General features: G+C 41.5%; 2 protein-coding genes across 2 annotated transcripts; both read left to right on the forward strand.

Moving 5' to 3' along the window:
• Positions 1 to 12,187: 12,187 nt before the first annotated feature.
• On the forward strand, positions 12,188 to 24,352 carry FUNDC1 (FUN14 domain containing 1). Its single transcript, XM_085048421.1, has 5 exons — positions 12,188 to 12,298; positions 13,969 to 14,125; positions 16,006 to 16,081; positions 22,062 to 22,190; positions 23,710 to 24,352. Exons 1-5 carry the CDS (start codon positions 12,268 to 12,270, stop codon positions 23,785 to 23,787), a joined length of 471 nt encoding a protein of 156 aa, XP_084904547.1. The 5' UTR covers positions 12,188 to 12,267; the 3' UTR covers positions 23,788 to 24,352.
• A 22,102-nt stretch (positions 24,353 to 46,454) lies between these two features.
• Positions 46,455 to 103,289, forward strand: EFHC2 (EF-hand domain containing 2). Its single transcript, XM_085048527.1, has 15 exons — positions 46,455 to 46,532; positions 54,007 to 54,192; positions 58,912 to 59,062; positions 66,278 to 66,501; positions 69,498 to 69,752; positions 71,207 to 71,317; positions 71,643 to 71,781; positions 80,291 to 80,456; positions 81,512 to 81,654; positions 85,269 to 85,465; positions 89,761 to 89,894; positions 94,049 to 94,246; positions 94,827 to 94,919; positions 101,273 to 101,378; positions 102,966 to 103,289. The coding sequence occupies exons 1-15, from the start codon at positions 46,491 to 46,493 to the stop codon at positions 103,059 to 103,061; spliced, it is 2,241 nt and encodes a 746-aa protein (XP_084904653.1). The 5' UTR covers positions 46,455 to 46,490; the 3' UTR covers positions 103,062 to 103,289.
• Positions 103,290 to 144,179: the final 40,890 nt, after the last annotated feature.

The following is a 144,179-nucleotide window of genomic DNA, read 5'->3' on the forward strand; positions in this document are numbered from 1 at the left end:
TCACCTGAAGAGCAGAAGCATTTCGGCTTCTGAAAGAATACTTCCTGAAAGAATTCCTCCTTTTTCTCTTTATGGTTGAGTTGTCCTAAATGTCCACTTGAACCCAGGCCAGAAGATGGTTTGGCATGGTCAGAGGAGCTGGACATAGGGTCAAGTCCAATGGAGCATTCCCATTCCTTCTTCCAGTATTGTTATTTCTTGAGCAATTTTAACACAGATGCTGTCCAGGAATTCCAGTTTGAGTTAAGAATCTAAGGAAGTTTTATGAAATGTTATTCTGATTCTTCTGATGTCAGCATAAATTACTATGCAGAAGTGAAAATGGTGATATTATGTGTTAAACAGAGTTTGTACAAGGTGGCCCTTTAGTGAGCAAAGTTACTCAGAGCAGACTGTGGCTGCTTTATGTGTAAGCAAAGGTACCAGAGGACTTTTTTGTGGACTTAGTTGGAAAGAAAAATCCATACATAATTGTTTCTTTATTCACTGAAAGATGAAATTTATTTTGTAAACAGAAAGCAGCTGTTTGCAGCACTAGACATTGAACTCGGAACCCTGTTTGTTAACTAAGAGTGTTTAATAAATTCACAATGTAAGTGCTAATGAATGAGTTGATTTTAATACATATCATATTTCACTGTAGAAACCTCCTTATGTTTTATCTACCCACAGTTTAATTTTATCCTCACTTGACATTCCCAGTCGGCAAGACCAAAAGTAAACTGGGCTATCCAGTAGTACTGATACAGATGCATGAAAAAAAGGAAAGAGAACTCTGGGATAAATCTGAACCAGCTGAAAGGACAGAGAGGTGCCTGAACCCAAAGCAGGACTCCCCAGCAGGTGAGGATGAAGCACAGGATCCCTGACCCTACACCAAAAGCACGACAGAGCAGCCAAGGCAGGGCCTCGCTGGAAACAAGCAGAGTGAATTTCAGGCTGGAAAAGGGAGTTGTGGGAGTGAAAAACAAGAAGGGAGAATAAGGATCAGTTTTTCATCAGATTGTCTAGGCTCGTGCATTTGCCAGTCCTGGTCCTTGCCAAGACGGGAAGTCCCCTGTTCCCTGCTCCTTTATGCTTGTTCCCAGCCTGGCTTTGTGTGGCAAGGCAGTGACGTTCACTGAGGGACAAATTTGAATTCTTTGATCTTACTGTGCTAACTTCATATTTTCCGGGTAATTAAAAACAGACCAACATGCATGCACACGTTAAAATACAGCAATGTATTTGTAAGTATAATTGAGCTGTGATTAATTCCTCCCATTTCATTACAGACCAATAAAATCCCATTAAAGGGCAATGAATGAACCCTGCCAGAAGCAGGCCTGTGTCCCCTCCACTCTGCCTAATCTGTAGCCACACACAATTTTGCAAAGCATGGCCAAACACTAACAGGACAATGTGGCAATATTTCAGATCTGTGTTGCACATGTGAAAGCGGCAGTGCAAGCTGTGAGAACACTCAGCATCACAACACCAGCAGACCTTTCAAATCGTGTGTACTCTCCTGCCTCCATGGAGGATAATGGCATTTCTTGTGTTCCCAAGACAAAGAGGAACTTGATTTTCTCTCCTTTCTTTCATAACAGACACTACAGGGACAGAGGGATATTATCTCCCTGCCAGTGGCACCAAGGAAGCATCTCAGATATGGATTAGCTCCGAATTATCCCTCTTGACAAATAGGTTGTGAAACCATCACTCGGTCTCTTGGCAGTCCCAGCCCTGCCTTCTCTCTGCCACTGGCCACAGGGACACATTTCCCTTTGTCACCCTGTGCATTTCAGGGGCTTTAATCCACCTGCACAGGGCAGGCACAGTCAGAGTCAGAGGGCTCTCTCTGCCGCGTGTTCAGTGAGCTCAGTTATCTCAGGAGCACCTGTCAGCTCTTCCACCCCAGCCACAACCCATCTGCAAGGAGCTCTAGCTAACAAGTTCTTCAGAAATACCCCTCCTGTGCTAAATATACTGATTCCCTGATGCCATCTTGCACCATTTGCTCCTGCCTCCAAATTCATGCAATAGTAGCATCCAGTTTTGTTCCTCTAACATTTGGGGAGGCAGGGAAAGGCACAAGGAGGGAAAACAAATGTAATTTCAGTTCCTTTTATTGCCTTTCAGCATGATCGTTTTCTGGTTTCAAAGGAAATGTAACTGAAGCCCAATGTGGTTTTGGAGTAAGGAAAATGTTAGATAAAAATTAGCATTTTAAATCAGGGAAATTATTTGTGAATTAAAATACTTGCTTATTGTGGCTTTGCAGAATCACCTTCCCTTTGCCTTCAGGGTAGCCAGAACAATTTTCAGGCCAAAACAATATTTGAAGTCCTGTTCTTCCCAAAGAAAACTGGTGGGTGGGTTTCTGTCTAGGAGCTAAACCAGAAGTTTTCCCTAGGGTTTGGCTGCAATTCAGCTTTGGGGAAGCCACCATTCCATCCATCCTGTCAGCTTCCACCCATAATGGGGATGTGGAGCCAGGCAGCAGACTCAGTGGTAGGTTGTACCAAAGTTGCTACAATACTGCTTTCCCACTAGTCATGGTACAAACACAGTCTACAGCAAATAGATGATAGTATTTTCCTTTATGAAAACAATCCATTTTCATAAGGAGTGATCCACTGCTTTAGATCAACCACACCCAGCAGTGTACCCAGTTGGCTGCTCTGGCTACTGCAGTCCCAAAGGAAACACAAGGACTAGTGAACAAGGAAAGATCCTGCAATGAGCTCAACATTATGGGGTTTTAGCCTTTTGAAGTTGCCTGTCTTTGTGCTATGACACAGCAAACTAAGAGAGAGGTTTCAGCTCTCTGGTTTGTTTAACAAATATGAGTAACACCGTTAGAGTTGGCAGCTGGACCTAGAAATTCCAGTGTACCATACCAAGCTGAGCAATGAAGGGCTTTCAGATATGCCTGGTGAAAAAAAACCAGATAAAAACCTGCTTCCCAGTCCTCCCCTCAAGCTCCCCGCTCTGCCTGTCCCTCTGTTTGTAACCTACAGCCTCCATAAGGTAGAGAACAATGGCATTTGTTCCCATAAATTCAGGATAAGTTTGAGCAAATCCATTATTCATTGAACTCTAAAAAAGGGAATTATTTTTAGCATAATTTCCAAAGCAAAAGGATAATTTGGGATGGTTTTGAATTGTGAACCAGGGAAAAGATGTTGGAATAGTCCATGCTGTGTGTTGGTTGACTGTAGCCCGTGTGCAGAGGCAGTGTTGGGCTGTCTTTGCTCACATCACCAGCTGAGGAGCCTGAAAAATCTCAGAGACTGCAAGTCTAAGGCACAAGGATGGTGCTGTGTCTTTTCCTGATGTGTTCCCCTGCACTACACCTGGTTTGGGGGCAGAATGGCTTTTGGCTGGCAGTGTGGCAATGCAAGAGGCAGCTCTGGCATGAGGAAAGGCCAGGCAGTTCCAGAGAAGTGTTGGAACTGCTCTGGCTGCTCCAGAGGCTCAGGCACCACATAGCACCTGTGCGAGGTTGAGTCTTATCCCCTGAAGCACAGAGAGCTGTGGCTCTGGTCCTCTGGAGACTGAGGTTTCCCATCAGGTGTCTGCAGTGCCCTGAGGTGATGTGGGAATACCCTGACCTGGCCTGACTCATTTTTTCAAGGCTACTGCACTTGACCATGATGAACCTAGATCAAAACCAAAGAAAAGCTGGGAATGCAACTTGCTATTCCTCAGTCAAGAAGTGTGACAGAGTTTTAATTCACATCGTGTTCCAGACCCCATGAGGTCCTCATCATGATAACTTAAAAGTCAATGATCTGCACAAGATATTTCTGGAGGCCAGGAAACATGGAACAGGAATTTCCATAAAGGAATCCTACAGAAAAGAATTACCTATTATTATTTTCATAAAATTATAGAATGATCTGGGTCAAAAGGGACCTTTAAAACCATCAAGTTCCTACCCCCTGTCATTTTGTCCATCTAAGGTACCCAGCCTAGCCCTGATCACTATGGATTTGAGTTTATAAATTATTTATCCTCTAAAACCTTTGGTCTCTAAGCATGTAAGGCATAGAGAGCCCACCTGACACAATGTAGGAGGTCTGAGACACAATAACACCTGAACAGCTTTGACCACTGGGCCAACTTCCTCCATAATTTTGCTGGATTATGGAGAAAAAGAAGCAGTTCATTTCACCAATAATCTAATAATACAGATTTTGCATTATATATATATATGTATATGTATACATATATACACACAGACAGACATACAAAAAATAGAAGTGCATGCACATTTATCTCAGGTAATATTTATAATCTAATGGGATTTATATAACACATGCATGGTTTATGTAGCATTTAAAGTTTATATACACACGTTTTCAAAGTGCATTAGTATGACACTTAGCACTTTATGTTGTCCCTCACAGCAGAATTAGTATTTTCTACTTTTCTCCCCTTGTTTATTTTTCATTGCAACCCACAAGAAGTCAGCTTTATCAGTAACTGACTTGGGCTGCCATGCACCTATAAATGTGTATAAAGTGTTTCTTTGCCACATTGCTGCTCTCAGAGTGTGGCCATGCAATTGCACTCCTTTGTTTAGTTCTCTTCTAAAAGGCTCTCTGCAAGGGCTGTGTAGGAGGCTTTGCAGCAGGGAGGTTTGAAATTGTTTTTCTGAAGACTGTTTTGAAAAGTCTGTCCTTTTCAAGGTCTTGGCCAGCTGCACAGCTATTTTCCTCTTTTCATTTTCTTTACTCCTGCAGCACTGAATAATAGTCGTTATTTAACATCTTGGATATAACATATAGAGGTGAATCTCTACAATATACTTCCCTCCTTAGCAACCTTTACTGGGCACTGAGGCACTTCCAGAGATTCTCCTTTTGCCAGGATGGTATTGAGTCCCATACAGACCAGCCAATTTAGGGATCATTTTTACTGCAATTACACTTGTGGTGCATTCCTTGTACTTCATGTAGCCCCTAGATGTCAACAGGACTCTCATATTTATGGAGAAGATTGACACCACCTATGACAAAACCTTGTCTCCTGCTCATCAGTGATGCCAAACAGACTCAAAAGGTGTTTCCAGGAGCACTGACCAGCTGGCAGCAGCACAGGCACCAGTCTCCCAGCAAAGAATTCCCTCCAGTTTTGATCACAGCCATGAGAAGGACAACAAACCCCCAACTGATTATGCTGTGGCACAATAAATTTCACATCAAAACAGGGGCAGCCTTAAAGTTTTTGTGTGCATTGAGATGTACATGAAAAACTGGATACTTTCCCTTGCTCCCAAGGGACTATGAACCATAGAGAACTTCCAGAAATATAACTTTCTTAGCATGTTAAAAAGTTCAGACTGTGGAAAGAAGACATTTCTGGGAAGCAGATTTTAGTCTTTGAAATAATTAGACTGAGCTGAACAGATTTTTGGCATTATTTGTAAGCCAGTCATTGTTCAGCCTTTGTACTTAGAAGAGCAATTATGACTCCTTTGGAAACATCCTTAGTTGAACTCTTAAAATAATAAAAACACTCCTCCATAAGACCACATCAACATATGGTTTTCATAAGGACAGCACAAACAAATCACCCACTCATCAAACATTTAGGAAGAAGACAGGAACAAATAGAACAAACAAATTTTCTAAAGATTACTTACTGGTCTTGATCAATCAGAAGGAAAAAAAAAGCTGAACTGAAAGAAGAAATTACCTATGGGATATAGAATGCACATAAAATATGCAAAACATAAATAAGCAAAAACATAAAACAAACGCTGCAAAGCAAAGTTTATAGACAATGTGCTGTGAAGTTGTACTTCACAAATATTGAGCTGCAGATGCCCAGCTTTATGATCCCCTCACTAGTTTACTTTTTAACTTCAGTGATATGTCATGAGTAAGCAAGAAAGAGATAAAGCACATCTACACTAGTGATCATTATCAGAACATCCTTCCTGGCTTCACCACCTTCCTGGTAACTCTGGGGTGAGGCCCCTGTGGATCACAGAATCAATGAGATTGGAAAAGACCTCTGAGATCATTGAGTGCAACCTTTAATTGATCAGCACCTCGTCAAGCAGACCAGAGCCCTGGGTGCCACATCCAGTTGTTTCTTGAACACCTCCAGGAAAGGGGACTCCACCATCTCCCTTGACAGCCCATTCCAACCCTTTCAGGAAAGAAATTCCTCCTGGTCTCCTGATGTGCATCCCTGCTGCAGTTCCCTTGGGAGGATGCTGCTGAGAGGTGACTACCTGGGTGTGAACAATTTTGAGATTCACAGTCCACTGTTCCCTTTCTTGGTGCAGCTCTGCTGTCATGCTGATGAGTTAGTACCACCTCAGAGAGGCAGAGTCCCAAAGCACACCTGTCTAGGCAACAAAAGCCAGGGTTTGTCCCTGACAGCTTCAGTAGATGGCACTGCCTCTGTCCTGCCGTGTGCTGAAAGCTCTGCAGAGTAGTGCTTGGTCTTCTTCAGGGGGGTGCAGCTCTCACTCTGCAAAAATTATTATCAAGTCCTTGTAGAGATGGTAAGTGCTGAAGGGGGTCAGTGGTGATGAGTTATGGTGAGTACAATTCTTCCACAGAAACAAATATTGAAGAAAACCAAGGGGAAAAGGTAAACGTTATCTGTCTTTGAACAGTTTTATCAGACGCAATGTCTGCTTTCAACTTTTGTCAAACCACATTAGTATTTTATGAGAAATCAAGATTTGAGTATTTAAAAGCTGGGAAGATTAACAGTGCTGCTGAAAACAATGCTGTGATATAGTTATTTCATTATTATTGAACCTTGAAAGGTAACTCAATGAGAGTCTGATCCTTTGGGCAATCTCTCAAGAAAATCTTTGTTATAAAGAAATTATTTAAATTTTATTTGGCATTGCCTTTGTAAAGTTAGGGAAAGTCTTTGTGATGAAGTACAGTTACTGTGCACAAATACAATAAGGAAAGCCTCTCTAGCTTGTCAGGCTGCCTCCCCAGTTGCCAGAGGCCTCAATCTTTGCAGGAAAATCACCCTTGGAAAACAAATCCAGTTCTCCTGATCTCAGGGTCGCTAAAGCAAGCTAGTCCTTTGGCCAGAGAAATGTTATTTTTAGATCTACATCTAGGAAGGGGATACAGCCGTGGGGAATGGGGCAGTTGGAGGCAGCCCTGTACTCCGGGAGTCTCATGTTTGACTGTGTTGGCACATTTTCAGTTATCTGGGGGAAACGTATTTAGTTTTATTCCAGCCAAAACCAGGCAGCATGGAAGAAGAAGCTGTAGGAGGGCTCTTCATAAGCTTGAGGTGACCTGAGAGCAGCCAGGTGTTTCAGAGAACGTTACCTGTGACTGGCACAGCAGTATGTGATCAAAGGTTTTCCTTGCCATCAGTGATGACTCACATGAATTATCTTTTCTCTTTGTGTACTGTCTAGTGTTTACTCATTACGGTTCTGTACTGGTTTTTGTTTCTTGCTAGAAAATGAAAAACATCATTACCACGTTTCCCTTCAGTTTGGGGTTTTCAACCTTTTCTTGGTGTGGGGTTTCACAAATAGAAGAATCTGAAATTCTCTGGGCTCTTCACTTCTTAGGTGGTATTTCTGGAGAGTCCTTGATATTTTCACTGTGGATTTTTTTGAAATCTACCCTGCCCAGTTATTACCCTGTTACCTTTAACTTTGTAAAAAGCCATGCAAAAGACTTTTATTTTTCTTTTCATTGTTTACATGCACTTATGCTACATAAAATAGGAACATCTGTTAGCTGTGGAAGTGGTGTGTATGACTGATTCATCATTGCAGCTCCTCTAGAAAGTAATTCCTTACATTTGCTTGGCAAGACAGACTGCCAGACTGTCAGTCTGTTCTCACTCTTTCTGTTGGTTTGTCCGAGTGCTTGAGTGACAGTAGCAGGGAACTCCAGAATACCTACAAGATCTAACACAGGAATTGGATATTTATCTATGAAGGACAACTTAAAAACAAAATATATCATTATATTCATGACCACGAGTTAGAGCTGCTTAAAGAACTTCTCTAAAGTAATACAGTACTACAGTCAGCACCCTTTTCTGAAGTTTTATAATATGAACATACAGTAAACAAAAGGTTATCTCCAGATGAAAATATTTTATTTTTTACTTACAAGAAAATGGCAGATTAAGAACACAAGCTTTGCAGAACCCTTTCAATTTAAAAAAGTCACTTTGCATATGAGTAAAGTTTTAAACAATAATACAACAACAGAGAGACACCTATATCACATTGAAGACATCCATCCAATGCCTTGCAAGGTTTTCTGCTTTTCTAAGACTCAGTTCCCCTCACTGCCCTCTATTTGCCTGAGCAATCACAAGAAGCCTCAAATTTAGCTGAACACTCCAGTTTTTATTGAGCATTTTGACTGTGCAAGATGAACCTTCGGGAGTCACTGCAGTCATCTCCTCCTGTGTTCTGCTCCCACTGCTCAAGCACTGGCTGCCTCCAGGGGAGATCCTAAAGGAATGATGAGCTCAGCTCTGCCAGACCAGTGCTCTGCCCCAAGCTTGGCTCCCCTGGCTCCCCTCTGGCCGTGATCCCAGCGTTTTCCACAGGCATGGCATACAGACCATCCCAATGCATAGATGGGATTTATACAATAGCAGGAGGTCATGGTCACAGCTCTGTGCTGCAGTCCAAGCCTGGTAACTCATCAGAGGTGAGATCAAAAGATTAATGGGTAATCAGCTTGCATTATTAACAATACAGTAAACAAAAGGAACAGGAAAAATCAATTTCCCCCATAACTTTTTATTTTTATTTCCTTACTTTTCCAGGCTAGGGTCATGGGAATGTGTTCTGCTGCAGCCTGACCTGACACCAACCATCAGTTTTGTTTAATAAGTAAAATGCAGGTGCCGTGGGTCCAGAGCATCATACTTGGGTGATGTCTTTAGTTCTTACCTGTTTAAACACCTTTCACGGTTTTGTATCAGTTTAGTTCTTCAGCGAGAGACAATTTAAACTCCCGTTAGTTAGCAAGAAAGAGCTGGAATAAGTCCTGGTAAAAGTTTTCACTCCTGCTCCAAAAACAATGTGGTGGCTGTTGCAGAAGGGTTGTAACCTCCAAGAGTCAGAGTCTGGTGCCTTCCCACAACAGCCCTTGCACAGGATCTTGATTGACTTAGAACCTAAACCCCTTCCTGTATCTGAGAAGACATTTCTCTGCCATTTGCCAGCCAACTTTGAATAACAGCATGAATAACAGCATGTCCTGTCCAGTTTTTAAAAAGGAATCACCCACTTGTTCAAATATCTTTATTGCCAGGTTATTCTGACTGAGTTTACTAGGTTAAACCTGCTGAGAATGTAAGTTTCACTCACAAGTAAGGCCTAGTGAAGATGGCCAGCAGCATGTGCTGCCTTTAGTTTTTATAATTAATCATGCAAGATGGTTAAAAATTCAAGGATGTGTGTCCCAGTTTGGAAATCTGGTCAGCAGCACAAAGAAGCCACTAGGATTAGAGTCACACAGGCATCTGAATGTTGGGGGGCTCTCTTCTGCTTTTGGGTGGCTTATTGTGGAGTTTTTGGAGAATTTGTAAGGTACATGTGTGCCATGTATGTTCCCTTGCAAGCTGTGATAGTGAACCTGCTTGTCACAGGTACAAGGAAAGAGGGTAGATGCACAGCCTGAACTTCTAGTCAGGGCTTATAGAGCAAAGAGAGCAATTTTTCTCTACAGTCCTTCTGATGTTTCAGGAAAACATTTTGTTCCTGAAGAGCCTGTCGGGGTAAAGCCAAAATGTGGCCTGAGTTTAAATTGCCTACCTTTCCTTGGAAAATCTGTCAGAATCTGCCAGGAATAGCTTGAAGAAGGCACCAGTGTGCACGAGATTTGAATCGGCTTGGGGAATTTCATCCATCACAACGGGGCTGGTGAAAGCTCTCCAAGTTATTCTTGGTCTCTGGAGCCACGAAGTTTGCTGTCTCCACACAGGTTATGGACCTTGCTGGAAGCAAGAACAATCCTGATGGCATTTTCTGTGCAGGCGTTGTGTCAACATCCCAGGCAGTGCCTGCAGATCCCGGGCAGACACTTGGCTCATTCACAGCACCCAGGAGCAGGCTGGGCTGAGCACCACGGCTGTGAGCACCACGGCTGTGAGCACCACTGCATCCTACACAGCTGGAATTCACTGGGAAATGTGTTGGGAAATGGGTGCATCCTGATCCCAGAAGAGAGATACCACAGACCCACAAACTATCTTTCCCTGGCTCTTTCCTAAACTCCTTCCTTGCCACATGTCACATCACCCTGACTTGGCAAGAAGGGTGCAAAAAGAGGCAAACAGAAGCTGCATGTAGAACACAATGCAGCTTCTACCGTTAATCTTTTAAAAGCGTTAATTATATAAATCTCCCCCTTCTGAAAGGAAATTATTTTAATTGTTTGCACAGACATGGGGAAAGTCATCTGAGGAGTGCTGCTATTTTTAACTGATCGCAGTTAAAAATAGGGAAGCCAAATATAAAGAATTCGAGCAAGAGAAGGTACAAAAATAGCCAGGCTCCCACAACCCAAGCAAAACTTTCTGGTCACCTCTCTTACCCTCCTGGCATCTGACTGGGAAAAGTCAACAAGCATTTTGTTAACTGATTGGGAAGTGAATACCAAACTCAGCAATTTTATGCTTAAACAAGTAAACTTCGAAGATGCTGTTTGTCAAAACAAATCATAAGAGAAAAATCTGTGTTCCATACAGAAACATATCTGTTGAAAATCTTAAAGAAAGCAATATATTACTAGTTCTGTCGGGCATGCTGTCACCTGCTTATCATGATGGCAAATGTTTGTAATAAAAATCATTTAATAAGCAAACAAAACCACTTTATACACTAACTTCAAGTTTTATCTGCTAGCTTGAGTTTCAGAACTAACTAAAGAAGTACCTTCTTGTAGAAGACGTTTTCTCTTTTTTCGTGTCTGTTAAGGCTGATGCAATTAAAGGGCTTAATTAAAATTTTACATGCTTACTCCATAAAAATAGCTTTTTGACATGGGGAAAAGTGGATTTTTTCCATTATAATTGTCTGCCTTGTGTATTGGCAAAATAAGAGTCCAAATAAGAGGCTGTAAACACTTTTAAATAGTGTGTTTTCAACTTTATTATTTATAAATGATGTTCATTGATGCTTTCTTGATTCATGTTGCGACAACACTCCTGAAGCTGCACTTACTGTGTCAGCCACCTCCATGTTATGGCTGCACACAATTAAAAAAAAAAAAAAGTAATAGAATACAATTATGTGGCTTTTAGCCCACTGAAACCCCACCAACGCACTGAAGGAGGGAGCACATTAGGGTCACACGAGCCCAAATTTAATTTTTCCACATTTTACAGCTCACATTGGCTTTAACCTTTGTTCTTTGAGGGGCCTTGTGTTTTGTTTTCTTTTCTGGTTATTGATTTTTATGGGGCTCACTGCACGTAGCTGCCATCCAGCCATGCCTGCAGCCCCTACTCTGCTCCTCATGCACAACTGGAGATATTTGGAAGGTTTTAGGGTTCTTAGCCCCATCACTGGGGTCAATGAGCCCTTCACGGCACAGGCGTGAATATTGTGTGCAGTTTTGAGCACCACAATAAAAAAAGACATTGAACTATTGGAGAGTATCTAAAGGAGGGCAATAAAGGCAGTGAAGGCCTTGAGGAGAAGCTGTGTGAGGAGCGGCGGAGGGCACTTGGTCTATTCAGCCTGGAGGAGAGGAAAGACTGAGGGGAGATCTCATTGCAGTCACAACTTCCTCGTGAGGGGAAGAGGAGGGGCAGACACTGATATCTGCTCTGTGGTGACAGTGACAGGACCAAGGGAATGTCCTGGAACTGAGTCAGGGGAGGTTTAGGTTGGGTGTCAGGGAAAGGTTCTTCCCTCAGAGGGTGTTTGGGCACTGAGCAGCTCCCAGGGCAGTGGGCACAGCACCAGCCTGACAGAGCTCAGGGAGTGTTTGGGCAAAGCTCTCAGGGACATGGTGTGATCCTTGCGGTGTCCAGGGCAGGGAGGTGGACTCGATGACCCGCAGCTCCCTTCCCGCGGAGCACATTCCCGATTTCCCAAAGGCGGAACCCCGACCCTTCCCGTCAGCTCTCCCCGCAGCTCTCCCCTCAGCGCTCCCCTCAGGGACACCCCGGGCAGGGGGCGGGCGGCGCATGCGCGGCGCTGCCGCGAGGGGGCGGCCCGGCGGCGGGGCGGGGCGGGGCGGGGCGCGAGCTGCCGCTGGGGGCGCAGCGGGGAGGCCGCGCGCCGCCTCAGCACCGGCCAACATGGCGGCGCGGCGGCCCCGCTCCGCCTCAGGTCAGTGCTGGCCCTTCCCGACGGGAGCGGGGAGGAGGCGGCGCGGCGGGCGCCCTTCCTTCCTCTCGGGGGCGGCGGGCAGCCCCCTCCCGCTGCCCGCGCTGCGGCCCGGGGGCGGGGAGGGATGGCCCGGGCTCTGCGCCTCCCCAATCCGTGCGTGTCCCCCCTCCACCGCGCGGCCGCGGCACATCGGCCCGGCATCACCCGGGCTAAACCTCCTTGCCCGCATTTAAAAAACCCTTTTTAGCCGGGCCCGCAGGCAGAGTGAGTGCTGGCCGAGCCCTCCCGGAGCGCGGGGCCGCGGTGGGATGCGGGACGGGAGCGAGGAGCCTGCAGCCCCACGGCCGCCGCATCCTGCACCGTGCGGGGCTCCAGGGCATCGCTGTGGCCTCGGCGTGCGGCGCCGCTCGGCTCTGGCACACTTCCATGTGCTCGGAGAACGTCCGGAGCATCCTATGCCGCATGCAGGGAGTATTTTTCATCAGTAGAAAATGGTCTGGCAGTGTTGTTTATCACAGAACACGTTATACTTTTGTACACGAGTTTTGGTTTATATAGTAATAATTTAAGGGCAGAATTGACATAACTAACAGTTTATGACAGTATTTTAATGTTCGTCTCCATCTAAAGTTAAGCATTGTCCTCGATACCTCAAAGAAAAAGAACAGTGCCAACTTTGTAGCAGTATGGATCTTGCTATTTGTTTTTTAGTACTCAAGAACGCTGAGGTCATTAAAAAGGGAAAGAATGCACACCTGCATGTGTACTTCTTGCAGCCTTTGAAGTTTTTACCCATGCTGTTAGTACAAGTTTAAAAGCTGTCAAAGTTCTTAATAAAATGTTTATATCTCCAGTCTTATTTTATAATTTTAGATAATAATTTAACTGCTTTTCTTTTCTGCAATGTCCCCGCATCCTTGCTGAACTCAGATTTAACCTTAAATATATTTAACCAAAGTGGAGTTTATTTCATGTGTATATGTCCACAGAATGTGATACACACATGTATATTAAAATACTTTAAAAATATTTTTCTTTAAAAATCTGGACCCATCTCTTCCCCATGATGTTTGAGTATACATGGTGTTGAGGATCTCTAATCTGAAGTTGTAGGATGCCCATTTTGAAAACATTGACAGAATTGTCCTGCAAACATGGAACTTAATTGAAGTCCCAGCATCATCTGTTTCACTTATTGTGGAAAAGGAACAGAAGTGGCTTCTTGGCTTGGTGGCAAATGCTGATGACTTGTCCTCTGAGGAGAGCACTGGGCCAGGAGTTCATAATCTTTCAAAGTGTTGGTCTGTCCCTTTGGTTTTTGTTTTTATTGGGTTTTTTGTTTATGTTTAACGAGCTAACTGGTAGTTTCATGTGATGCCTCTTGGTTCCTTGAACAGGTAGGGGATTCTTGTTCACCTCTGTAGTGCCAGCTGTGGATTTTATAGATTATACCATCCCTATGGCCTTCTACTCCTTACCTTGATTATGGCATATAATCCCAAAATCCTTTGTTCTGTGAGCTGCTGGGTCATAGGTAACTTGTACACTACAATTTAAACCATTGGATTACCCAGTTAATGCCCAAACGGAGTCTGGGGTTTTTACATAAATTGTTAATTTACTGTATAACTGAGAAAATAATTCTTTTTACATTCCTTTTTCTTTTTAAGAGCACGACAGTGACGATGATTCCTACGAAGTGCTGGATTTAACAGAGTATGCCCGGCGTCACCACTGGTGGAATCGCATCTTTGGCCGGAATTCAGGACCAATTGTAGAAAAATACTCTGTAGCCACGCAGATTGTGATGGGAGGTGTGACTGGCTGGTGAGGGAGCTTCCCTTTTCTTAAATGACCTAGACCTTTTCCTTTGTTAGAAGATTTCCAAGGGTATTTGAAGCAGATAAATATATCTCCAATGGGATTTCCTTTAGCATTGATCAAGATTATTCATGTGTGAACAATTTCTTAGCTTGTTCCTCTGACTCATCATTACAAAATATTTTTTAATATTGGTAAAACACCAGTTATCCAAGGGAACCCTTACTAGATATTGTGGAAAAGATTTGGGAAAATGTTAGAGCTCTAAAATTACAAGAAATAAATGGAAAATTACTGCATATAGCTTTTATTTGCATGGAAAAGCTTATTCCCTTACTAGTCTAGATTTAGAAACTTAGTTGTATTATGGCTAAGGCATATTTTACAGGTAAAAGGAATGAAGGGGAAAAAAATACGCACCTATGAAGGGGTAAAATATACTTTTAATTAAGTGCCCATTTCATAGAGATCGTTTTTACTTCTCAGTTCAGCCAGAACCATTTTGAACAAATTCACAGTCTGCTCAGATGTTAAGTGAAGAGAGATACCACATCCTAGTTACACTAGAATAATTCATGGTGAAAGTCAGACTGTAAAGATGAGAACTTAAACTGGAAAATGTGGCCACAGCCTGAGCAGCTGTGTCAAGGTATTTGTTACTTGTCAGAGGTATTTGAATGAGATTTGTCTATTCAGTAATCAGAAAAACTGTAAATTCAGAGGGAAAAAAATGCCATTATGGTAGCACAGTGACTTTTAAAGAGAGATTGTGCAAGAATTGGAAGATGAAATAGACTAAAAATGAAATTGTTATACCCAGGCTCAGTACAGCTTTGAGAAGTGGAGGTTTAGCTTTCAGTCTGAGCTCTTTATTTGCTTCTGTAGCCTTAAAATTATTCTTATAAGTTAGATGTGTACATGTAAACTTAGAAGTTTCTAAGGAATAGTTCATCTGGCATCCATAAAAACTGGCTTATTGAATGATCTGGAAAGTGTATATTTCAGTATCTGTAGAAGCACATATCTCTGTGTGCCTACTGGTTTATATAAATACAAATTCACTGCTCATATGCAGGGGGAAAAATTCCTCTCTGTGTGTGGGCCAGTGTTCAGACCCATTGGAATTGCCCAGGGAAGTTGTGGAACCTTGGAAACTCTTGTCTGAGTCAGGGCTCTTGGCAGCCTGATTGAGCTTGGAGGTTGGATCAGACTCTGTAGCTGGCCCAGGTTGGGGAAGGTGCTGGCCCAGGTTGGGGAAGGTGCTGGCCCAGGTGACCTTCAGAGGTCCCTTCCTGCCCTGTCACTGGTCTGTAATATCAATACTTATGCTGTTCTCCATTTCATGTGGGAGGGTTTGGAGACTGAGAACCAGGTAATTTTCTGGTTGCCTTGATCTATTAAAAATAGACCAATACCATGTCCCAGTAGAGTGGCCTGGCTGAGTTTAACTCTTGTGGTGGGAATGTGCTTCTTTTTACTGAGATCTTTCAGTTATGAGTTGTGTAGTTAATATAAATCATGGTATAATGTATTTACCTTCCATTGGGGAACAGTTATAGTGGCACTATTATATAATTATGCTGTGCTTTATTAATGTACTACATTTAATAGCAAGATCTGGAGATCTCAAGCTTACTTTAAAGGGGCCATCAGCCAGCCACGAACAAGCAACCATTACTCACATTGTCTTGTTTTAGACATTGTTAATTTAATATTGCTTGCATTAAATAGCCTTAACTTTTAAATTTGTAAATATTAAGTGATACATTTGCTTTTTTAAATGAAAGAGTGGTGATAGTTGCAGTCAGGAATTGTAGAGCATGGCATTGTTCAGCAGAAAACTTCATTGGACTGGGTTTTTTTGTTGTTTGTTTTGTTCCCCTAAGGTGTGCGGGATTTTTGTTCCAGAAAGTCGGAAAGCTTGCAGCAACTGCAGTAGGTGGTGGCTTTCTTCTGCTTCAAGTATGTAGCATTTCATGCTTTCTAAGTTGGCAAATGTTATTTACTAAACAATAGGAAAAACACAGCTGTTGGGTAACATTTAATTAGGAAGGCTTCTTATCTACTTCATCTTTTTAGTCTTATCAGTCAAAACCTTACATTTCAGCTGGAATATGGTGTACAAATGTACAAAAAAGACTTTTCTAAAAATCAGTGGTAAAACAGAATCTACCCTGTCCTGTAAAATAGTTTGTAGGAAGACCAGAGAACCTTCTGTGCGGATGTTGAGGTACTGTATGTGATTTGATGTTGCCAGATGAGAGGAACTGCCTGTAAAACTATGGTTAAGGAGAATTTAAAATGTGTTTATTTTCCACTTGTTTGAGAATTTTTCAGAGCTTTACAAGTAGGCTGCTTTGGCAGTTGCCTGGAAGGCTTGTTCTGGTCCCAGTATGAGCCATGTTTTTCTCTTTTCTCCCCTTGCCATGTTATATCTGTTGAACCTCTAAAGCCTGACTTAATCTTGACAGCTTCATTGCATTCCTTTCTGTGCCAGCTTTCGGGTTCAAAAGTTTTTAATTATGTTATCTGGCATGATCATTTGCATTTTTCATCAGATATCGTGATTAGGGGAGGATATATTTCCAAAAAGCAGTTAAATTAGATGACAAAGTTTTAAGTAAAAAATAATACCATGTGCCCTTTTGTAAGATTGCCAGGGTTTTTACTGGCATTTTTCATGTCTTAATACCTGTGAGCTTCTCATTTTTCCTCAGATTGTTCTAAGGGATATAGATTGGTGCCTACTTAGGCTCAATAATACACAATTTCTTGAGATGGGAGGCTAAAGATATATTTATTCTTTCCACCATCACCCTGGAGGATTTCTGAAAGTCATATTCCACTTTTATTTCTTCTTTTGATTGTAATGGCTGATGCAGTCAAGGATTGATCAGGAAGGGTGGGGTAGTAACTGCTGCTGTGCAGTACATGGAAATGTCACTGTTGTGTGAAGTACACACACTTAATTCATCATCACAGTCCCTACTGGTTTGGGGGCTACTGTTTTTTTTTTTCTTCCCATGTTTCATATGCCATTGGTCTTAATTCTTTTAATGATAATTCTTTTTATCAATGTGGCTGCCAGAACAGAGGCACCTGGGTTGGAGGCAGCATATTGCTGCAGGTGCCTTCTAAATCTAAGACCTGGAGACAAAGGAGAATGGAAATCAAACAAAACACATCACTTGTGCAGGATTTTTGCTTCTTGAGCAGTGAAGTTTGGGGAGCTTTCCTGTACATGCAATAGGTTTGCCATGTGGCTGAGTGTCTGATTTCTTGGTTGATCTCATTTACGCTGAATCCGAAAAGGAATATTATCCAAGAGGAAATATGAGTTAAGTATTTTGATTGAATTGTCTATATCTTAAGTAAGATCAGATTCTCTTGGAAGGAAATGAAGTAAATGCCTTGGTCTCTCTTTTAATTCAAAACATTTTGCATTTTAAGGCTGAGTCATAAATTCTATGGTGTAATTACATTTCTGTAGTCTTTAATTTTTTCATTTAAAGATCACACATCCTGATTCTATGAATACATGTTCAGTGCTTCCCCTGAGTGGGCAGAGGAGTGTTTCAGCACATTACTAGAAAGTTCCTTTTTATCTGTAAATTTCTCTGAAGTTGCAGATTTCATTTCAACTGCTGATTGCAATATTGACATTATAATTACTTGCTAGAGCAAGAATAATAAGTACAGAAGGCAAGATTCTTGGCTAAAGCCCATTCAGTGAAACATTTCAGTCTTAAAATTAAAAAAATACATTTTTTTCTTCAGTGGGTGATGACTTCATCTCAAGAAATGTAGTAAGAAACTGAAAGCAATACATTCTTTGCGTGTCAGTTTGTACAAGAAGCAAAAAAACAATTTTCAGATTTTTGTAAGTGATTTAGAACTTCGGTTAATACAGTTTATATGAAAAGTAGTTGGAGGAAAACAATGAAAATGACAGGAAATTTGCACACCTTTTCGATATTAAGATCTGTTATCACATCTTTGTGGTGAATATTTCCACACCTTAATTTGATCAATAAACTACCCTTTTTTTTAAATGAAATAGATGTAGTTCTTCAAATATGCTGGTATAAGAGCAATATCCATGTACTATATTAAGGCAAATATAATGCATTTCTCATAACAAATAAGGGTTTTCCTTGTGTAACTCCTTGTTTATACAGCACAATTTAATGAAATCCTGAAGAGTTGGGAAATACAAACTTGTGTACCCTTGGTTCTCCTATAATGAATTAGTTAAAAACAACTGTTCTTAATGAGCCCCTAATATCTCTTCATTTTTAAAATCCTGTATTCTCAACAGCAGTTTTTTGCTCTGCAGCAAGAATACAAATTACAGGTTTTTCTGTTCTATATTGTCTATTATTTAATAATGAGATTGGATTTTTATTCAGTTACTTGTGCTTTCACTAATATATTTTCCCTCAGCCTGTTAATATGCCATTGATGAATTAAATTCAATTCTTCATTAAATTATGTTCTAATTTAGGAAAAGTAAATTGTAAAAATTTAAAATTTAAAAATTTAAAAATTAGGAAAAGTAAATTTAGGAAAAGTAAAGTGAAAACAACACAAGAAAGAAAATAAACTCCAAGATACCCTTGACTTTATTTTGTACAGGAGTTTGTTGATACTGTACCATGATAATGAACATGGAATCATGGCTTGGGTTGGAAGGGACCTAAAGACCATGTAGTTCCAGCCTAGTGTGGCATCTCAGTGAGGTCCTTCTGGGGCAGGAGACTTAGAGAGGAAGAGTTGGATTCAGTTTTATATTGAATATCACACTTGACAGCTGGTATGTGCAAACTTCGAGGGAATATTCAGTTGCACAGGCAAAGCAAATGGGAATTAGAAGTTGGTCTGATAAAGAAAAGCCAAGTTTCCTGCAGGTTCTGACCTGAAGTGGAGGGACAGGATGTCTGTGCCTCTGTCACCTGCACTGCTGGCAGTGAGGACAGCAGAGATGGTGGCTGAGGGTACAACCTCTGCAGTTCAACTCTTGCAGAAGGTGTTGTGTCACTTGTCAGTCCCTCCTTGGCTCTGTGTGGTGAGCTTAGAGATTTGTTGGATCTGTTCTGGAAGCTGGGGGTTGTTACCTTCCTAAATAGCAGAAAATATCTCAAAGTGCCCATGGCTTCTTTGCACTGGACAGGGAGCTGAGCACAGGGAACTCACCTGTGCCTTCTGGCCTTGCTTAGCTCTTTTAATATGAGAGATTTTGCCTTGAGAAAATTAAAACTTTTATCCCATCTTGCCATATAAATTTTTTGCTCATTACTCTTATTAATGTTTCACAATAACAAAGTACCTTTATGCCTCTCCAGTATCACCCCCAAAATGAGGTCTGCTGTTGGAGATTCTCAGTTTTCCTTGATTAGTGTGGAGAAAGATACACATATTTATAGTGTTCCTGCACAGATGTATTTCTTTAATTGCCTTTTTGAAAAATTCTTTTATTTTTTCAACAGTTTTGGAAGGTCTTAAACAAAAGTAAATCATACTAATGAGCTATGAGATATACAGATAAGTATATAATGTATCTATTATTCCAATATCATATATAGATTACTGTTTAACCAGATCATATTTAAGATCATAGATTACTGTTTAACCAGAAATCCACCCCCCATTGGTCTCTTTAATGATATATTCAATGAATATGTATAGACTTATATGACTCCTTAATATAGCCAAGTATGGATATGATAATGGAATACTGTTATTTTACTTTGCTATTGTAGGGCTGGGTTTAAAAATACTAGTAAACTTTGAGAATTCACATTTATGTAAATTTACTGTTATAAGCAAATAGTTTTTTAATGATGTATTAGAATCTAAAAATTGAAGTCTGTTTCTCCAGCATTTGAGTTCAGTGGTATTATTTCTGCACTTATGTACAAAATTATATAATTGATGGGGTTGCAGCCAAAGTAGATATGAAACAGTCTCTGAGTATCTGCCAATACTGGATTTTTTTTTCTTCTCAGTTAAAAATGTTATATTCAAAACAGTGTCCTCTGTTGCTTATTTTATAGATGTGTAAAAACACTCAAAAGTAAAATTTGGGATCTCTGCTGCTCAGATCAGGTAGAAAAGCTGTCTAGTTTTGATTTAAATGTAAGTTAGCTCTGCAGTAGTTACAAACAGCACTTAATTAAAAACTTCTGCCTCATCTTTGTGCTGTCTGGATAACTGAGCTAATTAAAGTTGTCTTAATGAAATGTTTCTTCTAATATCCATTTGCATTTTACAAGCAAGCAAATACATTAGCATTTCTTACATTGTGTTGGATTGGGTAGATCAGTCACATTTAATTTTCAGTTGCATGTGTGAGAAGGCACCAATTCAATGCTTGGGCCTTTTTGAAATTCTTGTGGTTATGTTAAATTTGTAAAATAACAATTGCCCCAATGTGCAACTATTTTTTCTTTTCCTGGTATGTCATTCAGTGAGTGGATGTGCAACTAGTACAGCTTTCAAACTGGTTTCCTGCTTTCATATTGTACCGACAGCCCTTGATGAGCTGTCCCTGCCTGGCACTGGAGCCCATGTGAATAAATGGTTTTGCAATTGACAGGCAAAGTCAGTTACTTTGTTACATTCTGAGTTCATTTTGCATTTGTCTGGTGAATTGGTTTTTTGACTTTTGCAAAGATGGAAGCTGAAGTTTACTTTCTTGCAGAGGTGGTCTTTTAGAAGCTTTGTTTTGAATTCAAACAAAATCTGATACTTGTTTCATTTTTTTTCCCTGCATCATCAAATCAGTTTTTGGTGAAATAGGTTGCTTAGTTACTGTGGCAGTTGTAATACAAGCTAGATGGTCTAATTTCAGTTATTTGGTGGACAGAACCATGTGAAAGTCAAACTGCAGAGCCTGTAAGTGATGTGAAACATTTCTTTTTAGGCTAAACCTAACGAATTGTGTATTTAAATACCTGTTCCACAGAAGTTCATTGTCTGTGACTTACCTTTACCAATGGAACAGTTTGCATAGAAGGCTGTTAGGCAAATTGGGTGAATTTTCCACCCACATGACCTTAAGAAGAAAACCTGAGCAATCTCACTCTTTACAAAGTGTTTTTGTATAACACCTGGTTGCCCGTAAATTTAGTGGTTTATATCTATTTGTCCTAACAGTTAAAATAAGCGGTAATCCTTGGTTTTGATTTTTTTCTTTTTTCCCCCAAATAATGACTTGTTTAACTGTTCTCTAGAACATGCAGCAATCAAATTTTAGTAACAGAAATAAGGCAGAGGTTTGGGATGAAGGTTAGGCATGCTAAAAAATTCAGTAGTTTGTGTGTAAATTGGTATGAACCAGTCTCCCCAAACGTATCCATTTTGCTGATTTTACAGAACTTGTGCTGTCCTCAAGCCATGTTATTTCTCTACTTACTGGTTTTGTTTTGTAAAAAGTGTGAGAATCATCTTGTAATGAGTGGTTTTTTTTTTTTTTTTTGTTGGACAGTTTAAATTGTGTAGGATAAAATAAGAGTTTTCAGTATTTTTAATGATGATTTTGATGAGCCCCAGATACTCTTGTCACAAATCAGAATTCCGTAATTCTGAAAGAAACTGAAGTGAAACAGTTTTTTCATTGTTGTCCTATGAACATGTTTTTCTTACAAGTAATGTTACAGTAGATGCTGAAGGAGAAACATTGCAAAGCTTTTATAACTGAAAAACAGAGAACTGGTAAAATTAACAAGAGTCTACTGAACTTTGCCATTGCTTGTTCTAATTTGAACTGCTGTCACTGAGGAATGTATGTTTGAAGCAGAGAACCTGCTGAAATTGGAACAGTGTCTTTTCCTGTATCTGTAATAACAAAAAACAAGAAAATCAACTTTGTAGGCACCAAGACAATGTATTTTGATTCATGAAATGTGAACTGCAGCTGTACTAATTGCCTTTATTTTCCTAGATTGCTAGCCATAGTGGATATGTACAGGTTGACTGGAAGAGAGTTGAAAAAGATGTAAACAAAGCAAAAAAACAGTTAAAAAAGCGTGCAAATAAGGCAGCTCCCGAAATCAACACTCTAATTGAAGAGGTAAGTCTAAGGTGATAAACTGTTTCCTACCAGCCAGATTTTCTTACCTTCCACTGCAGGTGATGATGAGTTGAAAATACAGGTGCAAAACTGGAAGGCATCAAAAATACTCCAGCTTTATAATTTATTGAAAGTTAACAGACTGTGTTGTCTTTTATTCATTCAGCTTTCTGGTTTGGTCACTCTTAAAGATGACACACAAAATTGTTCTTGGCGAGTGACAAAGCCAGTAAGGTCATGACATGGTAAAAAGTTCAGGATGGTGTGGTTAAAACTTGGTAACTACAAAGACAAAACCCAAATCTTCTTAGACTGCTGATAATAAAATTACTTGTCTAGACAAGAGTGACTGTTCTGCAGAAAAGCTATAGCTACTTTGTTACTGAAGTTGTGATTTTTATCTCATTTTTGTACATTTTGGAGCATATCTGTCTGCAGAATCAGTCAGTTGCCTACTATGTTGAGGAGAGGTAGCTGTGATACTGATCGGTGTCACTGAGGCTGTTTCACCCTGTCATTTGAAGACTTCCATTTAATCAATTTTGTGGTTGTTTGGGTTTTTTTAAAGCCTGATTTTACATATTTTCACGTTCCACACATGCAATCTGAGTTTCTTTCTGAATAACTGAGAATCCTGACTGTGGATGTTCTGCAGACAGTGAAACAGCAGCCACACTAGTGCTGTGTAATTAATGAGTTTTGACATCTCTGCTTTAACCTGAATGGAATTGCACATAGGTTGATAAAAATTACCTTTAATTTTAATGTGAATATGAACTGAAAGTTCAAGTGTGAGGATTTTCTTGCTTCTTCTGTACCTCAAGTAGCATAACCTTTCCTTCTCCATTGCCCTGTAGAAATGGGTGGGACAGGATGGGGTTCTTTGGTTTTCCTCTGGTTTTTTTTTCCTCTCAGATTACATGCCTTTTTTTCTAACTGTGTGTTAGCTGCCAGTCTGAAGTGTTTGAAGCAGAAGATTTATGAAATGGCATGTTGATAAAATATGTTATACTCTGTGCTGTTACTTCATGAAATACTGTACACCCATGCTGTCATACATAAGTTTTTTTCTAGGATTAAGTTGTTAGGAAACTGGCTCATAATGGAGTGAAATTTATTTATTTTCCAGTGGTCTGGTCTTCTGAAAAGCAGTATTTTTTTTAAACTTCTATTATGTGATTGCAGTTGAAGTCAGGGTGGTATTTGTGGTTTTTTTTTTTGTCAAGGGAGTTTGTAAAATACACCTTGTCTTAGTCAAAACAAGAGCGGTATTTGCTGTAACAATTCTACGGTATTTTGACTTTTTAAGGCTCACTGTATTTTAAATATCTTGTCAAAGACAGCTGAGAGTCAGTTTGCACTCCACTGGTGTCACCTACTTTTATATGTCTTTAGGCACATTGCTTCCCCCTGCACCCTTCTCCATAATTTCAGTGGTTTTGTTTCCAGGAAGTTGTGATAAGTATTAAATAACAAAGTCAGACACGATTAACTTTATGAATATCATTTTTCTTCTCAGTCAACAGAATTTATCAAACAGAACATCGTGGTGTCCAGTGGGTTTGTTGGAGGCTTTCTGTTGGGCCTGGCATCGTAAGGAGCTGAACGTCTCTTCCCGATGGGATTCGCGTCGGCAAAGAGCAGTTGTGGTGACACACTGTCTGCAAGCAGTGTGGGTCACTGGGCCTGCCAGAGCAAGACAAGTGGACTAGCTAGACAACTTGGGAGCTTTTACATTTCAGGCTTTTGCCTCTTGAAGCTTGGCAAAACTAGGATTTGCTGAAAAACTGTGCAGTGTGCTCATTATAGCATTTCTGGGCAAAACTGGTTCATCCTCATCATGACTTTTTATCTATGGCCTTTCAAGATCTAGCATTTTTTAAAATGTTATTCTTGGAATATAGATGTGTAGCCATACTATAAGAATGAAAGCTCCATTTCTATGTTTTCAGTTAAATATTGTTTATTTAAAAAGTATTTTTCTTCATGCTGTAGTAGGTAGTATCAATGACTACATACTGTATATGATATTGTAGTTTCAGCCTCGTGGCTGTCCATCTTCTTTAGAAGTCATTGCAATAATTATCAATCTGTAATACCTTTTTACAGAGTATTAAATAACTAAGAATCATGAGCTTATTAAAGGTGAAAATTAACTTTGACTCTGGCCCTTGTGTACATAGAAAATAAGAAAGTGTCTCAGTTATAGCCTGCAGGGACCTGGTGCTAGTGTTTGCAGAGACAGATTTTTAAGGTGGTTTTAGTGATTTGTTACTAAGTTATTCTAAAGAAGCTGAGAATCCAATCAAACATTTAATGCATTTTACTGCATTTCAAACCTGTTAACCTTTTAGAAATTTCTACCCAAGGAGGAGTTTGCTCTGCCCTGATTTCTCTGGTTTTTACTGTAGCAGCAGATGAATGTGAACTGGAATCTCTCAGCTGGGCTCTGTTGGGTTCCTGTTCACTTGTCTGAACAGCAATAGTAATTCATTAGCATCAGATGGATGGATGGATGAGTGTAAGCTTGGAATGCACAGGATATTGGATGTTGGATGTATTAACCTACTAAATATTTAGATTGGTGCATCCCTGGGCTCCAGAGGTTTGTTTGCATGTTGACCTCATGTTTGTGGTGTGCTTGTAAGGTGAGTAAGGTATGAAAGATGTCCTGCATGTCTCTGAGCTGTAAGGGTTTCATTAAGCCTGGTTAAGACCTTGGGAAATAAATCTTCACACACACACCCCACAAACCAAACTCCCAAACCCAAGGTGCATGAATGGCCATGAATCCTAAATACTTTGTTTTAAAGTGAATATCTGAAATTACATGAGCACAGTTGCTGTTTATTGGAAATGGGAAGCCCATGGAGGAATGTGCCTGCTGGGTTATCTGGGATTTAGAGAAAAACAAAGAAAGATGAAAATGTTAAAATGTGAAAGCCTTTGCTGTAATGTTCAGCCCAAAGAATAATGGGAATATAACCAACCAGTCAGCTTTTTTCTGCTGATGAAGCTCAGGGATTTTTGGCATGTTCAAAGAGTGCTGAAGCCAATTGCCATGAGTCACCCTCCCTGACTGGAAGGAATTTGGGTATCCTGGAGGGCTTTGGGGATGAAGTGACCACCCCAGTATCATGAACCTGTAAAGGTGCATATTTGGTCTACTTTGTGAAAGGGTTTTAAAGGTGCATCTCTTAGTGAGCTTGCTAAAAAGGCTGCTCATGTGACCAAGGAATGCACTTCATTGTTAGAATTAACAAAAGTATACAGTAGTATGTGAGACTGATTTCTGCAGAGGAAAGTTGCTCTGCTATTTTGTTGCCATCATCTGAGATTTTCAGGCAATGAATCAAGAATTTAAATACATTTATGGGTTCTACAGTTTTACTTTTTGAGTTAGATTTATTTGGTGATTTTTTTAAGCCTTTGGAATAAGAAACATAACATTGTAGATATAAAACTGAGGGACCAAAAAGGCAAGGAGAAACAGTGTTATTGAAAAGGTGAATGCTGGTGGTTTGTGCTGGGATTGGCTTCAAGTCCTGGACCCATGACTGGAAAAGAATGGCTGCTGGCACAGCAGTACTTGCTGATGCAGTTCCTTGGGCTGGTGAGGCAGAAGGGATGCTGCCAGCAGCTCCAGGTACAACTGGCAGGGTGAGGAGGTGATGGAGTGGCAGCTTTGGTGAAGGACCAAGACAAATAAGTGCAGCATTTCTTGCAAATACCTGAGATTTTTTATATGTCAGCTCAGATCAGTCTCACGTATGATGTGAGGAAATGCTCTGTAAAGTGAAAAAATGGACTGTAACAGGAATACTGGGTTTCTGCAGGTAAAGTCTTCTCTGGGATGGTTTCAGAGTTACTGTTACCCTCTCTGACGAGAAGTAATCCAGGCTAAGAAGATTTCAGAGGGCAAAGGCTGGGGAGGCTCTGGCACAGGTTGCCCAGAGAAGCTGTGGTTGCCCCTGGATCCCTGCAAGTGTTCAAGGCCTGGTTGGACAGGGCTTGGAGCACTGTATTTGGAAGGTGTCCCTGCCCATGGCAGGGGAGTTGAAACTGGATGATCTTTAAGGTCTCTTTCAACCTAAACAATTCTATGATTCCATGATACAAAAAAATGGAATAAAAGGATTCAAAGAGTATTTGGCAGGGGGGGTATCAGTTTTAGAAAGCTGTTAAGAAGGAAGATGTTAGAAATACTTAAATTAATGAAAGGTTGACCCAGCATTTCTATGGTTTTTATTGTATAGCTGAAGAACTTAACTGAAAAGTGGAAAACATGGACCTAGCAGTGAGAAATAGCTTTCCATAATGCCCAGTGGGTCTGTGGAATTCATTTTCTCTGTGTGCTACTGAAACCAAAGAAGAGCCTCCATTCAGGGGAAGATGGGCAACATTCCAGGAGTCTCAGTCACACCTAAAGGTGGAAGAAAAGCCACTTTAGGTTTCTCTGGCCATAGTTAATACTGCTTGGTGCAGCTCATAATAAAATTATTCCAGTGAGCAGCTGATCACTTGGGTATAAACTGTCCTTGCCCTCTACAGGCTTATGTAAATTTTTCCCCTCAAATAGTTGTTAGCAGCCACTTTTCAAAGTTGAATGCTAATATAATGGTTGAGGAAGGCATGACATATATCCCTCTAATGAGCAGCTCTGGAAAGCTTATTAAATAGTGCATTTTGGGAGAGATTGCTAATAAATCATCTATTTGTTTTCTATTATCTTAGTGGGATAATCCATTTCCTGAAATTATTTCTCTTTAGTTAAAGCAGCACTGGGCAGTAAGTTTTAATTTCAAGTAAGATGCCTGTGTGATCTTATTACTGAATTTTCAGAGGCCAGAATTTGGCTAAAACTTTGAAGGCTGTTTCTGCTTCAGCAACCAGACTGAAAATTAAAATGTAGCTAAAAGATTGAGCTGCCTCCCAAATTCAAGTGCATTTGTCATGAGGGCTTAGGAAAGGGGGATACAGGAGTCAGGACTGTAACTCAGTAATTTTGCCTGTGCCGATTCCATAAATTACAGTGCATTCAGTAATGTGAAAAAGCATCACTAATACCTCCCCTTAACATTTTGAAAATTGTTGGAAATCTCAGAATTACTTTAAAAGTCAAACTTGCATAGCATGCAGCTACCTATTGTGGGGTCTGTAGGTGACAGTGGAAAAAGATAACGTTCACCCAACTCAGCACAACTAGAACAACATGACATTTTGGAAAGGCACCAAAAAAAAAGAGTTTTGGTTACCCTGGGACTGTGCATGGGGTGGGTGAGTGGTGAGGGAGAACAAGAGTCAAGTCTAGCAGGGGAAGGAGGTGCCATCCTCACTTGTTGGGTTGGGAAGCAGGTCTGATGCAGTGTGGTGATGTCCCATTACTGGGACATATGGAAGAGCTGGCGTTAATTTGGGGCAGTTTGGGAAGTGAGTCAGCTGACATCCATCAGGGCCTGTAAGACCAGAAGCCAATTATAATTAAGGTAATTGTGGGGTAAGTGTGCACAAAACATCTGGTGCTGATACAGCACAGCCTTAGCCTTTGATAGTGTTTGGTTCCACACTCAAGCTTAGAGGCATCCAAATCTTGGGGTGCTGAGGGATGTGGCACAGAAGTGTAATATGGGATTTTGTGCTCACAGCCTGGGCTGGCCCAGCACAGCTAATCCCAGCACAACTGGTGCCAGGCTTGGACTAGGAAATCTTGCTGGACCCAGGCTGGCTCAAATTTATAGCTTGGGTAAACCAGTGCAGTGATACAAATTTACCCAGTTCATGGATTCCGCTCTCAGAGGTTTTCTGCCTCCATCACCCTCTCCCCTTTTCCCAGTTCCTCAGAGCACTCCATGTTCCTGCCTCCCTGCTTTAGTTTTTCCTGCATTCTGCTTTTTTCATAGCTCCCTGGAGCAGAGTACCACAGCATACAATGAGCTGTGGAAAAGAGGAAACGCAGTGCTTCAAAATGAGGTAAAGTTGGGAATAAATCCCACAAGTCAGCTCAGCTGTGTGACTTCCTGACAGCTAATGCCTCTGACTTAGAGAGTTCAGGGAAGCTGGAGACCACATTCTGTTACCTTTTTCAGAGAAACCTCTCCTGCTTCCTAGATCAGTACCTTACCTACCAAACCATAAGGTATTTTGGCATGAGATGTCCTTGGTCTCTGCTGCTCACACATTCCATGGTGTGGATGTGTCTCAGCATTCATGGAGCATGGTCAGGAACTTGGATCTGGTCCCCTCAAGGTTTACCTGAAGTCATTGGTAAACAGTAGAATGTGCTGCTTGAGGTGGAAATGCTCTGACAGGAAGGAAAGAAGACAGGCTACAGCCAGGATATTTTGCTACCCATTCAGTAGGATGCTGTCCTGAGAACTGGAATATATTGTTGTACATTCAGTCCTTGATAAGGGTTTTTCCATTTCACCGTCAAACCCCACAAATTCAATTCCTCATAGTCCTAAGTGGTAAAAACCCCATTTCTGCATATGTGGAGTGTATGTTTAAAAAAAAACCAAAACAAACTTAATAGAAAATGTTAATCCACAAAGAGAATTTAGTATTGGACTATATGATTCCTATTTAATATAGATAATTTGAACCTTGATCACAACAAGAGGCTATCTACATACCATTGCCATATACCCTCATGGGACCTGGAGAATTAAGGACCAATATACCTAGCATGAATTGTAATTGAACATCTTATATTTTTGAAGTGTTAATGGTGAAGTAAAGGTTATTCTATTTTCTTGTGTGTTTAACAGACACCAAACTCATACTGCAGCCAAATTACAGATTTTTATTTACAGATTTAAAATCCTCTCCAGTGAGACAATCAAAATGCCTTGATAGCCTACATGTTGCTGAGACAGAAATCTAAGCCAAAATACATCTAAATGAGTCTTTAAATATAAGAAAACCTTACAGATGTCTGAAAGGAATGTTTGAAAATCAAGTGTTGCCAAATATTATTTCAAAATCCACTTGGGGCAATAAAGAGGCGGAAGGAAAATTAACAACAATCAGGGAGTCTATATTCTTAATGCTCTTATAACACTGTATGATTGTAAAGGTTAAAAAACCTGGAGAAAATTCCTTTTCACAACATTAATAATATTTTTTCTATTTATATGGAACATTAATATATCATATGACCTACAATATTTAGTTTCCAAACTTAAAAGCTGAATTGCATGCTGGCTTCTTTAGGACATTAGTTTTGAGGCTGCCTGTGCAAGTACAGCCAAGCACGTGCTTCAGTGACTCACTGGTTTGCATGTGAAAGCAAAGGTAGAACAAACCAGGGAAGGGTTTTTTTGTTAATTCAGGAATCTCTGGTTAGGCTTTGAGACCCTCAGATAATCTGCACAGATCAGGAAACCAAGGACTGCTCACAGTGGGGCAGTTAAGGGTAAATGTCCTGGAGTGATGGTAATTCCACCTAGAGAAATTTGTCTCTAATCCGAGACAATAAGGCAGAAAAAGTGGAATTTATCTGTCTGGACATGGATATCCAGCTGAGTGCCCTGTATCCTGCTTATATCAGTGTTCTGTGGCAATTTTACTTTTCTGTAAATCACAGACTCACAGGATGGTTTGGGATGGAGAGGTCCTTGAAGATCATCTCATTCCAACCCCCTGCCATGAGGAGGGACACCTTCCACTATCCCAGATTGCCATCCAAACACTTCCAGGGATCCAGAGGCAGCCACAGCCTCTCTGGGCATCCTGTGCCTCACCACTCTTGCAGAGAAGAACCCTCCAAATATCTGATCTAAACCTGTTTTCTGTTGGTTTGAAGCCATTCCCCCTTGTCCTGTCACTCCATGCCCTTGTAAAGAGTCTCTCTCAAACCATTCCACAGGCCTCCTTCAGGTCCTGGAAGGCCACAATTAGGTCACCCCAAAGCCTTCTCTTTCCAAACTGAACAATCCCAATTTTTTTACCTTTTGAACCCCATAGGCAGAGGTTGCAGGAGTAGCAGCTCTGCCAGAGAAGGCCTGGAGGTTATGGTGGACATCAAACTGCATTTGAAGGAACCCTTCAGTCTCTGCACACAATGGAAACCGCAAGCTGAGATGCCTTAGGAGGAGCATGGTCAGCAATTAAGGAAATTTGTTACCTGCCTGTCTGTACTCAGCCCTGGTGGGACCTCACCTGGAATACCATGACTGCTTTTGTGCCCTGCAGTTCAAGAGGGGTGTTGAGAAAGAAGGAAGGGTTCAGAGGAAAAACCAAAGCTGATGAGGAATCTAAAGCATTGGGGCTACAATTAATTCCGGTTTTTCACTTAGAAAAAAGAAAAAAAAAAGCAGATTTATTTATTATATCAACATTGGAAAGGTTAGAGACCTACCAATTTTTTTTTGGGTGACACTAGATTTGATTTTAAAAAATTAAGATCCACTGGTAGCTGACACACAGGAATTTGTGTATGTGTGGGGTTTGCTTGGAGCTGTTGCAGCAAATTCTTAAATATGGAACAGCCAGGAAAAATGCATTTCTTTCTTTTTTTTTCAATAGGCACTCCTACACTAATTTAAAAATAGTAAACTGGGGCAAGGTAAGTATCACAGAGCCTGATGTGAAAAAAATACGTCGACAGAAAATAAGGAATAGAATATGTGATGAAGATTGACACTGCAAGTAAAAAGGGAAGAGGAAAAAAAATAACAGAATAAGGGAAGATGCAAAGTGATTAGGAAGCACCAAGAGAGATGGGAATGGAAAGTTGGTGACAGATGAGGCTGATAAGGCAAAGGGCCTAAAGGAATTCCTCGCCCCAGTAATCACAAAGGCAGCAGAAGGCAATATCCCAGGAACTGGGATTTGTTTTCCTCAGGGAAGGAAGGAAAATGTCAAAAGGTTTTACTCTCGCACTGGAGTGGATAATAAGGCAATTAGTACTATTAAAATGTTCTCAGAGCACCCAGACTGGAGTAATAAATCACATTCTGGGATTGAAAAGGGAGTGGGAGATGCTGGAAAGCTTTTGTGGGACAGTTGTGATAACTTACTGGAATGGGAATTACTGAGGACTGGTGAGTGTTTAATGAAGTTTGGGCATTTACAGATCTCTAAGCTTGACTGCACTTGACCTCAGGAGAAACTAGATGCTGGTGAGTCATGGCTGTGTAGATTTGTAAGTGGTTAACATGAACACATTATTAGAAATACATCATTTTAACATACATGCCACGGGAGAAGTATATAATACAAATGATTTGAAGCCTGCTGCACAAAAGATTTATGCAAATAATCTCTATTAATAGGATTTCTCAGTGCAAATCCTTTCTTGTCAATAGGAGAAAAGCAATGTTATGTTCATGATTTACTTTTCCAAAAGGTTTCTGACGTTTCTACAATTTCAAATGATGTTTTTCCCCACATTAATATATATTAGAGAGGAAGTGACTGCTAACCTTTTGCAAAGCTCTGTAAATATGTCAACTATGCACTTTCTCATCCACAGGCTGAATGAGAAGGGAGATGAATACAAATTGTTCATATGCTGTACACACACATACCTTCTCTTGGTCTCCACATCTTTGTATTTCTTGATGTATTGTAGAAAGAAACATGATTCCTTTATAAAATAAGTTAACCGCTGCTGATAAAAATGAAATAAAAATAACAGGCAAGCTTCTCTGCTTGGTATTGTGGGCTGGTTGCAAAGTCTGTTACCCCCATACATCCCAGAGACTGGAGCTGTAGGGGCTGCCCATGGTGGGGGTGACAGGGCATGAACTCACAGCCCAAGCTCATCCTAATCCCAGCCTGGGGTGAGAAAGGTCTGAAGGGATGAGAACAGGCAAGAGGAAGGTCTCAAGTTGCAGAGGGTGTTTCATTCACCTTCTCCTACAGCTGCATTTAGTTCCTTCCTTGGGGAGCACCACGGAGACCTGTGCTCAAGGGGAAAAAAAGGAAATGAGGAAATAGGATGGAAGAATCTGAAGCTCTCAAGCAGAGAGCCAGTGAGTGTCTGTGTGCCCCTGTGTGTGTCCAAGCAGCCACCATCCCCTGGGGTTTGACCCCCCTGAGTCCTTGCTTCACTTCGAGGTGTCAAAGTTAATTCCTGCTTTTTCACACCGTGGAACATGGGCAGGACACAGCCAGACCCTGGTGTTCTGCAGCAGCTTCTCTCCACGTGTGGAGCAGAAATCCTGAGGCTGACAGGGACATCAGGAGCTCAAAGCAGCTCATGCACCTTTATCTCAAGGGACAACAGGCATCCCAAAAAAGCTGGTTGTATCTGTGCAGTGGGAAGTAACACCAAAAATATGACCTGATCATCCCTAATTTCTGACCAGACCCCAAACAGCCTCACCTTTTCTTATTTGTTGTTGTTGTTTTACAGGATTCAATATGTTTCCCTGCAGGTGTTTTCCCTCTTGAATTCTTGAGCTCTCCCACAAGCCTATCTTAGCTTTCCCACCTCTAATTGTACCTCTCTAATCTGTGTGGTGACTTTCTCAGGGCTTTCTCAGTCTGACTCGAGGTCACACAGCTGTGCTGTGCCAGAGCTGAGCCTTGGCTCCTTGGCACACAGACAGCTGAACTCCCTGGGGAGAAAGGCTACAGAGTCAGGGGAAAGAGACCTGCACTGCCTGTGTTACAGTGTGGGTGCTTTGGGAAAGAAAACCAAGCCTATAAATAATAAATATAATAATATAAATAAAATGTAATCAATATAAACCATGCTTTGCTCCTTAGGTTACATGGGTGAGCATTGCTCCAATTCCTATTGACTTGGGGGTGACATGGCAGTGCCAGAGCTGTCACCCACCATTTTTGCTGCTCCTGAGGAGCTATATGACATGCAAAACTTGTGTTTGCTGAGTGAAATTTGAGCACAAATATTTCCTCAAATTGCTAGTAGTGATTCCATTCCTGTGCAACACGTATTACTCTTAGTTTTGGGGTTGGGTTTCTTCCAGCTTGCTCAGTGTCAGGAGACACACAGTTTTGTTTTCTCCTTGCTTCTTCAAGACAGTGAGCAGTGATGGACTTGATATCCCCAGACCCAATATCTAACCTGGAAGGGTGGTGTGAGGCATCCACAGGTGTTGCATGGCTTTTCTCATGAGTGAACAGAAGAGCTGACTGATTCTGGATTTCAGAGAGGATTCCTGTTCCTTGAAAAACAGGCTCCATTTTTCAGAGAAGGCAAACTGTGTTTTGTGCAAGAAGTTTCTTTCTGAAGAGAGGAGACACACCCAGAGCCAAACACACAACTGAAGTGGCAGCATCAGTCCCACCTAATGAGAAAATGCTCCTGAGTGGCTTCCAAAATCAGTGTATTTTGTTTTTGTTGATTATCTGCACCTCTTTTCCTAATCTCCAGCATTGTAAGAAGTAGGAAGTCTATTGTTTTATTACCCAGGTTACCTAACATAGCTTTCCTTGGCTCAGCAATGAGTGGCTTAGGCCACTACAAATTCAATAGGGGATTGGAGGCACCAGTCAGTTAGTCTCCAAACATTTTTCTTTGAACAAAATTGCAAGCCTTTATCTCACTAAAGAATTTACAGATTGCACACGACACTGATAAATAAGAGTATCAATTTAATTTCTGACAGGTCACCTCCCAGAGGGCTAAAACATGTGTTTGCAGAGGGATACAGGTGGTTTTCAAATGGTCATTCCTGTCTCTTTCTTTTATGGAAACTGTCAATTTTGTGGCCAAGTGGTATGAAAGCAAACTAATTCGGAAGAGTTATTTTAAAGCCAAAATCAGGTTCTCAGAAAATCTGTCTCCCAGTCTTCCAGTAGGTACAAGGTTGTTATAAAGAGGATTATCATCAACTGCTCATCATGTCCATCGAAAGAAGGACAAGAACAAATCAGCTTTGAAGCAAAGAAGATTTAGGATAGGGAATGCAGAAAACTTCCTCATGATGGGAATCATGCAGCACTGGAAGACATAACCCAGGAATGTCCCTATATACCCATGACTAAAACCTATATTGCTGCACAGAGGGATTTAAATAAGAACTACATAAGAGCTTTTAATCTTGGCATCTCCTATACTTGTAACTGGAATGGTTTTTTTCAGTCTTTTTTTTTAGATCCTGTATTAATTCTAATATGCCACTGAATTGCATAAAAGGAGTGGCATTTGCAGTATCTCTCTGTGATCTAGAAGAGAGATTGGGGAGCAACATTTGAAGGTGACACAAAGTTATCTGGGTTAGACTGAATCAATGGAGATAAAAGATTTCCCAGGAGTTTTGTGCAGTCTGAGTATGAAGGCAGTGGGACAATAAAGCTGTGCTGGTGCTCGCTTATGCAAAATCATGTCCAGCAGATGGAGTGACCTGAATCTCTCTGCACAGTGCTTGGTCCTAAACCACAGGCAGCAAAGTCAGGGAAAGGCTAGGATATTTCTCTGGAAGCTCAGTGTAAGCCAGTGGTCAAATCACAAACAGGATGTTGGGTGACATTTGGAGTGGGATAGAGAATAAGTTCAATGTTATGACATTTCAGTGCCATTAAGGTTCAGTGGTTCCCCTGGAATTTTGGATCTGGTTCTGGTCAGCCTAATGCTCTGCAGAGACTTGCTCAGAAGAGCTGATTTATCTTAAGGAGCTTACTCAGATCTCTCTGCAGACAGGAATGAGCTCTGGCTCTCTCCTAGAGGATATTTCAAGGATCTCATGGTAGGTGACTGTTCTCCAGCATCCTCTGGAATAATCAGGTTTTCTCCCTTAAAACAGGGCAGCCCTTTTGTCTATCAAGACACAGAAATGTAAAGCATGATTTACAAAAATTGTGAGAGAAGTTGGGGAAAAAACAACCCAAATGAAGACTGAAGAAGCTGATTTACACAGGCAGCAATCAGAACTGTATAAGCTAAGGAAGCCAAGAGCAGGTAGGCCTGGCACATCTGACTTTTTAATAGTCAAACAGCAAAATCCTGCAGTGACATTGAGAGGCAGGGGATGAGAAAGGAGGAAGGTTGTTCCATGCAGTGAGGGGATGAAGCTTCACTGCCTTGACAGCCTTGCAGGATTAAAGAAAATGTCATCCTCTCCTCAGCTGATGGGACAAGCAGCAGTTGTACTGGAAGGCCAAAAACACGAGCAGCCTCAGGGCTGCACTTCAGATTATGACTTCACTTCTTAATGGAGCAGCTGGATTCTCTTGTTTACCCTTCTCACCCCAACAAGCAGGTCAATCACTGGTTACCCCCTCACACAGTTCTGTGTTTCTGCCTGAGTGCTCTAGCCCAGCTACCTCCAGAGACAAAATATCACACCTTCTGGATTGGTCCTTGTGACCTCCTCAGCCATTTCTGAGCTGCCAGCTGTGCAGAAGGAAAAGGGACCACAGGGACAAGCCTGAATGTGCACCTTGGAGCAAATGATGAGCCAGATTGTCCTGAGTGAAAGGCCACTTCTCCCCTCACCTTTCCAGGTTCCTGCTAGGCAATTACTGCAGAGACACACCGAAATATCCTGGGTGAGAAATGGTGCACACACTCTTCCACGACATGCCACTGACCCTGGGGTGGATCAGCTGCACCTGGCCAAAATCTCTCCAACCTGTTGTTACAAGCCCTGGAAGATGAGGATGCTCAGGGTGTGATGCTCTTCTTCACTGCCCTCACCAGCAGAGCATTTCTCTGGATTATTTTTGTCATGTCTTATCCACCAAGGCCATTAAGATCAGATAAAGAATCACAGTTCTATAGAGGTAATTTTAACCTTTCTTACATGCAGCTTTCTCACATGCAGCATATTTCCCCAGACTTGCTGCTCTCTTTAAAGCACTGGGCCAACCATCCAGGAGGCAGAACCACAGCAAAATGCTGCCAGTGCTGAGAAGGAGGCTCAAAGCTACTCTGTGAACAGCCCTACCAACCCATGCCCACCTCCCCTCCTGTCTCCTCCCTGCACATCCTCTTTTAAAAGGGCCACAAACCTATTTATGATAAATCTGTCCAGTCCCTGCTTGGCCCCCAGAACACACATACACACCCTCCACCTTGTGTGAGGCCCATATTGTTTCTCTTATACCTACAACACCTATTTTCCCTTGTCATGAAAGCAAATTTGGTGGATTTTCAAAAAGGCAAATCACGTCAAGCCTCATCTCGTTTTTAAACTGTGGGATTATAAATCACTTGATTGGTTTAGTTTTTTTTTTTTGCAGGAATCACAGGGGTGATGATTGTTTCTAATTCCCTGGCTCCAAGGTTCCCTGCCTCAGCTTTTCACAGAAGCACTATATTTGTCCCCTCCTAGTCTTCTTTTAAAAAGGCACTAAGATTTCTGAGCTTCTCAGCATCATCTGCCATTTTTCCTACCCATGGAGTAATTCTTCCCTTGTTTTCCCTTTTTGTTACAATCAAAAATACCCTTAAAATGCCTTATTAGTCTAAGCAAAGAATAGGAAAAGTATTTTATTTTGTGCTTTAGACTTTCTGATTTTGTCTCTGTATCCTCATGCTGAGGGGGTTTTTTTACATTCATTTTTAGATATTTGACCTAGTTTCTACGTTCTGTACTCTCCCTTCTTGCACTTGAGATCATAGAAGAGCTTGTGATTTCGCAGATATCTCCTACTGCATTTTCTATCCTTTTGACACACCGGGATATTTTGTGATTCTGCTGCTACTGTCTTTTGTTTATTTATTTATTTATTTTTTATTTTTAATGAACTATCAACTCATTCTGGAGCTCTTTTCTTCCATGGATTTGATTCCCAAAGGAACTTATCCTCTGTATTAAGTCTGCTGTCTTCAAGTCCTTTGCCTTCAGGTTGATGTTATCCTCCCCACGTTCCCTGAGGCTTACAAATCTTGTAACTCTCTCACCAACATTTACACTCCCCAGTTGTTCCTCTCCTGTGATAGGAACTCCAGGACTCCAGGATGCCCACCTGGGAAGCTGCTTTCTGTCCTGCTGCCTGGCAAAAAGCTGGTGACACTCACCAAGGGCTGTGCCTCACTTTATCATATTCCTCAGAACTATGAGGGTGGTTAAAAACCCCTCAGACTGATAAGTTCAGCGTCTTTGTTGAGTTGTTTGTTTTGTTTTGTTTTTTCTTAAATGACTCTACTATCTGCTCAAGAGTGAGTCTCCTCTTTCTGAATTCCTTAGTTAGGGATAAGAGGCAGAATGTGATGAATGTGATTTTTTTACCACATTATTTCCTGCTGCTATTTAGAGATCAGGTTTATCGCGCTCCATACTCTTTGTCTGAGAATGAGTGTGCGTATCTGCTTTCCCCTCACCAGTTCCTATTTCTCCAGTTCACTGCTTTCCATTTCTCCCTGCTGCCCACAGCCTGGTGCAGACCCTGCAGACAGTCCTGCTGGGAGGGGAGGGCAGAGCTTTCCCTGGCAGTGGCTGAGCTTTCCCTGCTTGTGCCACCCGAGAGCTGCACAGAGCACTAAGTGCCTCTTCGCAGGCAAGATCTCTAAGGGAGATTACTTCACCCTTCCAAAAAGTCATATAAATTAGGCAGTGGAATTTTGCCCAAACCAGCAGCTATGACTTGACTATCAGGACCATTTTATTTCCCATTTCTTTAATAGGCAGCTTTTCTTCTTGAACATAGACCATTCAAAATTTGATGCTGAGATCACACTGGATCGTTCCGTTCAGTCTGATTCGATCTTGTCATCTTCACTGTGAACTGTCTGTTCAATTTGAAACTGAAACATCATGGCTACATTAAATACCAATAAAATTATGTGCAAATACAAAGATTAACTCATTCTAACTTGATTTTTCACAGCATGATCCTGTCCTCCTCATCCACATAAAAATTATTCAGCCGCAAAAGGCCCTTGAGCATAACATGACATTTACAGCATCTCTGAGTGTTTCTTGTTTGTTTCTCATAAATTTCCTTTGGTAATAACTTAGTCACTCAGCAACACTCTACAGCACACACATACATTACATGATTATCTCATATTTTATACAACACACGTTAAAGTAATTAATTTTCCCTGGCAAATGTCATACCAGTTAGTTCATCGTTAGGAGCCAAATATTTGTGCAACCGTTTGTTACAAATATATGCACAACCACACAACACTTCAGCTCCCTGGTATTTATTAAGTGTAATTCAAAGGGACACTGTTGAGGTTGTTACAACCTCAACTTTCACTGCAGTTTTTGTTCCAGTTGAAATTCCCTTAAATATTGAACCTCAACTCATTTATTTATTTGCGAACTAACCTTTCTGCAGCATTTAGCACACAAAAATAAAGATGGTCTTGCTGTGGTGTGGAATGTGCTAGTGACCAGCAAATGTCTGGCATGGCAGAAGGGTTTCTTCTCTCATTTAAACCTTCTTTGTCCTTTCATTGACAAGATCTGGAGTTTGCCCCATCTTTAGGGTAGACAGATAGCAAAATAGGTACCTCCTTCATAAAAAGAGCTGATTTTAATCACAGGCTCAAAATGAACTCCAGGTGAAGATATTCCTTTCTGTGCTATCACAGGTTGCCTCCAAACAAAGAGACAAAACCCCACCAGGACAGCAGCTCTGATTTCAATGGATGGAAGGCAAGTTAGCCATGAAGCATCAGGATCAGTTGCCTGGAAAAATACATTTTAAGGGCATGAAACCACCTCTGATAGATAGTGAAGTCCGCTTCTCCCATCCCTGAAATTAGGTCTTACCCATACTCCTCACACACTGATACAAAAGCAAAGCCCTTCAAAGTGCATTTAGAGAGAGGAAGAGTGGCAGTGGAGCCGTGCAGAGAGAAATTGTGCTCAGAGACTCGACAGGCTGAGCCAGACGTCTCCATTCAAGCTAACAGCCCAATAAATCCTATTCCCTGCAGATCACTTATTCTTCAGCACGTTCAATCAACAGGTTTGGAAAGGAGAACCTGACATTTTTCTCACTTATTTTGGCCTTCTATGAGAAATGTAGCAGTGAAGAAAAGAAGCAGAGCAAGGGGGAATGAGAAGGGGCAGGAGGAAGAACAAACCTAAGAAAGCAGAAAGGCAGGGGAAAGAAATATTGAGAAGAAATATTGAGAAGGCATAGCAAAGGAAAGCAGAGATGAGAATGACTGGAACCATGAAGCACCTTGGCGAGAGCTCTTTTAGGTTATTGTTATATTTTAGGTATTGCTACCTTTTATTCAAGGAAGACACACTTGGACTGAGACAGGCAGAGAGAAAAGCAGAGCTGGGAGTTCAGGAGAAACATGAACTATCACTCAGGCACTGTGCCAAAAAGTCTGGTTCACCAAACTTGGCCAAAAGCTGAAAGGAGATGTGATTGCTATCTGCCATTACGTAAGGAGAAGGCATCAGATGGCAGAAAAAAGATACATTATTCAAAGGACAATGCCAAAACAAGGATCAAAAGGATCTGTTTCCCAAGAATGCCCTTAGGCTGGAAGTTAGAATAAAGTCCTAATCACCAAAGGAATAAGGTTCGAGGTAAACCTCAATTCCTAACCTGTTCATAATTGACTGATTTCAGCCAGTTTTGAGAAGCTGCTATTGACCAAGACTTTTGATCAATACAGATGACCCATCTATCATTAAGACAGGACTTGATTAAGAAACAATCTCTGCTGTGGTGCCTGCAGTTGCCAATGTCTTGGTCTCTGTGAGAGAGGATTACTGTTGCTCCTGTTCTGCTATTATCCTGGCAGGCTTCACCAGTTTTGAGACAACTGCTTGGAAACCCAAAATGTACTTGCTGCTCTGATAACTTATAATACCTTAATTTTTTTTCTGTGGACAATGAGCTATCATATTTGAAGCAGAATGGATGAATTCTAAAAAGCAGCTTTGATCTGTCCAAGATCCTCAAAGCAGCCTGGAAGAATAGCTTGAAAGCTTTTTATTTAAAATAAGTGGCATTTCCTCCCCTCTCATTTTGATTGAAATAGATTCTGAATGCAGGGCAAATTGTACTGTAAGCTTGATCATGAAAGCAAGTATAATTCTAAACCAGCCTTGATCAATAGCAGTTTCTGGTAATTGACTGTAATCTATCTATCAATTTATTGCCATGGGAATTTAAAATATTGTTGGTGGGTTTTTTTGTTGTTTTATCCGTCAGCTGAAAAGATGAAGCATGAAAATGGAGGATGGGAGAAGAGGGAGGAATTGATCAGTCATGCAGGCTCAGCCTGTGGCATATCCTCAGGGCAACTTGCAAGACTTGGGGAAATGCTGACTGAATTTTCCTAGGCAGGAGGGAGCAGACTGGTGGGTCTGGCTGAACAGAGCCAGGGCTGGGGTTTCTTAGGGGCTTGTAGTGTCTCTATGGCTGGAGAAAGCTTTGCTGATGGGCATGGAGAGTCAGGCTACTGGCAAGTCACACCCCTGGTGGAAAGGGAGAAAGGTGTATTGAGACTTCAGCAGAGCCAAACCCCTCGTTTTTGTCAGAGAGGCAGTGTGAGAGGAAAGTCAGGAAATGTTAGTGACCTTCGGGGTTTCAGTCCCATTGACATCCCAAAGAGGTCAGGAGTGAAGGAAGGAAAATAAGTATACAGGACGGTAATAGCTGCCCTCTCCTTTACTGTGCCCATGAGTGCAGCTCCCCATCCATTCTGCAGTGTCTGACAGGGGCTGGGTGCTGCACTTGAGGTGACAGCAGCATTGCCCTGGCTTTCCTGGGACTGTCTGGGGCTGGTTGCCCTGTCAGGCTGTGAGTGTCCCTGTGCCTCCCTGCCTCGGGGGCTCTGTGCTCCCAAGTGATTTGTCTTCACCCTCAAAGTGATGTTATCTGGAGGGAGGAAGGCATGCTTGGCTCTTGCAGAGGTGACACTGTTTGGCTCTGGCAGAGGTGACACACAACTGGGAGGCCTCAGCTGCACTTTGACATGTGGTTACATCACTGCCAAGCTCCATGTTCCTGCTTCATTCCCATCACTGTTAGTTAGGGGTGTTACTTACAAGTTTTTCCAACTCTTCCCAGCAACCCCTGCATGCTGTATTAAATGCATATCTATAGCTTAATTGAGAAAAAAAATCTGCATTCTGCTCTGAATTAAATTAGAGGCTTTTCTGTCAGGTTCGTTTCACCAGTGTGGCTGCACCTCAAATCAGCCCACATAAGGAGGGTGAAGAGGAACCAAACAGATACTCCCTACTGCAGATCTCACTGAATATATGCAGCGGGGACAACTCAAAGGTATCTACCAAGCCCGGAATATTTCTTTTTTCATGTACTTTGAGAAGTGTGGGGGACTTAGGAAAGCACCCCTCATAGCCTCCCTGACTTCCATGACACGGAAGTCAGGCTGATTGCAAATATCCCCTGAGAAGCTCACACCTTATGTAAAAGAGCTGGGTATCAGATGAGCAGGAACTTCAAAACACTTCAAACAGGAGCAGCAAAGTGAAACATGCCCACCGAGCTTGTTCTGTGAGACAGAGCACTTCTTCCATCAAGTTTCCAGAGGCTGAGGAGTTTGTGGGATGAGGTGGTGGGGTGGGGACACCAGGGGAGGAAAACCAGCCTGTTTCAGGCCCCCCACACCCAGGCTGTGCCAGGGAGGGAGCACCTTTGGGGATATTGTGCCTCCATCCCTCACCCCTGCCCAACACCTCTGTCCCCAAAGGGCATGGCACATCTCACTGAGGGAGCTCATGGGCCTTGGCAGAGCAGGCTGAATTGGAGCAACTGGATGTGAAAAGGTCATTCCAGCTAAGCAAACCTCCTAGTGAGACCCAAATGGGTCTGTTTTTCTGTTCTCTCTCTCCCATGGCATTGCCAGGATGAAAATGCCATGAGATGTGGAAATTCACACTTTCCACTTTGCCTTCCTGGGGCAGGAGGCAGCTGCAGGAATAATGCACCAAGGATCCTTGAGGTACAGGGCCAGCACAGATCCGTGGCCACCAAGGTGCCAGGTTTTCCCTGTGTGGGTTGTCTGGAGCACTCCACAGCTGTGGCCAAACATTGTGGTCTCAGCTTTGCTTTCTGGCCACTGAAGAATGATCTTCGTAGGCTACATGCTCATTGATTGGTGAAAACAAAATGAACGACGTAGTAAAAGACAGGGGGAAACATGAGGAATCAGTATTTCTAGGGCTGTTCAGTGATGGTAGCAGCTGACCCACAGTGCACAATGAAGAGCCATGTCAGGGTTTGCCATCCTTCCTCACCATGAGCTGGCCACAGGCAGGGCTGTGTTTGATTCCCCTCATCCAACCCCCTCTGTGACTTCTGCAATGCCTCTTACAGCATTCTATGTTGTTCCAAGACAGGCCTAAGGAAGAAGGTATTAATAGATAGTAATTTTACATTCTTAATTTCTGGTAACTAATTAAGTGTATGCCACAGTTTGGCTTTGGTTGAAGTATTAGTATGCTGTGTGATGATCCACGTAGGGTCATAATTCAGTTTAAAATGGGAAGCCTGGGAACAATCTGATTTTGGCCAGCCCAGCCTGAACATGGCCTGTAAAACCAGTCCCAGGAAGAGGATGAAGTCACACATATGGCAGAAGCAGGGACATGGCTTCACAGGGAAGCAACACCAAATTATGCTGATTTTAGTCAAACCTTCCTGGTCTCCTCTTCTTTCTAAATTTTCTTATTCAAAACTGACACAGCTTGGTCAGACCTGGTCTTCCACTCAGACAAATGGACTAAGCCTGGAGCCAGCAGCATTTGGTCACAGTGGAAGCCAGTATTTTTTTTTAAATTAAGCCTCTTCGGAAAGTTTTTGCTGGTTCAATTTATAATTTGTACTCCCCTACTCATTTCAAGCTTGCCAGTAAAACTCAATCCCAACACAAAGAGACCAGAATAGCTGTCTTTTTATCACAAAAACAGTGTTTTCTATGTTTTCCCCAGCTTTAGCTTCCCTCCTGCTTTCTCCCTCCTTTGAACTGTACAACTAATGCAGTCCTCTGTTCATCCACCACTATCATCTGCAGAGTAGTCAGAATGCACAGTTAATTTACTACTGCCGACTGCTTACCGTTGTTGTCATTAACAATCTTCATTTAATAAAAAGCTTTTATCAAAATTGGTTTTCCTGGAGTACTTTCATTTTTCCCAGAAAAGGCATTAAAATTAATTTGTTTTCACTCGGTCTGCACTACTGAGTGAATACAGCAAGGAACAAAAAAGATAAACATGTGAGAGAAACCCCAAAGAGAAGGTAATGTAGAAAGAAGCAATTGTGTTCTAAAGTAGATTATACTTTTTTTTTTTTTTTTTTTAAATTTGAATGAAAACAAAATGACTGAAGACTGGTAGAAAACATCAAATTGCAGTGGTGGTTTGGTGCACAAGGAAGATGTTCCCCTTCTCCACAGCTCCCTGTGGCTTCTTTACTGGGGGAGGCAGAAGTGCAGAAAGATTTGACCTGAGGACTAGGGACAATTCACAGGATTTTCTGCTGGAAATGCACTGGACTCTACTGATACTCTTCATTTCACTGACCTTCCTCCAGCAGAGCTGCTGTTTCCTTTGCATGTTTTATACAGCAGCCTCTGCCCATACTGCCTGAAACCTTGGAGCAATAGTTTATTATTGATATCAGAGGGGATATTAAAACATTTCAACCATCCTTCCTTCCTTCCTTCCTTCCTTCCTTCCTTCCTTCCTTCCTTCCTTCCTTCCTTCCTTCCTTCCTTCCTTCCTTCCTTCCTTCCTTCCTTCTTTCACTATTTCAAACTTCTATCCAAAAAAACCCCAAAAAGCCAACAAAAAAAAAACCATAAAAAACCCTCAAATAATTTTCCCTGAAATGACATTTTTGGAAACTGGAAGATTTTTGGCTAAATTCCAATTCAGAGAGCGAATTCTGCACAAGTGCTCCCTGGGGACAGGACAGGGAGTCCCTCCCAGGCTCACTCAGACTGAACACATTGCCCATGCTGTTCCATGAGCCTCTGGTTGAGGGAGGAGGGATGACATGTTCTGGGAATTTCATGGTCTGATGCATCACAGAGTATGAAATATGGCAGGGGAGATCCACTCCATCCATGAGAATAAGGACATTCAGCAGCTGAAGTACAGCTCCTCTGAGACAGTGTGATGACAGCTCAGAAATGGAATATTTCAGTTTAAGCTATTTTATCCATAAACTCATTTTTCTGTGAAAAGCAGTTCTAATTAAAAAAACCCATATTAATGAACTGCTTCATGTAAAATGGAAGGACATAGCATAGCACGGTTGCTGTTCTCTGGAATTGGCTTTGGAAGTGATCTGGAATGCATTCTCCCTTATTAACAAGGAAAATGTTACTTCCATTAAAGAAAGAAACAACCCTTCCCCCCGCCAGCCATCCGTGAGAAAATCTCACTGTATTTTCTGTTTGAAATTTAAATTTTTGCATAATACCACCCACTGTACGAAATGAATGTGATTAAAATGATGGTTCCTCTAATTTTCAATTAAAATATATTTTAAAAGTTTACCTTTCCACACTAAATGCAAATGCAGATCATAGCACAGCGCTGGGAAACCAGAAGGTGGAAACCCACTGACCCAGTTTCGCCATCCCGGTGGACTAAAATGCAAAAAATCCAAACAAAAAGCTGTGAAAGCATCCCACCTCCCCTCCCCCAAGACTGACAGGGCCCCAGAGTAAAATGTGCTCTGTAAAAGTCACAAAACAAAAACCATTAAAAATTAATTGGTGCAGAAAATGGCAATTGCGGTGGGATTTGTCCCATCTGTGACCCCAGCTCCAGAGGCATGAGGGGACACCATGTCCAGTGAGGTCACTGCTCCTCACCGGGTGGGAGAGAGCAAGGGGAAAGCTTTGGGCCTGAGGTACATTTCACAGAATCCTTTAGGCTGGAAAAGACCTCTGAGATCATCGAGGCCAAGCTGTGACTGATCCCCACCGTGTCACCTGGACCATGGGCTGAGTGCCACTCCAGCCTTTCCTCAAACACCTCCAGGGATGGTGACTCCACCACCTCCTGGGAAGCCCCTTGTGATGCCTAATCACGCTTTCCATGAAGAATTCCTCCTAATGTCCAACCTAAACCTCCCCTGGCACTGCTTTAGACTATTTTCTTTCATCCTGCTGCTCCCTGGGAGAAGAGCCTGATCCCCACCTGGCCACAACCTCCTTTCAGGGAGCTGTAGGGAGCAATAAGGTCACCCCTGAGCCTCCTTTTCTCCAAATTTTGAGAGATTCGTGATGAAAATGGCCATTAATCCTGAACAACTGAAGAAATGGATTTAGTATGTGTTGGTGTTGGATTTAAGATGTATTTAGAATTCAGTAAATAAATATGATAAATACTATATAATATATATGTTATATATATGTTTATATATTATAGTATAAATAACATATATAACGTTTAGATATTGTAAGATATATTAGATATAGCATTTAGACGTACTATTTAGATATCATATTTAGACATATTATTTATGTATTTATAAAATTAATTAATGTATAGTTCATATACATTAAGAGTGGCATATATAAAACATCTATTTGACATCTATAAAAACAATAATGGATTTATTTCTACTTCACTACGGCTGACTCCAGGCCCGCCCCGCCGCACTCTCCGCACCCCGCGGGGCCGGGGCTGCTGCGGGGGAAAACCGGGACCTGCCTGTATCCCCTCGGGATGGAGCAGTTTGGGATGGAATGGGATGGAGCGGTCTGGGATGGCATGGGATGGATCAGTTCGGGATGGGATGGATCACCCCGGATCACTCCGGGATGGGGTGGATCGGTCCGGGATGGGATGGATCGGTCCGGGATGGGATGGATCGGTTCGGGATGGGATGGATCGGTTCGGGATGGGATGGATCACCCCGGGATGGGATGGATCACCCCGGGATGGGATGGATCGGTTCCCAATGGGGTGGATCGCTCCGGGATGGGATGGATCGGTCCGGGATGGGATGGGATGGGATGGATCGGTCCGGGATGGGGTGTATCACTCCGGGATCGGGTGGATCACTCCGGGATGGGATGGATCGGTTCGGGATGGGATGGATCACTCCGGGATGGGATGGATCGGTCCGGGATGGGATGAATCGGTCCGGGAAGGGATGGATCGGTTCCCAATGGGGTGGATCGGTCCGGGATGGGATGGATCGGTTCGGGATGGGATGGATCGGTCCGGGATGGGATGGATCGGTTCCCAATGGGGTGGATCACCCCGGGATGGGATGGATCACTCCGGGATGGGATGGATCGGTTCGGGATGGGATGGATCGGTTCCCAATGGGGTGGATCGGTCCGGGATGGGATGGATCGTTTCGCGCTCATCCCCCGCACCCCCCCGCTGCTCTCCCCGCCCGGTGACGTCACGGCAGCATGACGTCACGCCGCGCGCTGTCCGGTTGAGCGGCAGCCGTTGAGCTGCCATGGCGCTGCCGGTGCTGCCCGGCTTCTCCCTCCGCCGCAAAGTGAGTGACCGCCGGGGCAGCCTGCCTCCTGCCCTGCTCCTGCCCTGCTCCTGCCCTGCTCCTGCCCTGCCCCGGCCCGCGGGGGCCGTTCCGGTGCCGTTCCGGGGCCGTACCGGGGCCGTTCGTGCCGCTCCCGGCCCGGCAGGCGGAGGCGAGCAGCGCCTGGCTGGGCTGAGCTCCACCCGTGAGGGTGCTGTGTGGCAGGACGGGAGCAGCTGAGGCTAAAGCTGCACCAGGGGAGCTTCAGGCTGGGCGTCAGGAGGAATTCCTTCCCTAAAAGGGTTGTTGAACATCGGAATGGGCTGCCCGGAGAGGCAGGGGAGTCACCGTCCCTGGAGGTCGTTAAGGGAAGGCTGATGAGCCACTTGGTGCATGGTCTGGGTGACACTACAGGGGTCAGTCACAGGTCGGACTCGATGATCTCAGAGTTCTTTTCCAGCCTCACTGACTCTGTGATTCTGTGGTTTGGCAACTGCTGTGGGACAGTCTGAACTCTTGCTACAGCTCTAACACAACACAGCATGGAGAGACACGGGAGGCTGCCCTCACTACTTCAAATTTCTTCATCAAGGACGGCTAGAAATTTGCTGAACACACTCTGTATTGCAAAGCAGTGCAGGGGGTAAGGCAGGATTCCTGCACAGCAGCCTTCAGGAGGCAAATGAAACAGTGCATTTTAACATTCTTAATCATGTTAAAATATCTGGAAGGGAATCTGTCATTTTCACACTATAGACATGTTATGGCCAAGGTTGCCCAGAGAAGCTGTCAATACCCCATTGCTGGAACTGTTCAAGGTCAGGTTGGGTGCAGCTCTGAGCAGCCTGGTCTAGGTTCCCCTACCCATAAAAGGGGGTTGGAACTGAATGATCTTTAAGGTCCCTTCCAAGCCAGGCCATTCTCTGATTGTGGGATAGACTCAAAGCAGGTAGACACAATCAAAGCTGCCCAGGTGCTGGTACAGGTAGCGTGAAATTGTGTAGAAATATGTGGACTCCCAGCCTCTCTTGGTGTCTCAGCACTGCACAGCTGTGTGCAAACACAGGACCTCTTGCAAGAGCAGCCCAGCCAAGAAGCAGTGATGATCTTTCAGGCAGCTCCTTCCCTGGAAACAGCAGGCTGGGTGATGTTGTTTGAGAAAGGAAAAAACAAAAAGTTCTGGTGGTGAATACTCAGTCTCTTGTTGAATTGAAATTGGTTGGGTGTGTAACACTTGAGGTGGCTGCTGAGTGGGTGTATCAGCAGCACTGAAACTGGTGTGTGCCATTGATACTTGCTGGCTGGAAGCAGAATAGCTCAGCTCAGTGATATCTGTAGCTTTATTGTTCTCCAAAGTTCAATTTAACTTAATTGATTTAAATTAACTTCACATGCTTGGGAAGAGTTACTAATAGAGAGCGTTGAACACCCCTTGCTGAAGTACATAAAATGAGTTTGTTATGAGAACTAAAGGTGTGAAAGCTGTCACAAATTGACGGAGACAACATTGTAAAAGCATAGTTAGATCCTTTCTAGGGCTCCAGATTTCTCTTCTTGTCAGTCCTGGAGACAATGGAGTTGATAATGCTAACTCACCTCCACAAATGAGAGGCTGAGAACAACATATTTAAAGGGGGAAAAAAAGTGTCACTGCTATAGATAAATTTAAAAGAAAAAAAAAAAGTGTTTTCACCTGTTAAGACACTGAGCATCACCATCAACACCTCTTATTGCACAGAAACAACAGTGGCAAAGTGTTCCCTGAAGAAGGATGCACAGGGGATAAGGAATTGCTCTTCCTGTTGACCCATGGTTTATAATTATAGGTATTAATTCCACTCATCACTGTTCAAGCTCCTAGTGAAATGCTCTTGTCCCTGCCCCTAATGCTTCCACTTGCCTCATGTATAGGCCCACAAAAGGCAGTGGAAGAGGAGCACATCTGTGTTTTGTCTGCCTTGGATCTGTTTGATAAGGTGGCTTTGGCTGCCTCCTGAAAATCAGAGCTTTAAAGTAGTGTTCAAGTGTCTTTAAAATCAAAATTACAGTAGTTTGTGTACACATAAGTCCATCCATCAAATAAACCCCCTTCACCTCTTTTAAAACAGAAGTCCAAGGGTGCACTGATCATCAGCAGTGCTTGTGTTTTTTGTTTGTGGCTGATGAGGATGTCTAACAATAACAGGTATTTTGAGCACATGGTGGAAACACAGCATATAATAGAATTGCTCTGTTACTGCAAGAAAAAGTTGGTGCATTTGGAGCTGGACTGTGTTAGGGATGGCACTGATGACAATATAAGTACTCACTTTATTAGTGTTCCTGCTCTGCCTCCCATTCTCAAAAGCAGCTGCTCCTTCTGGTTCTGGATTGATGTCCTTGCCTATGTCAGCAGCTAATGAGGAGGATGAGAAACACAGACTCACATGTGTCAGATTTGCCAAGTGCTGGCTGACCAGTGTATTTTCTTGCCTGAGGTTTGGTATCCCCCTCAGAGAAAAAATTCCATGCAACAATTCTTCATGGCATTTCTTAGAGAATTGGACAATAAGTTTATAGATCTCAGGGGGAAAATACATCCTTGAAAAACTGCGCAAAATTCTGTTTCAAACGTTAATGGTGCAGCAGAAATTCCACATCTTCCTTGTTTATTGCAGTAGCTTGGAATAGCCCAACTGTGCTACTGTTGCTCTCTCTGTTTCCTGCCTGAAATATTTTCTGCTGCTCTGTAACCCACAAAACAGGACATTAGTTTTTCTTGACAGAATATTTGCCAATCTCTTTCTAAGTAAGTGTCCCTGCTGTCCTTTCACATTTCCCTATCTTTCCTGAACCTCTTCCACTACCTCCTGCCGCTCAGCCGTGCTCTGCTAGATCTCTGCCTGTTCACAACCCCCAAACCTGAATCTTCCTGTAGCTGTCCTTCATGGTTGCATTTTGGGCCCTTTCCTTTATCCATCTGTCTTCTCCCAGGCAGTAAGAGCAGGCTGAAATCACAGAATGGTTTGGGTTAGAAGAGACATTTAAAGGTCATGCAGTCCAATCCCCCTGCCATGAGCAGAACATCTTCCCCTGGATCAGATTACTCAGGGCAACCTGACCTTCAATATTTCCAGGAATGGGGTATCCACCACCTCTCTGGGCAACCTGCCCCAGTGTTTCACCACCCTCACTGCAGAAAATTTCTTCCTTATATCTAGCCTACATCAGCTCTCTTTTAATTAAAAACTATAACCCCTTGTCCTACTCCAACAGGCTGTGTTAAAAAGTCTGTCCCCATTATTCTTACAGTCTCCCTTAAAGAAAGGCTACCTTACGGTCCCTCTGGAGTCTTCTCTGGGTTGAACAACCCTAACTCTCAGACTGTCCTTGTAGAAGGAGTGCTGCAGCACTCTGATAGCTTTGTGGCCCTCCTGCTGCTCCAACAGATCCATGCCTTTCCTGATCCAGGCTATTGGCATTGATGCACCTTGTTTTATGATGTGTTAGAGGAGCACCAGAGTTGCTGGAAACAATATCTTAGGGTGTTTCTCCTTTGCCAGTACCACTTAACCCCTGAACATCCTGAGACCTCTGCAACAAGCTAGGAATGATAGAAGAGTTGAAAACCACTCACATGAATTTGACTGGCACAGTGTGTAGCATTTGCATTTATTTCCATCGCTTAGCTGAAGCAGCCAGGAGACTGTCAGCAGCCTAGAATAGTTCAGAAATGCCACAGTTCATCCTGATCCAGGGTTTGAGCAGGACATACATGGTGCAGCTGCTGTTCTCAAGGTGGGAATTACAGATGCAGACTGGGCTGCCACAGCTCCCTGTGGGACTGAGTTAAAAATGTGGCTTCTGAGAGCCCACTGAGGGCTCTCCCATCACTCCAGCTGCTGTGTTGGGAGATTTCCAGCTGTGTTTGGTTCAGCTGGAAGGTGCAGCTCCCTAGGGAGTTTACTGTGACTCTGTATTAAAGAGCAAGATGGAGTGAGCACAAGGCAGTGTTCCCCAAGGGCTGCAGGGGCTGAGTTTGCAAAGCCAAGAGCTGCAGTCAAAGAACCCTGACCTCTGTATTAGTGACTATTGTGTGGATCTTCAATATTTTTCAGGCTTGCCACATAGAAAATGTCCAGCTTTGTTCAGCAGATCCACAGCCTGTTCAGATGAGCTGCATTAGCACAGCAGACACATTCAACCTCTTTCCCTGCTCTCTAAAAGATTTCTTTTAGAAGTAATTTAATATTACTGTGGAGGTAACATGATGTTCTGTCACTGTTTTAGGCTGGATGTGGTCTGAGTTCATTAGCTGAAGTTTCCCAAATGTAATTTTTCTCTTTTGTGATCCTCAATTATAACTAATATTTTTGTTAAACTTTTTGTTTTTGTTTTGGGTTTTTTAAAGAAATACTTGTACAGACTTTTAGAAGACGTTGTTTTGTCTATGGATCTAGGTGATTTTTGGAAGAAGGGGATAAGTAATTCTGTGATTAGGAATCTAAAAGAACCTCTTTGTCAAGCCCTAAAAAGTTACAGGAATGACCCAAAAGATTCTTAACAGAATTGAAGCTTTTTGGTCTTGTATTTTTCATATCAAATTTAAAGGATGTTGTGATTTTAGCGCTAAATTCTGGAAATTCCAGTGAGGTCAAACCTGGATTACTTTGAACATGTTGCCATATTGCATCTGCTAAACCCCAGAAACATATGAACAGCAAATGCTTCTAGAAGAAGCTTTGAAGACATGAAAAGATTTCCTTTGCTCAAGAAAACTGCCACCCTAACTGTGGTTTGCTAACTGTGCCTTTCTTCCTAACTCATGCTTTGGTAATAGAGGGAAAATAATTAAAAACTTGCTGTGCAGGAGAGTGGATCTGTTCTGTAGAACCTTCAGTATAAATCAGGCGTTTCTGCCTTGAAAATTCCCTTTCAAAATTCAGCTTGACTGTAGTTATTGTACATTTGACCCCACAAATGCAGAAAGCTGCCTTCCTTTCTGAATTCTCCCCAGCTTTTTCTCTGCTTACCGAGGAACAAAATTATTAAAAAAAGAAATAGAAAAAGAAAGGGCAGTTCAGTAGCACCCAAAGGAGAGAGAAGAAACCATCCCAAGTGCAGATGTGTTACAAAGCAGGTGTCACCCCCTGTCAGTTCCTGTTGTTCCAGATTCCTGGAGAGCTCCTGTGCTCGCTTCTGGTGGGAGAGGTGGGATGACCACATGAAGATCTGCTCCTGCTGCCTAAATGTCAGTGCTCACACTGCACACTGCAGCATTACATTTTATATCACAGCTCACAAAACTGTGCTGATATGAAATATTTCATTTTGGGCATTATTCCTCCAAATGTGTCTGGTTTGAGCAATACTCTGTGGTAGGGGGACCCATGAGCTACCAGTCTGCACACACGCATTTCCTTTTATTGATTTTCTCTTTTATTTAGTAACTCTTTGTTCTGAGTTAAATCTTTTGGAGTAGTTTTCTATTTCCTTTGTATTATTCTTTAAATTATGAGACTTTCTGCATGCTCTTTTATCCACCTATGTTCAAAACACTGCTTACCCTTTAAGTATCTTCTTTTGGGGATGTGCTTCCATAGGCCTGATTGTTTCTGTCCCAGGTATGTGATTCTTATCTCATTTGCAATGGCTGTTTCAAAGGGTGCTCAGCCTTTTTCAGCCTAAGCAAGGGTATAGCCATTATCATGGTATTAAAAATAATGATTTGCAAAAATAGCAAGTATTTTTTTTCATACTGCTGTCTTTGCAAAAGTGGTGTGCAAAAGGATTTTAAGCAGAAGTTCAGCTAAAGCAGTGATTGAGCTGTTTTTGTCTGCAGCTCTCTGTCCTGTGCCAGTGGATTTGGAGCACCTGGCAGCAGGTGAACAGTTCAGACTGTGACCCTCATTGTGCAGGAGTTCCTATAGACCAATGGTGATTGTTCTGTGCCATGAGGCTGGTTCTCTGCCTTTTAGATTCCTGACTCTCTCATCCTGGCAGAATGAAATAACTGCTTGAGTACTTTCAGGTTTTGCAGTTTCACTGTTTGCACTTGTTCCTAGAACTGCTCTGCTGTGTCAGGTCATCTTGGAGCACTTGAATGCTGCCATCACGAAAAAAAGGATTAATTGTACCATTTTTTAATTTATGATATTAATTTAGAACTGTTGACACCTTTTTGGAGAGTAGTGGTTTACACATATGCAAGTGATAATCAGTGATGCCCAGTCTTCCAAATGGAGTGGGGAGGCAATTTTGTCCCCCTGCTACTTTACTGACATCCTCCTCTGCTTCTGCCGTGAAAAATTTTGCTGTCCAGCCTTTTCCTCTACCCAGGACCTTTACTGGGCTTACCCACAACATCAGTTCCTCCCACTTCAGCCTCATCTTCCCTCATGTTCCCCCAGTGCCAGGCCAAGGAAGGGCACAGCTCTGATGGCCTCTCTCCCCTTACTGGGTGTGACAGGTTGCAGTTGCCCAGTGGCCCTTCTCTGCCAGCCCAGATAAAGTATTGTGGGGATTTGAGAGGACAAGAAAGGGAAGAGCAGAGTGAGAGCAGCTAACAAATCAGGATTGCTGCTCATGTAAGGAAGCTGAGTTTTCTGTTGGCTGTTCCTATTTCCCCATCCTCTTCTATGAGACTGATGTGTGGGGTCATTAGGGGATTGCTGCCCAAACACAGCTGACTCCAGCTGCCTCCCTTGTAGGGAACTGGCCAGCAAAGCAGGCAGCTCATTAGGAGGGACATTCCCAGAAGCAGGAGTGATATTTCTGTGAGGCCAGAAGCTTTTCTGAGTCACTTGAAGAATGGCTCCAGCCCCAGCCAAGAAATTTAGTGGGCAAGATGGTTGTCTTTGCTGTTGGTTGTTCCTATATTTTTAAGCACTCCATCCTTAATTGCCTGAAAAATCAGTAGTAATATAAAGAAATCACTACAGAGACCTTCTTATGAAATACTCCCAGATGGAATGAAAGTCTGCCTTTTGATTCAGGTCCAACCTCCCAAAATTCAAGTGTATTCACTAGTACATAGGAATTTATTTTGCGCTGGGGGATGCAAGTGTAAATAAGACCTTTGACTTGAATTAAGACAGAAGGCTGTTCTCTGAGTGCTGCTGAACTGTTTCCATTTGTCCTCTGGAGAGCTGTAGGAAAGGTCTTTACCTTTTACAACAGTTCTTGGGGGTGACTTGATTCTTTCTAGCACATGCCTCAGTCCTTGTTGCAGGGAAGGAGCGTGGTGAGTAAACGAGTGGTACCATCCAGTCTCTCAGCCTAGCTAAATTACTGGAATATTATTCCATTTTTGTCTATTAAACTAGCAAATTGACCAGTGAAAAATGTAACCTCACTTGCAGCATTCCAGTTGTTACAGGTGTTTAGATTCTGTATTAAAAGTAATTATCAAGAAACTTTTGCAAGATTAATGCTCCTTGCCTAGATGGTTAATCTTATGGTTTTAAAAACAAACACACAGACAATTTTTTCTCTTTTTCTTCTGAACTTTTGACAGATTGGGGGAGAAAAGTTCCACAGATCACAGATCTGTGGTTACACTAATAATGTTCCTACGCTGTTTGAAGATAAACCTGGAATAGGAGGTGAACTGTTACCTGGTCAGACTATAAAAATTACAAACAGTGTATTTCCTGAAGCAGCAGGAAGTAGTGCTCCTGCCTGGATAGCATTTGACAAGCAGGTATGTAAAAATCCTTTTTTTTTTAAATGAATATCTCCAATATGACAGTATAAGGATGAAATTCCATTAGTCAGATATTTCAGAAGGTTATTTTGTGCATGCAAAAAAGGCTTCTAGATAGACAAAAAGAGTGGTAGCAGGTATTTTTTTCATTATATTAATATGTTGGACAATTAATATAAACCTATATAATGCCATACAGCAATATATAAAAGTATTTTTGTATTGGGATACAACTCTTACAGGATGTAAAAAAAATAAGGGAGGGAGCAACATATTCCTTTTTAGTGAAAATGATGACAGTAAAGGAGTTATTTGGCAACCTGGTAAGAATGAATATAAGGTAAACCCCAGTCCAGTAGAAAATGTGCATTTGCACTTGGGAATCATTAAGCTCAGTGGAGAGCTACATGCTTGGGATTCACTTATTCCATCATGCTTGCATGCTCAAAGCCCTGTTAAATTCTGTGTGATTTGTTCCTGTCTAATAGAGTATGTCTGATACAGACACAGAAATTTAAAATTAGTATTTTTTTTTACTTTGCAAGAATGTAGTGACACCTTTAAAGTTAGAGGTTTATCAAATAACTGTAACCTGTGATGACAGGAGTTTTGTAGCACACTATTGTTGCTTTCTGTGTTTAAATTTACAATAAATTCTACTTAGACATGTTTTATTTCTAAAGCAAAAAGCCTACAATCAGGGAAGGAAAATGATCCAGAAAAAGGAACCATTCAGCACATCGCAGAAATGTTGCATGACTAAATGATTATGGTATTTAAATATTGGGAAGAATGGCTAATCCCATAATTTTTGCTTTAAAAGAGAAGCCATGCAGGTAATTGCAGTCCAATTACACATTCATCTTTGGCAGACCAGAACTACAACAAGAAAATGTAAAGCTTGAACAGCTCACGTGCCTTTGGTTGGCTTTGCCTCTGAAATCCCTGGTATTGCTTGCACAGCAATGTGCTTGGGTATGAACTGCTCCAGTGTGCCCAAAGGGTTAGGGCTTCAGCCAGAGCTAAACTTGCTTTTCCTACTCCCCTCTTGGAACAAGGAGGAGTGTATTCCCTTCTCAGGCCTTGGATTCAAGTTTATGCATCGAGGGGTTTGGTAGGAGGCAGAGGGACTTTACACTGGTGTGTTAGTTTGAAAACAAACAGTGGGAGATTGCAAGTCAGGATTATAATTTAATAAGAAAACTAAAAATAAGTGCAATACAAGAAAAAACACTGACAAAGTCAGATACAACCTGACACCCTCTTAATCAGGGTGGTGGTGGTGGCAGTCCAAGTGAAGTAGTTCAGTTGAAGCAGTGATCCTGTGAAGGTCTGGTCTCTACCTGAAGTTCCAGTGGTAGCTCTTGTCCTGTAGGAATCTGCAGTTCCAAAGCCCAGGTTATATCCAGGTGGGAATGCTTGGCTCCTCCCTCCTGGGTGGAGCATCTCACAATAGGATGAGATAATTCCTTGAGTCATAGGGTTGGTTTTTGATGACCTATTGACTGTTATCAGGGGTGAGTTATAGCAGAACATAACAGCTAATGCCCCACAGCTGGTGGTAATAGAATACTCAATACATCTATATTGTAACCTAGGACAACTGGGCATCAGGCACTGGCCTTGGCTGGTGAGAGGAACTGGCTGACCTTTGGCCATTCCTGATCTAATCAGAGTGTGTCTCCACAGGGCAGTGCAGGACAGCAGTTTGCAGGTTCAAAATTGGCCTCTGGAGGGCTCATGTGTTTGTATTAATGGCAGATTTTTACAGGATGCTTACTATCCAACGAATTAACTTCCCCAGTTGAGAGCCTGGGATGCAGCTCTGTCCTCTGGTGCTGCAATTTAGAACTCAGCAGTATGGACTTGATGAAAAATGGTTTGAGTAGCTGTTTATCTTTTGAGGTGTAAGCTGCTTTCTTTCCACTTTGGCTTCTGACTTTCAGCAGTACAATAGTAATTGGAAGAGAGACAGGTATAAAACTTCATTATTAAGTAGGCTGAGAAATAGTTATTGTAATTTCATTTGCCTAATAGGAAGCAGGTGTAAATTTAATTTCTTCAACGATTAAGTACACACACAAGGCCTCCTGGGCTTGAAATTATGTTTATAATTTGACTACCACAGGTGCCAGGGAAACTTTGTGGCACTTTACAAAGTGCCACAGAGTTGATTCAAGATTTATTATTTTTGGCTTTCGTAGGCAACATTTAATTTTTTAAGGACTAGGATGGGAACTTTGTAGTGCTGTACTGCAGATGAGACTCGAGTTAGGAAGTGTTACATTTTGAGTATTTTTAAGACTAACTTTGCTTCAAAATGAAAAGTAAGTCATCTTTTCTGTTCCTTCCCCTCACGCTTCCTGAATCATCTGCTTTGATCTGCAAAATTGCAGTTGGTTGCTGCATATATTTCAGTCACACACTAGCATGTTGATAAATGCATAAAGAGAATAAAGTGTGAGTGCAAAAGAACCTGCCCTAACTCCTCAAATGGAATAAACCAGGGCATAAATGTATGCTCAGAGAAAGAAATAAATCCAGTGTATTAAGGATGTGATTGTGCTTGGAGTTCTGTGCAAACAGACTGCTTTGCCTGGCTGGTGTCTCGTGAGACAACGGTTCTCAGAAGAGATCATTGATAAAATTAAGAACAATTAGTAATGAAACAGAGCTCTTGAACAGGATGTTCATCAAATGTCCATAGTGTAGTGGGACTGGCAGAATAGGGACAAGAGGGTACAGAAGTTTCCATTGGTTTTGTGGCTCAGCAACAGCTGGGCAAAGAATAAAATTCTGATCCTTGTCAGCTGAAGCCCAGGATACTCAGACTGGGAGACAGTGGTTCCACCATAGTGCCTTTTAAGTCCCCTGGAGTGTTCAAGAGGGCTCCTGGTCATTCCAGAATAGTAGCTGGAGGCCAGGAAGGATAATTTGGTCACCAAAAATGGCTCTCTAAACCAGTGGTTAGACAAATGGAAAGAGGAAGAGATGTTGAAGGTTGATAGCATTTGTGTTGCCTCTGTTGTAAGTCAGATGTTTTGTCCAGTGCTTTTGTGTTTGATACATGAAACAGTGAAATTCACAGTTAAAAAATGTGGGCAAGTATTAATTTTTAAATTTGTTTTCAAGCCTGTAAATTGTTCAGAAACTTGCAGGTTGTATGAATTAAACAAACTATAACAGAGTTTTCTAGATTCTTTTGTGTGAAGATCTAATGCCACCAGGTTTAGCAGGTTACAGTTATGTCATTGATTATAATTTAGATTTTATTTCTCTAGTGGTGGAGGATCACAGTGCAGGAGAACTGATGCCAAAAATGTGTCTGTCATACTATTTAATGGTTGCTGAAAATGAGTGGGCTCTGAGCCTTTGAAATAATTTCTGGAAACAGAGTTATTCTCACCTTACACTTAACCTGCCTGAGAGAAGGGAATGTGGATGAGAAGTCTGAGCAGGCCACAGGGTGGCTGTTTGTGTGTGTTCCTGGGCAAGCTGCTAGTTCTCTCTCCCCAAATGTAGAAAAGGATGTTGTTTTTGTCTGTTAGGTGCCATAAAATCTCTGTCATCAGAACTCATGGAAGTGCTTTTTTATTCCCAAAGGCACGTGCAAAAAGAGTGCAGACTGTTAAGCAGTGCGTTTGGTCATGTAGGGAGCTCAGCCAGCTTACTAGATTTCAAACATTTCCAACTTATGGTCTGTTAGATGTTTGTGGAAACACAGGGAACAGCTAAATTCTTTTTTTCAATGCTTCAGGTTGACTCACGAATCAAGAGTAAAGGTAATTGAATTTATTAAATAAAACCAGTGTGAAAAATAAATTACAAATTAACACTGAGTTGACCCAAATGTTTTGGGGGGACAGGATGGAAACCTGTTTTAAATAATACCTTCCTGCACTTGCTTACCACAGCAAGCATCCTGCTAGATAATGCACCAGGAAGTAGATACATCTTGCATGTTCCCTTAACATTGGTGTTGGTGGTTAAAAAATGATACCAAAAAGTGCAAAATTCATTTAGTGGTGTCTGAGCTTGAACTGGGATCTCCTGGTATGAGGGCCACTGAGCACCTATCCTGTGAAGGTGGGGTTTTTTGCGTTATTGCTATTACAAGAGACCATGAAGAGCAATTTCAAATCTCACTGTGTGAGATTTCCCTACTCACTGAATTGCAGAACCAGGTAAGTTTTGAAATGCCAATATTGCACCGCTGTAAATGCCTCCTGAAAAATGTCATTTCTCTCTGATAGTCTTCAGTACCATTCATTTGAACACTTGCAGGATATGCTTAAAAAGAACTCTTTCCACTTACCTTGATGGTAAAGCCATTGCTGTCATCATGCACTGTATTTTTTAGCAATTCATAGAATAGCAGTCTAAAATTTGCTTCAGTACCTAGGCAACTCATTGTGTTATCAGAAATGCTTTGTTTGGAAGATTTTCCAAGCAGCCTGCTGGTAGTTTTGTATTTGATTTATTTCTTTACTTTAGAGTTCCATCTCTGCTTAGATGTTTTGATAATAAAAATGCCAAGCAAAGAATTTTAAATTTATATGCTTTAATGTAGATTTCTGTTCTTACATGCCTGAGAAATAAATCTACCTCCCGAAATCCATACTTTTAGTTACTTATAACCTATACAAGTTTATTTGACATATTTTGCAAAAGCATTGGAGATTTTGCTGCTTTAAATTTATTTATTGTTTTTCATAGGCATTGACTTTTGATGCCTATTTTGAAGAAGAAGTGCCTGACAAAAATCAAGAGCTGTATAGAATCAGACACTGTAAAATATATTTCTTCCTTGAAGATGATACAATTCAAGTGACTGAGCCTGCAGTGAAAAATAGTGGCTTTAGTCAAGGTATCTGTTTTTATTGGCACCCTTTTTCCCCCCTTTATATCTTTCTTCAGTACTGTCTTGCTCCATTGCAAAGAAGACATAATGTAAATTCTTATGCTAAAATGGGATGTAAATGCACAGCTGTAATTGTCTTTTCTTGTTACAGGTCATGATGTGAACTTTTTTATTGTCTTAGTTTCTCAAAATGTGGGTTTTGAAAGGCTGAATCCCCTCCTGTACTCAAACATACAACTCTTTCTCTAATACAGTAGTTTGAAACCATATGGTAGTAAGGTCTTTGTCAGTGTTGTGTCACTCCTGCAAAAGCAATTTGTGTTCTAGATACCCATTCCTGAGCCTGGCTCCTCTGATCTTGGCACTGACAGGGAGTTCTGTGGCAGCAGCTCTGTAATTGTTCATGAGCTACTGCAGTGTCTCTGCCATTATTGAAGAAAATCGAGCCTTTTGTGCCTCTAGCTTTTTGTTCTTTTATGATTAAAGTGCCCTTGGCACAGTAATTCTTCCTTGATGCCTCTTAAGTTACGAAGCTGCCTTGTCTCAGTGTCACATCCCTGCACTGGGACCAGCCTGAGGACTTCAGGAGGAGGGTTTGCTGAGCTGATTTACTGGGGTATTCTTGGACTTGGTTTATGTTAAGAAAATGTGATCCAGCGGTCAACATCCTGTTGCAGAGGGGGAACACAGCTGCTGCTTCTTGGTGTTTATGGGTCACTGCCAGAATTAAAAGTTTTCAAGGGATATAATCCAGAGAAGCAGGATGTCTTGGGATGACTGCACCTCCCAGTCCCCAAAGATGTTTTGTACATTTTATACATTCTTAGCACAGCGATTTTCAAATCTAAATTAACCATGTAACTACCCTATTCTTTTCCCAGATCAGCAGATGCTATCATTTTTTCTGTCTACAGAGTGAGATAATATTTGAAGGTGTTACATGCATCATTACTGTTAGGACTGGGATAAAATAGCCTGTGAATCTCTTCTTAAACCAGTACTTCAGGCTCTGCTGTTCCTGTGTTGAGTAGTTCTTGCCAGAATTTTTGTAGGCTCATCAGCAGGGACTGTTTTGAATGCAGTGAAACCTCACCATGCTCCTACCTGGGCAGTTGCTTTTTCATGTGAAGAAAAGCATGCTGGAGCTCTTTCCCTGGGAGCTTACACTTACCCCTCTCTGCACCCACATGCAAGAGGTGGGAAACATCATCAGATTTAGGTTTTCCTTGACTTGTGTGCCCTAAGAGTGGGAGCAGCTGCTTCTGGGGTTTGAGGCTTGGAGTAAATGTCCACTAACAAAGGAAGTACAGAGAGTCAGAGGTGATGCCTTTGAAAGGGAAGGTGGAAGCCAGATTCTTTAGAGCAGGATAAGGCAAATTCAAAGCTGATTCCTTTGAAGGAGTCATTTTCATTGTCTTTGTACTACAGGTTGTGCAGGTTGCCTCTTCAGCCCTGATGTTCCTGGCAGTCCAGTCCTGTTCCTCTGGTGACAGGAAGGTTACAATTTCCTCTTGTTTCCTTGGTTGCATCTTGTGTTAATGATTGTTGGAGTCACCTTTGATTCTGGATCTAAAATTAACTGAATAGTATTAGAGAGAAACAAGAATTTTCTAAGTCTTCTCAGATGTTTTGTAAGCCTCTATGACATTGTCTGAGTACTTTATGTGGGATAAATATGTATACACAACATATTTAACTGATGGATTAAAAAGAAATGTTCCAGGATCTCGAAAGTGCACTTATTTGTTGCTGGTACCTGGGCTGGTAAGAAGAAAAAACTGTAGATTGAAAGGCCCAAGGACTGTTTGCAATGTGTTTGGGCTTTGCAGTTGATGCATAGGTATGGGGTCTTTACTTTATCATAAACATCTACATTAAATATTCTTGTTGTTCTAGAGGTTAGTATGATGTAGAGTGAAAGAGGTGATGGAGATACCTATCAGAGGATTCTCTGCTCACGTGCACTTGGGTATTGATTTCATGCTCCATAACTGAAGATCAATGACAAAATTATTATGTTAAAGGCACTAAATATTTCTTGCTGAATACATGCAAAAGTGATATTTCTTTAAAAAAATATACCAAATCATTAACTGCTAATCTTATTCCATTTTCAATCAAAAATTGTCCCATTTCCTCTTTTGTTATAATTCATTCTATGTATGTGTTTATCTATCTATCTATCTATCTATCTATCTATCTATCTATCTATCTAATATTATTCAAATTCTTTATCCTGACTGAGAACTTCTAAGCCCAAGAACAGCAGGAGTGTAACTTTCTGCATTGTGAAGCTGGTAAACTGAAGCACAAAGGAATGAAAATCCTACCCATGATCATACAGAAAAGGTCATAACAGGGTGAGGAGCTGAACTGAACTGAAGTTCAGGATCTTTGACTGTTATGCTGCTCTCTGCACATCTGCTGAAATGCAACTTTGCAGTTAATTAAAATTCCAGAGATTTGTAGAGGAGAGTTCAGCTGTAGGAGAGCTTGGGTTGCTAAAAGGCAAACTGCACTGAACAGAACAGCACAGGTGTGGGGATGTCTGTGAAGAAAAAGGTGTGGGGACATCAGGAGCAGGATGGGCTCAGTCTGTGTGAAGAATTGAGAGTTGCAGTGGCAGGAAAGGAGTTGTGTAAAGGAGGAACAGCAAAAGCCAGTGATGGATAAAGTAGAATTTAATTGTTGAAGGCAGAAGGTGGTGGTGACCTTAACTTGGACGTTTGCCCTGCCAAAAAAGATGTAAACTAGACAGCTGGGATGGCTGTTTTCAGGAGGCTTCTTGGAAAGAAGGTAGAGCCATGACAGGGTAGATCAAAGGTAGATCTTAGTTTGGCTGGTTAATGCCTTGAGGCCATGGGATTACCAGTGCTTGTGGCATAACCCACAAATGAGACTTTGATGGTGTGAATGCGTGTAATTGGGAATGGTGGGATTGGAAAAATGCAGTAGTTTCCTGTTGTACTCTTGTAGTGCTTGTGGTTTTGCAGAAAGCCACGAATTTTGGAGAGGCTTACAGACTGCAGGAAGATCTGGTGAAGGAGCAGTGGTCAAAGAAGTTAGAAGAATTTCTAAGTTCAATTACGATTTTACAAAACTAAAACAAATTGGCTTCAGAGAAAATAAAAAGCCAGTAAATCTGCTTTTACCATTGATCAAAATCTCAGAGCAATGAAGTAAATAATCTGTGGGAAATGTTTCAGTGACTTTCAAAACTGCTTTATGAAATTGGCTGCTGTACTTGGACATGAATTTGGACTTAAGAGGTTGCTACTAAATAACTGAAATTTAAACTTCATTTAATTTTGGCTACTGCCTTGCTATTTGGAAAATGCTAGAAACATTAGAAGAAATCTAAACTGAGGAGGGAATGCAAAGACCTTGAACCTGAGAAACCAGAATTAAAGTAAGAAACAGCAGGACAATCACAGTGCACAAGGCCCAAGTAAAGATAAGGAGAGAAGGATGGTAAACCTGACCACATAACAAACTCCAAATGTCTCTTCCACAACCAGGATGATAATTATTCTTTCAGTATAAAAAAAATTCTCCTACAGAGAGCCAGGCTAGATGTGGCAGTTGCAAGTGTTTTGTACATCTAATTCCCAGTTAACAGGACTGTGGCTGGCTGATACTGTCTTATCAAAAGGTCATTTCTTTTCCCCTGGGGTTGACTGTAGCTTCCAGTGCAATCCAGATCCTGCAAGCCACAGTGGAGTAGAGCAGCTGGCTGGTTTCCCCAAGGTCAGCCAGCTGAAAAAGAGAGTGGAGCTGCCTCCTGGCTGGGTTCCCAAGGCCGGCTGCCTGAAGAGGAAAGTACAAGTGGGAAAGTGAAGTTGCATCAGCTCCTCCAATAGAACAGATTATCTAAGAGTTTAAGCCTCCCCTGAGGCCTTGAAATAATTGTGATTTTGCCATATTTGATGGTGGCCAAATCATGACCTTGCTATGTTCTGAGAAGGGTGAATAAGTGAATGTAAGAAGCCTCCTTGTTTATTGGGATGAACTCTCTGTGTTGCAGGAATAATATTGGTGGCTTCTCCTTTCTGTGCAAGCAAAATGTCTACAAACTCCTGGTATTATCATTGCTCTCCTCTCCCTAATGCACTCTTGAGTTGTGCAGAGTCAGAGAGCTGTGCTGAGGAAACTCTGGATACCATTTAAGTTCTTCTGCAGAGCAGAGAAACAGCAGAGACCAAATCATTTGCTGCCCAGCTTGGCTGTCAGAAGGCCTTTGCTACTAGTGAGACCTAGTAAGAAGCTGCTGGGGTTGCCAAATAATCTGAAGCCCCAAGAGAAAAGAAGATATGCTACAAATTATGGTGTTGGGAGCTCGATGCCACTGCCACTGTCAGAGAAAAGCAGTAGTAGCTCAACTCCCTTTCCAAGACCACAGTAGAGGAGAGCTTTAGTTCAGATGCAAATATTTAAATCAATTCTTGGTGGTGCAGTAGCATGGCCTGTTCAATGGGCAGACAATCAAAAAACAATCAGGAATAGCCATCCATCCTGAGTGACCTGAAAACTACACATCCAGGTTCTCCTTTAACAACTTGTAGCAAATTTCTAGATTAAATTTATCACTTTCCAGAAGGAAGAGCAATTTAAAAAATGATGAGACCTAACCTCAGCTGATCAGGTTTTATTGAATTTCAAATTAAACATTATGAAATGTACCCTCTACATATGTAGATCAGGCACAGTGATACCTAATGAAAGTGAAGGATTGCTAGAGATGTTATCTTTACAAGACATTTTCCATTAGGAAAGAAATTCTTATCCCTCAGAACAAAATGGGGATGTGTGTTTCATCTTTAAAAGTGGAAAGCTATCTGAGTCTTATTCACCAAATCTGAGGTGAATATACCCTCAGAAAACACCAAATGTTAGAAAATTATCAACTATTATATTTTAATTAAAGTGATTATTCAGCTCATTCATGCATGAGGATTCACGTGCTCTGACTTACCCCATCATCTGTTGGTTGACCTAAGGATTAGATAAAATCAGGTAAAATATTTTAAAGTGTGTGATTTTATTAATGCTAATGCAATGCAGTTTTACATCCCATTAAAATGTGCTAATTACCACATTTTCTCTTTCATGAGCATATACCCTAAATTGGTGTATAATATCCTTAAGCAGATAGAGGTTAAAGTTTATTTTACAATCAAAGGTCAGTAACAAGACTGTTGGATTTGGTACATGTAAAACATCAGAATGCTGAATGGGTCTTAAATAATTATTTCAATGGGAACATAAAGTAAATCTTTGTTTAAAGATTTAATAAAGCAGCTTTGTTGCTTTATTCCCCTGAAAAATTAAGGATATGTTTTCAGTATAGGAATTAGAATTAACAAATAACTCTTATAATGTAGTAAAGAAAGGTATTTCATACAAATTAGTCCATAGGGAAATGAAGTGAACAGGGAAGAATTTCCATGAACTAACCTAGGAATAAAGCCCTTCAAACACCAAACAAAGCACACAGTGGTTTCTTTCTCCTTCCTGCTTTGCCTCTCCTTATTCCCTCTCTCCCCAGGACACCCTCACCTGCTTTCCAAAGCAAAGTAGCAGTGCTGGAAAATCATCAAAGGGGATTCAGTGAGAAACCACTGTAGATACACAGCTGAGGGCACTGGAAAGAGATCCAGTGAGCAATAACGAGATAGACCTTCCAGCTAACTGTGCCTAATAATCTGTTAGTGTGGGAGTAGGCTAGTCCTGGAACTATTTTTAGTTTGGGAATTTTTGCATGTTTACTGTATTTGTTTTTAAGTTGCAACACGTTTTATGATCCCTGTAATTTCAAAGTCATTGGGAACCTATGGTGGCAAGTAACTATTAAAATATTATGGGTTGGTGATTCCTGTCTGGTCTTAGCCAGTGGACATACATACTGTAAAGCTGTATTAAATAGGTGTTACATAGGTGTCTGGGTTGGTAAACACAGCAAGGAGCCTGAGTGGAATACTGGGCCATGTTTTTATTTTCTGCAGGGTATTTTTACACAACTGTATGGAGGAATTGATGTGGCAAAACTTTGAGTATTGTCCTTGTTCTCTCAAAATGTTGAAAGAAAGAATTTAGTCCCATCTATGCTGATCTGCTATTCTGTGCAAACCTGGGATAAATCAGAGCTGGTCATACATGCATCTACATTCCTGTCTTTAGTGTATGTCTTAAACACTTGAGTAACCTACTAAGACTTAAAACCTAGCTTTTAAGTTGATTCTGAAATTCTTGGAAGTTATTTCTAAAATATTTGTAGCATCCCTAAATCACTGAGGTTGGAAGGGATGCCTTGTGATTGTCTAGTCCACCCCCCTGCCCCAAACAGAATCAGCTAGAGCAGATGCCCAGGGTCATGTCCTTTTGGGTTTGAAGTATCTCCTAGAATGGACTTTGCGACCCTTTTGGGCAGCCTGTTCTAGTATTTGATCACCCTCACTGTAAAAAAGTGGGTTTGTGTGCTCAGCCGGAATTTTTTGTCTTTTTATTTGCTCTCATCCTGTTCATGGGCACCATGGAGAAAAGCCTGGCTCCATCTTCTTTGTTCCCCCTCATGAGGTATTTATAAACATCAGGTTCCCCCTACCCCAAGTCATCTCCTTTCCAGACTGAACACACCCAGCTCTCTCAACTTTTCCTCATATGAAAGATGTTCCAGTTTCTTGCTCATCAGCAGTGAGTAATTTTGAAGCATCACCAAATTCATCAATGTATTTGAGAGTTTTCAGCTGATGGGCCAATAACAGTTTCATTGTCTTTTAATGTCTTTTAATTTTAATCTTTAAAATGTAATCAAATTCAATGCTCTCAGAATAACAGGCATTTGATTCAAAGACTATGAATAGGAAAATTTAAGTGTGTAATTACTTTAACAAAATTAAAACATCTCTCTTTTTTCTCCTCTCCTTCTCCCTTTTCTTTTTCTTTTGGATAATGTTCCTGTTAGATTGTGGGTTGTGAAGTTCTTGCTCTGTATTTTTGAGATGGATTCTTTGTTTCAGACAAGCAATCAGCTCAGCTCACCTCTCTTGTTTCTACTTTCCATGTGCTCCTTAGGGAAGCTCAGTTCAATGTCCCTGCCTCTGTGCTTGATAGGTCACATTTTTATCTTGCTAGGGCAGGTTTTTTTTTCCCTAAACTTAGTTCTGTAGGAATCCTTAAAGCAAATATTTTTTACTCCATGAATTTATTCTAACTGTTTTACAGGAACTATCGTTCGACGGCATCAGATCCCACTTCCACCTCCTCGTGAGGATCAGTTCTATGGTATATATGATTTCAATATCAACACAGAAGTAACCTTTTATGGCCGAAAATATAAGATTATAGATGCTGACCTGTATACAAAAAATTTCCTGAGGAAGATAGGAATCAGAGTAAACCCTCCAGCAAGCCGTCCGGATGACCCGTACACCACAGAGCGGGAAAAGGTCAGGGGAGGCAGCAGTAGTGAAAACTTGATTGGAATAAAAGTGCCATTGCTTTTAGTAACATCCATTAAGTTATTTCTTTAATAGCAGTTGTTCCTATTTCAGCATAATAAATCCCAAGAGAAAACTTGCTTTTAAACATTTTGGTTCGTGGCTCATTGTACCATATAATTTTCTCCTGTTGTGCGCATGCACCTTTTAAAACAGAACAAAATTAATAAGGAAAAATAATACGAACTTTTAAGTATTAAAATGAAAATAAAAAGAAAAGTATACCTATTACATGTTCTACTGTAATTTACATGTTGTACTCATGATTTTGCTTGAGCAAATTTAATGGTAATAAACACTTTTAAAGTCTTTAAAGGAAGATCTAATTGTAATTGTGTTTCCAGCACACCCATGGCTTCCTGAAGACTCTCTTCTTCTATTCATATTTTATCTTTCATCTCTACCCCTACATGTTTTTAACAGCTCTTCATATGTATAGAGCAAATTCTTCTGCCCTACAGAACCCAGTGCTCTGCAGTTTTAAGACTTGTGAGATTTAATTTGGTTCCCTCTTTTGTAAGTGTATGAGAGCACATATGTACAAACATACACACCTCCAAAAATCTCACTCACAACTCACTCACAAGTATAGTAGATACTATGTGGATTCCCTTTGGCTGGATTTGGGGTATTTTTTTTTCTGGGAGCAGTAGTGGGAGTGATGATTTCTGTCGAGAATAATGACAGTTCCTTTCAGTTCTATTTTTCTTGATTAATGTGAGTGCAGATAGCACTTGCCTCTTAGGACTGTTAGCCCACAATGTGCAGCCTCTTGTGACAGATCCAGCCTGCTCCTCTGAAAGCAGCAAATACTCCCTGTGTCTGTGGCATCCTTAGTGCTCCCAGAGAGAAAACTGCTGCAGCTCTCAGCAGCAGTAATGAAAGATGACCATGACTGAGATATGTAGGACAATTTTCATGTCTCTGAGGCACTCTCAGGCCAATATGTTGGTTCCTCTTCATTCATGCTGCCTGGCTTGTGCAGTCCCCCAGTGAAAAGCAGCATCTGTAATACATCTGGTTTTGTGTTGTGGTGACTCAGCCTGGCCATGGGTTTCTTTTCCCTTACTCAGCCCCTGTAGGTAACAGCTGTGTATATAAACACATGCTGAGTTGTCTTGATACTGTCAGACTGTGTCAATATTATGTAGGGTACTGCTTAACCTTTTAAATTTTCTTTTTAAACAACAAGCAAAACATTCAAGTATTGGGCGTATTTGTGCCTAAAGAGAATGAAGAAGGGAAAAAGGTTTGAGAAATGAGAGCATCAGAAGACAAAAAATTACTAAAATCTATGTCTTGATGTTCTCAGTTGTTGAGGAATTACAGAAGAGTTATTTAGCACATTCTGGCTGCTTTCACTTTCCTGTGCTTAATTTGTGGAAGGTAATTTTTTTTTTTGATTGCTCTGGACTACTTCAAGCAAAAGTACTCTAGAGCAATCCTAATACATGGTCAGAAACTGAAGGTATGAAGGAAGGTAAGGAATGTGATGGGATAGAAAATGAGACCAATGAAAAGTGCAGTAAACCACTTAGATTCATACTCCACAGAGCCCTTTGGGTTGGAAAAGACCTCTGAGCTCATTGAGTCCAACCTTTGACTGATCCCCACCCTGTCAACTGCACCATGGCACTGAGTGCCACATCCAGGTGTTCCTTGAGCACCTCCAGGGATGGGGACTCCACTGCTTCCCTAGACAGCCCCTTCCAATGCTTGACAACCCTTTCCATGAAGAAATTCACCCTGTATTGTTGGAGATGGTATCCCATGGATGGTGATGATGATGTTACCTGGTTCTGTGGCTGTGTTTGGTTGCTTATTGCATCTTCAAGGGGCAGGAAGGAGGAAAGAGAGCACTGGGAAGGTGAATAACTGTCATAGCATATATGTCTGAAAAGGAAAGAGTGCTGCACATCTGCAGGGACTTTGGCAGGCAAAACTTGATTCTTCTCTCCTTATTGTAAGATTTGATGCTCTGAAGGAATGGCCTTTTTCCTCTCAGATTTTTAGGCCAGAAGACTTACTAGTGTATAAAGAGAAATTTAGACAATGAGATAAACTACACATAGTCAGCATTTCTTTTCTGTTCACACATTTCAGCTTACACTGTCTCATTGATGCCTGTCACCATTCTTCTTTGGAAGCAGTTTTGTAGATGAGAAGGATTATCTTGTCCATTTTAATGGATTTTTGACATGGATTTTGACTTAGGGAAAACACTCTGTTCAGTCACCATTTATATATATGAACTAACAGTACCTAAATGCAGTCCTTGGATTGGATCATCAACCTGGGATGCAGTTTAATGCAGTGCTACTGGTTTTGCAGCAACCATGACTGCAGGAAGCACCTTGTCATAGGTCATATCAGCTGGAAAGTATCTTTTAGCTGAAGATTTGCTGTTCCTTTTCAGACCTATGGGTGTCTTTTGAGAGGAGAACAAACATACTTAGTACCTGCCAACTGTATAATATGAATCAAAAGTTAATAATCCATGTTTTAAATTGGAAGACAGAAAATGCCCAAGGGAAAAGAGCAAATTAATTATTTATACCACATTATCTATAAGAAATAATTTTAAAGGAAGTAAATCAGTGACGCTATTTGGAGTTGTAGTCATCTGATTACCATGGGCAGTTCATTGCAAATATTATTTGTACTGTAAATAATTGAACTATTCTCTGATTTGAAGTACCTTGTTGCAAGAAAAACAAGGATTAAAACCAATGCAAAATTGTTTTCATACATTTTCTGAGTGCAGAGCAACCCTGTAAATACTTCTTTGATAATGGCATAAATAGTGTTTCATGTATTGTAATGGTGTGGTGTCATTTGAAAATCCTAAACCTATTTTCTAAGGTTAGACAGTGCCATGCAGTTGTGATCCTGTTTTTAAGAGCAAATAATTAAAAATATGTTTCTCTTTATTTCTCCTTTACCAGCGGCATCTGGAGAGCACGAATCCTTTCCACCCTTACGAGCGCTTTGACACTTTGAAACAATTTCTGGAGTTTGATGGAAAAGTTTTAGGGTTTATCTGTGTGTGGCATGACCCAGAATCCCGGCTTTCTGGCCCACGAGAACTTGTTCTTCGTTATTATTTGGCTGATGATACTATTGATATAAGAGAAATTTTACCAGAAAACTCAGGCCGGGATATAGTTCCATATTTCCTCAAAAGAGATAAGCTTCCAAAGGTGAGGAATGAAAATTTCCGTGTAATCCAAATTCTTCCACTAATTAAGAAATATTGAATGCTTTGTTTTGAAAATCCTGTGTTAGGATTGTAATGATATTTAGAAAGTGTTTACAGAGTATTAATCATAATTGCATGATTTAGGTTTTGCACACATATTCATACAGTAACTTAATAAGTGATGGAAAAATATCTTTAGGCTTGTCATGCTTAAACTAAAAGGAGCACTTAGGCAGAGAGATGTCCTATGATTTTCTTTCTCCTATATTAGTGTCTTAAGGCAACTGTATTAATAAAGCTCTGCAATAATGGAAAACAAGAAAATTAATTAATATTGATAAGCTTATGTAAAACTGAGGTGAATTCAGATTTTATCTATGACTTATATTCGCAGCCTTTGGAAAAGTCAGTTTTTGTATTCTATAACATTATCTTTTTGTAGCAAACCTAGTGTGATTTCTTAAAATTGAGTTTCTGGGTTTGGGACCTTAAGTAAAACTGGTTGAAATCAATAGGAATCCATCAATAAGCTTTGTTGGGCATTAATCATGAGAAAGGCTTCACTCAGAGAAATCTTCAAAGGGTTTGTGTCCTCTGTAACCTGTTATGATTACAAAATTACTGATCTGAATACACTTCTCTATCACTCCAGACACATCCTGATGATAGAATTACATCAGGTAACAGATGGAATAAAATACTGTGAGTCTCTTCCTCCTTTCCTTCTAACATAGATAATCTATTTGATTATTGTGATGCATTAGATATACATGAGATTTTATAGTAAAAACCTACCAGCAAAATATTACACTTTTCCCACCTTGTGAGTCCTGTGTTCTGAGATGCTGATTTAGCAGTGGCTCTGTGGTGGCAGATCCCTTCTACCACTGAATAGCATGTTGCAATTTTAAGGACAGGTTTCTTGCTCTGGAAATTTTGAGAATGGCAGCAGAGGAGATCAGTCAAAAGTTAGGGTGTCAGGGAAGGTGGTAAGACAAAATACCTCATTTTGACTACCCTGCATCAGCAGTTAATTCATAATTTCAAAAAATGTAACATATTTGTGTATTAAGTTTATATATAAATATAAATAATGCTATAAATATAAATAATAGCCTTTAGAGAAGAGGTTGACAATAACATGGTACTTTGGGTGTGCTGACCATTGCTTTCTGTTTGCTTCCAAGAGAAAGGAGATTTTACCCTTGGGTAGACAGTAAGATTTTGAATGCTGCTTCTAGCATATGTATTGGCTTTTGGAATAAACAGTGGCATTTAGGAAGAAACACTGGCTTTTAGGTTTGGTGGTAGAATCTTAGAATTTACTAAAAATTCTCCCTGGAAAATTCTACAATAACAGCCAGTGTATAACAAACCTGCTGGTTCTAAGGTAACAGTGTTCTCCTTCTTCACTATCACCCATTATTTCTGAAGAGTTGGTCTTGTCTCTTGCAGAATGCTCCCACTGCTCCATATCATCCAGGCACCATCACCAATTACACTCTTCTCAATGTGTTGGGATCTTCAGAAAGAAATAAAGGCTATTACATCCGGGACCTTCTGCAGGTGAGATATTGTTGAATGCCTCCAGCTGTTGAATATCTTTATAGGAGTTGTTGTAATTTCTCTGGTTGTTATCCTCTGCGACAAAGAGAGTTACAGAATTGTGCTGCCACTGGAGAGTAGCTCAAATGAAAACTACTGAGATTTACTGTATGTACATCCCACATTTGTAAAAGTGAAGGAGCTTAACATGGGGTAAAATATACTTGCCAATGGACTTTGAAGGCTGTGTGTTAAATCACACACACTAAATGACCTGGGTTTTAAGAATGATTGTGCGATTCTGAGATTTATGGAACTGCTGTATAAATGTTCCTTCTTTTATTAGACAGGAGCAGTGCATCGGGAATTTTACAAAGACAGTGACTTGAAAATAGGGGCAGTAATTAATGTTTGGGGAAGGCAAATGTTAATCTGTGATTGTAATGAATTCACTAAAGAACATTACAGGACAAAGTATGGAATTGGTAAGTAGTGATAATTATCCTTTCCTTATGAGCATTTTTATACTTCCGAGTTTAACAGAGCTGTCTTCAAATTTTGTTACTGACAAAACATGTTCATTAAAACCTTTAGCAATAATAATCTGTTGTAGGCTGTTAGCAGCAAAGCAGTAATTTTGCAGGTAATCCAGAGGGGCTTTCTTATACATTGCTCCATTGAAAACTAACACATAACATACATGTTCTGTTCCTAATGCCTCTATTTGAAAACTACAGTGACAAAATAGTCACATGGACAGACTGCTGTTTCTTCTCCTCTCCTTCCCCCATCCCTTCCAATAGCTGTGTTTGCAGCCAGAAAATAATACAGAACATGTAGTAAGTGGGTAAGTAGAATAAGCTCAATTATCACCCCTTATACTATCTTTCATTTTATATGGATGTCAGAATCCTCACATAATAAGATTTTCTGACATGACAGTTTTAGTCTATCACATTATTGGTTTTTATAATGCAGTTTTGTGTATTCTGGACCGTTAGAGTGTGTATCCTGTGAAGTTTCAGCACTAAATTCTGGAAAGATTTAGCACCTATGTCCATTATGGAAAAGCATTTTGGAAATGAATAACAATAGGGCCTTCATTTATGTCTTTGAATGTCCCCAGTCAGACTTGCTAATGGTTCCATCATGGACATCTTCCTGCAAAAATGACTTGGTTATTTTCTAGCAGTTTATTCATTCAATAAATGTAGCTGTGCATCTGCCAATTCAGAAGTGGTTAGAAGAATTCTACTACGGCCTTTCCCTGCCACTGTGAAATAAAATACCTGAACAGACTATTTCTATTACCCTGTGATCAGATAGAGTGCTGTGTGGATCAGAGCTTGTCTGCTGCATTGGGGGAATTAAATGGTGTAGCATTGCCATTCAAACACTATATTTCTTCACTCGGAAAATATTTCTCGTTAGGACTTTTTCAATAATACCTTGGCATGTCTGTACCAAAGTTAACCTGTTCTTGCCAGTGTGTGAGGAAACCATATTCAATAACCATGGTATTATCTGTAATAATAGCAAATTTAACCCTAGAGATGCAAAACAGGGCATTCTGCTCCGAGAATTTCTTCATCCAAGACCACTTCTGCTTTTTGCAGCAATGTCCTCTGTCTAAGCAAATTGTCCTGAACAGAGAATGGGGATTTCTTACTCAGGGCAGGCAAGAAGTGAAATGCAGCTCACCATGTTGGATCAAGCAAGCAGTGCAACCAAGTGTTTCACAAATGCAAAGGCCCTTCCCCTCCTCTAATGCTGGCTCAGTAATTACTGGTTATGTCTCTAAATGTTAAAGTTAGGTGGTTTGCAAGTTAGGAGAAGTCAGAAGTTGCTGATATGCAGAATTCTAGAAAAATGGGACTGTAGGTGGTCTAGCCTGTTCCTGGTCTCCAGTCAAGGAGATTTCTTTGCCTCCAGAGGTATCTTGTCCTAACCTCATTGTTAAAAATGCTGCTTGAAAGCTACTCTGAAGCTGGTTTGTGTAAACTGAGAGAGTAATTTCTTTCTCTGACCTCTGTTAGACTTGGGGAAAAACTGCTCAGTATCCTCTTAATAATAACCTTGTGTATATTTCAACACTATTCCAATCCAAAACCTTACTCCCCTGTCCCCATCCCAGGCCATTTGCTGTTAGAGGAAAATTTTTCAGTCTTTCTCCATAGTCCATTTTTTCTATCTGTGATAATTTTTCTTAGTGCTCTGTCCAGTTTCTCTGCCTCCTTGACACCAAACACACAAAGATGTGCTCTAGCTGAGACCTTTGGGAAACTAGGAAGTGTTTTATACATACCTTTAAGGATATATGATAGCAGAAACTCTGGCTAACACAGAAAACCATCCATCTTGATGCAACCTGTCTTGTTCACAGAAAATACTGTCTCAGAGCTAAGGGATTCACACCCTTTGCTGTAAAATTCTTTCCTGCTTTCCCCACAAGGATTAAAAAAAATGTAGATATGACTTTTTAACTGAAAGGGACCAGGAGTAGAATCAGGGTGGGTTTTTGCTTAGAAGCAGGCTTTTAGAGAGAATTAGTGAGAATTTTACTCCTAGTGAGTTACACACTTTGTGTGTGTCTGTGGATGTACGAGGTACTCTCAGTGGGCTCAGCTCCACAAAGTGCTCGGAATTCCACTCCGATCCAATTAAACACTGGAACGGACTTAATTGCAGTTCCAGTCCAGGGAGACCATTTACTTGAGCAAGAGTAAGCAAGTGGATAAATTAGTTCTTACATCAAGACACAGTACTCAGCACCTCATGGCATCAATCCAGCTATTTTGTTATTGTGTTTTTACATTACTCCCCTTCAATTTATACTCTTCTGCCAAAGCCATTAGAGAGGCTGCCATTTATTTTTGAGTCTGCAGTTTCAGCATAAGTTGCTTGCCCATGGAATTTGCCTTTTAGGAGAATTCAGAATAGTTTAGATTTCTCTTGAAGGACATAATATATTTCTAATGCGGGGTTTACCTGTTATGTTTGTGAAAAACAGAGTTTTTCCATGGATAAATGTAGCTAATGCTCTTCAGTAGGAAGCTGATGACATTGCTGTCACCTGGAAGTACTATGAATGCACGAGAAAATGCATTAATATGTGATATTAACCTGTCCAGACTTGCTAGTTCAGCCTCAGAGGGGGAGAAAGAGACTCTGTAGCCATGTAGATGTTGTGGTCACCCTGCTGAAATGGGAAATAGGCTGATGTGCAGTGGGGGGAAGCTGGTACTTGTCCTTCTCACTTAATACAGTATCTCAGCACAAAGTATAAAGTATTCTTTCTTAAATAACAGATTACTCAAGATGGAACAAAACCAGTAAAATCTGGTTTCCTACTCCTTTTTCTTCCCTGTTGCGGCACCTCCCAAGTCTGGCTGTTGAGCCTTTTCACAGCACCCTGCAATCCTTCTCCTGTCCCAGCTCTCCACCCCTCCCACCCCCTCATTTCTCAGGCTCTGTCCCTGACCTGCTGCTGGGGCAGAGCTGTTTGCTGTTGGCCAGGCAGCTGCTCCTGGATAACAGGGATAACAGCTGACTCTTTGCTTTCCCCTCAGTGGGGGCATTAAAGCCTGCTGCCAATTTTCACTAGGCTCCTCAGAGGTCAGTGTTTCTGGTGTTTAACCTCTCCACTGCACGTGGTGGAGACTGAGTAGCAGCTTCTAAATATACTTGTGCATATACAGATGCCTTTTTTTGCCCATGTGACTGTAATAATAAAGAAGTAAGACTGTAAATGGAGATTTTCTTTGAATCAGGACAAACACTGTCACATTTCAGCTGCATAGACAGTCTGTGAGCACTAGCTTTTCTTTAATCTTACATGTAAAAATTGTGGAGATGATTTTATTGCCTTCTTATTTTGCTTCTTACCTCAGTTGTGAAGCAGACTCTCACTAGAAGCAGATCTCAGCTGTTTGTCATGCATCTCCTCTGATGTATAGGGAACACCATGCTAACTGCCATCTCCCCAGGTTATCACCACCTCTTTATATTGTCCAAGTCTAGTGGGATTTCTCTTTCCTGTTCCTGGCTTTAATGCCCAGAGGTGCCTGTCCTCTTCTTCTGAAGGTAGAATTTCTTGCCTGCCTGCTATACACTGATATTCAGTGTAGTTATCATTCTAATCCAAAGTATGGAGCACTTGACTCTTCCTTGAAATATGGTCTTATCTAATGCATGAGGGTTTTCCTGGAGTTCTTCCATACGGGCAGAAGGTAATCTCACACTCTATACCAAAATCTCAGAATGTATATTGAAACTGAAAGCTGACAAGCTCATTCAAGCTGGTTTAATGCTGCCTCTCTGGAAACAAATTTTTCTTGAGGAATTTAGTTTTTCCTATGCAAAAGGCTTTGCTATCTTCAAATTGTTCATATGCTAAAGATGTGACTGGAGCTGTTTTGTTCCTTGCTGTTCCCAGTGCCTGTTTAAATATCACTCAGGCTTTGATGTCATGAGAAAGCTACAAGTATGTGCTACATGTTTGTTATACAAGGTGAAATAACCCACCAAGTTACTGCACTAAGAAGGGATGAAACTATCCATGGCAAAAATACCTGTGCTATTCTTTCTGGAAGTAGAAATTTGTAATCCCAGACATTCATTCTACTCTCTACCCACTGTAAATTCATACTGAAAACGTTACAGCTTGGATGGAAGAAATGAGCATTGATTCCTCTTCCAGACTGGACAGATGTAATTTTCTTAAACACCAGTGATCACCTTGAGAGGAGTGCATTTTGTGTGTAAGTGCCAGCTGTCTGATTCTGCCCTAATGCTGTGAATCAGAGCAAAGATGAAATGAGTTTTGAGCTCGGGAAGCTGGCTCTTCACAAGTTGCAGAAATGAGTTTTTGACTAGTTTTGTAACCTGCATTTCTCCATGGCAATTTCTTTCTGAATTTCTCCATTCACAGGAGAGAATATGAATACAAAATCCTTTAAAGTCCTGAAAAATATAGGTGACACAGGGCTGGATGTTTGCATTTTTCTCTTTAGTGTGTCTAGACAGGTGATGGTTGGTCTGTTGTCCCAGGTAACAAGTGGCAGGACAAGATGAAACAGCCTCAAGTTGTGCCAGAGGAGGTTTATATTGGATATTAGGAACCACTTCTTGACTTAAAGGGTTGTCAAACTAGGACAGGGCAGTAGTGGAGTCACCATGTCTGGAAGTGTCCAAAGACATGTGGATGTGGCACTTAGGAACGTGGTTTAGTGGTGGACTTGACAGTGGTGGGTTAATGGTTGGACTTGCTGATCTCAGAGGTCTTTTCCAAACTTAGTGATTCTATGCTGCTGTGAATATCACAAGATTATTTTACTTCAGGGATGAGATGGGAAACAAAGGGCTCCACTTCCCTTTGGATTTCACTTACTCCAAGCTTTGGTTGAGAGGGATTCAGCATACCCCCAGGGATAACACATTATTCCTCTTAATTTGTAATTTCCTTCTAGCTTATAAATCTGATTTTCATCCACGTGTGCTAAAGTTTACAAAAGGGGAAATGCTTTACCCTCTGTTAATGAGTGCCTTTTGCGTGGGTGTGAGTGTGCAGACTGTGACCAGCGGGTAAACACAGAGGCTTCTTGTGCTCTGCACCCAGGGTGCCCTGGTGCCCCGAGCAATTCTGGCAGGACCTGTGACACCTGAGCAAAGAGGAGGGGCTTGTGTCTACTAAAACACGCTGTTCCATATCGCGTAATTAAAAAAATTAACTCTCGGCTTGATGAGCGACATCAGCCCCTCGCCGCCTCTGCCGCGCCGCCACCGGGTGGCGCTGTGGGAGCGCGGAGCCGCCGTTCGGGATGGGGAATGGAGCCGGGAATGGAGCCGGGAATCCAGCGGCAATCCAGGGGGAATGGAGCCGGGAATCCAGCGGGAATCCAGCGGGAATCCAGCGGGAATCCAGCGGGAATCCAGGGGGAATGGAGCCGGGAATCCAGCTGGGAATCCAGCAGGGAATCCAGCCGGGAATCCAGCAGGGAATCCAGCGGGAATCCAGCCGGGAATCAAGCAGGGAATCCAGCGGGAATCCAGCCGGGAATGGAGCCGGGAATCCAGCAGGGAATCCAGCGGGAATCTCGCGGGGGATCCCGTGTGCTACCTGCGGTGCTCAGCACCTGTGGGCATCCGGGTTTGCTTTCCGCCTCCGTCTATGCCGATTTAAAGGCTCCGTGTTTATGGCATCAGGAATTGCATGTATCAGGCACACGCTGTGGTGCTCTGAAAATGCAGTGTTTTGGTCACAAAGTATTTAGAAAATAGCGGATCTCATAAAGGTTTAATAAGGGACAAGTGCAAGGTGCTGCAGCTGGGCTGGGGCAAGCCCCGGTATCAATCCAGGCTGCGGGATGAGCAGATCCAGAGTATCCAGGCTGAGATACTTTGGGGTGCTGGTGGATGAGGGGCCAGACATACCCTGCCATGTGCACTGGCAGCCCAGAAGTCAGTCATGTCCTGGGCTGCATCCAAAGCACCATGGGCAGCAGGAGAGGGGGAATTCTGCCTCTCTGCCCTGCTCAGGTGAGACTCCAGCTCTGGGGTCCCTGCTCAGGAAGGACATGGACCTGTTGGAGAGAGTCTAGAGGAGGCACTGCGATGATCAAAGGGAAGGAGCACCTCCCTTTGGGCTGTTTAGCCTGGAGAAGAGAAGGCTTTGGGGTGAGCTGAAAGTGGCCTTTCAGTATTTGAAGAAAACTGACAAGAAAGATGGAGAGAGACTGTTTACAAGGGCCTGGAGTGGCAGGACAAGGATGAATAGCTTCAAATTGACAGAGAGCAGGTTGAGATTAGATATTAAGAGGAAGTTCTGTGCTGGGAGGGTGGTGAGGCACTGGAACAGATTGTCCAGAGAAGGGCAATGGAACTGAGGAAGGTTCTGGAGCACAAACCCTCTGTGGAGCGACTGAGGAAGCGGCAGGTGTTGAAATGGAGAAAAGGAGGCTCAGGGGTGACCTTTTCATTCTCTACAGCTCCCTGAAAGGAGGTTGGAGCCAGGTGAGGCTAAGGCTCTTCTCCCAGGCAACCACTGACAGGATGAGGGGACATAATCTACAGCTGCTCCAGGGGAGGTTAAGGTTGGACATTAGGAAGAAATTCTTCACAGTAAGGGTGATTACACATTGGAATGGGCTACCCAGGGAGGTGGTGCAGTCACCTGCAGGTTTTTAAGGAAAGACTGGATGTGGCACTCAGTGCCATGGTCTGGTTGACATGGTGGTGTTTGGTCATAGGTTGGACTCGATGACTTCAGATAATCTAATTGATTTTATGATTCTGTGATCCCTAGAAGGGCAGGCTGGATGGAGCTCTGAGCAACATGGTCTAGTGGAAGGTGTCCCTGCTGGTGACAGAGTGGTTTGCAACAAGATGATCTTTACGGTCCTTTCCAGCCCAAACCATTCTATGATTCTATGTTTACACCCACATGCACTCGTGGTGAAAAAGGGTTTGAAAATTCCTGAATGATCTTTCTTTGGGCTTGGCCTTTTTGCTTCTGAATCATGGAAAAGGCACATATAATTTTTATGGAGAAGAATGTTGGTGTGGTTTTGCAAAACCACCTTTTTACTGATTCAGGTAAAAGCATCAACTTTTTGAGTCAGATTGTATTCTTCTAAAAGGTAAAGGCTAAAGGAGAATAGTGTTTTCAGGCTAAAGAAAAGCTCTAACATCTGAGTGCTTGCTTTGTTTTTCAACTCACTCTGCTGTTGGGCAAGTCAGATTTTAGGAGTGTTGTGCTTTGATCTTCTGAAATAGCCATGTTTAAAACATTTTAATCACAAACAGGTTCAGTGTTCCAAGTGACAGCAGTTTTGTCATCCTCTGTTTGCACTGAACCCCAAGTTTAGGTTATCCATCTCTCTTCAGTTCTGGGTAGAAAAGTTAAGTTTTAAAGAAAGAAAAAAGCCTTTATTTCATGGCATCCACTTTTGGACACTGGTCTCTTATATCTCTTACATCTCTCTGACCTGAGGCTGACCCTGTGCTGAGCAGGAGACCTCCTGAGGTCCTGTCCAACCTGAGTTATCCTGTGTTCCTATGGCTGACATCTTCATTTGCCTCAGATCTGCCCATTTGCTTTCTCCCATATGCAAGCTCCTTTTTTTCCTCTCACCTTTTCCATTTTCCATTAACCTCATTTAAGCAGCAGACTGAGCTCCTCTGTTAAGTTTTATGGGAACACACTGGAAGCTAAAATCTGTCCTGCAGCAGAAGGGCAGTGCAGGAGTGCAACAAGGAGCCAAATAGTACAAGATTTTCACTTAGAGAAGAGTAATGAGGGTCAGGGAAGCAGCACTTTTGGGAGCTACCTCAGTGGGATTTGAGTGCAGATCCCTGACCAGATGTGCCTCTGCTGGGTCAGGACATCTCCTGCTGTGTACCTGGCATAGTCAGGACCATTGATCACTGTGAGACAAGACTTGAGTCTGGGAAGAATGAGGAAAAACAAAGCTTCCAAAACTCTGGATAGAGTGAGTTGTGGGCTGAAGTTATTGGTTTTACTGTACCAAAGACTTTTTATATATGTATATTTTAAATAATGAATAAAATTTTATTTATTTATGTATTTATTTTCCTCTGGCCAAATGCACAGAGCAGGAAACTCATAAGCCAGTTATTTACTTAATCATGTTGTCTCAAAGGATAAAACTGAAAAATTAATTTAGAATTTTTAATTTACTATTTTATCCCAGTTTGAAACTGTATTTGTCTTTCCTTTTGCCTGTGTATCTTAATGATATTTTTCAAACATTTTAAGATTACAGATGAAATCCTGAAACCCTTGAAGAAATAATTTTGCTGTTGGCTCTATGGAGTCTTTTTCTGCCCTGTAACAGTAGGAGGGACCCTGGTTTGACTTTGATCAGTGGTCTGTTACAGAAATAGGCTAATAAGTATTCGTATTGGAAGTTTAAATCCTTGGTAAAATGGCTTCACCACAGCAGTAACAAATAAGTCTTGCTCTTTTCGTTGTAGTGGATTTCACCCCAATTCCATATAAGACTCCACCACCTCCAAAACCAGAAAAAATCATTCCTCCGTATAATGGATTTGGTTCTGAAGAAGATTCTTTGTGCTCCTGTAGGAGTGTGGTTATCAAACCTCTACATAAGGATTACAGGCAATTCCTGGTGAAAGACAGGTATTTTGTGTGAAAAATTTCAATTATTGAAATGATGCATTTTTGTGAAGGAGATAAATGTTACGTAGGAATGTCTTTTTTTTTTTTCAGCAAAATGTGCAGCTCATCAGACTTTTAAGGGACAGGTGCATGAGGCCTGGGTTAGTGACATGGTACTCCAATTTTCTGCAAACTCTGCAAAATTTCTCTTTGGAGAAGGCAAATATTATGACTCTCCCATCCTTTCCCTCCTTCCCTCTGCTGTCTTCAGTGGGAGTTTGACAGAAATCTTAGTCCAGGCATTAGTCAGGAATTTTGTGTGATCCAGCAGACCAACACAGATTTGTTTTTCTGTTTGACTTTCTGATACTTAGTTTTTTTTCTGTCTGCTGAATTTCATGCAGTTTATTGAAGCACTACTAAAGCTTTAACCCTTTATTTTCTGTCATGAAATGGTGTATCAGGCAGCAGTTGTTGAGGCCAAAGCAAAAAAGCAAAGTCTTCTGCTAAAGATTCACCTGGAGAACCTCTGTAGAAGAGGAAAACTGACAGAAAGCCTTGGAAATGTATTGATAGTGCATATGCAGACACTGCAAATTATTTAAAACACAATAACTTAATAAATATCCAACTAGTAGGATCATCTGATGGACCTGAATTTGTGGGAGATAATCTTAGTATGAATTGCTATTCATACTAAGAATGAATAGAGAATACAGAATTTGGTTTGAAAATATCCATACCTAAATGTGTTCTTCCTTTATAAATTTTCTGGAAAGAAACTTGGGGCTTGATTTGCAGCTCAATTTTAATAAAAATGAATTCCAGACCTGTGGCAGAGAAGTAATTTTCCCCTGAACATTATTGCTTTCTATCTGGTTGATTCTATCTGGTTCTGTTAATTTAGGCTGAAAATGGTTTTTGACAAAGTAGTGAGTCTTATGCCATTTCCCTTCTTGGTGCAGTAATAACACAGTTAATGTATGTTACAGAACTCAGGAGAAGGCATCTCTTAGGGGTGAGAACTTTTCTCATACTCTCTTTTTGATTTCTTACCTGTCCCTTTGATTTTTCAGATATGGCATGGACAGTAACATACTGCGCTTTGCGGCGAAACTCATCACAGACAGTCCTATCGACAAGGATCGCAAATTCATTATTTCCTACTTCCTGAGTGATGACACCATTTTCATTTATGAACATACAGAGAGAAACTCAGGTAAGATGTAGTCATGTCTCTAATCAGCCCCAGTTCCCCTGCTCATTTGGGTAGAATTTACATAAACATTGTGGCCAGACTCAGTGGTAGCAGAAGCAGGGATGTGGATTTTTAAATGCAATGGGAATTACATCAGCAGGATTGCTGCATTATCTTGCCTAGCTGGATGTCATAGTAATTCATGATCTTCCTCACTCAGAATTACATTGTTCATTGCATGACAGTACTTCACAATATCCTTTGGGAGCTGCAAGTTTAATGGATTAGAACTTTTATTACATTTTAATTTGAAAATCTGACCTTTAAACATTTGCTTTTGTTGTGGATAACATACAGGAATGGTATTGTAATTGATGATAAATAGGGACAGGAAATATAAGACGTCAAGAATGAAAGACTAAATCCTTTGTTTTGCAAATCTGTGTTATGAAACCTATACAGCATCCATTGTATAGAAGCAGCTCATGAAAGCAAAACAGCTGTGACACTTTCTAACATACTTTATCATTAATCATGGAGTGCTGAGCATTTAAAGAGGGAAGATTGCCCTGGGCTGGAGTCTGGATGTGTGTTTGTGTATAAGACTGAACTGTACTCAAAGGGCCAGACTGACAGTGTTTAAGTGACAAATAAATGCTCTGTTACTTCTCAGTTCCTTGACCACATTTATCCTGTTGCTGGAGCTTGGTCTCCAAATGTTGTCAATGTTTAAATTCTTTTGGCCACTGTTGTCTGTTGTAGGCTGCCTCCAGCTGAGGATGTGAAGGGTTTTGTGATTTTCAAGCATCTTTTTATTTCCTTGAAGTGTCTTGTGCATGGATGGAAGGACACAGCAGTGGGAAGGATGTCAGGAAGTCATTCTGTAATTCAGAGAAATGGGGAAGCTTTGGTTAAGCATGGCCCTGTTGGAGAGATTAGAGTCTTTCTGTGAAGCCCACAAAACATCTTCAGCCACAGTTTCAGAGCAGTTAACATCCAGAAGTGCCTTTTGAATCCAAAGAGCCTCTGATGGCATCTCTGCTTGTACCCAACTATATTATGAGTGCACAAACAGGGATCTCACCCCCAGCTAAAATACAAGCAATTCTCTGGTGTTTTAAAACTGTGTAGAGTACCTGCTTAGGACTTTAATGGACATTCCCAGATAGTCCTGCTCCACTATAACATGAATATTTAGCACTTTTATGGCAGCAGTGTATTGTTATCAATATTTTTCTCACTTCCTGGCATCCAGTGGCCTGTAATTTATGGAACTTCTTTTGTTGCAGCTAAATACACACACACTTATGTATGCATGTAATATGTAATGCTGCTGTGAGGCTCAAGAGCAGCTCAGTTCTCCCCCAGTGAATGACACATTTGACTGGCATTCTTTATGTCTGGAGACATAAAGGGTGCTAAAGGTACAGCTACACTGTTATATTGAAGGAGTCCAGGGAACAGTTTGAATCTTGGACCCCAAACATGTGTACTGCCTGCTCAGTCACTTCTAATTCTGCACCATTCCAGCTAGACAAGGCCCCAGAGGGCCTGGGGTCCCTCCTGGAAGATGTTGAACTCCAAAAAACTCTCCTCCAAGGCAGTAAGGACAATGCTGCACCAGGTTTGGCTTGCTCAGCCCTTATCAGTCATCTAACACTATCCCAGGAGGGTTTGCACACTCAAAAATCCATCTTTTTTTCAATGTTAAGAATGAGAAGGCTTTGCAGAAGTCAGGTAAGAGAGGCTAAGGAAAAGGAATAAGGCATGCAAAATAGCAACCTGGCTATTCCTTTTGTGCACAGGTTCAGAGGGCTTTTTTTGCCTTTTTATTTACATGAAGTGGTACAAATTGGTAAGTAATGCTTCAGATCTCAATCCTGAGATGGAAATAATAAATTGCTCTTTTCTTGGTTCAACAACCTGAAGCTTTCAGAGAAGTACTTCACTCTAATATTAGTAACACTGAGAAACTATGAAATTCACAGGGCTGGACATCTTGAAGCACTTCTTGAGATGGGGATCAAAGCATGAGAACTTTGGCTCCCCATGAAGAAGATCACAACCCCTTTTTTACTCAGTGTAAGACCCAGCCAACAGCTGTACAAACACCTGCAAACTCTGATCTGATCTTAATGGAAGAGGGTCTTTGGTGGTGGTGTTTATTTTGTGGTTTGAGCCTGGCTTTTGTAGATTTCCATCAAAACTCCTTATCGGGTTTCAGTGTAAAATCTCTAACTTAATGAGATATTTTCAGTCATTTTTCTTTATACCACTTGTAATATATTAACATGTAACATTTGAAAAACCATTATGGGACAGAAGTAAGTTTCCTATAGAAGTGCACAATTGCAGAGAAATAGAGAGGCAAGAGTGAATTTCCACTCTTACAGAGACATATAAATACTAAAAACAGTTGCCAGGATTATATAACCTAAAAATTTCTTATTTGTTTTCATAGCTGGGTGAAAAGGAATGTGTTAACATTAGAGGCACATTAATGATTTGAATTGTTTTTTGATTCAAGAAAGGCCTGATGATTACCATAGTGGGGTTTTTTTGTCTTTTATGATAATAATAAAGCAGTTAAGATAGACATCTGATCCAAACTCTGTTTTAATAAGTAGTTTCTGTTTCACATTCATTTGTAATTTTGACTATAAAAGGCATTTGATTACACTGTTCATCAGCCTTTTACTGGACTTGCATCCCTACCTGATATTAGGGTGTCATTAAATGTTACTAAAGTAAGGTTTTAGCTTTTGGCTTGGAAGCTGAAATATCAACAGGATGCAAACCCCAGAGTTGTTGTAGGGCACATAATCCAGTGAAGTGAAACGTGGCAGAAGGTTTTCCAGAAAGCTTGGTACATGTAATGTAGTCCTGTGGTACACTAGAAGTTAAAACAGGAAAGTGAAATGTTCCTTTTAGCATTTTACCTACCCTTGAGTACCTCGTGCTGTTTCTAGTGACACAAATAAAATCATTACAATGTAAAAAGGAACTATGTGACATACCCACCTCACAAAGCAAAGAGCAGATCACAAACTGCATTGGCAGAACAGTGTGTGGAAGACAGCATCGTGTCACTCCTACGTTTTTGAAAAATTCAAAAGCCCTTTAAAAGAAGTTGGAATTACAGTACATCAGAATTCACAATCTTTGTAGGACAGCATTCTCTTAAGCTGTGGTTTTTATTTTCCTTTTTCTGCTTTGAGCAGTTTAAGGATAATTGCCTGCATTTTACTTTTTGGATCTTAGCTTTCTCAAGGGCCAGTTCCAAGGCTGGAGACAAGGTTATGGGAACGATTTGAAGAGGCACATTTCTGTCCCATTTTAAACAAAAGAAAACCAGGGAAGGTGTTTGGCAGGCATTCAAATGAGATGTGTCACAGAATGTGCACAATTTAACTGTTGCTGTGGACACTGGCAGAGACAGTCCTTTTAGCAATAAGAGGGAGGGTAATGTTCTGAGACAGGAAACTGGAGCACAAAATGTGGCATTTAAATACAAATCATCTGGTTTGGGGTATCTTTTTGTTGATGGCTTGGAGGTTTTTTGTGTATAAGTTTTTTTTTGGGTTTTTTTTTCCAAGTAAAGCTGTAATTAATTATTTTTAATTCTATTCCCATAGGGATAGCTGGTGGGAAGTTCCTGGAAAGAGGTCGCATTAAGAAGCCTGGGCAGGAACTCTTTAAGGTTGAGCTATCTGAATACTACAAGGCTCATGATCTGTTTATTGGAGCCAGAGTTTGTTTCCATGGCCACAACTTTATTTTGGTGGATGCTGATGAATACACGTTCAACTACATGGAGAAGCATGCAAATGAGGTGAAGCAGGCTCTTGTTATTTTCTATTATCTCTGAGGACTGTGATTTATCTATATATTTTTCATAACTATTTATATTCAGGTTCCTCACCCAAAGTTCACAGCCCAGTGCTCTCTGTCTAGCAATGGATTTAGGAGATGCCAGCTGGGAGTGCATGCAAGTCTGGCCACTCTTTACTGTCCATTCCCTTTTCCTTTCTCAGAATCCACTCAGACTGCACTAGGGGTTGTGACAAAGGATATCCCTGCCTGTTCCTTCTTGAGGCTGTTTATGAACCTCTTGTCCCTCAGCTGATCTAACCCTTGCTGAACCTACAGACACAGTCAGCTTCCACAAATTTCTGTGGCAGTAACTTGAAAAGGTCACTGCCTGCTATGAGAAACAAATATCTGATAAAAGAAGTATCTTTTATCTGTTCTAAACCAGCCTCCCACTAATTTCAATGCTAGTTCTAGTGTTCTGGGGTTTGGTGAAGATCCCCATGCACCTTATGCACCACTTTCATAAATTTGTAAATATAAGACATTCTTCTCCCTCAGCCTAGTCCTGCCCAGTTAAGAGTCTCACCTTTTTAGTCTGTCCTTGCAGAGTATCTGTGAGATGTGGAGACAGGAACAGTGCTCAGTACTCAAGGTGTGGACACATCTAATGAAATCTTACTGATGAGGCTGTTTTATGTCCTGATTTGATTTTCTGGGTTCATGCATACATTTCTGCCAAATGTTTCCCTTGTCATATTAGAAATTCATATCACAACCAGGAATTCAAGCTAACAGTTTGTACTGAGTTTCACTCTCTGCCTTCAGAGGGCAGAGCAACAATAAATTGAGAGCTGGGGTGCTTCTGCTGATTTATACTTTAGCAGAATGGTGCAATTTTTTGGTAAATTAATGTGGAGTAGCACCATCTGCCTTCCCTGGAACAACGAGGAAGATCTGCAAAATGCTTGTGGATGTAAAATGCTAAGGCTGCTAAATGCTTTCAGCTTTAAAATACAAAGCTCAAAGCTTAAAAATACAATCTATTATGTTTCCTTCCTGCTGAACTGTTTCTCCTCCTGGTAGAATCAAACCCACAGCTATTGTCCAAAATGTGGACCTCATCCTTAGATTGTAAATGTTCTTTGGAATGTTGTTTGCATTGATTGTCCTGGATGAAATGGATGAGACCCTTGTTTTCCAATGAATGATTGTATAGTATCAAAAAAAAAGCAAAATGGGAAGAGGCAACATTGAAAATACTTAATTAAAGTGAATTTTGAAAGGTTCTTCACACAATTAAGATTTTAATGCAGCTGATATGAAAAAGGTTGATTCTCCCAGTGGTAGTTGCTTCATTCCCATCCTTTGTCTAGAGCTCCAGAAGTTTGCCTCTGTTCATCAGGGGATCACATAACCAAATCACAACAACTTCAGCAATTATTATAGAAGATCAGAGCTGGAAGATTTTTTGGAAAAAGGAGAAATAATTTAAATATGTCTATTTGTTAGTTTTCTCTAAAATTAGAAAATTAATAATTTTCCTTCTGAATAGACAGAGGTTTCCTTTCAGCAGAATATATCAATATGTTTTCTGAAAACTGTTGAACAAAATCTGTATGGAATAGTTTTTAAATGAAAATTGACATTTTGACCACAGTTCTATAGGCATACGGTGATTTAGATGAAATTTTGATTGGTCATCATATTGCAGGTGGATATTAAAAATTTGTTTGATACCATCTAAGACATTTGGAAAGTTTTAATTTTCTGTTTCAAAATTATACTAATTACATTGTTTTTATGTTAAAGGGACAGAAAAATCACTGAGTCTTGTCATTTTGATTGCCACCTTTACTGAAAGTAACTTTAAGGACCTAGCTCAAAACTTTTCAGCACTTCTAGTTTGTTTTTTGGGTTTTTTTTTTAATTTGAGGGAAAAATATTTATTTGGAAAGTGTTGATTTGCTTGCAAAACAGAATGTGTGTTGTACACAGTCTTACTGGTATTATCCAGGTTTGGGGAAGACTGTTTCAAACAAGACATCACTGGAAGGGAATTCAGCATCTCTGAAACAGTCTCAATTGTTCTAACTTTGTGGCAGTACAAACATGAAAAAGGATTTTACTTCCATTGAATTCGGCATAATAACCTCTGACTTATGCAAGGCAATCAAACAAAACTAGACTGTGACTAGAGACATGTCAGCATTTACATGAGAAAGGGGAAAGAGGGTGAAATTATTGCCATGCTGCTCGGATACTCAATGCCTATGTTGGTGTTTGGAATATGCCGTTTAGAAAAAAAGATGTAAGTATAGCAGTTTTGATAATGTAGAGAAGACAGGTTTTTAAATACCCAGAACACTCTGTGCATCCTGAAATACTGAGTCATTTTGCTCAGTCTTTTCTCCCTGTTCCTTGCTTGATCAGCAGAAGGCCGTCTGCTTATGGCCCAAACAGAAACATCTTGGAGAGGGGCCTGGAAAAGTTGCAGTCTCTAAAACTCCTTGATTGCTGGTCCAGCTGCTCCAAACCACTGCCTTGCAGGGCATTGCCTGCCAGGGCTGCACCTGGGGTTTTGGCATAGGCAGAAGTTGTCTTGTCTAATTCTGAGAAAAACCTGCAAGCACTGATTAAACTTGGATCAATTTGTACTGCCCTGGCAGTGCCATAGGGACTTTAAATACCCCTTTCTAGAACACTTTAACTGATACAAAGCTGTAGACACACTTCAGCATAGTTGCAAGTGAAGTCCAATTTTTATGTCCTGGTCCTTAATACCAGTCATACCAAATTTCAAATAATTGCTCCTGGAAGAAATGGGAGAAAAGTATTTTCAGGCAGTTCATTGTGTTTTTTAAGTTAGGTAGAGCATGACAGATGTAAGGACATAGCAGATAATCATACTTGAAGTCACCCCCAATTTAATGACTAAATATTTCTCTGTTATATATTAAAAATCAGTATAGCAGATAAATCTTTGGTAGACCACTAACAAAATAACCTGAATATACATTGGAAGCCTTAGTACTTCCGTTCTGTTTAATCTGAATTCAAATTTATTTTAATGGTCTAGTTAGGAAGAAATAAATATTTATGCATTTTTAGACACAACAGGAACAAAAAAAAAATCCAATCTGCTTATTCTGAGTGTGTAAGACAATGTAGTCCAATATGAATGAGACTATTTGCTGGAATATTTCATTGGAGCCAATGGTGAAAAATTAGTTTTAACTTGGTGAAATTTATGACTTGAGAATTCAGTGAGGTGTACCAACATAAAATAAGGACCAAGTTATTAAATCTGTACTTTAAATGTTTCTACTTCTGCTCTAAAAATGCAATTTCAAGCAAAAGTGGATATTCTTCAATGTAGCTGGACTAAACTCTCTGAGAATTCGTGATCTGATGATTTTTGTTTAATTGTTTATATTCTTGATGGGAAGCAACTTTTTTTTTCAGTAGCAACCTCCCTTCCAAACTTAACAAAGTGATGATTAATGCAACTGAAATGAGGAAAGGAAAAACTAATAATAAACTAGTGTTCAGTATTGCCCTACACCTTGTTGACATGCATGGTGGGTTGCAGAGTTTTTTTCATAAGAGGGCTTGGATTGGAATGGTTTGGGGGTGGAAGGGACCTTTAAGATCATCTCATTCCATCCCCCCTGCATGGTCAGGGGCACTTGCCACTAGACCAAGTTGCTCAGAGCCCATTGCAGCCTGGCCTTGAACACTTCAGGGATGGAGCAGTCATCTTCTTTGGGCACTCTGAGCCAAGGCCTCACCACCCTCACAGGGATGAATTTCCTCTCAATACCTAATCTAACCCTACTTTCTTCCAGTTTGAAGCCATCCCCCCTTGTCCTGTCACTCCAGGCCCTTGTAAACAGTCTCTCTCCATCTTTCTTGTCAGCTCTCTTCAGATACTGAAAGACCACATTTAGGTGTCCCCAAAGCCTTCTCTTCTCCAGGCTGAACAATCCCAATTCTCTCAGCCTTTCCTCACAGCAGAGGTGCTCCATTCCCCTGATCACCTTGGTGTCTCCTCTGGACTCACTCCAGCAGTGCACACAGCTGGGGCACATCCAGCCCTCATCCATCAGCCCCCCAAGTCCTTCTCCCAGGGCTTCTCTCCATCTGTTTATCCCCCAGCCTGGACTGATACCAGGGATTGAGACCTAAGTGCAGCACCATGTACTTGGTCTTATTAAACCTCATGGGATTGCAGTTTCTCCAGCCTGGGCAGGTCTCTCTGGATGGTCTCCCATCCTTCAGGTCTTTATAATCTATATCTTACTTTCCTCTCTTAAGTTCCCTATGGCTGATTTTGGTGTGGTCCTCAACAAACTGAAGAACTTGACTGAATCTCGTGCCAAAGAAATCAGAAAGACATTTACTATGATTGACCCTGAGAATACCCATGTGATTGGGTATGACACCTTCAGGTAAGACAGTAGATTTGGAATTTTAATATTTAATATTTAATAAAGACACATTCCTCCAAAATGCATACAGCATGACTGGCTTTTGATGCTTTCTGCACATTGGCTGGCAAGTGGCATAGATTTGTTTAGCATTTACTTGGAGAATGTGTGTGAAAAAGAAAGTGAATCTGTGCTCCAGAAAAAAAATAAAAGTGATAGTTTCAGGTAAGATGAAAAGCACAGGTGACATCTGTCTACTTTTTATGGAGCTGACCCAGAGTGTTGTTAAAAAGGACACAAGTCAGCAGTATATATATATATATATGCTGAAAGATAAAGAAAAGTCATCCTGAGAGTCAAACAGTAGTTTTGAAATTCAAGTAGGAATGTTCACGTTGCCTTCTGGAAATGGTGTTTGGGTTTTGAATCATTCGGTAAAGAAGAAAGTCTTTACAGAACTATGATATTGAAATTATTAAGGCAGTGGTAAGCATGTTTAAAAAAAATTGGAAAGCAGTAGTGAGAACAGTAATTAATACTTGGATAATAATTTAAGCATAGGTAAAGGGAGCAGAAATCTGGATTCTGGCAATTATCATGATATGGCAATGGGCAGATGCATAGATACTTGAAAGAAGAGCTCATACTCAAATACAAGCTGATTTCAATTAATCCCACAGCCAGAATACTTGAGCATGAGAACTGTGTTGGGCACAGTACTGGTAAAGTTAATGGTGTGAAACAGAGGAGAAAACTTAGAAGCATTTGGTTTTCACAGAAGTAATACACTGTGTTTTTAGGAACTGTCATAATAACTAAGGCATTTAAGTAAATGTATATTGCCATGCCATCTCCATAGGAATGTTAAGGCAGAAGGCAGAAATTGCTTCTGAAATATCTCAGAAGAGAAATAGATCAGCAGATGTTTCTTCCAGCTATTCAAAATGAAAGTAGTGAGGAATTAAAATGATCTGGTACTCAGAAATTAAAAATAAGCGATTAAAATGTAGGATTTAAACTAAGAGAGTTTTTGGCAGCTTTTGGTCAAAACATTTCTGAACTCAGATATTTTACCCAGCAGAAGCAAGATTTTGAATTGCTAATTGCATTAAGAGGGACGATGTTATTACTTGAGTAGGAAGGGAGAAAATGGAAAGTTAATGTTTAATGAGAGCAAGTTTCTGGCACTTGGAAGAGAGTTTTAAGTTATGTACAAGGTAACTATTTAAAATTAAAAAAAATACAGTTTTAGTTCAAATTATGAAATAATTGTCTGCAAAACTTTGTGCATCCACTTAGAGCAGCTCAAAGATATGGAACATTTGCATGACAAAATTAGGGAAGCAACCTTTTAGAATGGATGGTAGTGCTTTTATATGGCAGGGAAAGGTTTTTATTTTATCCAAAAGAGACTCAGTTGGGTGTAAATTTAATCATGGACATAATCTGTGCAGCTGTGAACAGCTCAACTGTTTAATTTAGGACAGTGCTATTCAGTGACATGGAGGGAGATATGTCTGATCAAGTGGTATTGAGGGACTTGGTTTCAGCAACAAAAAATGCAGGAACCCTCTCCATGAGCAGGAAAGTTGGGGAAAATCAAGGTTTTCTTGGCCTCAGTGCTCACCTGGGCCTGTCTCAACACCCACTCATGGTCCCCATCCCTCCTGCCGGGGGAAGGAATGTTCACACTGCCGGAGAAAAAAATTGGCTTCTAAGGAACATTGAATATTTGTGCTCTAGAGTGATAGTAGGCTTTGTTTCTCTTGATTTGTATTACATCCAGTAATCTAAAGACTCTCTTCTTATTATTATCCGTGTATCTTATTTTAGAATGAGAGAAGCATTTTTAATGACAAAAATGAGAGCACTTCTTTACATCTATGAAAATGCCAAGGTGTTTTTATGCAAATAGAATTCTTTTCTTTCAGTTTCTTATTGTACATCAGTGTTTATTTTTAATCTGCCATGACATTTTATGATTATAACTAACAACAAATGATTATTTTTAGTACAGGCAATTATCTGTGTGACAGTTCCAATGATAATCCTCTTTTCTTATCTTAAATACAGCTGAAGCTTTACTGTGCTCTGAATTTGGCTGTTCAGACTTCTTCCTTTCTACCTATGCAATTTTATATGATCTGCATGTAAAATACATCTATAAGTATTATGTAGTGAAGAGAATTGTAGTTATACTATTTACTTCAACTGCTTTCAGAACCCAAATCTTCAGTACTTCATCCAGGAAATAAATATGTGATGTACACTGAAGCTATCATTAAAACTATTGAAAGCTTTTTAAAAAAGAGAATTAAAAACTGACTAAAACTTAGATGCTTGTGCATCTAAGCTCTATCCAGTGTGTTTTTTATCATAAGTTACTGGCAAGACTGTTTGCTGTTAGAGACAAAGAACCATGTGGGTCTAACAAAGATGCCTATCTTCAATTCAGCTTGAGAAGCAGCTCTCTTGAGCAGTTAATTATGACTTCTTCTTTCTGTAATAAATTCAGATTGCAATCTGTCTTATTCTTCTAGAACAAAAAAACAATTAAAAAAAAAAGTAAAACAAGAGATAGCTAAGCTGTGGGAACAATTATTGCAGCTTATTTTTTTTTTTTTCAGGGAGAATTTAGATGTCGTTCCGTTTGTGAGTCTTGCATCTCACTCATTAGTCCCTCACCATCACAAAAATATTCCTTAATTCCCCAGTGAAATCATTTTATCTGTGGGTTTTGGTGATTTGATTGTCACTGACTGGATTGAGAAAATAAAAGACTTTTAAAATCCTGACATTGGAAAAATCTGTGCCATGTATGGAAATCCAATCTGTGGAAATGTTCTGCTGGCTGATGTTATCTGCAGCCCCCAGTTCCGCCAGCACTGGAGTGCCAGGCTTATCAGGCAGCTTTGTCCTCTTTGTGTGTTACTGTAGGCAGCAGGAAAGAGACTCCAGCTTTGACTGCATCTCTGAATACTGCTGCAATATAAATAATAATATGCAGTAAGTGGAAGAATGGTACTGACAAGATAATGATAATAATAATAGATGGACCAGGTCTTGGTCATTCTGTTCATGTACTCTTAAATAAGGTTTGCTGCTGTCAACAACTTGTCACTTCCTTGTATTTATTTCCTGCAGCTGCAAATAAAGAATAATTCTGATTTATTTAATATGAAAAAAGAAGCAGTTGAATCAAAGTAGACACTCTACAGTATTTAACCTTTTTTAATAGCTGTGTAAGTGCAATCATATTACGTAAAGTAAAGCCTTCACTTGAACAGGACCACACGAGCCTCTGAGAGTATGAAAGAAAAAAATTCAGTTTCTTTTAAAAATTTTGCTAATTTGGAAGGCTCTGAAGTTTCTGTGCTTTCAGTTCCCATGTGGATGTTAAAGAGACCTTTCATCAGATTAATTTAACAATTTAAGTATCCTCCAGGCAGCCGTTTGAGTCTTGTGTCAGAACTTTGTGCATCACTACTAATTTCTTCCATTTGTTTTCAAGCATTGGTGTTTAGTCACAGTGATTCACTATCCTCCTGGGTATCACAAGGTACAGCACTAATTGCACAGCAATTATGGTGAAGTTTTTTCTTAGTGCAGTTTATCCAGAAGTATTATATATAATTAATCTAATTTTGACTGAGCCACATAGGCCTATGTTGATGCTTGCTGGAAAAAGTCCGGTTGGATGTGATTGCACCAGAGGCAGATGTTTGGGATCACAGAGGCAATGGAGTTAGACTAATCCAGATTTCCAAAAGGCCTTGTAACAGCTGAGGGAGCTGACACTGTCCCATCAAATGGATCTCAGGAACATTTCTTCTTCCTTGAGCTGGGCTGATTTGTCTGAGCAGCACACACAGGCTTGGGAGAGCACATCCCAGGCTCATCCCTGCACGGGATCTGATCCTCCACTTACAGTTTTCAAGTGTAAGCTGCTCTTGCTGCTGCCTCCTGTCTTACATTCTTGCCAGAGGGGCTTGTGATTTGGTAGAATTTTCTGTATGGCATCTCTGGTAAAACACTTCAGTCCTGGTTAGGATGTATTTTTTATGTGTAGCCACCAGCTGAGGAAATCTGGACATTCTTCCTCCCCCAAATTTAGTGATTATTAACTGGTTTTAACTTATTTACTTAACACTAATGTAGGTTGTTTTTGTGAGCAGAGAGTGGATAGTCAGTGTCGCCGGTGGAGCATTTTCAGAACATGAAATTATGACTCTTGGCCGTCACTATGGCATGAGAGATGAGAGACAAACAGACCTGCTCCTCATCCTTTCAGTGGCTCAAGAAAAACTAAAGAAAAACGCCTTTGAGTATTTTGAACACCTGGCTTCAGTATTTACATACAATGACCGAGAAAAGTAAGTTTCCTCTCTTTGTCCCAAGCTATTATTTCAGAAACTCTTCTTGTAAACTCACCTACTTTCTGTTTGTTGCTGAGCAAATGGCATATTTTGGCCAAAGAATATTATTTGTAATGTTAAGCCTGTCTCAGCACTTGACAGTAGAAAAGGACAGCCTTTTTGTCTGGTTTTCATTTTGTGTGGACTTTTTATTGTAGATGCTGTGCTGAACATTCTGTGACATCAGATATCTGTTCATGGGCAAAACATAGGATTTTAAATCAAAGAGGAGAAATAGTGATTTAAGGGGAAAAAAAGGAAAGTATTTGGATTCTTTATGTGACTCATTTGCCCTTTTTGTTCTTTGATGTCACAGATAAAGTATCACAGAGAATCACTGAGGATCTCACTATGAGAAAGGCTATGATGTGACCTTCAAGTTTCTCAGCTTTGTAATAGCAAAATTTCATAAAACTTTGTTTTCTTTACCTCTATTCTAATATTCTTCACATGTTTTCCTGTTCACAGAAACATTCACTTGAAGTAAACCTGGAAAATACCTAATGTATATTTCTACTTCTCTCTTTCTGATGTGCAGGTGTGGATTATTGCCTTATGAAACCTGCAGGACTATTTGCAAGTCCTTTAAGATGCCACTTCCTGATCATCTTCTAGAAACTGTTCTGACCAGGTAACTTAAGGGCAGATAGTATGACCTGCATGCACAGGTGCAACTCAATGCTAAATATCTACTGCAGACACAAATCTTTAGAATTTGTCATTTATCTAATATGAAAAATTTCACCATGCAGATTTTGTCCCTACACACATGCAGATTTTCCTATTTATAAAATATTTATAATCAACTGAGATGCATCCATCTTAACGACTTCTTTTTGCCTGACAAAGTAAATCATCTGGGGTTTGGCAGAATTCTGTTGAATTATTGTTTCCAGAATCAGTTACTGATACTTATCATTTTCAATAAGATTCACTTTTTTTGCTTTAGTTGTTCCTGGGTATAGATGCAAGGTAAAAACAATAATCTTATGAAAGAACATTGTGTGAGTTTCAAGGAACACACCAAGATAAATACAATGAAATGTCCTTATCAAGTAGACAGCATCAGTAGTAAATAAATTGGTTTGCTCCTCCTATTAATCTCACCTGAAACATATTTTATTGTAATTTTTAAAAAGGAAAAGGTGCGTCGGCATGGCTTCGGTTCTTTTCTGTAGTACATTTAGCTTTTTTGAGACAAATTGCTTTGCTAGCTGTATTAATGGGAATCAAAGTGGAAAGAACAACTATTCAGTGCACTTGTATTAAAGACTAGATTTCAGAGTAAGCTGTGGTGCTTTGAACACTCATATCTTGTTGAGTTTGGTTTTCCTGACCAGACTTTCTGGTAATAGGTTTAAATGCATACTTACATGTTTCTTCTTTCCCTTAAGGGAAATCCTTAAACGTTTTGTCTGTGCTTTCATTCTGTGTTAAAAACAGGAACAGGTCTTGTCTTCTGTCATGTTTAGATGCTTTCAGGTAGATGTACTTCTTGATTTCAGGAGGAGTTGCAAATTAGGTATCTGGGTTTAGTAAATAATGAAAAGACCTTTGTCAGGCAGAAAGGTGGAATCCATTTTAATAAAGCTTCTTCATACTACTGTTCATCACTTCTGACACTGAGTTATAAACTTCAGTCATCAGAAACATGACTGAATTTTAACAGTAATCTACAACTGATATTTTAGAACTCCCACCAAGCTGCCCAACACAATTGTTGGAGGACAATTGACATCCCATATTAGACAAGAGGTTCTTACAGATTCCACTTCTTAAGGGCTGAACTTGAATAGATGCACAACAAGGCACTGGAATTTGCCTTTATGTACTAACTAGTTCTGATAAGAAGCAGATAAGCCTGACACATCCTGGGCTCTAGAGACATGTTTATTGTTTGTGAATTTATACCAGGGAAAGCTTTTGTGCCCTGAACCTCTTCTCTCCTAAGGAGTCTAAGTGTAGGCAGTTAAAAAGAAAAAGCCCAGTACACTATAATAAGAATCAGAGATAAGCTTGGAACACAAGAAGGAGATCAAGGGCTGGATTTCACCCAATTTTATTAAGGTACCTACAACAGCTGGATGAGGTTTCAGCTGCTGTAGGTTCTTTCTGTGGGTGGTGGAGGAGAGAGTTACCTCCTCACCCTGTATGAGAGCTGCATTTCTAAATTACCATCCATTCTCCTTAATTTCTAAAGGGACTGAGGCTAGGCTGTGTTGCAGATTTCTGTATGAGAAAGGTAAATGAGAATGGTGTGAAGCTGTCCCTCAGAAATTGGTGTGGGAAGTGCTTCATTTGACAGAGAGCCTTTTGTAAGGCACTTCTAAGTTACAGCATCAGCTGCTTCAAAGGTGGCAGCTCAGGTGGTGTCACAGCACTGCAGGTAATGAGGAAGATTGTCACATTCTTAATAATGTGTGCACTTGGCACTGCCTGGTAGGTTTTTGTTTTATGAGGGTGCAGCATCAGGGAATGATTTTTTTTTTTTGAAGTCTATTTAATAGGACTTTATTTCCAGTAGTCTGTAAATCAGAGACGTGAATCATCTCCATGAGATTTGGACTTTCCTCTTCCTTCTGCTTCCTGTAGATTGCATCAACACTGAAGAATCATGAAACAGGCAGGTTTATTGTTAATGAAGAACAGTCTCATTCCTGGGGAATTTACAATTCAGTGTGGGCCAACTTTGTCAACAGTATTCTTTCCCTATTTTTTTTTTTAATGAGGAAGTGTGTAGTTTTTTGTCCACTGATATTTCTGGTGGTGGTGGTGGTTCTACTCTGTGTATCTGTATTTATGAAGGAAGAAAGTGGTACAATAAAAGTTGTTGGACTGATTCCCACAAAATCAGGGATCTATAGCTAATGCACTAGCTGGACCCTATTCAGCTATAAAATGATGCTGGACAGTGTGATCAGATAATAGTTGAAGGCTGAAGCTCTGTGTTTATTCAGCTTTGCTATCTGAGATTAGGTGGCAAAGACTTTCTCCAGGACTTAATAACTTTATTTTTCTATTTTGAAAGGTAGTATTCCTTAAGTATTTATTACTTACATTCATAAATCATACTGTAATGCTCTGTCACTTATTAAAAGCATGGGATGGGACTAGAAATTATTGTCTAATTTTGTGGTCACCTCCAAATGACCCAAGACTTTTTTACTGTACCATTCAGTTGCCAGGGAGTGCAGGGATAATTAGCACAAAAATTGTTGTTTCATGAGACCTTTTCATATTGTCTGCCCAGTGTAAATTTATATTTTCAATTGTGAGTGAAATAGTGGGATTTAGGTACCCAACAATGTGAATGTTTTTCCAATTTACCTGAGCTGGCATGTTAAAAATTATTTCCTTTTTCCATCAGCATTTTCTCACTTACTTTTTTAATCAAAGAACAATACAGAATTTAATCACATTGTATTAAGCAATACAGATGGTACACAGTTGTTTCTGCCAGAAAACTACAGTAGTCATTATAAACATGTCTTTAAATTTATGCAGGCATAATGAACAACTACAGTTTGTTTAATAAATGAATTTTGCCAAAGTGCTTAAGTAATGAGTTTAGGGGTTTGTTTTCTGTTATTTTTATTTACTGCAGTGCTAAATTGATGCTAACAAGGACTTAAAAAGAAGCAGTCCTTCCCCAGAGGATTTATAAACAGCTGGCAGATAAGGAAATAAAAAATGGAGAGAAGAAAGAATGGACGACAAGTTTACAAGCATTACATGTTGATTATTCTGTATTAGTTTAGTTGTTAATTGCAGCTCTCTATTTTTTTAATTATGCTTTAAAATTTCTGTTAAAAGCAGCTGTGTAGTTTTTCACCTCTCTGCACTGCTGGGGTGAGTCTGTTTGAAGGGTGCTTGTTGTTTTGAAAAGTGAATCCCTAGTCCCTCAGGTAGCAGTGCCTGATGGCTGTGAATAAATGTATTATAAATATAAATTAATAAAAATAAGATGGTGGCCATTATTATTTAATTTTGACTTGTGCTTGCTGGTTTAAATCTTTTCATATGAGCAGATCATGACAATTTAGGTGTACACCTGTGACAATTTAGTACCTGTAGAACTGTGTTGCACAGAGACTATTAAACAATCTGAAGAATCCCAGTATTTTCTCTAAGGTTAAAGCAGCAGATGCTTCTGCTCTATTATTATCAGATTAACTTCTGAATAAATGTTGTTTGAAATGAAGGAATTAAAAAGACTCTGCATGTACATTAAACTTTCACATAAGTCTTTGGGGTAACGATTTCTTGATGGGAAAGAAAAAAGTGTTGGTAAGTAATCTTCACTCACCAAAGCATCCTCAGGAATGATCATAATGGGATTTAACCAGATTTTTCACATATCTGGAGTATTTAATTATGAACGTATTTTTAGCAGCAGAAGTGTGCAATTATTTCTGTAATGATAAAGAAAATTAAAAGCTCGGCAAACTATGATAGAGATGGAGGAGTAATTTTCATAGTTTAAAATCACATGCATTGGTGAAGTAATGGGGAAAAACTGAAGAGAAGGGCAGTTTAAAGGTATCTTTGTTGCATCTTCTTGATAAGACAAATCTAATTTCCTTTCCTGAAGAGCACTGTCTGTCTCAGTATTATTAACTCCAGCCACCAAAATGTATGACATCTCTGTCCTAATAATGCACAAATTGATAACATCTCCCCAGTCCATCTGGGTGCTCTGTGCCAAATCTCTAGTGTGTGCTTTTAGTAGATTGATACACTAAGTCCCAGCAGTAAAAGGATCTAAAGGGTAGATTTTTATTTCTTTTTGGATTATTCTAGAATAGTATTTTAAGATGCTTTCTGTAGCTATTTAATTATAGGATTTGGGAATCCCATTTCATCTGCCCATGTTAAGATTTTTGGTTGTACTTAATTTCAATCCCATGTTGTCATCTCAGCTCACTAATGCTGTCACATCAAAGGACTTTTCTCCTTGTAAATGTTTGTCAAAAGCAGAAACAATGCTTTCATCAACTTTGGTGCCTCAACAGAAAGTTTAAGTAGTTACACACTTTCACTTGTTCTTTATTTAAATATCCTGCTTATACAGACCAGCATCTTGATGGTAGAATTAATCTTTTGACTTTTCATAATGAGCAAAAGGTAGCTATGTAATAGGAAAAGGAAAAATAATTTGTCCTGATAGTTCTGAAATTCCAGCCTGTGTGCCAGTGTTTTTTCCAAGAGGTATAAAATTTTTAATTGTCTTATTTTACTAATGCAAAACTTTTTTTCCCTATTGCCACCTGTAAATAATCCCCCTGAAACTACGAACCCCATGGAAGTGGGAATTATAATTCTCATGTATATTGGATATATTCCCCAAAAGTAAGGCCTTATGGAAATGTTAACTTGCGTGTGAACTATGATAAAAAAGCAAGCTGTCCAAGGAGGGTTTCTCATGGCAGTGGTTCAGGCTCCATTTAATTCTAGTTGCAGTAGCATTTTTTTCTGACTTTGCTTTCATCTTCAGCATAACTCACAGTACTTAACATTCCAGTTTATCACTGCTATCTCTGTTTATGGCTCCCAGTATATTTTATTATTATCTTTCCTGCTGACTATTAAATGAAAGGTGTTGGGGGAGGAGAAGGAAAGGATGAGTTGCAGTTTATTGCTGTTTAGTTTTGCCCCTAGATCTATTTCTCCTCCAGTATTGTTTTCCAAGTTTGTGCTGTAAATTCTCCTTAAAGTGCCTTCGTGCTTAATTTTTATCAGAACCCTCTGCAGTGACTGAAGGGTTTTGAGGCCCATGTTTTGTGCATTGCTATCTTATTAAGGACAAGGGAGAATGATTTCCTGAAATACTTATTTCCTGTGTATTAGTGTTTGTCTCACCAGGTGGCAGGGCAGAATAGTTTAACCTGGTGTCTCCCACCAGATAAGAGCTATCGAGTCTTGCTGGGTGTCTGTGTCTCTCCATGGATCCCAGGGAAGCACAGACACATCCAGGGTGTGGTTTTGTGCCCAAACTGGCTCTGTTTTGCAGGAGGATGGTGTTGGGTGAGACAGGTGTCCTTCAGAAGCTGTCAGAGCTGTAATTATCGCAGAGCTTGAAGGTATCTTTCAACATTTGGCTGGTGACACTGAAAGAACAGTGGTTCCCCAGGGCCTGAATCACCTCAGAGTCTTGCTGAATTGAGGACTTTTATTTCTGAAGCTGCTTCATCCAAATCAATGGCAGCAGGATGAAGTGGCTTATAAATCTGTTCCCTTGGGGCTTATTAGTGCAGGGTAAGGATTTTAGAAATCTGAGGGAGGGAAACAGCATTTTCCACATGTACCTCTAGACCTTAGCTGGCAGCATATATATCTTCATACATTTAGGGGGCAGCCACAACTGACACAAATTTATTTATTTATTTATCTATAGAATTAAGAATAGTGCCATCGACCTGTTACCTAATGATTTTAAAATCTGGCTATTATTTGGTACATTTGAGAGCTGTGTGTTTGTCAATTGCAAATTGATCCCAAGGTGTGTGCAAACAGCATTTTTGAAGAATTACTTATTTTCAGGAAATGATCATAGAAGTCAGGTAATAAAGCAGGTCAGTTGTGTTACAGCCCAGGTCTCTTGTATCATTCTGTTTCTTTTCTACACAAAGGAATCATACACTGATCATCCCAACTCTATGTTTCTCAAAAGCTGTGAGATCTGTGTTGGAAAAGGTTGGGCAATGCTTCAAAGCCAAAGTGAAAATAGTTTAAATTAAATAAACCTTAAAGAAGTTGAATTCTACTATAAGAGACAATATGAAGGTGTAAGAATATGGAAAGGAATGTATAATATAGAAGTTCATGACATTTTGTACTGTATTTTCACTCCTGCCAGTGTTTGGGAATAAAGTAGTATAACAATTATTATCCCAAAGGTAATGATTAGTATACTGTAGATAACATGATACAACTTTGTTAAAAATTCCCTTTAATCTTGGATTATTTTATGGATATTCTGCCTAGGTATGAAGATAACCAAAAGCAAGTAGACTATACACAGTTTCTGCGTGGGCTGAACTGGAGAGAGAATCAAGTCCGTGCTTTCGAGGAGGTAAAGGAGCCACCCAAGGTAAATCCAGTGCATCAATATAATTTCTCCAACTTTAACAAAAGTTTTTTAGCCAACACACACTACAACATTTTTTCATGTTTGTGGATTTTTGCCCGTTTTCTTCAAGTAATTATTTTTTAATAGGTTTAATAGGGAGGCTTAGGATGAAGCAGAGACGTCAAACAGGGATGAGGAGGTGCCTAATAGGTGTCACATCTCTGGGACATTTCATAGAAGGAACAAAAAAAAAAAGAGAAGGGGAAGCAGGTGTACTTATCCACGGACAATGGGAATACTGCTTCCCCCACAACTATCATTGTCCCATGTCAAATTATCTGTTCACTTGCTTAGGTAGTCAGAAAATACTTTAAGCTCCACTGACACATATGCAGAAAATAGCTCTGCATTTTGTGTAACTCCACAGAAACCTGTGCATAACACACCACATCTCTGGTGGGTGTGCACCAAGAGGAGAACTGATGGATCAGCTTTGTATATCTCCAGCATCCTACTTAGGGTAAATAAAAATGCAGTATCAACAAACTGCAGAGATTAATCTGATCTTGCGGTCTTGTGCTGAACGGAACATTTTAAAATAGAAGGTCCATAAGGCAATTATGCTGAATTTTAAATACTTTGTAGCAGATAAATCCAAAGGCCTTCTGCCAGCACGTCATTTTGTTGTTCTGGCCTGGCCAATGTGCTGTACAGGATGTGTTTGGTTGTGTTCAGACCATTTAGAAGCACAGCATTCCTTTAAATTCAAGTTCACTCATGGCATAGTTTAAACCAGTGTTCCTCAGGCTCCTGACTCCTCTCTCCTGCCTGACTTACCAGGACTTTCCTCTGTAGCATCTCAGACTGTTGGGGTCTAGTGAGGCTCAGGGCTGCTGCTTTGCTCTGCTTTCCATGCTTGTTTATTTTTCACTTTGTGAAGAATTTTTCTGTCTTGTACAGATAAAATCAAAGCCCTTTCACATGTTTTATACAGCAGTCCTGTGGATCAAGGCGTGCATTAGGCTTTGTTCAGGGGGTATTCTTTGTTTTTACAGATGAATTCTGTGCTTATGCTATAATTAAACATTTAATATTTAATATTTTAAGAGAGGTAACTACAAAATGGAAAAAATCAGAGATGGAAAAGGTTTTAAATCTTGTTCAACTTTAGAATTCAATAGTCATTCTATGCATGACTTACCATGAATTAATAGCAGTGTTTTGAGGCTACAGAACCTGTATTTGACAGAAAGATTTCAGCACCAGAGTCCTGCATCTTATTATTTTGTATGATTTTTGGTGTTGAGACATAGATGACTTTCAAAAATTTGAAGTATAAGCATTTTAAGAAGAAAATGTAGCATTATTTAATGAAAAATGTCTGCAAGAGGGCTAATGGTAGAAAATGTTTTTAATAAAATATTCTGTACCATTGATAAGAATGTGCATGTAGAAATCTTCTAAGAAGATGTGCTGTATAAAGATCCAATTTTTCACAGATTTGTCTGTGGTATTGAAGCATCTCATTCAGTCTTATGTTGACCAGTTTTTAATTATTCTTGTTTTTATTATTATATAGTAAGATATTCTCTGGGTTACTAATTTCAGAGGGAAGACATCTGGAACCAACTACCACGATCCCCTCCTGTGACTGGGATCAAATACCCTCCTCTTCTGGATGATCTGTTTGGCAAGGAAGAATAATCTCATCTGTGCAAGGCACTGATTTAAGATTAGTGCTTCAGCTCTGAAGATTACTTGGAGAGATAAAGAAAACATTTCTTATAAAGCAAGAAAAAGTCAGATATAGGTTTTATTGCATTTAATTTCTTGTTCCAACAGAGATGTATACTTGTGTATTTTTGGAACTCTTTCTAAGTCAACACCACTCTGTCATAGTTATATAGGCGTAATTAAAGCTATATCCTCCAATCTTGTGTCTGGTTATATGGAGAATTTGCAAGTATTGAGAAATCTTTGAGTCAAACAGAGCAAAATCTGATTGACCCTGCTTTGTTCTGCAAACAAACGTTGTTGGATGACCTCTTAAAATTGGGTCAGACTGTGTTAGCACAATAATGCAATTCCATTCACATTTCCTCCCTTGCTCTTCAGCTTATATCTGTATTTTTGCTCTATCCCCATGGTGATGTGTTGTGTCAAAGTTGGTTATTTTGTGGAGGAAACGCCAGCAAGGTTTTTGCACACTATAAAGCTGCTCTGGTATCAGAGATAATTACAGCCTTCCAAAGTAGCAGCAAATGTTTTGCAGGCACGGCATGGAAGCTGTCAGTTCTTGCTTTTTGTTTTAAATGTGACTCAGGTTAGTCCCACCCAGCTTTCCTTGGGTGGGACATGCATGGAGAGAAGGGCTTTCAGTGCAATTTCAGTGTGGAGTGTTCTTGCAGCAGAACTGTACTTGCCCTGTGAAAATTGATTGATGCCTTTCTCTTTCTCCATGGTTTATTAGAGTTGCTGTTAGCATTTTTGTATCTTTTTAAGCATATGCCAGCTCAAAGCCATGATTAGATCTGGATTTAATTCATGCTTTTGTGAGAGGAGTAATTGTCCCAGTTTGAAGAATGGGAGAGCTGAGATGAAGGTGGAGTTGACTCATCCATGAGATTCCACTGGGGAAGGGGAAGAGGTGTGAGCCACTGCACCTCTGCTGGTGCCTGGGAAGACTAAGAACCCTCCATTTTCTGTAATCTGAAATTACAGTTTTGGGCAGGAATTGTTTGATTTAGAAAGATGAGAATTCAATGTATCTAAATCCCAAACTGAGAGAAAGACTATAGTAATTTTTTGAAAATTTGGGATCCCTCTTACAATTATGATTCTGTATAGAAATACATTCCTACACTTTTGCATGATAATGTAAATGAAATTGTTATTATTATTGTACCATATGGAAAAATATGAAGCTTTTGGCAGCTCTTTGCCTTTTTTGCAGCTAAAAAGGTCTTGAGACACGGCATGATTATGTGTGTTGCTGAAAAGGGGGTGGCAATAAAATGGGCAAGGAAGTGTCTGTGTCCAGAGGCTGAAAAAGACAAAGACTAAAACCTAAAATGCTCCAAGTTGTAGACAAGACCATGAATTGCTTTTTGATCCAAAAGAGGAGAATGGTTCTTTACATGACAAGAAATGTCTGACCACAGGGACAGTGTCAGGAATCCGAAACAACAACTTGTGTTTGAAGCCATCTTGGTGATTTTTATAACATGCCACCAAGACTGAGATTGATTCTAAATGAATGCAGTTCCTTGTAAATTTTTAATGTTCCCAAGACTTCAGAACAATTTGTTTCAGTTGTGGAAATCTTGTCCAGCTGAGAGTTCCCAAGAAAGGGTCTTAACATTTAGAACCTCACAAGTGGCTTTTAGAAAAGACAAATTCACTTTAGTTTGTTTCCCTTTATGTGTATGACACAAGAAGAGTCTTTTTTTAGGAAAACAATGGTTCAAGAAATATAATTTTTTAGAATTTCGGGTGGAACCATGTGCATAGGTCTAGTCAGTCATGGTCTGATCTGGTCTGATCATGGTCAAGAAAGGTGACTGCAAACTGGAACCAGTGCAGAGAAGAGCTAGAAGGGTGACCAAGAGAATGGAGATGAGAAAGGTGACTAAAGGAGCATGACTTATTTAGTGAAATAAAATGAAGGCTTAGATTGAATATCACTGCTCTCTGTAAATATATTGTTGCCAGGTGTGGAAAATAATCTGGTTCAGGTAAGAACAGTGGTAATCTTAAGGAAAATGTGAGTATAATTTGCCATTAATAAATTAAAACTGGACAACAAAAGGTGGTTTCTCACTTCTAAAGCAACAAGGGTCTCAAACAGCCTTCCAAGACTGATGTACTCAGTTTTAAGGTTGAGATGGGTTCATCTGATGATGGTAATTCTAGGATGTTTATTAATACCATTCTAAATTATTAGTCTCACTTCAGGTTTTCCCTTTTTCCCATGCATCTTGCATAACCCTGACAAACACAAAACAATCTCCTAGGAGAAGGCAGACAGAGCCTGAAAAATATTTTCATTGCTTGTCACTGCGCTCACAGCGTGCCATACACTGTGGCCTGACATGTTATAAACACTTTTCACCAGGTTTTCTCTCTTACAAGCAGCAGTGCTTCCAGAATGGAAAGCCCTGACCAGTGAGCAGCCCAATAATCCCCTTTGTATAATGTGACTTACAGCATATGCTGCCCAGAATATTTCAACCTCTCCTCTAATCCTGCCACCAGCTTCTTCTCTCTTTTCACATTGCTGCTGAGGGGCCTGAATGAAGACAATAGCACAGGGTTATGTTTCAAGGTGGCAGGAGGCCACGGCTTCAAGCACGCCTGGCACAGAGGGAAAAGCAGCCCCCAGTTGCCATTAATCTCAGCCCTGGATCTCTGCAGGGCAGCCAAGGGTATCTCCTTTCCACAAGTATCTGCGCTGTCCCGGCAGGAGCAGAGGGATTCACGTTACAGCCTTGGCTCCCCATCCACTGCTGGGCTCTGCTGTGTGCTCAGTGTTAATGTTTGCTTCCTCAGCTTGGCATTTGGGAAGAAAAGGCTCCAAGTTCTCTGGAATAGCTGCTGCTGCTGCGAGGGAATGGCTGCAAAGAGTTTGGCTCAGAGTGCCTGGGCTGCAGTTGAGCCCACACAGACATTTATTTGCTGGTGGGCAAAACATGGATGTTCCTCACCAGGCAGTATTTTCCTGAGTCCTGTTCATCATAGAGACAGCTTCTGTATTTTTCCAGGCAGAGCCATTTGCACCAACACAAGTAGACATCCATCTGCTTAAATGAAAGGACGAAAATCATCCTTCTGCAATTGTTCCTAATGTGCTGATGTGAGTTCATCCCACTTCATGGAAAAAGTTTGGGCCCAGTTGTCTCCTACGTCTGCTCTCTCTGTTTTGTCCTTTTAGCCCAGGAGACATTGCTGACTCCCAAAGGAAAACTTGCTGTGGGAAAACTGCAGGGATCCTAATTCCACAATAACCAAAATGCTGGATGTTTTCAGTCACTTGACAGCATTCAGAGAACATCAGTCCATGTATCATCAGCGGTAATTCACCAGGCGAGTGCTTGCTGAGCCCTTGGAAGTGTCCCTGTGGTTTGAGACGTGGAACTAATAGAAGAATTTTGCAGTTTTTAACATTCTGTAGTTCCATGACATGGAGGGAAACATTAATTCTTTAAGCAATAATGTCCTGTACCCCCATATTATTGCATAATTTTGCATATATATTGCATATTTACTTGCAGAATTTCTTCCTCTTCAAGATTAACCATCAAGCTGCAGTATGATGAGAAAGAAAGAATGGCAGCTTGTTTGTGAAGAATTTACAGTATCAGGAGAAAAGAAGTACCACAACCTGAGCTCAGACAGATTTAAAAAGTTATTTTTAGTTTTTAGAGGCCAGTGTAGATAACATTTGAGAGAAAACTATCTGGAAAGACCTGTTAAAGTTACTGTTTGGTCTAAATGAATTTCTTCTTGTAGTTTGTTTAGGATGGTGACTCAGACCCAGTCAGAAGCAGCACTCTGGTTTAGGCAATAGTCAAACAAGCCAGAAGAAGGTGTGGGGGAAGGTCCATGTCCCTGCCAGTTTCCAGTGTTTAAACTAGGAAGCATAACCAAGGTTAATATAGCTATAATATATTAGGGTTACGGATTGATTAAATCAACTCTTTCTCTTCACATTTCTCTGGTCCTTTCTGAGTCATCTGGAAGTTTCTCCTGGTATGTATTACACACAAATGAATGAGCTATCCTCATCTGCCCTTCACCCCAGCCATCTGTCCTCTCTGCTCTCCTCTTTCGCCGGGATAGTTTCATATTTAGAACTATGAACAAAGAGAAGTAAAGGAGCTGATTCACAAACTTACCCGACATCTGATGCAGATCCCTGGCAAGCAGCATGGTGGGATGATCTGTAACAGCACAAAATTCACTGTATCACCTGACAGCACTTGAGAGAGCTCCCACTTCCAAAGCAAATCTGCCAGGAGGATGGCATTGCCTTGTATGACAAGAGCTGCCATGCTGCAGGTGGGACTCAGCCTCCTCCAAATCAGAATGTCTGTGGGTGATACTCATGTCTCCTGCCCTCACATGTCTGCACCTTCATTTGTGGATCCCTTACTGCTGATGGAACGGCAATCAGCACCTCCAGGGAATGAGCAGCCCACAAGAATGTTTAGAGGAGGCCTGATGTCCCTGCCCATCCCTCTGCACTGACTGAAGGAACTGGAAACAACCAGCTAAATGTAGATGTTTGCATCGCTGCTGGGGGAGAGGAGTCCCACTCCTGGGGTCTGCCAGCATCGTGAGAGGAGCTCTGAGGCCAAGCAGGGTGACCTTGGCTGCTCCACACCCGTGGGCAGCTGTGGCTGATGGCTAGGAAGGCCTGAGCTGCAGGGCTGAGCTGGACAGACTGGGCAGAGTCCATGAGACCACAAATCCACACGGAATGTGCACAGCATCCCTCTCAGGGGATATTCTGGACCTCAGGCTGAGCACATTCAGTGCCCCGTTTATTGGGTGGACCTGACTGTGCTTGAGCTTGACTCTGCCCGGGGAGCTTTGCTCAGACTTCACTCCAGCTGGGTAAACACGAATATCTGGGTTGATTTAAATGGAACTACGATTTCTTTTGTTAGAGCTTTCTGAGAATCTAATCCAGCAAAGTATTTAAGCGTGTGCATAAGGCTGTCCTGTTTGTTCAAAGCCACCCAAGTGTGTGCAGGCAGCTCGCTAAAATCTGTCGAACAAAGCACTGCTGGAAATGCTTTCCTGACAAAGAGGAATCCCTAATTTGAGGCATTAAGGAATTAAATCATTGTAATAACCCCTGCAAAAAAACCATACAAGAAGGTAGCAGTGAAAGGAGGTGATATAAAATTGTCTGGACATGTTTACAAGCTATATATTGTGTGTTTTTATTGCAGTTCTTCTACAATACAAGCTAGCAATTAGCAATTAAATTCCCATTATGGGATCATGTTGGTAATTGAGACAAACTGTAAGTGTGTAACTGTTTTAAACCTTTCTTTTAACTACCCTGAATACTATAGTACTTTCATAATTTAGAGATAATATCCCCATTAGTAGAGTTTATGACTCAATAAACAGCTCCCCCAAGTTCATAAAAGCCAAAACTGTAAACATCAGGACTATTAATGCAATAGAAATTCTGTGCCTCCCTCTTTTCTTGGTGGTCTGGATGGAGCAAAGGGAAATTCTATCGCAGAAAAAAAACCAACATTTATTTTGGCTATATAAATATAAATGAATTGTCTTAAAACCCATCTGGAAATTTCTTCTCCTCCCCATGTCCCAGGTGGTCTGGCAACAGGGATGCATTCTGCTTTTGTCTGCAGGCAAGGGCAGGAGCTCCTGTTGGAAATCATTTACGTGAAGGGATTGCGTGTAAAAGCCTGGTGGTATCCTCACCCTGCCTCTCCCTCGGGAGTAATAGGAACAAAATCTTCTCTAGAGTTGGGTTTCAGTGTACTTTTCTACTATTATTCTTACATTCATTATTATTTTAAAGGCAAATCCTCACTGAAGTGCCTAGAGTCCACAGTTTTTGAACCTCTCTGCTGCTGGCATTTTTTTTGACAGCTAAATGAATTTTAGGGAAGTGCATCTGCTTGCCTGGACATTAATACCTTCAGAGATTTTGTAGCTCAAGCTTTTCCATTTGGGGCTGAGAGTAGTGATTAATTAAGGTATTTTCAACAAAAAAAAGGAACACTTGTCTTTGTCCCAAAGAACTTAATTTTGCAGCATGGTAAGGCATTTTTCTGCTTAGCAAATCCTTGTGCAGGGAAGCACCTCTATCTGGTGTCTTACTTTGCTGATGGAGGACATTTCTTGCTGTGTTGTTAAAATCATATTGTTCAAGCTCATCAAAATGCAAGGAAGTTTTTTGCTCTCTTGCCAGCTGAGTTCAAGTGGTTGTGAAAAGCTGGAGGAACACACAGAGCCACTGCTCCCACACTCCCTCTCCCAGTAGGTAACTCACCCTGGGATGGAGCACACAGTTTTCATCTGTTTTGCCATTGCATCAGGTCTCCTGTTGTTGCCCCTTTTGTTGTGAGGTTTGTTTCCAGAGTAAGCATCTCAAGTGACTGCTGGGATTCGTGTCCATCACCTCACTGCTGCTGGATTCCTGACCTTTACACCTACGAGGGAGTTTGGCTTTCAGGACCCCAGGAAAGCTCAAAGCTTCTTTCCACACAAGGCAGAAACTCAGACATTTTGTTCAGCAGAAGCCTTGTAAGGAGTGAACAAATCATCTCTCTTAGGCTTCCTGACATTTCCATTTCACTGGCCTCCCTAAAGTTTCAGGTTTCCATAACAATGGTGTCAAACAGGGAGGGCACTCCATCGGGAATGTTCCCTCTCACCCCACACATGACACTCTCCAGTAAAGTTTCACAGCTCTCAGCAGGTTCAGAGATGCCCCTTTTGACTCCCTGTTGGCCCCTTTTGATTCCCTGTTGTCAGGCACGTCATGAGGACAGCACAATCTAATATGCGAATTAGAAAGACTCAGCATCCTAATGAAGCAAAATTCCTTTTTGAAGGCAAACAATCATGAAGGACCTGAGCTGTCACTTCTGAGGCCCCAACAGTTTCACCATTGATTTCTGTGAAACGGGGAAACAGCCTTTCCTGTGGGAACAGGGTTTGGCTTTTCTTTCTGGGAAGAGGTGATTGCTTTGCTGCATTCCTGCCCTTGCACACAAAATCCCTGACTTTTCTCAGGGTATCCCACATGCTTCAGCTGCAACAGCCAGGTCCCAGGACTGGCTCAGATGCTGGCAAATCCCTGGGAAATCCAAATTCAGCATTGCAGATATTCAGCTGTGGGGTCTGTGACAGATGCACTCGTCCCCTTAACCAAACCACTGGTGCTTTGGTGCAGCTCCAAAGGAGGTAAAGACCTAAACCATAACTGGGCCAAGAACTTTTCCAGCTCCAACCTGTCCTCTGAAATCCCACAAAGCAGCAGAGCTAGCATCTTGTCCTTTGCAGTCTGCAGCTGACTGTGTGTCTCCTGGGTTGCTCGGGTCCCTGAGTGCAGCTCAGGAACTGTTTTCCCAAATCAAGCCCAGCAATTGTAGGATTGCCTCCTCACCAAGGAGAGTCTCAGCTTTGTGATCTTTCTTTTCTCTTTCTTTCCCCTCCTGGATTGCTCCTCTCAGTGGCACAGACCTGCTCCTTTCCCTGGGTAAGAAGCAACACTCTCTTTTGGTAAGGGTGATTACACAGATTTCCTCCTGCTTTATCAGCTCAGGCTTTCAAAAGGTCTGGGACTGTTCAGCCCTGCTGAGTCCCTGGCCAAGCTTTTCCTGGCACATGGCACTGGTGGCACATGGAGAGCCATGGAAAGCACGAGTGGCATGAGCATTAACACCCAGCATGCAGGAGGAGGAGCTGCACCATTGATGTGTGGATGTTGATGAACACTTCCCTCCCCTCACAGTCTTTTTATAAAATTGCACCACTGGTGGCATTTGAGGCATCTCTGGCTCTGTGTGCCAAAGGCCTCTCCTCTTGCAGGAGGTAAACTATAAATCATAGTGCAAGATACATTTTTTTGGATTTAATATTGCTAATTTAATACGTTAGTGATGCTGAGCATGCATCAGCTAAAGAAAGCAATCTGTTGGCCATCTCTGGGGAGCATTTTCAGAATGTTTAAGGTCCAAAAGGTGGATCCCAAGTTTGTGGAACAGAAGGTTTTCAGCACAGGTGAGCAAAAATCATTTTCAGGTTGACACAGTATAATGTTGCATTTATCTCAGGAGTGTAACCAATCAATAATGGACCATTGCAAATAGATTTTAAAGTTATGATATCATAGCAGCCTTTCATCTGTGTGCCTAAATTTTCAAACCATCCTTGAGGGAAGTGGTGACTGTCTTCCTGAAGGGTAATAATGCAGGATTCAGCATAAAAAATTTGCCTTGCTCTGGACTATGTTAATTAAAATGATGGTGGGAAACAAAAGATGGGTTTATCAGTATAGTGATGGGATTATTGCCTCTTCCCTCCTCCTCTTTGCATCACTCACTGTATCTGCTCTGGGTGATGCAGTGGAGGGAAAATGGGGACCCTGAGTCTGACAGGAAAGCAAGGGTGGGCTGCACCAGGACATGTTGTTTTCAAGAGTCAGTTTTAGGAATGATGAGCAAGAAGGACTGGGAAAGACTGGCTGCACAAAGATGATTGCAGTTGGGTGAGTAAGCCTTGGATCACCCTCTGGGAACTCAGGGCCACTGCTTCAAGAAAATCAGATGGCCAAAGGTGACTCATAAGACACCATGTGCTGGAATTGCATTGGTGTTGTAGTGGGAATGGAAAGAGAAAGAGATAATCCACAGTAATTTTAACAAGACAGAAATTAAGTTAGTTTTGGTTTTTGTTTGTTTGTTTTTATTTTAATTTTTATTTTATTTTTTTTTCATGAGGTTGCTCTGCTCCCTGGACCTCTGTTCACAGCTGTCACTGTTCCTGATCCAGAGCAGTTTTCAACATAGGGTGAATGCCACATTATGAGTTAGGCACTGCCTGGTGTGAGCAAGGAAATCTCTGTCTCTGCCAGGCTGCACTTGCCATTCAAGTGGTAAAGATTTCAGTCTATTTTTTTTTTCAGTTTGCAAGTGGGATGCTATAATGTCGGCCTGGTGGCAACACTGCTGCACACAGTTGCCAGGGAAACATCTTCAAGTTCATTTTTCTTTGAGTTTTGTCATTCAACTCACAGCACTGCTGTAATTATTCTTTTAAAAGCAGGATGTGTGAGCTGTGAAGTGGGTGCCAGTCACTGATGTAAGAGCTGGCATTGACCAAAGGCTCTGGCTTGAATCTCACCAAGGCTCTCAGGGTCAGCAGAGAGGTTTCTGCAGGTGCTGGAGGGGTGTGGGAAGCAAAACAGCTTCAACATGGATTTGAATAATGTTTCAAGAAACCTCTTCAATTATGCCTGCAGCAATGAGTCAGATTCAAGCTTCTATGAGTGAGATGTTTGGCTAGACTTTGTATTTACATTTCAGTAGCCTTTTCTCCTGACAGTGAAGCCCCTTGTCTTGTTAATGAGTCTGCTAACAGTGTATTGGTGGGCACTGTAATGAAAGGAAATGTGACAGGATTTATTGACACAACTCTCAAAACCGATCAGAAAATTGTCCTCTAAAGAGGAAAGGAAATGACAGGCCTTTTTCTATTATTCAGCTTTGAGCATCATTCAAATCACCTCTCATCAGATGCCACAGAGGTGGTGATGGAAGTTGTAAACACAAACCTTTGTGGAAGAAGAGACCTCTCAAAACAGGTGCATGTCCCAAACACTTGTATGTCTAAACTCTACCTAAAGAGCTAATCAGGCACAAAATCACTCACCCCTCTCTGGGGATTGAGCTGGGGACTAATTTTCTGATGGACAATTCTAGGAATTGCTTTGTGAGTAGAGGCAAAGCAGAGATTTTGGAGAAGCAGTTACACTTTTGGAGAAGCAGTTACACTTTTGGAGAAGCAGTTACACTTTTGTCTCCATCCCTCTGTTGGTCAGCAGAGCCGTGCCTGAAGCCTCATTGCTGTCTCTCACAGACACAGCAGAGCCAGGCTGTGATCCACAGGCACTGCCCAGGAAATACATCCCACAAAAGTCAGGAATGAGTCCTGAGCAGTGAGATGAAATGGCACATCTGAGATCAGCACAGCAACCTAAGGCAAAATCCTGACCCTCTGAAGCCCTAAACAGCCCCTGCTCCTGTGTCTTCATCTTCACCTTTTCCCTTTTGGGTCTGCAGCGCAGGTAACATCTTCAGAGGCTGGAAACTCTTCTCCAGGACTTGCCAGCTGAACCAGCCAGGCTCCTCTGTGGGTTTTGTCTGCCCTGAGGGCTCAGTGTCCTGCACTGGGTGATGGTGTGTAGAGAGGGGACACAAGGACACCCCACATGTCCCAGGGCTGTGCAGGAGGGTGACCCTCACTGGACAATGAGCTGCTCCTGGCAGGCTGGACCACTTCTGCTGCTTCTGTCCTTGGGATCCTGCACAGCCACAGGCTGCCCAGCCCAGAAAGGCTTTTCTGGAGTGAGATGGGATCCTGAGCTTCAGGAGAGAATAATGATCCCTTACCAGCTCTCTCGTCCGCCTCCCCCACTTTGATGGAAAGTTGGGTCAGTGTTGTTTTTGTTTCTGCTTCTTTCTCCCTTGCCAAAGAAATCATTGTGACTAACTCCCCATCATACATGTTCAACAGTGTTTCTGGGATCAGGTCCTCCTCCTGAAAACAAAAATAATCCCTCTTGCCTCTCCTCCCAGCTATCCCATAACATACGTAAGTGTTCAAGGAAGCCAGGAATGTATTTTAATTCAGATCATTATTAATCAGTTCAGGAGCTATGAGTTTTCCTCTCTTCATTTAAAATGAATTATGGATTGAAGAAAACTATATCCATCTTGCAAAGTTTTAATCCAAAGGGACACCTCTTAATTAAATTAACCAGCGAAAAGGAAATACTTGTAATAAGGGTGCAAGATAAACATTTGTAACATGCACATTCTAATTTATCACAGCCTTGAAAGAGTGCATAAGGTTTGTTTTTCTTCACTGAAATGTGATGCATTCAGATATAATTCTCATTTATAAATTTGTGTGTGTCACATGGGACACCCCCCTATGGGTTGGGGTATTGTCCTGCCAGTGATGTATTGCAGCTGGGAGAGCTGAGAAGTGAAGATGAGTAGTCCTGAAAATCAGGCCCTAAATTTTACATTACCCAGAGACAAACACAGCCCTGACCTGACTCAGGGGCAGAGGCAAAGCTGCACAGCCCTGATGTGTTATCTCGTGGGATTGCACAGTGCAGTGGTGCTGCCAGTTTTGAGGGAGAGAGGGGAAAGCAACTACACTTCCTCCATTAATCTGCTTTTATTTACCTGGGCAGTGCTGTGGTGATACTCACTGAAGCCCTGGGTGGGACAAATATTTAAGTGTGAGCCTTGTTTAAGGCAGCTGACAGGTTGCATTAATTTCACAGACAATGTTTTCAAATTTGTAGTTATATTCATAATTAAATACTTGATGCCTTTGCTGCTATAGGGAACTTCTACATATTTGGGTTTTATTTGGCAGTTTCAGGTAAAAAACCCCAAACCACAACTCCTGTACAGACGCATTTGTTTGTGCATTTATCCTCTCCAATGTCTGCATGAATGCTCACAGAGTATTTTCCCCACTCACATGTTCTTGGGTGCACAGGACACACAGACAAGTCATATACAGACTTGCATATTTTTACCCTATGTGATTAATTTGACTGCATTTTAAAAGTAAGCAAATTTCTGGTTTGCAAAGCTGGGGATAAACAGGCTGAAGGAAAATATGTTAAAATATCCATAAATGTGCACAATTATTCCAGGAAATGAGTGTGCACAGGGAAAGGTCTGATAGAATAGAATAGAATAGAATAGGATAGAATAATTTCAGTTGGAAGAGGCCTACAAAGATCCTCTACTCCAACTGCCTGACTACCTCAGGGCTGACCAAAAGTTAAATCATGTTGTTCAGGGCATTGTCCAAATGTCCCTTGGACACTGCCAGGCTTGGGGCATCAACCACTGTGCCAATATATCTGATATTTTAGAGGCAAGACAACACTAGTGCATTTCCCAGTGTAGAAGGGCTCTAATTATGAACTCAGGGCACAACATTAATTAAAGATTCCAAACAATGTGACAATGTCTGGATGTTCAGTTGGTGTCTTATGTTGTGTTTGACCTACCAGAGGTTATAGGAGTGAAAACTGAATACAAAATTGGAGTTTATGGGAGAAAAACTGTCTTGCATTTTGTGGTGAAAAAAGGTAAATCAATATTTTATTCAAGGAGAAAGGGCAACTCTCAAAATATTTTAATTGTGGTTATACTTTGGCCTTGTTTGTGGGAGAAGTTGCACTTTTAACATGGAAATTAACATAGATAACTGAACTTGTCTACAGGGAATATTTGTTGTCCTTTAAATTATTAATAAAACCTAACATTTGAGCATTTTATTCCAGATATATTAACTATAGCTAGAAATAATTCAAGAATGAACCTAAGAACTGCAAACTAATGTGCTGACCTTCTATACCAGGCAGGGCATTGAAAATTCTATCACAAGTTAGAATTGACAGACATGCAGGGATCCTGTGTGCATGAGAGAGATGGTGTGAGGAAAGAAATGTTGCTTTTATTGGAGAGAATCAGGCTTTTCAAATCTTTTGGCAGGCTTTGCAGAGGTCAGTGAGGATGTGCCTCAGCAAGGCATCACTGATAAAGCTTCCCAAAAATGGCACTTTGCCCCAGGCAAACTGGAGAGCCAAGCTGTGGATGAAAAAGGTCTGAAGTTCTTTCATGGAGCTGCTCCAGTCTAGAAAACAGTGTAGATGTATGTGGTATCCCTCAATGTCTAAATCAAATGTCTGGAAGATGGGATAAGCAGCGAGTTAACCACATTTGTGGATGGTGCAGAACTCTTCAGAACATCCAACAGCAAACAATTGCAGGAGGATCTCACTCACTCCCAGCTGAGTGACTGGGAGAGCAAATGTCAGGAGAAAGGCAGCACTGGGAAGAGCAAAGTAATGAAACAGAGGGGAAGTGACAAAATGACCACTGCTTAGCCAGCAGCTGGCAGTCAGCATGCTGCTGTCTTTCAGAAAGCAGTTTGGAATATTGATGGAAAATTCTCTGAGAGCACAGTTCTGACACTCAGCAATGGAAGGAAAAAATAGTCAAATTAAATACTGGATACTGCCAGGTGAGCAAGTTGTCCCATGAATCATAAGCCCAAGCCCATGCTTCAACCACCCTGAAATGGATATGGGGGAGCCAGAGGTAGAGAGAGAATTAAAACAAGAACAAGGAAGCTGACCAAGCTTGCATGAGAGGGGTGATGAAACAGCTTATGAAAAAGGCCTATTCAGGGGAAAAAAAAGCCTATTCAGTGTTTCTCGTAATTTAAGAACAAAGAGTCTCCCAAGGACATGATCAGGTTTAAAAAGAGGCTGAGGATGTGCTGATCTCACAGTGCAGCTGCCTCGTGCTGGTGCCCTCACCACAAGATTCTGCAAGGCCAAGAGGGTGGGGGGCTCCAAATTAGATAAATTCAGAGAGGACCAGGCTGTTGGTGACTGTGAAACACAGCAGTGACTGTCAAAGCAGCTCCAGCTGAGGAATCCCTGTGACCATGGAATGGTGGGAACACTGCAGGGACACCAGGAGAGTCCCCATGACATTGGTCCCATTTCCTCTCTGCTGTGCTCTGAGCATCTGCCACCAGCCACGGTCAGAAATAGGATCCAAGGTTGGACCAACCCTTGCTCTGACCTCACAGAGCAGCTCTTGTGTCCCTCTGTCTCACCGAGAACTACAGATGTGCTGTGCTGATTTCTAAATAAAAGGAAATAAAATAAAATAAAATAAAAGAGTCTAACTCTAAATAAACGGAATGTTCTCCTTGAACTTAAAAAACAAAACAAAGCAACAAAAAGCCCCAGAATAAAACCAATACAATGTTTATACTGGGAAATGTGCATTTTTTTCTTCCTGGACAACTCAAAAACAGCTGTAGGGGTTTTATTCAGACTCCCCCTCTCCAAAGTTCACTTTTAGGTTGAGACAAATGTTTTCAGTGCCAAAGAAGACATTTGAAGAAGACCGTAAATGAGAGAAAACAGACTTCAGACACAAACTGAGTTTTGCTGCAACCTTAACCAGAAATCTCATGATTTACAGTCATTTCGCTAACATTTGCTTATCTTTAAGGAGAGAAGTGCTCTGGTTTAGCGGAAGCTGTGTTTTACCAGGAGGATAAACAATGGTCTTACTGACTAACCAACATTTCCCAATGTTGTCTCATGAAGATTTCAGGGAAAACCTCCTCGGAATAATGTTCTTGATGCTTGGGTGGAGAGATTTGAAGGAGCATTAGACCTGATAGCACTCAAGCAGTGCTGGGACAGGCCCTGTGCATGTCACAAGAACCTAAGGAAATCTGGAACTAATCTTGGTGGCAGGCACAGCGGGGGATTTTGCCTTCAGTAAAGACAGGATTGCCCAACACTTCCCATTATAATCTCTTGCTTATGCTTTCTCATAACATTGGCAAGCTTTAGCTCTTCAGGAGAGTATTATGTACACTGGTTATCTTTCCCTAGCTTGCAAGTTTGGGAAAATGTCAGTGCAAATGGAAACTCCTGAGGAGGAGGAGAGAAAGGAGGCAGAAATGGGGGCTTACAACCCACCTGCCAGCTCGTTCCTGAAAAAAGTTGTGAAGTCCCTGTGGAGGTGTGGCAGTGACCTGAAATCTGGGAAAAAAGCTGGAGTCAAGGAAGAGTTTCCTGGCTGTCACCACAAAAGCTAGTTGTCATTTAGGTCCATGATCCTCTAAAGTCCCATTTTTCCATGCTCAGAGATGAGCAGAGAGGCTGCCAATGCATCAGCAGTACTGGCAATGCTCCTATCCCATTATATCATTCCTGGTTGGTGGGCACTGCCCTAGAGAAGAGGAGTTACCCTGAACAGTGTTTTGGGGTTAGGATGAGCCATGAGTTCTTGGTTTGGCTCCTCCCCTTGCAGGTAACTGGAAGGTGATTTTATAAGAGCAGCAGTGGTGTGATTTCAGGCTCTGCTGCATGAGGGAGAGCTGGAACAGAATGTGTGACCTTGGCAAGGCTGGATTTCAAGAACAAGCTCCCAGAGCTTCAAGAAGTCCCAGCACTCTTCCATCTTCCAGGTGGGGTCAGCCTGGTTCTCCAGAGGTAATGTCAGAGGGAAGGCTGTATGTCAGCAGGCATGGTTTTACCCCTCTGGAGGGGAGATGAGAAATGACCAAAGGTGATAAGTACCAACAAGCTGTTGATGTGCATTCAGGACTCTGGGAGAGAATGGAGGAAATTTGTGTTTCCTGTTCTGCCAGAGTCACATTTGATGAAACAACCATAATATATATGTGCAGAAGGTTTGAATGAAGGGTCATTATGTGTTAAATTAACTGTATTGCAAGAACATTAAAGAAAACAAGAGCAGGAGAAACTCTTCAATCCATGAGAGGATTTGTGTGATGCCTCAGAAAAACAGATCTTCGTGTTAGCAGGAGGCCTATCATTCCTGTGGGGTCATTGGAAGAGACCCAGGGCCTTTTGCACTCTGCATGTGCAGCGTAAAATAGCTTTGCATTTGCTTGATCTTTCTCATTATATTATACAACCTTGAAGAAAGAAAAGCAAGCACTGAATTTGTGATTTATGGCTTGATATTTACTTGCTGTATCCGGGTGCGAGACCCAGTCCAAGAAACAAAAAGAGACCGTGAGCCCAGAACGAAAAATACACACTTAAGGACTAAATGTATTTTTCTTGGAGCTCAGTCCCAGCGAGCTCTGCTTGGAAAGCCGACCGCCTGCTCACCCTGCGAGAGTTTCCAAGTTCAGCTTCCACGCAGAAATCTCTCCCTCTCAGTGCTCTTTGCACTTGGCTCAGCAGACTTTAACCCCCATCCTCTCTGCTCCTCGTGGAGGAGATCCCTGCACCCCTCAGCCGGGCTGAGAAAACCCCTTTTTAATAAATTAACACAGTGCAGTGGGATGAGGGAGCATCTGGTGCTCCCAGTGCTGATTTATTTCTGCAGCAGCACACAAGGCATGGGGTGATAAATTATTGAGAGTCAATGGGCCCTTGGAGAACGGGGCTGTGATGAATAGTGAGCAGTTGGCATCCCACATAACTGTGGGTCCCACAGGGCTACCTAGGGAGAGGGTAAGGGGAAAGAAAAGGCCAAAGCCTTTGAAGGATACAGCTGTTAGCAAAGTCTTCCTTTCAGAGAGAGATCACTTTTGTTTTTAACGCCTTTCTCAGCAGTGGGAAATGGGATTAGGAATCATCTGGGGATAAACAGTAACCACTAAACTTGTGTTACCTGCAGCCTGGGCTGGTACAGGACAGCAATGAAGCTGTGTATTGATCTACCTAAGTGAGTTTTTCATTAAGAGCATCAGGGGCTCATTTAGAAGATGTTGTAGTTATCAGAGCTGTCTTTTGCTGCTTCCAAGGCAGGGAAATCCACAGTCTGTCTCTCACCAGCAAAGAGGCCACAATGTGCTTGTTTGGTATGGAAATCAGAGTTATTTTGGAGTCAGTGTTTAAACATACAGGAACAAAGGCCAGATAATGTAAACACTTCCCAACTGCCCTGCCTGTGTGGCACTTTCACAAGGAGCAGTGGAAAAACCACTGAGAAGAGCCTTTCCTTAATGATCCTGGGAGTTGTGGTCATGGGGAAAAATTCTCCAGGCGAGAGGATGTGGTGACTGGGATCACTGCAGGGGGCTGCTGGGTGGCACTGGGGCAGGAAATCACTCCCTGTGCCTCCATCCCATCACTTGGGGGCTGAGTGCAGCAAACACACCACGGGTCATGCAAGAGCAGTTGGCAGAATGTTTGTTGTACATCAGATTGTTACCACAGCCTTTTCCAAGCCTGTGATGGATTGTGAGCTTCACTAAGCCCTCTGAAGCAAAATACACACACATCTGGCATGCAGGGGTGTGAGAGTTAACATCAGCCTTGTGCCCAGAAGTGAGGAGATTGATCCAGAACTAGAGCTAAAAAGGGGTAGTGCACTGGACACTGACCTCACCTGCCTGACTCCAAATTTCATGTTGGATTTCCCTTCAGGAGGGCTTGCAGAAACCTGTTCCTGGACATCTGGAGCATCCTTTTGCAAGCACTTTGAAAATAGTGAGCTGCTTCAGCCTGTCATGCTTTCTGAGTTATCTGTGTTATAGCTGGCAGACAGATTATATCACACAGTCACCTGGCCTTTAGTGATAATTTCACTTTTGCTTGAAAATTTTCATTTTAGTTGCCACAAAAGCCATCAAATGCTATACCTTCCTGGCTGCTTCTGCTTTAGACAGCTCTGCTTTCACATACTTGAATTTGGGAAAGTTGTTCACATGCATAACCACCAGGAAGCAAAAATAAGTACAACATTTTGGTGTTTGTTTTCTCCTGTTTGTGTCTGCATTTGGTCACATGTGACAGCATGTTGGCTGATGACAGCTAGCTTTGTTCTAGATGAAGAGCCACTGGGCTTGGTGTGGAGTCTGGAGTAGAAAAACTTGCACAAAAAACCCCAAACAGCTCCTCTGGAGAGCATCACAGCCCAGGCTGGGCTCTGGGCTGGCAGGGGTCAGTTCAGCCTCTGGTGCTCCAGACTTTCTCCACTTCTATTTACACTCTCAGCACAATCTTCCTGCAGCTATCACAAGGGAATGGCTTCTGAGTCACCCCATGAAGGTGTTTATAACACAGCCATGCCAGGGCATTTTGGTGCTCATTTAAAACCTTCTTCATTGCCTCTTACTGTCCCTAAGTGTCACAATTCCCAGCCTTGCTTCCTCCTGCAGTGACATTGGCACAGGCTGTCCATACTGCCTCACCTCCTTTCCCCTCCATCCTTGCTGCCAGCCTGTGCTCAAAGCTCCAGCAGAGAGACCAGGGAGTGAAGGGACATTAGATCCTGAATTACTTCTGTCAGTCTATTCCCTTTGCCAGCCCTCTGAATGCACTGACTCTGCCTCCTGGGCTGGGAGTCACCATCAGGTTGTCCACCAGGAGACAACCTGGAGATACCTTGATCATTTAGAACTTCATTTTTATTGGAGTTAAACCACTGGTTTTCATTAGTGCACTGCATGAAAGAAAAACACAGCACAGATACTACATTCTATGTATTTATTATAACAAATTCACCACTGATGTTACCAATAGAGTCCTTCTTAGAGCATGAAAACAAAACATTTGCTCTTTTTAATGGAGCATTTTCCCCCCTCTGCCTCTCAAGTGAACAGGGGTTTGTTATCATCATTCCCACTCCTGTATTCCATATGTGACTCCAAATCAAACCCTGAGGTTTTTCATCTCTTACCTGTCAGGGTCAGTTTAACGTATCAAAATCAGCCTGACTTACATCTGCTTTGCAGATCATCACTGGCATACTTTTAAAATTGTTGTAAGTCTATAATGATGCATTTCTCCCCTCCCCCAATGCCCCAGTAATGTCAAGATTTATTGAATCTGAAGGTCCAGTTGTGACCTTGGCTCCCACTCGCTAAATCTGAACCTCTGGGGTCCATAAATCTTTGTGTGCTGTTCAATTTATAGAAGCAAACATCTGCTTATCATACAATATTGAAGTTGCAGGTGTATTCCACCAGTAAAACAAACTCATGGGTTCTGTTGCTTGGGCTACAGGACATGAGGCAGATGCTGATGGTGATGGTTCTGCCTGTTGGGAGAGCCCTCACTGTTGGCAAAGCTGCTGGTGGGTGAGGAGGCTCTCAGGGCTCTGAGAAGTGAGGATGGCACAGCTTTTACCCCAAAACCTCAGCTGAATCCTGCTGGAGAGCAATGCCTGCTTGAGATGCACACAAATCACATAGAGGAAAAACTCCTGTCTTCCTGCCTCTCCTGTGTCTGGTGGGAAAGGCATCAGCCCACGTGAGGATGGTTAACTTCCTGCACAACCTGGGGAGTGAGAGGCAGAGCAGTGACTCTGTTTCTTCATTCACGTGGTGAAAAATACAGTGCACAAGAGAACTCTGTCTCAGAGAGGATGGAGAGGGAGAGGACTACAAACACCTGAATATGATGAGAGAGACTGAAGAGTCTGCTCCACAGTGTAAGCAAAACACTGCTGACCACAAATCATTGGAAGGAGAGAACAAAAGGAGCAGAAAGAGAGTGGAAAGGAGGAAAGAGGAGGGGACTAAGCAAAGATAATTAGAGGGTCAGTGGTGGCTAAGCTGGGAAACACAAGGGCAGCAGAAAACCAAGGTGATTTTGTATGACCTGTAGATTACAGGAGACAGGATTTTTGTCAACAACTGAGGAAGCCAGAGGAGACAGCAGTTTCACTACAAAAAGAGGGAGGAGAAGGGACAATGGGATCACTTCACCCAATTCTTTAGCTCTTCACATGACTTGTACATTCACACTTCACTCAGAAACACTGCAAGCAGTGTCTGGAGAGTAACTGAGCTCAGAGTGCTGTGGGCATGCAGAGATGCTGGGGCAACATTTCTGGTTTCATTCCATCCCAACAGCTGTCAGGGAGAGAGCCCTTGTCCTGGTTTTTTCCAGGAGACTCCTTTTAAAGAACTTTGGCCCAATGCAGGGTAAAGTGTTAATTTCAAGCAGGTGGTAAAAGTGCCTTTGGGCAGGAAGCACCTTAAAAAGCAGGTTTGCATTTTCAAAAGTGCTCAGAGCATTGTTGCCCACAAAGAAGGGCAAAAGGGCATCTAGTTAACAATAACAAAGCACCTGAAGAAAAAATATTATGAAATATTGTAGCTCTACTTCTATCAAAACATCTATTAATATATTTCAAGACCTTCCACAGTTGTTTTCCCCTCCCTCCAGGGTAGTCTAACCCCAGCCATAATTTAGCATGAGGCATGAATATCTTCACTTATTGTACCCATAAAAGAAGAAAATTGGGAATTTGCTCAGACTGCCAGGAATCTGGAATTTGTTGATGAATGGACATTTGGCTGAACACAGTGAATTCCCAGCTAATTGAAAGCAGATAACGAAATAATGCATTTACCTTGAAAAACATAATTTTCTTAATAAATAATTGAAATGGCATTTTTCTGACAGATGAAATAAGAAAAAAAAATCAGGATTAATTCTTGTCCTATATATTACAGCGTACTTCAGTCATACCTTATGAGGAGATTAAAAAACATAAATCTTTTCTCCAGCACAGTGCCAGAGAGTACTTTGGTCTAGAAAATGCAAGAGCCATCCTAGTCAGGGGAGTGTGGTTTCAGTCATCATCAGCCTATGCTTCTGTCTCCAAATATCATACCTAGGGAGAAGAATGTAGTGCCCAGGGGAAAAAAACAACCTCAGAAAAATGTAGGGGGTATCCAGCATGATCACAAATAATTAAATTAGCATATTTGTTGGTGTTCACCCTTCTCATCTCCTTCTCATCCTTCAGGTGGGCCAGCAAACCTGTTTCACATTGCACTGGTGGGAATCTGTGGCTAGGAATTGCACTTCAGTCAAGGAGCAATGATTTTCAGCTGAAGGGAGGTTAATGGCTGAAAAGATGTCAGCTTGAAACACTTGCAGGATGATCTGATCACACCCTCCATTTTAAGGAAAAGATTAGCAGAGGATCCAAATAAAAGCATATGGGTCCAAATACCCCAATCTGGGTAGGGCTAAGACTTGGAAACCCTTCTGGATCTAGAAGTAGGTTCCTCCCATATTTATGCAACAGGACAAAATTAAACTGCAGAGCTGAACTCCAAAGTGTAGAGCTTACAAAATGCAAAGGTGGATTTTTTTTTTTTTAAATAGCTTTAGTTTGACAGTAATAATTTCTTGTCAGATTGTGGTTTGAGCGGAACACGATGTTCCCAAAGAGACGTGAAACCTGACAAATTTTAATCTGCTAAACTGCAAAACTTGGCTATCCTAATTGGAAGCAGTATTAATCTGGGTTAAGTCTGGAATTACTTTTCAATGAATTTGCAGCAGGTTGTGGTTTTGGGCAAAAGCCATGGAAAACTTGGTAGTTTCACAGAGTTTTAATGGGAATAACGGGAAAACCACGGTGATTTTGCTCGAGTTGTGATTTAGGGCTCTAGATTTGGTCAAACTGATGGGCTGCAAGGCCATGTGAAATAAATGAAGTCTTGCAAATGGAAACTTTGCCATCAAGTGCAGCAGATCTGCTCACAGAGGTGCTCCCTGTCAGGCCAACTCTTGACCTTTTAAACAGCCAGGTGTGTCCACCTTCTCCATAAAATCAGTGGGCATGAAGTCCTGCAAAAAGGAGCTGAGGAGTATGAAGAAATGGGATGAATGGTTTTGAACCTGTAGCTTCTTTGCTATTAAATGTTCACTGATTTTCAAGACCTCTAAGTCCTGTTGTCTTGAGGAAGTTTCTGTGCAGACAAGATAGAATTTAAAGAACAGCAGCTGAAAAGCTTGACAGTGACTAAACATGGTGGTTGCACTAGCTGAGACATCTTATTTTGTTTGTCTGTCAGAGCATCTATCTGGTGAAAGCAAAGAGTAACTTTGGGAGTGTTTGAGCAATCTAAGGTGTAGAAAAGAGTCTTCCCAGTTGTCTCAGTGGTGAAACAATCTGATGGTTGAAGGACTCACTGAAAGAAATGATGTCACCATTGACAATCTATTTTCTGAGGGTTTTTTTAGGATCAGAATAGACCTTAGGGCCTTCTAGAATGATCTTCACTGTAATACAGCCCATAGGACCTACATCAGTTTCTTCCTGCTTTAAATTCCCAATTCAATGTTTTGGAATACCTTTTTTCTGTTTGCTTGTTTGTTTGTTTGTTCTAGGGAATCCTCCGGGCTCTATTAGAAACAGGTTTAAAACACAGAACCTATTGGTGAGCACTTCTGGCAGTTAATTATTTTCCCCTCTGAAGAACAATGTCTTGTTTCTGTCACAGTGAATCTATCCATCATCAGACCATGAGCTTTGTTAAACCTTTGCCCAACAAGTGAAGGACTTTGTCTTTGGGAAAGTTCTGCTGTCTGTGCAGCCATAACTCATTAGTATCATGTCGTCCCTGAAGCTTCCTTTGGATGTGTCTCATATATTGAGCTCTTGAATCTCTCAGAATAAGGCATGCTTTCCTGTCCTTAATCAAGTTAGTGTGTTTTTTCCTGAATCCCCTCCATGTTTTTTTCTGAACACCAAAACAACTGCAGGAGCCATCACACCCTTGTGAAACACACCAGATACCTGCTCTGTGATGGACCCTGCTTTGCACAGATATTGGCTGTCTTGTTCTCTTCAGACACTGAGCTGAAGTTTGTCTGACTTTTTACCAGGATCTGGAGATGTCTGCAGAATCACCAGTCCACTCCCTTGGAATTCTGGCCTCCTTGGCTCTCCCTGATTGTGCTCCCACAGTTAAGGAGCAAACAGGCTCTGCCATTCACCAGTCTCTCACAGTCTCTGTCTTATTTGCCATCAGCAGGGAACAGTTAAACAGTGATGGGCTAAGAACCAAGCTCATGAAATTGGGCAATCCCCCAAAGACAGTTTTATCTGAGGTAAAATAGTCCAGTTGGTAAAATAGTCCAACAGTATCATTTATATCAGCTCTATCACCTTTACTGATTAAACATGTTCCTGTTCCAGCATTATAAAATTATTTTGATAGGGTCTGTTTTTGATAGGCTCATGATAATTTCAATGTAATTCTATTTTCCCCCCGTAATTCTTAAGAGAGTTCACAAATAACCATTCTATTATTTTGTTCAGATTGGTGTCAGGCCGACAAGTCTATATTTATTCACATCATCCTAGTTACTGTGTTTGAGTGCTGGCACAACTTTATCTTAGCTTCACATCTGTAACTTCTCTAGTGTTCCAAGACTTATTCAAAATCAGCAGCAGGGGTTCAGTGAATATCTTTCCCTTTTGGATGCAAAGTATTCAGGAACTGCCAATTAAAAATTTCTAAGTTTAGAAAGCATTGTTATAAAAGAAAGACTTGTTTTTCTTACATAAGATGCAGTGCATTATCTGGCTTTTCCCCAAACAGAAGTGGGAAATATTTACTCATCATTTTTACTGCTTTGGGTTTATTATTGGCAGTCTTAGCCATCTAGAAGTAATCTGGTACCTTTGTGGTGATCCCATTTGTAGCTAACATGCTTTTAAAACTCCTGCTGACCATAGATGCCTACTTTTCTCCTTCTCTTACCATGATGCTATAATTTACAGTCTGTAATTAATACTCATTACCATCAATTTACTTAATTTTTTTGACTAATGAGTTTTCTGGATGTAGGTCTTTAGTACAGGTTCTCAACTGACTAGACATCAGAGAACCTACTCCAGAATGGCGCAAAAATTTCTCCCACTTCACTCCACAAGCAATTACAGATTATTTTCCCCCTGATTTGATGCTAAATGAATGGCTGGATCTCCTTTTGCTTGTCACCCCTTTGCTCCAGCAAGTCCTTTCCCTCCCCATCCCATCACACCCCTGCACCAGAGCACAGAACCAGCCAAACCACAATGTCATCACAGCTGCTCTTGGTATTTTGAAATGGCCAGTGGTGATTTTGCTTATGAAATAAAGTTTCTAGCTGTTTCTCACGTAACACAGGAGACAGCCTGTCTCAGTGCAGATTGAATTATGATAATGAAGCAATCATCCTTTTACTACAAATCTGCCCAAGTGATAAACAGAAACAATAGCAGATGCAGCTAAAATATTGGCTGGCTCCCTCCAAAAAGTCCCCTCAGGTCTTTACAGAGACAGTCTAAGTTAGACCAATAATAGGCCTAAGTTCTGCAATAATTAGGAAAAGGAAGGGAAATATGAAGTCACTCTTTTTGAGTGTCTAATTCATTCTTCCTATTTATTAGTATTTGATTTAATGGAAAATGTATCACTTAAAATTCTCAGCTTTATTTTCTTGTTGATATTCAATGCTGGGTGAAAAACACAGAAAATAACACAACTTGAAACAAACTGGCCATCTATTAGCAAATGCTCATTTTGCATTTTGTACACACAAAAGTTGGATGGTGGTGGTGAGGCTGAGCCCAGTCATCTTAAAAATAATTTCCCAGGTTCGTCAGGGGTCTCAGTTTTCCTTTCCTGTAACAAGTGACCACACAGGTGTCCACACAGCCTTGGTTTTAATTAACCATTCTTGCTCATTCTCAGCAGCCCCAAACTCTGTGGGCAGTGCTGCTCCCCTCAACAGGACTGTGCCAGAGTGCAGCTCTGAGCCAGCTCATCACTGTGCTCTGAAAATGTGGTGATCTGATCCACTCACATTTCAGAGTTTGAGAGACAACAATGGAATTCCCGCAGCTCTTCCCTTCCAACTGTCCTGCCAGACTTGGAATGCTCTCCAGCCATTTGGGAAGGCATTAGACTTGCAAATCAATTTATTAGTTAGACTTTGGCATTCTCATTAGGGCCCTGGCTGTACATCTGAACTGTTAGCCCAGCTCAGTTTACCTTCTTGTAAACTTTGCTGATATGTGAAGTGTTGGATGGGTCCTTTCTAAAGCATATTGTCCTATGAAAACACATTTAAAGAGTCTTGTAAACCCTGGAGATTAACCCCAATGTTTATGGAGAGTTATAGATGCTAATTCTTGCATATTTGTCATTCCAAGGCATGGCCTGGTGGCAAACATTCTTCCTACACCACAGTATTTGCGTCAATGGGATTTGTCCATGCTCTGATTCCTTAGGACAGAGAAAAGAAATAGTGGGAAAGTGAGGAATATGGGCATTTACCATCCTAGATTACATTAGCTGGTCATAAAACCATAGAGCTAGCTCATAACTGGAGACTGGGAAATAGAAGAATCATCCCCACAGGATGGTTTTGGTTAAAAACATAGTGATAAGAGATGGTCTTACCCTGAAGAAGAATTTTCTCTTTCAATTTTTGTTAGTGTTCCAGTTTTGGAGCACCTTTGTGTGTGATCTCTCCTCCTTCTCCTGCCAAACACACAGAGTTGGCAGCAGCAACCCCACAAACCTTCAGCTCCCTCACCAGCTCTGGGTGTCCTCATCTGCCCAGCACCCATCAGTTCCTTCTCTTCTGGGGGTGGAAGGTTTTTAACACCTGCAGGCTTCTGTCTGGTGGTAAAATAGTAAATAAAAAAGTGACAGACTCAACTGTTTGTTGTATGTGGGTGTGACTGTGGGAAAATATGTGCTGTGTGATCATAAAAACATGTATGTGTGTTGGTTTTGTGTGTGTATATACATATATACATATGTATGCATATATATTAAAGAATACATGTGTGCACACACCCGCAAAGGGTTTGGCACATGTTTTTATGGCCAACACATATATGAGAAAATTTAATTTGTCTGAGTTGACACTTAACCACAACGCTGAATTTATCAATATCTTTAACAAGTAATTTTGTAGATCTCCATAAAGCTAATCCCGATGACTCTTTTTGAGGCACAGAAAGCACATTTTGGGTGATACAATTTCTTTAGGAGACAGCAGATGTATCGATTATGACACTCAGAGGAGTCACAAATAGCTCAAGTCTTTAAACTTTATGAATAAATTGACATTTTGGGGACAACTGAGGCTTATAAGAGAGACCACCATGGAAGGAGACATGATGATGATGATGATGATGATGATGATGCTGATGATGATGATGCTGATGATTATGATGATGATGATAATGATGATGATGATGGAGGAAAGGAAGCACAGCTCTGCCAAAATACTTTGTGAACAGCTGCTGTCCAGAAAGGTTGTGAGGGATACCTGCAAGGAGCTCCATTCCTGATGTTGATTATCCCCACCTTCAGGAGAACAGATCTTCAAAGTTTTGGTGGTTTTTTTCATTCATGCCTAATTTGTTAAATAAACAGATGTCTTCAATAAGTCAAGTGGCTTTATTGTCTATATAATTTGACAACCTTCTGGATCCCGAATTTTGGCTGTGCCTAAGATGAGTGAAATAGATGGAAATTAATCATCCTCAGGCTAGCCAACTCAAATCCAATTTTCTTTTTGATGGGAGATTCTTTGAAGCTCAAACAAAGAGAAAAAAGTTCTCCGTACAGCTGGGAAACCAAGTGGCAATTGTAGGACAATTAAAGAAAAGCAGATCGTACAGTCCTTTTCTTGCCACTTCACAAAGCTGTGTTAATAATTTGTGAGCAAAAATCAATCTGATGAAATTAGTATCTTTTATTTTTTTCCTTTTTAATGCCTTTCCAAGAGGGCTCATTATTTTGAATGCATTCATTAAGCAACAGTATTTTCTGGATAACTTTCCAAAAACATTTCTTACTCTCTTGGCCTAGAGCAGGTCACATTGAGTACTAGATATTTACAATGCCTTGGATGCATATTTCACCATGTTTCACACTTCTGCTCTCTGCCTAAGGAAGTGCAGCTCAAAAAATCAGGTTTCTAGTACCCATATCTATTACCCAGCTATGTCTGAGAGGTACCACAGAGAAAGGTGCATTCATATGTCTAAAAAGATTTTGTGTGCAACCTAGATGTAAGAAAAGACACTTTCCTTTTGGCTTTTGGAGCATGCCAGGCTCTGGGCTTCTAGTAACAGTTAAATCTTTGGAAGTTCTTCCCCTCAATCCCTTTGCTGTGGCCAGCCTAATAAACAGATATGAGTAAGAGAGAGCAGCCTGTGAGCAGCAGTGCAAACCCCAGCACTGTTTTCTATTGGTTTGTTTGATTATACTTTACAGTAATGAAGTTCTCCTGTTAACAGTTGTGTGGGCACTGCATGGAAATTTTACTGATAATGCTTGAATTTCACCTCTTGCCCTTCCACAACATCTCATTTAGGAAGCTGCTTCATTGCCTCATGTGGAAGCAGCTTCTGTGTCTTGCTAATCCAAGAGCACAGGTCAGAGTGAAAATGAAGCCATAACATAAAGACAGTTTGGCCTTTGGATGAGTAAGAAATTTGAGTTTGTTATCTCAAATAGCTAAAATGCAGGGAGCCAAAATTACTTCATCTTGGAGCAGTGCAGAGTTGGATGGAGAGAAAGCAGAGGGAAGGCTCCACTTCCCAGTAATTTATTAATTTCACGCCTGACACGGGATGGGTGATATCCTCAAATAACAAATCCAGTCATTGCATTTCCTTATGGGAGCAGACTGCAGCAGCTGATCCTGCTGCAGGGTGTGGACATGGGAGCTGTCTGCCTTTCTCATGGCTGAGCAGGATCCAGGCACCACAGCTTGGGCTCTGGGGCTGCCAAAACAGAGCCAAGGATGTGCTAAGTGTGCTGCACCCTGACTGGGTACAGTCTGTCCACTCAAAGGCAGAAAAGCTGTTCAACTGGTGAAGAGGTTGGTAACAAAAGGCTGGCAAGTTTTGCTCACATTCTGGGGTCATTGCGGCCCCTCAGGGTTTGTGTTTCTCTCAGTTGAGTTAGCTTGGACTTTTATTTTGCAACACATGTTGTGCATGCTCTGCCTGAGCTGGAATTCCTTCCGTGGCCACATCAGGTCTTTGTGTGGGCAAGGATGGTCATGGCAGTGATTGCAGGCTCACTCCTTGAACATGTCCAGAGCGAGTGGAAAAGCCTCCAGGCCGCTGGGCTCCCTCTGCAAAAGCCTCTGGACAAGGTGTGGGGCAGCAGGAATCGAACTTTCAGCACTGCAGGAAGACCCCAAAACCTCAGGATTTCCCAGTCACTGACAAATGTACCCTAACTGTATCTGGTTTACTTCCTCCTCAGTGAACAAAAGAGATGATGCTGTGGATTTGGTCCACAATGAAGGCTAATGGGGAAGCAAGCAGAATAATGAATGTCTAACAGGCTAAAGCAACTTGCAGTTCTTGAGTCTGGTCTGGGTGAATGAGCCCTTGATTGTGCAAAATGCTGTGAGTGCAAACAGTTTGGCACAGAGCCTTGGGAGACACTGCATTCCCAAAAACCAGAGGCTCCCTCTCCTCTGCTGTTGGGCAGGGAGCCTCTGGAATGGCACTCAGTTCAGATCAGGAGAATTCTGGCTGTCCTTGAGACCACCAGGAGTCAGGAAAGCCAGATGAGATTCCTGTTGGGATCACAGGCTCTTTGTGGAATCCAAGGCTGCAGCACCACCAAGGGAACAAAGAGTGACAGCCTCAAATGAAAACAGGCTCTGCCTTTCTACTTGTGAGGGCACTGAGATCACACCACCACCACAGAGACAACCACCAGCCCATTGTTTGTGAGGAAGGCCCTGTATTACCCTCTGTTCCAAGCAATTGCTTGTTGCAATCTGTGGCTCTTTTTTTTTCCCTGCTGGAGCTCGTGGTGCAGGGCTTCAGCTGGGCTGCCACAGGATGGCTTGATTTTAGCTTTTGCACCACCTTCAGCCTCCCAGGGCTTGGGTTAGGAGTGAATGGCTTGGCCAGGGCTGTCCAGAGTTGCTTCCCTGCTTCAGCTCTGCATGGGAACTCCTTTGGATGAGCAGGGCTGGAGGGATGAGTAAGTCAGCTTGTCTGGGCTGACCCCTGGATGGTGTTTCCCTGCTTGGATGAGCACAGGAGGAGAAAGAAGGTGCAGACCATGGGAAAGTGGTGAGAACCACCCTCAATGAGCCAATTACTCAAACTTTCCCCCTTGCATTGTGTCAGGTGCCTCTCTCAGAAACCTTAACTCACACTGCTAGGAGTTTAATTTTAGGTTCTTGCCTCCCACATATGGCTTTTATACTGTGGGAAGCCTTCAGACATATCACACTTAATCACTGTTTATCCTTACTCATTTTCTTGCCATGCTGGATATTTGTTTTTAATCAAGAACAACTTTTCTGTGTCATGCATTCATCCAGCTAAATAGTAAGTGCAGTTCTGCTCCAAGAAGCCACTGTGTCTTGCTGCATCAGTTCAAAGCAGGGTTTGCTGAGTTGGGTAACAATATGGCTTTTTCCTCTGCCACCCTGGGGCAGCTGGGACAATCCTTGAGGCAATAAAATAAATACTATTTTATGTTTTACCTTTTCAAAAGGAAATGAAGATAAAATCCCTTTCTCTGGCAAGCTGTGTGGCGTTTTGGGGATGTAGGACTTTTCCTAGGAGAGGAGTAAGGACAGAAAGTTTCCTGTTTGGGTGGCATTGTCCATCTGTTAACTAGAAAAACCATAGTGAGTGCTTTGGCCTTGGCCCTTCAGAAGACAGCAAGAGCTTAGCTACAGACTTCCATAAAACCAGGATTAAACTCACGTACTTCTAACACAAATATAGCAAATTTTGCATCCAGCAGGTCTGACACATTTTCCGTTGAATTTACTATCCAAGTGGGATATTTGTTCTGAGAGATAGTAAACTCAGAGCCACAACCATATTCCACTGGGGAGCCTGTGCTCTCATACCACAGCTGACATTGCCAAGGCACAAGTATGTGGAAGACAACTGCAGACGTTTTAGCTCTGTAAACTTTGGACTAAAATGGGACTAAAGGAAAATACACTCTTGTGTCCCATACAGTCATTGAAACCATGATGGAGAGAAAGGAAAATGCTTGCCCACCACATATATCAATACAAACATGAGTCTGCAGGGTGTTGAAGGAAATAACTTGTATGAAAACAGCTTTGTAAAAAGAAAAGGAAAAGAAGTATATATGGGGTATTTTTTTGTTCAGCCATCACATTTTAATCTGCTTCTCTATCTCCACTGGCTGTTTCCAGGAATGTGAGTTGTTTTTGAATACCTGACACACACATCACGTATTTTCCATGTCAGAATCACCAGTAGGAGATATCATTATGTTGTTCAGCATTCATTTTTATCTGCTAGTGAAAGAGATGAGTGAATGAATCTGTGTTCCCAGCAGAGCTGCCTGGGTGGGATGGACATCCTGTACAGACACCAGCACTTTAAAACTGCTTATCTTTCACCTTCTTTTTTGCCTACAAAACACCCTGCAAAAAGTGCATGTTCTGGAGGGATCAGGGGTTGGGTGAGACATAACCTCATTACTCTTGCACCCTTCCCCTCCCACAGAACCACCCTCCAAGACTCAGCTTTTGACATCAGCCTTGCTCTGGTTTGAGGAGGCTGTTTTTCTGCCTGGCCAAGTTTTACAGCACCTGCACTGAGGTTGGGCTGTTCCTTCTCTGCTCCTGGGAGCATCAGCTTGTCAGGAATGGCCAAGGGGCAGAACTGGGGTGACAATGCCATGCCCAGGGCAGGACAGAACACCATGGGCTGCTGTTTTACTCAGCCATAGAGGCAAGGACAAGATTTAGCTGATCTGTGTGTAACTCTTGTGTGAGCAAAGCACTGGCCTGAGGCTTTTTATCTTCCTGGAGCTCAAAGCCTTGGCACTGCCTCAGTCCTCATGTGGTTTCTGGAGCTGACGAATCCAAAAAGTTGCCTACATCCTGCATTCCTGGAAGGTGCTGCATTCATGGGACAGCTGGGGAAGTGGTGGCATTACAAAAACCAGAGTGACCACAGGGCAGCTGTAAGGGAAGAGATGCTCAGTCAGATGGTTTGCTCTTCACTGGGCCAGAAATGCTCCCCTGCTGAAGAGATATCCCAGTGTCAATTCAATCTGTCTCCTTTCTGGTGACAGACAGTTTTGATTTTTGTTTCTGTCAGCACTCACATGAGTCAGTGACTACTTCTTTATGGAAAGAACCATTAAGGACTCAAACCATCTGACACTTCACAGGCAAGAGTAATAAATGGCAAATAAAAAAAACCATAGTATCATCAAAACTCCTAGAACAAGAACAAGATTTGATTTCTTCTGTTTGTTTTTCAGACCGAGACATAAAGAACATCTTTGGAGTCTGATCTTCTTATATGACATCAGCTGAAGCAATTATAATCCTAGGTTAAAATAAAATATCCTACTCAAGTCCTCTTTAAGTTAATATTACTTTTCAGTCAGGTACTGAAGAAGCAAAACAAAGCAAAGAATCTCATAAACCAAAAAGCTTTTCCCATCTTACTAACATTTTGTGCCAGAATTGATTTTATAGATAAATGTACACATATGCTCTGTCTGAAACACCCACAATTGTTAGAAAACAGAGAGGCTTTGAAGGATTGAAACAGAGTATGGGACCTGCAAAAACAGATTGGATACTTAGGGCTTTTTTAAAGTTCATTGCCTAAAAGAATTAAATCACCATTTCTTTTGGGTTGCCCCAAAATGAGACTATACTAAGGGTTTTAGATGAAACAGTGAAAAAAAATTGTGGCTGAACAAAATTACATTTTGTGCCTGAAATCAAACATTAAAAGTATTTAAGCAAAACTTTCAGTCATGAAAGCATAGCATTTCATCTTTAAAATATGACCATTTGATTCATTTTTCATTTTGTCAGGATTTTTTGGGGTCTTATTTATCTGACCAGTCCATGGCAATGTTGGCCATAAATTAGAGCTCTTTTTTGTCAATCTGTGCCAGCATTTTCCAGAAAAAACTACAGCTGTAAAGAACATTCCTCTGTCCAGCCTGAAACCACGGTGTTACCTGCTTCTAATTTCTAAGACAAGTGAGATTCACTAATAACATGCAATTGTTTGGAAATTATAATAAATTCTCAGCCCTACAGCAGACCTCTAGTCTTTCATGACAGTAGTATTGTACTGAAGACAGAAGACATTGGTCTCTGCTACCTCTTTGGGAGATGGTTTTTCTCTGAACTGTTAACACCATCTCCCATGCAGTTATATAAATTATGTGATTTTCTAGGGCTGCCTGGCATGAATTAGTTTGCAGACCTCAAGTGAACAAGTTCTTGACTATTGTAATCAACCAGCATTTTTGTAATGCTGGGAAATCTTCCATCTTGCAATGGGTTCTTATCTAAAATTCTGTATTGGATAGATTTTTACCACCCAGTATTGAGGTTTTGCAGAAAAATCTTTTGAAAACATACATGTTATTTTACACGCTAATGTTTTATGTGCAGCACACATCCTAAGTTATTTTCTGTGCAAAGACTTGTGGTGATGTCAAATTGGCTTTAGCAACATTTCCTTAGACCAATGCCCATGGCTGTTGAAGAACCAGCACTTCCCTACTGATGATAGCTGCTTTGAATTTGAGAGACAGTATGGCAACAGAAGGCTCATATAATGGAGAATGAAGAAATCTACCAACTCCATAAGTCTTTATGACATATCAATGCAAATCAGGGGGGCAGAACCTCAGTTTCTCAATGTTGGTCCTCAGTATTGAGCAACTTTGTGTTCTGTGTTTCTTCTCTGTAATATACTGCAAAGTCCAAAATGATTATAAAAGCAACAAAGCAAACCCACTAAGCCTGGAGCAACTGCAGAGTTTCATAACCCAGAACTTGAACACAGTGGGGTGTTCCAGGGCTGCCAAAGCAGCTGCCCAGACCCATGGTCCTGGTGAGTTAAAGGCTGAACCACAATCAATGGAAATGAGGACTTTGAGAGAGTCAGCATTTGCGTTAAATAGAATAACCGAGACGCTTGTCTGTCTGTTTCATCTGATCTCTACCTTCCATGGATACATGTGCTCAAACAAGAGTATTCCTTGGACTAGGAAGCCCACAGTGCTTTTGTTTCTTGGTATTCTCTCCCTGGACACAGTAGAGGAGGATTTTCAAAGGGTTGCTCAAAAATCTTGTCTGTGCACAACCCCAGGAAACCAACAGAGAGGAGGGCTGGGAAAAGCAGCAGACATTAAAAGCACTGTCACATGCTTCTCTTCTGCTCTGACAACCTGGTTGTATACACTGCTTGCTCCCTGTGAGGAAAAAGTCATGGGGTGAGGGCAGGGAGGATATCTTCCAGTTCCCTGAGGAAACACCTTCCCACTGCCCTTCTCCATGTTGGAATGGGAACCCTCCAAGAGAATACAAAGGGATGCACCATCCCAGAAGATGTGCTAGCCATAAAATACAAGGCTTTGCACAACTTAAGAAATGTAGCAGGAGTGCATTAAATCACGTCCTTTGATGGGAAAGACATTTCTACCCTGGGTAGGATCACAGATTTACTGCTCGGCTGGGGCTGATTCTGATTCATGGAAAGTCCTGAGGATTCTGGTATGAGCTGTGCTGTGGAGGTGGGGAAGGTTTGCACCTGCCTAGGGCTGGACCACTGTCAGAGGGTAGTGTAACTCTCTGATGTGATCCAATTCTGGACTACAGAGGACAGCTACTCAGAAAATTAGTCTGGAAACAGCACGTTGATGAAAAACCCAGAGATCAATAAAAAAGCCCCAGCTCATCAGTCCCAGAATTGGTCTTGAATCATTTATCCCAAACCTTCTTTCACCAGGAGAGCTGTATGGGTGAGAGAAGACTGAAGGGCAGTATAAAAGCAGCCAAGGTGCAGTTTGTGAGTAAGAAAATCACTCCACATGTTGATCTGTACAGTGCAGCACCAGCCAAACGTGACACCATGCCCCTATTACCATGAGCTGCAAAGTAAGCAAAACTCATGGTCACCTTGTGATTTTTCAGAAAAGATCCAGGCAGAGAGGGATGTCATGTAAAGCCCAGGAAAATAAGTGAGATGTTGGTTTTCCACAGGCAAGCAAGCCTGATTTTGGCAACTGTGATCTGCCCCTCACCCTCCCACCCCAAAATGAGTGGTACTTGGTAGAGACAATCCCAGACTGTATTGCTGGGAGGAAAGTGTCCTTTCCTCACCCTCCAGACTAATATCTGTTCATAAGAACAAGAAGACAGTCCTGGACAACAGCAATAACCTCCAGCTCAACCTCTCTGAGCTGACTGCTTCACTCTTTTTATGGAGCTAATCCACCTGCAGATGTCCTTTGTTGCACATCCAGGAATTACTTGATGTTTTCTTCTTTGTTGTGGTTTTTTTTTGTTGTTGTTGTTGTTTGTTTGTCTGCCTTTTTTTTTTTTTTTTGTTTGTTTGCTTGTTTGGTTTTTTTTTGCTCTAGGTTATTCTTGCTGCACTCATGCCCAGCCACCCCAGGGTGCCATGTGGCAGAAGACAGACAGACAGCAGGTCCTGTCCTTCCCACCCTGCATGTCCAAAGCCCATCAGGGAATCCTCAGGGGCTTAGCATTTCCTGAGGAAGTCACACATTGAAATGTACAGCATGGGACTTGCTCCCTTTTGCTCCTTTCACCAGAGCTATCAGCTCAGTCCAGGGATTCCACGGAATGTGGCAGCTCTGGTGGGTGTGGATCTTGGTCAGGAGGAGGGTGGGACTGTGGAGCAGTGGTCTGGGAGGTCACCAAGCCCCAGGGTATCTGCCTGGTCCCTGGCAGCCTGTTTGCTCCCAAGCATTTTGTACAAGTTCCCCACTTCTGTGGCTGATGTCTCTCACAGATCACCAGCGAAGCTGCACCATGCCAGAAAACCCACTAATTTCCTCATTTAATATTGTTCTGTGTATTATTTATGGCAGAACACTTTTTCTACCCTAAACAAATTACTCCCTCAATCCTTTCCCCATAAATAATGTGTTTCAGTCCCTCACAGCTCCTCTTCCCTATATGTTCCCATCTGCCTGAATTGTCTGCACAGCCTGGTGCCAAGGTCTGGGCACAGGGCTGCTCCTCAGGGTCCTTCAAAGCAGAGCAGAGTGGAGCAATTGTTTACAGCCATTGCTGGCATGTCCCAGAATGACATTTGCCTTTTTTCCAACAATATCACATTGTCAATTCATGCTCAATCCCTGCTTTTCTCTGCTCCCAGATGTGTTTGTGCAGCAGCCCAGCTTGTCTTTCTTCTGGGCACCTGAGTTTTCCTTTCTGAATTCTTCCCTTACTCAGTTTGACCCTGCTGATTTTAGATCCATTTAACTTTGTTTTATCAGTGCTGCTTTGAATTCCATTTTTATCTGTGAAAGTGCTGCTCAGACCTCTCCAGCCTCATGCTGTTGAAAATCTTAGTGAAGCCAAGATATACCACACCCACAGCACACCCTTACCCACCAGCCCTGTGACCCTGCCAGAAAAGGAAATTCAGTTGGTTTGACACAATTTGTTCTTCACAAATCCAAATTTCCCTTACCTTTATGCTCTCAGAGTCACTGACTCACTGTCTAGTAATTCAGCAGAGTATTTTTCATGGTGTTGAACTTCAACTGACTGCTTTATCTTTGTCCATGTGGTCTTTTTCTTCCTTTCTAAAGCCAGGTAAAGCGTTTTTCCCCTGGGCTGGTGAATCCCACATCCCAAAACTCATTCATACCTGACTTTTTGGGAGCACTCTTGCTGGGATTGCCAGGAGTGCTGGCAGTACTCAGTGGGTTCATGGCCAGTCCTGTAGGGTAGATCAACACACCTTTACTGGCCAGCTTTGAATGAGCTGTGTGTTCCTAAAAAGCAGTTTGCTGCCTCCCAACACGCTGCAAAAATGATGTCATAGGATGAAAGGCAACTGAAAATAAACTTGTCAAAATCGTGTGTGTAATTCTGGGAACTGAGTTTGTCCCACAAGAGGTGGGTCTCTGTGAATGGGTGTGGGATTGATCCCTGAGCTGACCAACAGAGCCATGGTCTGTCTTGCTGTATTTTTTGAAAGTCTCATGGGAAGACAGCTCAAAAAAACTCCAACAAATCCATAAAACCCCCCACAAAACAACCACAAAACACCCAGCAACCAAAAAAGTGCAACATCCTGGTGTTCACCTCTCTCCTAAAGCATTTTCTCTTGGAGTTCTTCCTCATTCCTTTGAGATTCACTCCTGGGTTTTCTGAATTTGGGAATGACGTAACTTCCTTAATCTTAGCCTGGTTCCCTAGCCACCTAATCCTTTGCTACTTGCCCCTAACCCACATGGCTTAAATCCCTGAGCAATACCTTCCACAGGCGCCTTCTTTAAAGGTAAACACATGTTACAATAATAGTAAAATTACCCATTACTCTCACAGCCCTTCACACTCGTTAACACTCATCTGGATCTATGCAACCTCAGTTTTACATCTGTAATTTTATTTCCATAAATTTTAAATCCATACCTGAGCTGTGGGATTTAATCACAGGTAACTAATGGCTTTCCTTATGAATCTTATTGTTGGTGCACTTCAGCGAAGTGCAGAGTACAAAGTGCAAGAGAAAATTTCTTTCCTGGGGACCATATGTTAAAAGAATAAAGCTCTGAGTTAATGCTCTTGCTTTGCAGAGTAGCACAGTCAACAACCTCCTATTAGATCATGGGATAAATATCGACAAGTTCCAGAGTATTGTTTCAGCCTGTTGCTATAGTAATTTGAAATTTTGTTCTATGAGCCATATTAAAAAGGGGATGAAACAACACATTAGTATTTAATTATTCCCAAATTTGCTGCACTGGTACCACTCAAACCAGAATCATCTGCATTTAAAAGAAAAGTGGGATGTGGGCATTGCTAAGCCAAATTGCTCTGTGTAGGCTTCCATCCTGGAAATTATTTATTCATATTAATGGAGAAGAACAGGCTTTTCCCAGGTCATTAAGCCAATGATTTAAGGTTCACAACTCCCAGCCAGATGACACTGCCTATTTCTGGAGTTTATAATTTCATGTGAAGGACAAGTGCTTTCGTGGGTAGTCCCAGAAGGGCATGGGGTCATGTGGAGATCTTTCCTGTGCAGTGAGGGCTGAGGCACTCAGGCACAGTGCAGGAAGGCATGTATCATCCATAATGCATGGGCTGCCCCTGAGCAGGATTTCTGTGTGAGAAAAGATGGTGTGAGTGCATCAGGGAGCAGCAGAGACAAAGGTCAGGAGCCAGGGCAAGCCTGAGGGGAGCAGATCAATTGTAGGATGTGACATGGGATCAAGTGCTGACTCTTATCCAAGCTACTTCTTCATAGCTATAGCAACTGTGTGATGCTCATGTCCCTTAGCAGGACCTGACAAACTGACCAGTAATATTTTTTCCTTGTTTCTTATGCATTTCCTCTCTTAGTAAATCACAGTGGAATCTTCTGAGACTGCTTCAGTTCCCTCCTGCTCACACGAATTACAACAAAGTGTGTGCAATCTGAGAAGAACCTTCTTTTGCATTTTCTGTGAAGTAGGCAATTCTTTTGCCCTGCTGTATTTTAACTGCTACCTTTATAACAGGTTATAGGTGTCCTGCTAGGTTGTTTCTAGGGATTTTATGGTTGCTCTTTCACCATACAAAGCTGTAGTTTAGCTCAGCATTTTGTAATGCCAAGGCTCTGGAAGAGAAAGGAAAGTGCTTTTCAGTCTGTGGTGCACAACATGTGCAGATCTGTGAGGCAGGAGACGGGTGGTCTGTGGCTGGATAAAAGAAGTAAGAAAATCAAAGCATGCCCTTACACATCTGACAAACAAATAAACTGGGGAAGGGGGAAACAGACTCAAAGTTTAGCACTGAAGATCAGCTGCATTTGGCTGCAGAGGAAAAGCAAACTGGCAGCACTACACAAGCTGTCCTTGCCTTCTTTTTTTTTCAAGATGATGCATATTTTTTGGAATGAGGAATGCTGAGCAGCCCTGTTGAGCAGTATGGGGCACACAGCTGCACAGAGTTATGGAGACTGCATACTACCTTATTTCACCACCATGTGAAATAAGGTAAGAGTCTAAATGTGTGGGGATAGTACAATTGCTGTCATGCCTTTCATTTGGCACCACGCTGCAAATTATTAAATAGATGTCTGTCTGCTCTGGAGGTGCTGCATAAGGGCTTTTGGTGCCAAATAGTTAAAAAAGTGAGCTTCATCATCTTATGAAAGACAGGGTTTGTCACTAGTGAGTTTTGGTACTCTGGGCACACCATCTGTCCCTGTGACATTCTGCAAAACCAACCAACCCTGGAAGGGTTAAACCTTTCCAGTGCCTGGGTCCAGCCTTTCTCCAAGGAGCAGCCTTTCCCTCTTCAGAAACCAGGCAGCTGGCACCCTGCCCACAGCTTGTTTGTCAGAAAACAGGGTCCTTTCTTTGCCGAGGGCATGGCCCAGGGGTGGTGAGCGAGGCTGGCCTGGCTTGGCACTGCCCTGCCTGGCTGGGCTGCAGTGAAGCTCTCACAGCTCTGGGGATTCACTGCTGCTGTGGTGACAGCTCCTGAGATCCACTGGATTATATATCTTTTTTTTTTCCTTTTCTTTCTTTATTATCTTCCTTGAAGTCCTCCTGGCAGGTACAAATCTATTCACATCTCGTTAAGCTTGATTTTTCACAAGGAAGGGTTTTGTCCCCTTCTGTGCACTGATCTTGACAGGGATCACCCAGAAATGGAGGAGTGGAAGGAGAGGGGAGCAAACATTCCACTCTCACCCTGAGGACTGGTCACAAACACCTCTGAGGTCTTCCCCAAAAAGCTGAATTTCATGCAAAAAAGGTAAAGAGAACTCATATGGTATCATTTGCATCTGCAACTCATTTGGAAAGTGCAACGTTTCAGGTGCAACTGAAAGGTTCAGGACCAGTTTTTTAAATAATCTGCCCTGAAGCACTGCTTGGGCTGCTGGCAAAATCACTGCCTCAGTGATGGGGCCAACAGATGCTCTTGCTCACTCATTAAGCTTTCATAAATGCAGGGCTCCACACACAGCTCTCATCTGGAGCCTGGCACAAAGTTTAGAAATGCTCAGAAGTTGACAGTCTAGGGGTTTTTGCATGAGTAAGTTGTCTGGGAAATAGTAGGTGCTACTCCAGCCTGGAACTGAGATAATTTGTGTCTCTTTGCCTCCTTTTTCCATGGGAAGCCAGAGGCAGCAATTCCATTCAGCATCACCTGCAATGTCCAGCCCCACGAGCTGTTGACTGCCTCTTCTGTCAAACACATCTGGGAGATTTATCATAGCCACACTCTCTGATGTGCAAATTTTCCCACTTTCCTCCACCATGCAGCCACCCTGAATCTCTCCATGACTTCAGAGGAGCTACCTCTGAACCCTCCTCAGAAATGCCCAAGCTACATAATCCATCCACAGCCATTTTTAAGAGCTGCCTGTGATTTTTGCAGTCATGACACTTTATGGGCCAAACTCTCTGTTGGCATAAAACAAGACAGTGTTGAAGACCCAGTTAACCAAAAGTAGATATGCAGGTGGAAAGACTTAGACCACTGGGTACAGTTGTGGTTTTTTTCTCACCCAGCATAAATTGGACAGAGTTTAGTTCTGCTTTGCTCTGCTGGATGCTGTTTTCCCCTTGAAGCTTAAAGTGTGTCATCACTCTTGGCTGTAAGGAGAAATCTGTTGGGTTTAAGAGTAAGACTCCTCATTTTGGAGCCACTATCCTCATGCTTCCCTTGCAGATTGCCAAAGTGGGCTGGAAGGGAAGGAAGTTTCAGGTCCTCATCTCTCCAAGAGTGAGAGTTGGTCTTTTCCCTTAGGCTCAACAGGAGTTTTCTAATCTCCAGAGAATCAAAAGTTGTCATAGCTGCAAGTTTTGGGTAGGGGAAGAGGAAGACCACTGAAAACCAGCACTGTTGGGCAGGTTGAGCTCTGGGACAGCACTTTCTGCAGGTGTCACTGGCAGCATCAGTGAGAATTAGAGGAAAATCTGGGACACTTTGTGAAGCAGTAGCTTGAATATGAAGCAAGAAAATCAATATTTAATAAAACTGTGCTGTAAGAATGAGAGGAAAATATGCTCAAAAATATGCTCAAAAAAAAGTATGAATTAAATAGCTAAGAGGACAGTTCACTTAAGTCCCACAGAAAAAATATTTGGACACCCTTAGCTCTCTAGCACACCCAAGGAAATCTTGCAAGTATTAGTATTCTTCAGATATGACCTATTTTTTTGTTTTTACCATTACTTTGCAATTCAGGGGTAGTCTCTGCAGTGCCTCTGTAGGGAACTGTAACTCTCTGTATGATATCTGTGGGTTTAGTGAGGGAACAGAAGCAAGCAGAGGTAAATCTCCTCTAGAGAAAACACTCTTGAAAGGTGAAGAGTGACCCTGTAAAGCCAAGATGTTCTCTAATAACCAAGAGCTGCTGGCAGATCTAAGCACTGGACAGGGGCTGGAGGCAGGTATGCATAAGCAAACATGAAAACAGATATGGAACCAGATAAGGTTTATTTTGCTTTATCCTTGGAAGGTCGGGGCACATTCCTGAAAGCAACAAGAGCACAGGGTTTCAGGTGCATTTCAGGAAAGCTGTTTCTGCAGCAGAGACAGTGCCACAGAGACACAGAGCCCCAGGATTGTAGCTGGCCTGTCACTGCATGGGAAACATGGACCTGGGAATGGGCATGGTGGGAAGAGCAACCACTGCCATGGGTGTCCTGAGGCTCAGCCAGTGCAGCCAGACTCCTGGAGGAGGGCAGAGGTTCTGTGTGGTACAAAGGGTGGGAGCAAGGAGTTTGTCCAGGTGTCAGAGTCAGTTTGCTTTCCATCCTGAATTTTTTTCTTAACATGTCCATCGAATTCTCTCTGATTTGAGTGTACCTTTTATTTCTCACTCAGCAGAGGCCTGTGGGCATGAGAAGCACCTGAACCCTGTTCCTTGTGGCCTAGGGAAGCAGGTTTGTGGCACACGTGTGATGTGTTCTTCTCCAGCAGTATTCCCTGGATACCCTGTCATGGCAGGAAGGGCTCAAGTGCATTGTGAAATCTTTTATTAGACCACCTGAAATACAGAAAAAAACCCCCAAAACCTGGCAGTTACACTGGTGGACACACAGCTCTCACCTCATGACTCAGAAACCAGCAGCAGCATCTCCCAAACAGGAAGCCAAAACACAGGTGAGAGACAATAACTCTTTGCTCAACACAGTTGTGCCAGATGACTAGTCAGCTTGACAGAAAAAGGGAGCTTACAGTCTGTGGCCAGATGAGGTTTTAGCAAGAGGAAGTTGATAACATGTTCATTTCTTCAGAGAAAAGCATGGGGGCAACATGTTGGCAGTCAGCCCAGGTGGAATGAGCTTCATTCAGACAGACAGAAGGAAGATCAAAGTAGGTCTTAAGCACATGGACTTTGGTGAGTCCATAACTTTTTGTTTCACTCTGGTAGAGTTGAGCATTTTCATTTCCAGCGTTGCCTTTTGGAGTTGTATCAGAAGCCACTTTTCAGGATGGTCTTTTGAAATGTGAGTGTAGTGAAAAATATCTTCTAAATGGTAACTGGGTTCTCTGGTTCTTTATTAATTGTCCAGCAGAGTTCACTCCAGCACATACATGTTATCCAGCTACATATTTTCCATCATCCCTGTAGTGCACAGGTGTGATGTGTGTCACATTCCATGGGGAGCATGTGAAGGCTCCCTGGGTTGCAGTGGGGCTGTTGGAGGGCAGTCATGGCAGTGGCTGCAGAAATGGGTTTACAG

The sequence above is a fragment of the Lichenostomus cassidix genome, chromosome 1 (genome assembly GCF_008360975.1).
Source record: "Lichenostomus cassidix isolate B80296 chromosome 1, HeHo_3.0, whole genome shotgun sequence".
Lineage (NCBI taxonomy): Eukaryota > Metazoa > Chordata > Aves > Passeriformes > Meliphagidae > Lichenostomus > Lichenostomus cassidix.

Excerpts from the sequence above, each read along its gene's own strand:
- FUNDC1 (XM_085048421.1), top strand. The coding sequence starts at position 12,268 with ATGGCGGCGCGGCGGCCCCGCTCCGCCTCAG. Across the intron at positions 14,126-16,005 it reads ATGGGAGGTGTGACTGGCTG|GTGTGCGGGATTTTTGTTCC; the intron begins GTGAGGGAGCTT and ends TGTTCCCCTAAG. Across the intron at positions 16,082-22,061 it reads GTGGCTTTCTTCTGCTTCAA|ATTGCTAGCCATAGTGGATA; the intron begins GTATGTAGCATT and ends TTATTTTCCTAG.
- EFHC2 (XM_085048527.1), top strand. The coding sequence starts at position 46,491 with ATGGCGCTGCCGGTGCTGCCCGGCTTCTCCCTCCGCCGCAAA. Across the intron at positions 69,753-71,206 it reads AAAGAGATAAGCTTCCAAAG|AATGCTCCCACTGCTCCATA; the intron begins GTGAGGAATGAA and ends TGTCTCTTGCAG. Across the intron at positions 71,782-80,290 it reads CAGGACAAAGTATGGAATTG|TGGATTTCACCCCAATTCCA; the intron begins GTAAGTAGTGAT and ends TTTTCGTTGTAG.